Here is a 123,856-nt window from a genome sequence, read left to right as displayed (position 1 = left end):
GAAGGTGTCCTGAGGTCCCAGGCTCAGGACATTGGAGGAGTTGAGAGGTGCCCTGTGGCGTTAACAAAAGTGACCAAGAGGAGGAGAAATTAGGATGAAGTAGCCAGGGCGTAGGTCCCATAAAAGCCAAAGTAAGGACTTTGGGTTTAGAGAGACAGAAAGGGTCACCTCAGACCAGCATGCTCAGAGGCTGTGCCGGTAACAGGGAGCAGGGATGTGACTTAGGGGCTCGTGGCCCTAAACGCCCAGCTGGACCAGAGGACAGTGTGGCATCCTGGATAGATGTTGTACATGGAGGCAAAGGACATGCTGAGGGACTAGATAGAGGGGTGGGGACAAGATGGGAGGCCTCAAAAACAGGTGCCTGCTTTCAAAGTTGGCCTGCACGACCGGGTGACCTTGGCACCCCTTCCTGAGACGAGAAGCACCTGGGGAGGAGCTGATCTGGGGGCAGATTAAGAGCTCTGGCTTGGGCATGCTAAGGTGCCCACTTAGCATCCAAGCCGAGATGCCAGGTGGACACGTGGGACCCTGGGACTGCAGTTCAAGAGGAGGTCTGGAGCCAGGAGAGGTGCACACCTGTAAGCCCAGCTACTAGGGAGGCTGAGGCAAGAGGATCCATCACTTGTTGGAGGCCAGCCTGGACAACTCAGTGAGACCCTGTCTCAAAATAAAAAATAAAAAAGGACTGGGGAGGTGGCTCAGTGGTAGAGCACCTCTGGGTTCAATCCCCAGTACCAATTAAAAAGAAAAAAGGCCAAGACAGTCAATGAGTCTCCCATCTGGATGAGGTCACCCTGCAAAAGTAAGGAGGGGGCAGACTGGGACGGACAGCAGGGATCCCACGATGCCATCTGTCTTGGCTAAGACAGCTCAGGCTTTGTCCCCTGCTCTCAGCAACAGTCTTGGGCTCATTTTGTGGCTATGGCCGTGTCCCCAAGGAGGCTCTTGCTTGTCACCAGCTTTTGTTCAGTCAGGCACCAATTTGGCAAGCTTAGACCCATCCTAATTGCTGACCTGGAATAGGCAAACTTTTTCCATGGGACTCTCAACGCCTCATCTAGAAAATGCTTACCATGAAGCCATAAGTAAAATATCTTTGAGCAAACACCAAGTACATATTTGCCACTTGGATAGATTAGAATAGCCATTCGTGGATCCTTTGCCCCCAGTTCCCATAAGTTGGCTGCATCTCTGTCATGAGCCCTCTCCTCCAGGTATCCTCTCCAAGCCCCTTCACCCTGGCCTGGTACCTGCTGCCTCCCACTACAGCTTGCCAGCCCTCATTGTCTCCCTCAACCCTGCCCGGTCCATTGTAAACATCCCCTTTATTAAACAGGGAGCCTGCAGTCCCAGCCACTAAGGGAGAGACTGAGGCAGGAGGATCACTTGAGCCCAGGAGTTCAGGGCCAGCCTGGGGAACATAGTGAGACCTTGTCTCTAAACTCAACCAATCAATGCCAGGCACAGTAGCACACACCTGTAATCCCAGTGACTTGGGAAGCTAAGGCACGAGGATCACAAGCTCAAGGACAGCCCCGGGAGTTTAGCAGGACCCTAACCACCTTAGCGAGACCTGGTCTCAAAATGAAAAATCAAAAGGGCTAGGGAGGGGCTGGGGTTGTGGTTCAGTGGTAGAGCACTTGCCTAGCAAGTGAGAGGAACTGGGTTCGATCCTCAGCATCACATAAAAATAAATAGATAAAATGAAGGTATTGTGTCCATCCACAACGAAAAAAAAAATTAAAAAGAAACAAAGGGCTAAGGATATGGCTCAGTGGTTAAGCTCCCCCTGGGTTCAATCCCCAGTACCAAAAATTTTTTAAATATATAAATAAAATAAACAAGGTCCCACTAAGTGTGCTCTCTGTTTCCTGCTAGAGCCTGAGATAAACAACACAGGAAAGCAATGAGCAAGCCAAAGGTTGCAGGGCAGCCTCTGAGGTCCTTCATGTCTCCTTGTGACACTTCACTGTGAGTGTCCAGGGACCATCTGACCAAAAGATACGATGAAGGCATCAGCATCCACCTAAATGTTAATTACTAGAAAAACCTATTTTTATTGAAAACAAGAATCTAATCTTCTTCCCTGTCCGTACGATTGTTTACACCCAGAGGGGAGCATCTCCTACTTTCCTGGCCACTGGCCCAAGAGCTGCCTAGATGTGTCTGCATAAACATGACAGAAGCTAGCTCCACCTCTATCTTCACTTGGCCCAGTTTACAGCTTCCTGCGAAGCGGGCTTAAGCAAGTGGGTATGTCTAGGGGAGACAAGGTTGCCCCCATGAAGTCAGCATTCTAGAACTGTCCGACTCTGGGGAGCATACAACACCCTTCCAGTGCTGGACTAGACAGCGGAATTTCTTTGGTCACTTGACTCAACCAAAACCTTATTCAATTGGTCCTCCTCCCGGACCCTGAGCAGAGCCTCTCCAGGTCCCCCCTGAAAGAACCCTGAACACCCCGACTGCTCGAAGTATGAAAGTGGGGGAGCACTGCGTGGTCCACAGATGGGTTTACTCAGTGCAGGCTACAGGAGAGGCGGAGGCGTCTGCAGCAGCAGTGGTGTGTTCTAGGGACTTCCATAGCCCCTAAGGGAACTGTGCATGGTCACAATTGTCAGTCCCCTATTGGGCTCCTGGGCTGGTGACAGTCCTTTGGCGGGCTCTTCCCCCTAATCAGGAAGAAGAACCCCAAAACCTAGAGCCCTAGATGCAACCGCCATTGTTGGGCGGTGGCCCGGCCCTGACCTGACTCCATGCCCAACATTCCTCCCTTTTTGGTTTATTAAAAGGAAATGGGCACCAAGTCCTCTGGCTACTTCCTGCTGAGTCAGGGGCATCCTGGGGTAGGAGGAGGGGTGTTGGGGACAGAGGGCTGGACAGGAAAGTTCATAAGGCAGTGGGTGATAATTAGCAAAACCAGCAGATGCCTGCCTAAGCTGGCAATTTCGGGGGAACTGGGGTCTATAAAGTACCTTGTCACCGTAGTTCTTTGAGGGCCTGCTCCCAGCCTGACGTGATGAGGGGGTCAGGGAGCAGCCATGCATCTTCATGCATCACCTGCCTGATTGGGGGTCCCAGTGTCATTCCTCTCCTCCATAGATGACACAGGCCACAATTACAAAGAGAAGGGTGTAGATAATCACTTTGAAAGATCATGAGGATAGACTGAGAACCATGAGAGACATGGTCATCTATCAACCCCGTTACAAGCAGTAAGATCCAGAGGCCGTGGCTGCTGATGAATCCCGGGTGGCACAGCAGAGGTCACAGACTGGAGGTGCCGTAGGTTGAAGTGAAGAGCCCTTGGGGCGGCGAGAAGTTGGTGGGGTACATGAGAAGTTACAGCGTAGAGAGGTCCCTGGGAGGGGTCAGCCTCTCTTGGGAGTGGTTGGTAATGCCTAAGAAGGAGCTGGTTGAAAGTCTGGCTAGAGATTGTTGAGATCTGAGAGCTAAGACACCTAAGGATGCAAGGAATAACAGGTAAGATGGCAAAAATGGCAGCGAGGGGCCCCAGCAAGGGTAACGGCCAAGGAAGCTGACTCTCCATGGGCTCCGTGCATTCCGGACAAAGGACTGTCCTCGCTTTTCCCTGAGGTCTTTGATGACTTGCTTTAGCTTGTGCATGCTGTGGTCTGTCACCCCAGCCTGGCTGACATAATCACAGCCCTCCTCGCCCTGGAACACACCTGTGCCTCCCTTTCCAGCTGTTATGAGGTCTAAGGCCCGTCTATTTTGGAGGACGACCTCTGCCAGGGAGGAGAGTTGGGCCTGGAGGGAGTGGGTGGCGCTGAGGGAGGCCTCTGCTGTTTGTGTGAGTTTGTCCCCTAGGTCTGCCAGTTCCTGAGAGAAGGATTGAGCAATGACCAATGCCCCCGATGGCTACTCCTGAAGCGCTGTTGAAGCCACAAGGCCAGGACAGCTGCTCTCCTGTGGTGATGACTCACAGGAGATGTAAGGATGTCCTCAGCCTCCACCCAGGTGCATAGGGTGAGGCTGGGGATAAGGATGAGGGGTAACAGGCCCTGGAGTGGTTGGGGAGACGCAGGAGAACAGGTAGTACCTGCAGAGGAAAAGCGCAGGAGGAGGCAGAGGGACGGTGGCGTTGAGGGTGTTGTGGGTCCCCTGGGGGCAGGATGAGGAAGTGGTCGCCCAACAGGCGGTGATGTTAATGAACAGGGGAAGAGGGGTGTAGGGTGGGAGATATGGTGCTGTTGGTGGCTGGGCAGGACCCAGCAGAGGGGGTGGCATTAATAGCAATAGGGGCCAGTAGGGGTCGCCAGAGAGGCACACAGAAAGCAGGAAGAGAAGTTGGAAGTAGAATAGTTGAGCAGGAGCTGGAGGGAGAGTGTTCATACCTATCCCGTGAGAAGGTAGGGAGTGGTTTAAGGATTTGTGCTATGACTTGGTGTGGACTTGGTGGCATTAAGACGTTGTAGGCCCCTCTTGTGAGGAGGAGTCAGTAATAATCTTTTTTATGATGAATTTTCCCTCTGCCACTGAACCCATTAGGGTTGTAGAAGCCTTCGGCTGCTATCCTGAATTTCCAAGAGGAGGGATCGGGAAACTGAAATGTAATATGGAAAGGACCATGTTACTGGTTGACTGTAGGAGCCCGGCCCGATTCCCCAGCGGGATTTCCCCATGGTGGGATGGGACCAATGATACCGACAGTTCCAGGAAGGGCAGCCCACCTGTTAGAGTCTGTAAACAAGTCTGGATGGCGCCTGGCAAAATGCCAGAGGGAGTGGTTTGTGAAGTAACACCAGCGAGCCATTAAGTGTGGAGATTCCTTATTGGTTGACTGATGTATCTAGTTTATGCTAATTAGATAAGCTGTGTGGAATGTATAAATACTGCTCCTGTCCTGCAATAAACGGCTTCCACTCCTGCTGTATCAACATACACAAGTTGTTCGTCACCCCCCGGTTATTTTGCTGCAGCCGGACTGCGGCACCCACCCAGCCCAAGCGATCCGTCATTGCGCTGGTCCTCCTCAAAGCATAAGAACTTAGGATAGCTGGCCAAACCATGGCCACATTGATGGGCATGAGTGGAGACTGCATCGAAGGAGAGGGTGATGGAGGGGCAACTAGCTAATGGGCAGAAGGACTGATTGAGTAGACAGGTTTCCTGACTGTGGTTAAGCTACCAAACTTGAAAAGTGTACATGCCCTGGGGGCTGGGGATGTGGCTCAAGTGATAGTGTGCTTGCCTGGCATGCGCGGGGCGCTGGGTTCGATCCTCAGCACCACATAAAAATAAAATAAAGATGTTGTGTCTACTGAAAACTAAAAAAAAAAAAAAATTAAAAAAGTGTACATGCCTGGCAGGGTACTGCAAGAATTGGGGGCAAGCCCCAGAAGAGGGAGGAGGAAAACGTGTAAGAGGGTTGTGAGCTAAGGCTAGCATGATGTCTGGGAGACGCAGAGCTTAAGAGGCCTATCAGGGTGGAGGTGAGAGGTATAAGTGGGTTTAGGAGGTAGCGCAAGCGAGGTGTTTTGAGTGTTGTTCTTCCTTGGCGGGGCCGGGAGTCAGTTTCGGTCGGGAGATGTGAGTCCAAGGGGACAGCGTAGCTGATCCTTCCAAGAGTCTGACCGCTGTGGGGGTAGATAAGACAACTTATAAGGGTCCTTTCCATTTGGGGGAAAGGTCTGTTCTTGGAAAGGGGGGCATAATAGACCCACGTGCCTGAGGTTAAAGGGAAGATCAGGGAAGGATCGGATGCATCAGGCAACAGGAGGTCTTGGTGTTTCCAACGCTTGGAGCTGATGAAGGAGAGAAGGGGAAACAAAAGGTTTTCAGCCAAGTGCCAGGGGAGGGGGTGAGGCCAGGGGGCAGAACTGGGCGTCCATAGAGGACCTTGAAGGGTGAGAGTTGTGGGGGTTTCTTTGAAAGGACTCTAATGCGGAATAAGGCCATGGGAAGGGGCTTGACCCAATCACAGTGAACTTCGAGGGAAAATTTGGCTAGAATCTCTTAAGAGTCCAATTGGAGCATTCAACCTTACTGGACGATTGTGGATGGTGAGGGAGGTGGAAGATCCAGGGTACACCTAGGGCTGCTGTGATTTGTTGTGTGATCCAAGACATAAATTTGGGTCCATTGTCCGATTGAAAGGATGTAGCTACCCCGAATCTTGGTATAATCTCAGTTAATAGGAGGCGGGCCAGAGTGGAGGCTAGTTTGTGGGGAATGCCTCGACCCAGCCTGAGAAGGTGTCAACAAAGACCAGAAGGTACTTATAACACCTCACCGGAGGCATGTGCGTAAAATCAACCTGCCAGTCAGCTCTGGGGATGTGGCCTCGAGCTTGATGAGTAGGAAAGGTTCCTAGTTTTAGGGGGGTTTGTGGGTTGACTTGCTGGCAGATTTGGCAAGCAGTGGTGATGTCTATGACCTGTTTGTTGAAGACAGGGTAAAAAAGAGAGAAAAGTCTGTGGGGCTTGGGAGTTGGGGTGGAAGATTGAGCGTAGGTAGTGGATTGTTTCTAATGGAGAAGCAGGAACAGTGTGCAGCTGGGATACCAGGAGGCAGGTGGCCGAGGTATCCGAAGAGAGCGCAGCTTGCCTGGCCGCTGCATCTGCTTGATTGTTTCCCATGGTCATGAAGCTGGCATCAGACTGGGGTGACCGACAGTGGACGATGCCGATCTTGATAGGGAGCAAGGATGCCTCTAGTAACTGAGAGATCAATTATGAATTGACTATTGAAGACCCTTTGGTGGTGAGGAGTCCCCTTTCCTTCCATGTGGTTGCATGTGATAGGAGGACATGGAAAACGTACTTGGAATCAGTGTATAGGGTCAGGATGCATCTGCAGCCAGCTGAAAGGCGTGGGTGACCGTGATTGATTCCACCTGCTGGTTGGTGGTATTTGGGGGAAGGGGTTTGGCCTCTATGGTTCGGTCTAAGGATACTATTGCATATCCGGCCAGTTGGCATCCATCCACAAGGAAGGAACCGCCATCTGAGAACCAGGTGTGGGTAGAGTTCTCGAGGGGGCCCTCAGAGAGATGAGTAGGGCATGAAGGATCTGTTCCAAGACCTGTCCACAGTCGTGTAAGGGAGGGGTAGCTGAAATGGGGAGTAAGGAGGCAGGGTTTAAAGGCGCGCACGCCTGGAAGGAGGTAGAGGTGTTTTGTATGAAAGTCACCAAGAGGGGAAGGATGCGGCAAGGCAGGAGAGTCTGGAGTCCCTTGTATGTTAAGGAGTTCTTTGAGATGATGGGGACTGACAATCCTTATAGGTGCTCCAGAGGTTAACTTTGTAGCTTCTAGGAGCAAGATACAGGCCGCTGCCAGGGCGTGGAGACATGGTGCCCACCCCCACACAGAAGGGTCTAACTGTCTAGACAGACAAGCCACAGGGGCAAACCAGGGGCCTACGTTTGACCCAACACCCCCAGGGCTAGACCCCGGTTCTCATGGCAGTGCAGAAGGAATGGTCTTTGAAGCTCAGGCAGTTGCAGTTCTGAGGCTTGCAACAGGGCTTGCTGGAGTTTTTGGAAAGGCTGGACGAGGTCTCCTGTAGGGACCAGGGAGGGGAAAGACTTAACAAGGTCATATAGGGGTTTTGCTAGGAGAGAAAAGTTGGGAATCCATGTTCTAAAGGATCCTGCTAGCCCCAGGAATGAAAGGGCTTCCTCTGTGGTGCTGGGAGTCTGTAGTTGCTTGATATAAGCCTTGTGGTTGGTGGCGGTAGCCTTGGAGCGGGGGACAGGAGCACACCCAAGTAGGTAACCTGGGCCTTTGAAAGTTGGACTTTAGCAGGAGAGACCTGGTAGCCCCTTTCAGCTAGGAAATTGAGAAGTGAGGTGTCATTCTGTGATTATTCCAGGGAGGGACTGCAGAGGAGTAGGTCATCTACATATTGCAGTAATCGGGATTGTGAGAGGGACAGGTCATCTAGATCAGTGGCCAAAATATACAGGGGCTGTCCCAGAAGCTCTGGGTTAAGTCTGTCCAGGTCAGTTTGCGAGCCCGGTGTGTCTCAGGATCTGTCCAGATGAAAGCAAAGAGGTCCTGGGATGTGGGGCCAAGGGAATAGAGAAGTGAGTTGAGATCTATCACTGAGAAGTGAGTTGAGGAAGGTGGTGTAGAGGACAAGATGGTATATGGGTTTGGAACCAAGGAGTGTATGGGTTTGACAGCTTCATTGATCAGCCAGAGATCTTGAACTAAACGAAAGGTGCCATTAGGTTTTTTAACTGCCAGGATGGGAGTGTTGAAAGGCGAGTGGGCGGGTCTGAGGAAACCCTTGGTTAAGAGATCTTGAATGATGGGCTGTAGGCCTATCAGGCTGGCAGAGGGAAGCGGGTATTGGGGTTGACATGGATAGGCATCTGGATGTTTTAAAGTAATAACAACGGGGGAGCAGTGTGCAAGTGATGGGGTTGTGGTGTCCATACCTTGGGGTTGACTTTGTCTGGGGGAAAGGGAAGGAGAGGAGTTCCTCCTCTGTTGGAGGCGACATGAGTAGTGAGAGAATGTAGGAGACTGACTTGTCGAGATTGAAGGTGATGGATGTCTCAAATTTGGAGAGGATGTCTCGCCCTAGCAGGGGAACTGGGCATTGGGCCATAATCAAGAATTGGTGGGAGAATATGACCCTGAGGAATGAGCAGGAGATTAGGGCAGAGATCCTAGGCATGAGGGTTTGGCCCCCTACCAACAACAGAGGTGGGGCCACCCAAACTCCCTCAGAACAGAGAATGAGGCTCCAGTGTCTAAGAGGAATGAAATGGGGCATCCATCTATGGTAAGTTTGACCCTGGGCTCCTGTGTGGTGATGGCCATCGGGGAAGGAAACCTAGAGCCCATCAGTCCTCCACCGCCAGTCCCAGAAGGTCATGCCCAGGGCTGTGGGCATGTCCACGGCCCATTGACCAAGACACTGGAACTTTGGGCAGGGTTTGGTAGGAACCCTTGGGTTAGGGCAAGCCCTGGCCCAGTGGCCATCCCTTCCACATTGGAAGCATGGCCCTGGTGGGCTGCATGGAGGTCCTTTAGAGGATGAAGTGGGGGGGCAGACGCCCGAATGGCCTGAGTCAGCATCTGGGATTTGGGGGGTTTGGCCTTTTCCTCCCTATTATGGCAGACCTTGAAGGCCAGGGGTGAGAGGCCCCCTTTCCAACCTCTTTAGTTTGGACTTTATGTCGGGATAGCTTTGGGGGAAGAAATGGGTCGTTAGGAGCTGTCTCCCATCAGGGGTTTTGGGGGTTAAACTAACCTACCTAAGAAAGTGGAGGGGTTCTCATTTTTGTCTTGAATGATCTCTTGGAGTTTTTCGAAGTTAACTACCTTCTGAGTTGCCCGTCTGAGTCTGGCAACTAGGCAGGTGGAAAATTGGTCCCTCAGGGCTAATCCTGCGGCAGTATTGTAGTCCCAATTAGGGTCCTGGTCAGGGACTGCCTGAGCGCCTAGCGGGTGAGCCGGGGTGGTTTGATGAACCTCATCAGCTTAATTACGGGCTTCCTCCCAGACCCGTCTGTGTTCCTCTGGGAGAAGAGTATTGGCCAGGATGGTGGAAATGTGAAAAGTGAGGTTAAAGCCTGAAGAAGGTATTCAAATTCCTCAATGTATGAGGAGGGGTTGGAAGTGTATGAACCCAGGCACTTCTCAATTTGGGAGAGATCTTCTATAGAGAAGGGAACATGAGCCCTCACAATGCCTTCAGCACCCGCCACTTCTGGGGGGGGGGGGCGACAGTACACGAAGAAAGGTGAATTTTAGAACGGGTTGTAGGGGGACTAAAAGGGGGCTGGGAAGCTCTGGGGGTGATGCCAGGGGAGCTGAGGGCTGTGGGGTAGGAGGATTGGGCATGGTTGGGAAGCAAGGCAGAGGCAGGGGTTGGGGGGCCTGCCGGTAAGGAGGTAGCTCGTCTGCAGGGTCAAAGTTGGAAGGATAGGAGGAGAGATCCTTGCATGGCTTAATGGTGAGAAGAAGGTGGTGTGGTTTGCAGGGGGTACACAGGTTAGGGTTTTGACAGAGAAGAGTGAAAGCTTCCACATAGGGGATCTCTGTCCATTTCCTTATGTGCTCACAGTGATCAAAGAGGTCCCATAAAATATCGGGATCCAGCGACCCTGATGGGGCCATTTATTTTGGTTATCTAGTTGGTACTTTGGGTAATCTTGTTTGCAATATTTGATAAGGCACTTAGGTTTAATGTTGGGGGATAGGCTAAGAGTGGACCTATTATTCAATAGACACCTAACTGGGGGAGTCGACTGGCAGGGAGCTGGAATTCCCCATGACAGGCAGATGATTCAGACAAGGCGTCCCTTAACAAACAATTGCCTGGAGAGAGAAATCAGTTTTTGATATAGTCGTCACCAGATCAGAATACCGATTGGACTCCAAGGAGCCGAGGGACTGCAGGTCACCCAATATCGGGGTTTATGGGAAAGTCAGACCTGGGCCCAGGGGTAAGGGGAGATCCTAACCCGTACTAGTAGAATCCGGAGGATTGCTCCAGGGTCGCTGTGACCATAAAGGCCTAGGCAGAGTGAATTCTCCTCCCACAGGTGGTCAGAGGAGCCAACAGATGATCAACGGTCAGTTTCCCTGACCGTTTTTCTGAGGGTACACCTGCGAAACTGTACACCTGCTGGTGAGCAACCGAGAAGGGGAAAACTTACCAACAGATGACCGATGTTGGCTATGGGTCCGGTGACCAAGGAAATGGACTGGGGATAACCTGGGGTGAGTGGAGGGTGAGTCTGGATTGGGGTCCTCACCTAGTGAAGGTGAGGGGATCCCAATCCTAGTCACGTCATCAATGAAAGACCCTTGAAGACCCCCACCGCTCTAAGTATGAAAGTGAGGGAGCACACTGGGTAGTTCAGAGATGAGCTTACTCAGTGCAGGCTACAGGAGAGGCCGAGGAGTCTGCAGCAGCAGTGGTGTGTTCTAAGGACTTCCATAGCCCCTAAGGGAAATGTGCGAGGTCACAATTGTCAGTCCCCTATTGGGCTCCTGGGCCGGGGACGGTCCTTTGGTGGGCTCTTTCTTCTAATCAGGAAGAAGAACCTCAAAGCTTAGAGCCCTAGGGGCGACCGCCATTGTTGGGCGGTGGCCCGGCCCTGACCTGACCTGACTCTGTGCCCAACACCCCCAGCCCTGGGAAAGGACGACAGTGAGCCTGGCAGAGAGGCGATCTTTTCCCAGATCCTGCGCGTTCGCACCCTGGAACGCCTGGGACAGTCGTGAGCCTTCCCCCGCCCGGCCTGCCCCCACTGCAGGGCTCGGGGGAGAGGGAGAGGACCCAGCTGGCGCCCCTCCCCAAGGTGACCTCGGCGTCCTCAAGGTCCACTAGGCCTCCATCACCTTCGGCCTGGCCTTCAGATGGCTTGAGTCAGAAGGGCTCCCAGCGGCGAAACGGAGGCGTCTACATGTCCCTGGTCACCGCACTGGAGCGCGCTGCACAGCTAGCCGCGCCCAGCAGCGAGGTGTCGCCCTCCTGGGGAAAGATGAATGAAAGGAAGAACGGCGGAGGCGGCCGGGCGGGCGGGGCGCGGAGGCTGCGGCCGCAGGGGGCGGGGCCGGCGCGGGGCGGGGCCAGCTTGGGGGCGGGGCCGCGCAGGGCATATCCCGCCGCCGCGCGCGCCCCGCCCTGCCGCAGCCCGCAGGCCCCGCCCCGCCCCGCCCCTTCTCGCGCTCCCCCGGCCTCCGCTGCGCGGAGCCGGTGCACCACCCGGTGTCCGAGAGGCGGCGGCGGCGGCGCCGCGAGCCCCGAGCTCCAGGCCCGGCCCGCGCTCCCCGCCTCCGCCTCCCCGGGCCGGCGGCGGGCGAGCTCGCGGGCCCGGCCGCCCCGTCCCGGCCCGCCGGCCCCGCCCCCCGCCGAGTGCATGAGGTTGACGCTACTTTGTTGCACCTGGAGGGAAGAACGTATGGGAGAGGAAGGTGCGCGGGGCGCGGGCGCGGGCGGGCGCGGGCCTGGCCGCCGGCGGAGCCGCGGACGCGGGAGGGGGCGGCGGGGCCTGCCGCGGGGGCCGGGTCTGCCGCGAGGCCGCGCCCCTGCCTCCCGGGGATGAGCTCGCCCTTCCCCAGCCCGCAGGCCCCTCCCTGCCGCCTCCCACCCGTTTCCCCGCTCGCCCGGGTGGGCTGCCCTCCCGCCGGCGCCGGCGGAGCGCCCCTCCTCCCTTTCATCCCGGCGGTGCCCCTACCCGGCGGCCCGCCATCCCGGCACTGCCCACCCGGTGCCGGCCTCCGTCCGCGTGCTCCGTTCACCCTGAGCCACCGCTTATCCGGAGTCGAACCCGGCCTAGGGAATAAAGAGCGGCTGAAGGAACCGAAGCCCCGGGTCCCAGTCGCCACCCCGCGCGGCCGGGTTCCGTGACCTTGAGCCAGGCGCCAATACCCTGGGCCTCAGTTTCCCAGTGTGTCCAGTTGGGGACCAGGCGGTCAGTCCCCGGTACTTGTGATTGGGAGCTGGACGGGCAGAGAGGGAATTTGCTTCATGAGAACCGGTGGCTGTATACTGCCACTGCGGGACCCCTCCCCCTCCCCCTGCAGCAAACCAGGTGCCTACCATTATCTTGGCTGGGGGAGTGACTGCCTTCTAGCTTCTCTTTAGCCCCTTCCCCTTTGCTGAACCCAAGGGTTAGGGCTGCACAACAATTAGGGTTCAAAGACCCCCAAGAATCCCAGTCCCACGGAGTTGGGGGTCTCCTTCTCTGGGTTTCCTTTGCTGACTCCTCACATAGATCCATGCGGTTCCAAGCTGGGCCCTAATGGGCCAGCTCCATTCTCCCCTGGGGTTTCCACCAGTCTTTATCCAGGCCAGTGAGCACCTACCTGCCTGGAGCACAGGAACACCTCACCATTGCCCCTTCCTTAGGTCCCTGGGTACTCAGAAGGAGTAGGTCCTTGCTTTGGAGCCTGATTGTAAGATAGGGCAAGCCTTGCCCTCTCCAGAGCTCAGTCTCCCCATCTGTACAATGGGGAGAGGCAAACCTGGGTGTCTTATAGGGTCTGCTAGCTCCAGGGCCCTGGGATGACTAAGCATACCAAGTGGCTGGCTCTGCAGCCCCAGCCCCTTGTCAAGACAGGGCATGGCTAAGCTTCAGTTAGAGCCAGCACCTCTGGGCTTCCTGCTTGTCCCCTTCCAGCGTAGGATGCACCAATCCAGTCCTGTCCAGTTGCTGCCCTTTGAAGGGCCTCTAAGCAATTTTTCCTGGGCTGTCAAGGGAGGAAAGGGACAAGATTGTCACCCTCCACCTTATTTCCAAACCCCACTGCTTTCTCCTGGTTTACCTTGCCAGAACCTGACTTAAAGAATGTTGTTGCTGGACAGTGGACATCCGATCCTCCTCCTCAGTTTACAGATAGGGGTGCTAAGACCCAGAGAGGCTTAGTAACTCAGCAAGACTCAGACCACCGTCCTTTCTCTTCTCGCTTGGCACAAGGACTGCTTAGCCTGGGTGCTGTGCCCTGGGATTTGTGCACGTTCACATGAGGTCAGCAGGGCAGGCTGGGCCTGTGCCAAGCTGCACCTCTGGAGAGTGGTTCCTGACTCCCTTTCCTCCCTGCAGGAAGTGAGTTGCCCGTGTGTGCGAGCTGCGGCCAGAGGATCTATGACGGCCAGTACCTCCAGGCCCTGAACGCTGACTGGCACGCAGACTGCTTCAGGTAGGATGGGGTTCTTGCCCTGGACAAGGCCTGCAGACACCTGGTACTCTTCCTGTGCTGTCCCTAGGTGCCACATAGTGAGTCCTTGGCCTCAGTGTCCTTCTGTAAAATGAAGCGTTTTGACTAGAAGATCCCTAAAGAACTTCCTGTTTTGTCATTTCAGACCCCTGAGGAGAGGGTGGGAAGACCTGCCAGTGCAGTTGTGTCCCCCCCATCTACAGGGTATAGGTTCCAGGACCCCCACAGATACAAATTCTTTTTATAAAATGGCAGAGTATTTGCAATATAACCTATGCATATGTGTGCATTGGTGTGTGTTGTTGATGGGGTCTTGCTGTGCTGCCCATGCTCGCCTCTAGTTCATGGACCTAAATGATCCTTCTACCTCAGCCCCACCAAGTAGCTGGAACTCCAGCCAGGCATGCGCCACCACGCCTGACTTCAACAGTATACTTTAAATCATCTTTAGATGACTTTTAATACCTAATAGAGCATAAATGCTGTGTAATTAATTGTTATACCATGTTGTTTAAGGATTAAAGACAAGAAGGAAATCTCTACATGTGCAGTACAGATGCAATTTTTTTTTTCCTGAAGATTTTCAATCCAACGCTGTTTGAATCCACAGTGTGGAACCCGTGGGGTACAGAGAGATGATCATATCACCAGGCCTGCTGGTCCCTGGGTGGGGGAGGAGGGGAGGGCAGTGTGTCCTGCCACTGCTTCAGGGGAGGGAGAGGACAGGACAGGCCTTAAGGAGAGCTGAGCCACTGTCACTGTGCCCCAGCTGGTTGTCAAGATGCATAGCCCAGTGAGACCAGCCCTGGCCTCCAGACAGATGGGCGGTGGGGGCAGGGCCGTGTCAGAGGACAAAGCAGCACATGGCAGCCCAAAGGTGCCCTAGTGACCCAGTAGGATCATCCTGAGCAGCCAGGTGCAGAGGACTGCTGAGATTTAGCTATGGAGCCACAGCAGAAGTCTCCAAGGATGTGCAAATCCTGGGTGGAAAAGCATCATGCAGAGGGACTCCAGGCGGGGATCTGGCACCAACTGCAAATCAGAGATCAGGAGAAGCACTGTCAAGGGAGGGAGGTGCAGCCACGTCAGAGCATCACGTCCAGGGGCTTATTTTAGGTTTCTTTTAATTTTGAAGAATAGGACATGGTGACGCATACCTGTACGCCTGTAATCCCAGTGACTCAGGAGACTGAGGCAGGAGGATCAAAAGTTAAAGGTCAGACTCAACAACTTAGCAAGGCCCTAAGCAAAAATGGTGATACCCTGTCTCAAAATAAAAAGTCAGAAGAGCTGGGGATGTGTTTCAGTGGTTAAACGCCCCTGGGTTCAATTTCTGGTACCCCACCCACCCCAAAAAAAGAATAAGCCTAGGCTAGTATAGGCGTAGGTGGCCTTTAATCCCAGCTACTCAGGAGGCTGAGGCAGGAGGATCCCAAGTTCAAGGCCAGCCTGGGCAATATAGTGAGACCATATCTCAAAATAAAATAAAAAGGGCTGTGGCTGCAGGTCAGTGGTAGAACACTTTCCTAGCACTCATGAAGCCCCAGGCTCAATCCCCAGTACCACCAAAAAAAGAAGTAGTCATCTTAACATTTTCTTGCATTGAGCAAGGACCACGCACTGTTCTTAGTACTACACATTGTTAGACATTGTGTTGTTTCCATTCTGCCAGAAGAAAATTGGGACACAGAGAAGTTAATTCTCTTGCCTAAAGTCACACAGCTAGTGAAGAGAACATCCAGTGTCCACTTTGGTGGTAAGGCCAAGAGAGAGGCAGGCGGTATCCCCTGGGTTCCCTATCAGGTCTCAGAAGGAGGCCCTACACGGGGAGTGGGGCAGTGCCGAGAGCAGGAACAGCCTTTTTGGTAGCAACACTCTGAGTCCAGGGATGGCTTGAGGAGACTGAGTTGAGTGATTTGGGAAGGGTACTGAGTACTGTGACGGGGACCTTTGAAGGGGACCAGCAGACCACTGGGGAGGGGCATGGGCAGACATGCTGCTGAAGAATGCCGACCCACTGGACAGATGGTGGCAACTTGGCAGGGAAGGAACTGTAACTGAAGTTCAGAGCTCTGTGCTCATACACCTGACCTAGGGTAAGGACAGATAGTAGAGAAGAGTTCAGATACAATATTTGCAAGTACAGATCGAGTGTCCTTAATCAAAAAAAAAGCTCCAAAATCGGAAATGTGAGCACTGACATGGTGTGGAAAGTGGAAAGTTCCACCACGGCTGACCTCGCAGGTCAGGTCGGAGTCAGAGCACATGCCCGCTATACGTTGTGCAGTGACCTTCAGGCTCTGCGCGAGGGGATGTGAAACACAAGTGAAGACTGTGTTTAGACTTGGGTCCTATTCCCAAGAGGCCTCATTAGGTATATGCAAGTATTCCAAAATCCAAACAAATTCAAAACCTGAAACAATTTTGGTCCCCCTCATTTCAGATCGGGGAGACTCTACCTGGACTTGTGGTATTAGCCACCCTTTATCAAGCACGCTTTAATGTTCCTCCCTCACTGTTGACCCCATGAAGTACCAGATCTGCCCCGTTTCCGTGGAGGGTTAGCGGGAGCTAGCACCTTGCTCCCGTTAGCTGCCAGAGCTGGAGCGCACCTGTGCCAGCTCCCTCCGCGTCCCTAGAGCTGGAGTAGGGATGGCTGGTGGGGTGGGGGAGGGCTGATGAGTGGCAGGTCTGTGGTTTTCTAACCTGTGTCCTGGGAGTGGGTGGTCCCAGGATGCTCATGATAGTTCCTGACCATGCTGAGTTGGAGATAGGAAGGCCAGAAGGAATGGGCCCCTCGAAGCCGGTGCCGAGACGTGGATGGCTTTGCAGGGGCCAAGAGGTATCAAAGGAAGACCTTGGGGGCCCCTGAGCCTGGGATGGGGAGGGAAGGTGGAGCCCTGGAGATGTGAGGGAGGCCAGGTGCAGCCCCAGAGCTGCAGGAGGGAAACAGAGATGCCTGGCTTTGGAGCAATCTCCCTGCATCACCAGGAGAGGGGCGAGGCTCGGCCAGGGACCATGGGGAGAGGCATATTCAGGTTGTCCCTGATGTGGAGGGACACAGGGTCCCACAGTGGGGGGAGGGCCCACAGAAAGAGCCACGGTGTAGAAGCGTTCCTGGCCCAGTGGTGGGTTTCTCCCAACCGCCAAAGTGAAGGGGTGAGGCCAAGTGTGTCCTCACCCATGATGGAAAGTAGCTCAGGGGTCACTGCTTGTCCGGGCACATGACTGACAGGCAGCCAGAACAGCTCTGAGCAGGATCCCTAAGGCTCTGGACCCTGCTAGGTTTCCCTCTGGAAGTGTCACAGTGCTGTGATCCTGTAAGTGACATTGAGACCTTTGTTCCAGGGCCACTGTCCCCTAAGCTGCTCAGGCAATAAGCTGTGACAGCCCTGCAGCCCCCAGCCAGCTCCTCTGTGACTGTGATTGCCATACCCCACCTTCCAGGACCCCTCTGCAGTGCCTTCCAGGTGGTACCCCTGGGTCCAAGCCAGTCACTCACCAATGATGACAGAGCCCCTGCTCTACACCGGCCCCCCAGCAGCCTGTGAAGCGGGTGCTGTCTGTTGAAGAGGCTTGACAGATGAGGAGCAGGCCCGGAGCTCAGCTGTGTGCCCAGGGGCTCCCTGGGAGCAGGCCAGAGTCCAGACTCAACCCGGGCGGCCTGGCTGCAGAGCCTGCCCTGTCCCTCCCAGACCACAGGTCCCTGCCTTAGTAGGTGAGCCAGGCCCTAGACAGATGCTGTCAGGTGCTGCGGAGACAGCGCTCTGGGTGGTTTAGGTGGAGCATCAAAGGAAGCAAGGGAGCAGCCGTGGGGATCCCGGGACCACAGAGGACTGCATGCAGAAGTCTGTGGTGGGTGCCATGTGCTTGGCACATCAGGCATTAGCCGAGATACTGGTGTGCTGGAGTGGAGTCAGCCATGCCCAGGGGATGTTTTGGGGGAAGCCTGTCAAAGGGGCCATTGGCCCTGCATCTTATTTGAACTTCATGGCCTGTGCCCTTGAGTGCGCTGAAGTCCCAGGTCCCCTCAGGTGGGACAGCAGGGCTACATGAGAAGAGTGTCACACCCTCTGAGCAGTGGGAGGCTTGCTGCAGACCTGGCACTAGGACTGGGCTGTGTGGCACCTGTGCTTGCCCCTTTGTCTCTTCTGATAGGCCCACCCCAGGAGATGTATGGCCAGGCCTAGTAGTCCAGGCTTCCCTTTGGCCCAGCTATTGCCTCTGTGCACAGCCAGCAGCCAGCGGAAGCCTCCAGTGCAGGAGCCCTCGGGCTGCTGTAGCTCAAGATCTCCCTGGAGGCTAGGTGGCTGGCGAGGAGGGATGAGTGCATCTGGCCATGGGTTGGCTGGGGTGCAGCCCCTCCTTCAGGGAACCTTCTGTGCAGGGACAAACTGTCCATGGGAAGTTGACTTCTGCTCCCTTGGGGGCAGCACCGGAAGAGGCAGCTGCTTTTGAGCTTGTCCCTGTCATCAGAGAGGCGCAAGCCCTCAGTACCTTTGTCTAGGCAGAGGCCAAGGAGGATACAGGCTACCTTTCTCCAGATGTGCAGGACTAAGGGCAGAATGATCAGGTCAGAGCCTAGATCCCTCCCCGTTTTCCCCACTGCCTGAGGTCAGCCTAGATCCCTCCCTCTTCACCCCACTGCCTAGACTCAGAGCCTAGATCCCTCCCTCTTCGCCCTACTGCTTGGGGTCAGAGCCTAGATCCCTCCCCCTTCACCCCCACTTCCTGGGGTCAGAGCCTAGATCCCTCCCTCTTCACTCCACTGCTTGGGGTCAGAGCCTAGATCCCTCCCTCTTTGCCCCACTGCTTGGGGTCAGAACCTAGATCCCTCCCTCTTCACCCCACTGCTTGGGGTCAGAGCCTCGATCCCTCCCCCTTCACCCCCACTTCCTGGGGTCAGAGCCTAGATCCCTCCCCCTTCACCCCCATTGCTTGGGGTCAGAGCCTAGATCCCTCCCTCTTCACCCCACTGCCTGGGGTCAGAGCCTAGATTCATCCCTCTTCACCCCACTGCCTGGGGTCAGAGCCTAGATCCCTCCCCCTTCACTCCTACTTCCTGGGGTCAGAACCTAGAACCCTCCTTCTTCACCTATACCAAAGCTTAAGCAGAAGGCACTTCAGCTGCTTCCTGTTGCAGTCTCAGACCAAGACCTTCGCACCACACTGTGGTATCCTCCCCATGTGGTGTGGCCACGCTGGCCCCTCCCTCTGCAGCCTCCAATCCTGAGCCCCTGGAGCAGGATAGGGAAGCTCTGGGCTGGCTGCCCTGCACTCCTGCAGGCGTCCAGAGCCCCTGCCAAAGGATGCTGTTGGCCTCGGTCCTGAGAAGACGCCGCTTCCTCAGAGGGGCTAAGTAAGTGGAAAGACCCTTCCCACCTAGTGCTGTCCCAGGCCCCTGCCAGAGGTAACCGTGGGCAGACCCACCTGGGCCAGCGTGGGGCAGAACTGAAACTCCCTGGTCATGGCTGGCCGCCATGTGGGGAACAGACAGCTCCCAGAGCTTTTGGCTCTTTGGGTACAGTCTCCCCAGGAGGCTGGCCTCCAGCCATCCTTCTGCCCTGGTGTCCATCTCCTGGAGGGAAACCCTCAATACCTGTCCCTTCAGTTTTCTGCTGTCTCCCAGTCCAGCCTCTTCACTGCAGGGCACCTCCCATGTCCCTGTCTCTCCTCTCGTGCCCTAGCCTGGCACTGCCCCCGCTGTCAGGGAAGGGACTCCACAGTGGGGCCAAGGCACAAGTCTCTGCAGGAGTTCTCTCACTGGCCCTGCCCCAGCTCCATAAGCCATCAGTACCTGCCCTGCTTCACTTGACACTTGAGGTCTCCTGTGGGGACAGGTAGCCTGTGCCCCCTCCGCCTGCCTTTTCTGGCTCCTGGCTGGATGTGGGCCTGAGGGGCAAGGGGCTGGACAGGGGCTGGGCTCTCCAGAGGTCTGCGGAGCACAGAGTGCCGCCGCTGAGCCAGCACATGAGCCGTGGTCTGGCCCAGGAAGTGGGCAGAGGGGGCTCTGGATGCTGGGGAGTAGGGACCCCAGAAGGGCTGGTGTCCTCTTGGACAGCTTTGCGGCTGCCCAGCCTGGAACCCCAGGGAGCCAGCAGGTGCAGGCGGAGGGGTGGGCCCAAGTGGGCTGCTGGTGCCTGGTGCGGCTGCTTGGGGACCACCCGGGAGGGGAGCCCTGGTGCACTCGCAGAGCCCTTGGGAAGGTGATGAGCGAGCGACCAGCGATCAGCGGAGGAGCTTCCAGGCAGGCGGGCGGAGGAGAGCAGCCGCTCTCTGGAGGCGGGCAGCTCAGAGTCCCCACCCACAGAGAGGCCCTGCTTCCTACAGCCAGCCCCGGGGAGCCGGGGGAGGCTCCTGTGACGGTCCTGTGACCAAAGTCTGGAGTGGTCGGTGGAAGGGCAGGAAGCGAGTCACGGATGACCGGCGGGGGCTTTCCCTTGGGGACAGGAACTGCCACCCCTGCACAGACCACTGGTTAGTTTGGACCGTGGGAGGCGCGGCTCCGCCCCCATCTCCAGACTCCGCCCGCCCACCGCGGGAGCCCGCCCCTGCCTCTGGTGCCCTGGTTGTGGTCCGGGAAGGCGGGCAGTGGCCTTCCGTCATGGCTTCTGTCCTGCACCCTTCTGCCGTCGCCCCCAGAGCTAACGCGTCAGGCCCCCCTTCTGGGAGCATCCCCACCCACGTGCTTCTGAACCCTGACATTTTGTGCTTCCCCCACCCCTCCCCGCAGACTGCCAGACAGTGGGGAACTAGCTGGGTCCTCTTAAAGGGACAGTGTTTCACTGGCTATCTCAGGGCTCACCTCCTGGGGTCATGGCCACGTGGGGAAAGGACTGTCCCATCCAGGCACAAGCCCTCCACTCTCCTGGGTTATTACCCTGCAGAGCCTGGGTCCTCCGGTCCGTATGTGACCCAGCAGCAGAGCTGGCCGGATCCCCTGGCCTGTTCCCTGTGGGGTGGGCACTCTGGCCACACATACCCATGCACAGCAGGAGTCTGGACGCACTCTCCAGGAGCCAGTGGGACTGTGCTCTGCAGGTCCCTGGGGGAGCTTGCTGCTGGCTCAGCGGGGCTGCTGGTCCCCACCCAACCCAGGTGCTTGGGCAGGAAGAAGCCAAGTGTGTAGATCTAGCTCCCGCACGGTGGCCAGCACCCAGAGACAGGAGCACCCCTTCTCTCCATCTACCCCTCACCCACCCACCCTCAGGGTTTCCATGCTAGTCCTGGTGACCAGGCAGGGGACTCTGGCCCTGACCACCCAGTGTACCTGGGCATCCCACTCCAGTGTGACCACTTTTCTGCGGAAAGGCAGGGAGACTGGCGCCGAGGTACTGAGCTGGCCCGAGCACCCTTCTGACCAGCAGCACCTGTGGGGCACTGGGCTCTGGGAAGCCAGGAGATCCTTTGGAGTGGCAGGTCCTGGCTGGTCTACGTGAGCCAGGTCCCTGCCTGGATCTTGGTGAGATGGGAGCAGATTTGTGGGACCCCAGGCAGCATGGCCCCCTGCACTCTGCCTCTTCTCTAAGTTGAGGTGACACCCCTGCCTCATGGTGCCCCGAAGGGTAAGAGGAGTTGAACCAAAGGAGCCGAGATGCTAGTGCTCTGCAAGCCTCCGGCTCTGAGGGCCGAGTGGGGCAGGGAGGAGCCCGCTGGTCCATCCCCGCGTCCTCCACCTGGCTGGTGACCAAGAACAAGTCACCTGCCTTGTGGACCCTCCTCTTTGCATGACAAGGCCCAGATGAGAAGCGTCCCTTACCCCTCCAGGCAGCTGCCAGGCCTGGCCCTGTGTGCAGGACTGACTGCGTAGCTGTGCAGGCTGTGCACTGCGTGAGGTGTGGAGGAGGAGCTCAAGGGGGACCGCATCCATCTCTGCCAAGCCCTGTGCCAAGCACGGGCTGCTTCTGTCCAGAGGACACATATTTTGCTATTCTTCCTGAGGCTCCTGCCACTGGCTAGGCCCAGGTGTGTGGGAAGCGGGGCGCGGGCGCTGGTGACTCAGCCCACCCTCTCCCCACAGGTGTTGTGAATGTGGCGCCTCCCTCTCGCACCAGTACTACGAGAAGGATGGACAGCTCTTCTGCAAGAAGGACTACTGGGCCCGCTACGGCGAGTCCTGCCACGGGTGCTCAGAGCACATCACCAAAGGGCTGGTCATGGTGAGCACCCTGCGCACGCCCCCTGCCCCTGTGTGCCGCACGCTGCGCCTGCTCCAGCTCTCCCATCATCTCCTTTTTTTCCTCTTGCTGCTTCTCTGAGCCCCTCGTGCTTGCTGAGCCTGACTGTCATGTCCCTCAGCCCCTATCTGTGTGGCCCACATTGTGCTCGAGTCCCCACGAAGTGCTCAGGGCTGCCCTTCTGAGAAGAGGCCACGTGGAGAGAGCAGAGGGGGCAGGAGGCTGGGTCCAGCGGCTCAGCTGGGTTGTCCCCACCCCTCCGCCAGGTGGCTGGGGAGCTGAAGTACCACCCTGAGTGCTTCATCTGCCTCACGTGTGGGACCTTCATCGGCGACGGGGACACCTACACGTTGGTGGAGCACTCCAAGCTGTACTGGTGAGTGTCCCGGCCCCTCTCTGCACCCGGGGCCCCGCATCACGGGCTGCCAGGACGCTGGCTTTCCACACCTGGGCCTATCTTTCCATGTGGCCAGGTTTGAGGGGGCAAATCCCCCCAGAAATGCCTGAGACAGCAGCCACAGGAGAGAGGTCCCTCCCTCGCGTGGCTTGCACGCACCATCTGAACATCCAGGGGTCCCTGGGCACTTGCACCTCTGTCCATCTGGCTCCAAATGCAGGGCCCCGCAACCCGGTCAAGCTGGATGGTTTGATGAAAGACATGGCACCCTGGAAGGCGTGAGGCGCAGGGCTCCAGCTTTATCACAAGGGCTGTAGTAACTGGGACCTTAGCACGCAAGGCACCTCCCCGAAGCCTGGTGCTCACTGCCAAGGCTTCACAGGGCATCAGCATCCAGGGGTCTTACTGGGCTTCATTCCTCCCTCGTGATTGGTTGGCCACATGATTAAGCTCAGTCTCCAGCCCCTCCTTGAAAGCAGGCTGGCTGGAAGCCCCAGCCCTTCTGTCCCCCATTGGTAGGCCCTTCCAGTGACCAGCCCCAGCTCTGAGTCATCTCATTAGCATAAAGTCTGAGGGGCCATAGATAACAATTCACTCCTGTTCAGGAAGTGAGAGTCTCTCCCAAGAAGCAGGGACAAAGACCAGACAAATTCCTTCTCAGCAACAGCAATAAAGCTGCATTAGAGAATAGCAGGCCTCCCCCCAGACCTCCTGCTGCACAGGATGCACCCCAGCCTTTGTCCTGGACATCTGGCAGCATTGCTGGGACTAGACAGCCCAGATGACTAAGCCGCAGAGAGTGCCAGGGCACTGGGCATGCTCAGTTCTGGTTCCTGGTCCCACCAGTCAGCTGGAAGGGGAAGAGCACAGAGCCCAGGGCGGAGACCACGGTGGGTGGTGATGCTAATGAGGACATTGACATTCTTTTCTTTCTCTTCTTTGGGTCCCACCGCGGGCATATTTTGCAGTGGGCATTGCTACTACCAGACTGTGGTGACCCCCGTCATCGAGCAGATTCTGCCCGACTCCCCTGGTTCCCACCTTCCCCACACAGTCACCCTGGTATCCATCCCAGCCTCTGCTCATGGCAAACGTGGTCTCTCCGTCTCCATCGACCCACCCCACGGCCCTCCAGGCTGTGGTGCAGAGCACTCCCACACTGTCCGCGTCCAGGGGTGAGTGGCTAGCTACTCTGGCTGCAGGGGGTACAGCTTGGCCATTGATGTGGTAGGTGGCAGACTTTGGACTGGAGATTGCATGAGTGTTGGTGGCCTGGCTCTGCCTGCCTGGCACAGCAGGCACCTGGTGTGGTTATGCCCTGGAAACCATTGCAGATGGAACATAACAGAAAACATTTTCACCAGGCGCGGTGGCTCATGCCTAGGACCACAAGTTCAAAGCCAGCCTTAGTAAGGCCGTAAGCAACTTAGTGAGACACTGTATCTAAATAAAATATAAAAAGAGCTGGGGATGTGGCTCAGTGGTTAAGCACCCCTGGGTTTAATCCCTGGAACCAAAAAAAAATCCTAGATTTAATCCCCAGCATCCCTACACCCCCCAAAAAAGGTCAAGGCAAAATTGTAAAAGTTTAGCTTCAAGTGACCCTCATTGGTAGTATACCCAGGAACTGACAATCAGGTCTCCTTCCAGAGGACCCACCTCCAGGCTTCAGTGAAGTCCTCTAGATGGGAAATCTAAGGGCGACAGGCAGAGCTCAGGAGCGGAGCCCTTGCCTGGCATGCACAGCGAGAAGCCACCAAGCACATGAGGAAGCAAGGCTCCCTGTGCAGAAGGCAGCAGGGACACCAGGAGGCTGGCAGATAGAGCCCCAGAGCCCCAGATACTGGGTTAGCAGGGATGGTGCAGAACAAACAGGCTCCATATGTTCTCAGAATCCTGTACGTGGAGCACATATACTTGGAAGAGAACCAAATGGAATCCCTAGAAATGAGATGTGTGATTATCAAATGAAAGTCTCCTGGCCAGGGTTTAATAGCACAGTAGGGCTTAGAGTTGCTGAGAAAAGAATAGATAAAACGGTGAGCACTGTGAGAGAGAGGTACAGATACTCAGAACGAGGTGAGGGCGTCCCGTGACCATCAGCTTGAAGTCCAGAAGGGGTGGAGAGTGGGAGATAGGCAATATTTGAAGATATAGTGGCTAAAAACTTCCCAGAACTGATTAAAAAAGTCAACCCACAGAATTGAGCCCAATAAATCCCAAACAGCAGAAGAAATCCACCCCTGAGCCTCTTGAGTGAAACTGTACTTCAGAGGCAGAAGAAAAGACCTGAGTGGACCCAGAAAGAACAATTACTTTCAAAGAAAGGACAGTGAGATCAACAGCTTATTTCTCAACAGAGTCCTTGGAAGCCCAAAATCAGTGAAATGATGTTAATTTTTGTGCACTAAGCACAAGTAACCATCAACTTAGGGTTTTTCTGTCTACTTTATGAAAGTATCTGGCAAGGGCCGGGTACAGTGGCACATGCCTATGATCACATCAACTTGGGAGCTGAGACCAGCCTCTGCAGTTTAGCAAGACCCTAAGCAACTTAGTGAGACCCTGTCTCAAAATAAAAATAAAAAGCTGGAGGTGTGGCTCAGTGGCAAAGCATCCCTGGGTTCAGACCCCAGTAACAAAAAAAAAAAAAAAAAAGGATAAAATAAAAGGTGTGTGATAGCCAGTTTTCAGTCACTATAATGAAATACTTGAGATGATTATAAAGAGAAAAAGGTTATTTTGGCTCATGTGGTTGGAGGTCTAGATCCAAGATCAGTTGGACACATTGTTTTGGGCCTCTGATGAGCATGCTCCACGGCCGTGGTGGGAACCATGTCTCAGAACCACCTGTTCACCTCATGGCTAGGAAGCCAAAGAGGAAGAGCCTGGGGTCCCACAGTCCCTTCAAGGGCATATTCCTAGTAGACCCCATCTCCTGAAGTTTCTACTGTCTCCCAAGAGTGTCAAGCTAGGGACCAGGCACTTAACACCAGCCTGTGGGGGACATTCAACATCCAAATTACAACAGCAATAAAAGCAAACAGCCATGATGGGATATTCGAAATTGTCCTTAAAGAAAATGTAGGAAAGATCTCTGAGATGCAAGAACAGGGTAGAAATCCAGCCCAGGTGCTGATATACCTTGTGACTTTGAGTAGGTGTCACGACCGTCTGGACTTTGGGGTCGGTCTGATTATTTTGTGTAGCTATAACACAATGCGGGAGATAGGATACTTTATAAAGAAAGGGTGTCAGTTAGCTCTCCATTCTCGTGACTAGAAAATCCAAACAGCATGGCACCACCTCTGGTGAGGGCCTCCCTGACCACATTACAACATGGCGGACAGCAGAAAGGGAAATGGCCACAGGCAGAAGGGGCCATTGCTCTGCTTTGGCTAGAGCTCACCCCATCCTGGAGACTGCCATCAGCCCCTGCTGAGAATGTCCTGCCAGTGACCAGATTATCTTCAACTAGGCCCCACCCCTTAAAGAGCCACCACCTCAGTGCTATCACATGGGGGACCACGCTTCCAGCACCACATCCAAACTGGGCAGGGTCCACCTAAATGGTGAGGGAGCTAGACACCGTGGTGCCCTCAGAGCCTTCACTGGCACCTTGAGCAGGATTTTGAACATCCCCACCCCCAGGCATGGGAGCTAAGAGCAGCATCCACCTGGTTCAGTGCAGGAGTCTCCCATACCCACCAGGCACCGCAGCTGGGCATGGGGAGCAGCGAGAGAGGTGCTGGGAAGGTGGTGCTGGGGAAGGTGATCCTGGGCAGGTGGCGTCTCCTCCCTACACAGCTGGCGCAGACCGGAGGCCGCCTTCCCTGCCTGCCCCCTGGGCAGTGAAACCCCAGTTTCCCAGCCTTCTCTGCAGAGAGCTCCCTCCTGAAGCTTCCTGGTTGCCCGAGGGCCAGGTGCTGGCCACACTGTGGGATTTTTGGTTTCCTTTGTTGTTTTGTATTTTACAGTACTGGGGGTTGAAGTCGGTTGTTGAGCTACAATCTCCAGCCCTAAGGAACATTTTTTTTAAGGAACATTTTTTTTAAGATTATATTCATTCGAAGCAACGCTGGTTCGGTGGCGCACACCTATAATCCCAGTGACTCTGGAGGCTGAGGCAGGAGGATCACAAGTTCCAGGCCAGCCTCAGCAACTTAGCGAGACCTTACCTCAAAAATAAAAAGGTTTGGAAATGTAGCTCAGTAGTAGGGCACCCCTGGATTCAGTTCCCTATACCTTACATACATAAGTACACATCCATAAAGGGCTAGGAGAGAAACAGAACATTTTTTAAAAACCTATGAGATGAAATGAAAACCAAAACCAGTTAAAACCAGAGTTTAAAAAAAGGGAGGAAATGCCGCAAGTTGGCCGTCCCCTGAGTTAGCTGGTGGTCCTCTGCATGCCTCATGCCCATCACTCTGCACCCGAGGCTCAGGGTGGGCTCTTTGCCCCTCTGCCAATTCAGGAGGAAGGGAGCTTCCTCTTGCTGGACGAGTCCCGGGCTTTAGGTAGGAAGCCAGTGGATCCAGACCCTAGGACCTGGCTCGGGACCCTTGTCAGCCCCAGGCATGCGAGGCATCTGGAGGAAAGCTCTGTCCGAGGTGGAGGAGTCATTCACCTGAAACAGGGGGGCAGACACCTGCGGTGGGCCACCCTTCCCCACTGCCACACCCGTGGCAGACACCCATCATCCATTATGGAACTCGTCCCACTCGCCAGTGGCATCCTGGAGAATTGCCGCCTTCCTGTCCACGAGGTAGAACCTTTTGCCCCCTACCTCTGATCTGGTCTCCCTGGCCATGGTTTCCTGCTGGGGTTCCAGGGTTAGGTGGGAACTGATGGGGCCATTGCTGTGTTGCAGAGTGGACCCAGGCTGCATGAGCCCAGATGTGAAGAATTCCATCCACGTGGGAGACAGGATCCTGGAGATCAATGGCACACCCATCCGGAACGTGCCTCTGGACGAGGTAGGTCCTGAGACCAGGGTGGGGTTGGGGCAGAGCCTTGGGCCTGAGCCCCTCCACTGCCACCACAGCGGCCTCAGCTGTCCACATCCCCTCCCCAGATCGACCTGCTGATACAGGAAACCAGTCGCCTGCTGCAGCTGACCCTTGAGCACGACCCCCACGACCCGCTAGGCCATGGGCCAGGGCCCGAGCCCAGCCCCCTGGGCTCCCCAATGCATGTGCCCAGCGGCGAGGTGGGCAGCTCTGCCCGGCAGAAACCTGTCCTGTAAGTCAGCCTGGTTGGCTTGGGCAAGTACTGGCGCTGGTACCAAGCCTTGGGACACTGGGACCTGGTCCCTGCCTCCACTGGCTCCGTCTGACGGAGAAGTCAGCTCACCCTGGGGGTGTGGGGACGAGGAGAAGGGAGCAGGCACCACTTCCCAGCTCGTGGGGTGACTGGGTGGTGGGCTCCGGCGGTGTGAGGCGTGGCGGCGTCTTTGGACCTTGTCCCTCCGTGTAGGGCTCCCACTGAAGGATGTGGCAGCAGTGTGATGTGCTTCATGAAGACGACTTTGGCCCACCACATGGGAGGGACTGGGGTGGGGACACTCGAGACCAGGGACAGCTGGTGGGCCCTTGAGTGGTCCAGGCAGCAGGTGCCAAGGGTCAGTATGTTAACCTGGGCAGGTGGGAGGAGGCAGCCTGGCCTCCCCCCCCCCGCTCACTGCTCAGGATGCTAACGGAGACCTTCAGGAAGGCTGCCTGCGGGCAGCCTTGCCCTTCGAGGTCACGCTCCCCTGTCACCTGCACCCTCCAGAGCCTGGGCCACCTGTGGGGCTGCTTGTTCCAGGGTCACGGGCACCCTAGACAGGTGTCAAGGCCAAGGATAGACATTCATCTAAGGCACCTGTGAGACAGTGGACTTCAGACAGGAGAGCGGGAGTGGGGGCTGGGTACTGCCCTGTGAAGGCCGAGCTGTGCCACCCGCCCGTAGCACAGAGCACCACATGACCCGGCCAGGATGGGGCCTAGCGGGCAGGGGCAGGGCCCCAGCCAGGGCCCTTCCTGTGACACTGGGCACCGTGTGCCTCCACAGGAGAAGCTGCAGCATCGACACATCCCCAGGTGCCGGCTCGCTGGCCTCGCCGGCCTCCCAGCGCAAGGACCTGGGTCGCTCCGAATCCCTCCGGGTGGTCTGCCGGCCACATCGCATCTTCCGGCCATCAGACCTCATCCATGGGGAGGTGCTGGGCAAGGGCTGCTTTGGCCAGGCCATCAAGGTACGGGGGGAGGGGACAGCCCTCTCGTTTCCCACCAGTGCCTCCGGGAGGCCACCATGTCTGGCCTCTAGGCTCTCGGGCCAGGGCTCTCTCCTTGGCCTCAGCCTCTTTGGGCTGAGGAGGGGCAGGAACCTTCTAAGGTAGACCCAGGCGGGGGTAGGAGGGCAAGCCAGCCCAGACTGATCTAAGTCCCCTCCCGAGTCTCCATGCTGAGCTTGGTGCCACCCCATCATGACCTCAGGGACCCCTTTACAGTCTCCCTGAGCAAGGACTGAGCCTGGTTCTGGTGTCACCTGGCTATGACCTGACTGGAAGGATCAGGACTATACAAAAGATGTAGGCTGGGCTTCTCAGGACCTACCCTGACCCCGTCCCCTGGCCAGGCAGGAGTTCCAGACCAAGCTACCACTGACCTCCTCACCCAGGCTCAGAGCCCTCCTTTCCTGCCAGCCAGGAGCCTTGGGCCCTTCTAGGACACCCTTGGGTGTCTGGGAGCATCCCCTGGGCTGTGCAAAGATTGTGACGCCATCTGTACATCTGCCTGGCACTCCTGGGTGGCTGTGGCGCCTCCTTCAAGGCGGGCACTGCAGTCCTGTCTGGTGTCCCCACAGGTGACGCACCGGGAGACGGGTGAGGTGATGGTGATGAAGGAGCTGATTCGGTTCGACGAGGAGACCCAGAGGACGTTTCTCAAGGAGGTCTCTGGAGGGCTGTCTCGTGCCTCAGGGCCAGACTTCGGGTCCCCGCCCCTTCACCATCCAGATGGGGCAGCGGAGGGTTCCCTGTGGACAGGGCTCAGTCCACACGTTGAGAAGGGAGACGCGTCCTCCCGGGGCGGGCAGCCTCCTGGGGGAGCAGCCCCAGCAGACAGTGGGCAGCCAGGGCCAGGGCCTCGGGGTGTTGGGGGCAGGAGGGGAGGGCCCAGCCTGTTTGTACCCTGCCAGGTGAAGGTCATGAGATGCCTAGAGCACCCCAACGTGCTCAAGTTCATCGGGGTGCTGTACAAGGACAAGAGGCTGAACTTCATCACCGAGTATATCAAGGGCGGCACCCTGCGGGGCATCATCAAGAGCATGGTGAGTAACGGTATGGTGGCCTGGAACCGCCACAGCTCTGGAGGCTGAGGCAGGAGGATCTTGAGTTCAAGGCCAGCCTCAGCAACTTAGCAAGGCCCTGTCTCAAAGTCAAAATGGGATAGGGATGTAGCTCAGTGGTGGGGCTCTCCTGGGTTTGGTTCAGTCTTCAGTACCGAAAAAAACTGTGTGTGTGTGGTATGTTTGTGTTTGTGTGTTTGGGGATGTGGTGCCGGGCAGAGCCCCACCTGCCACCCCTCCTGTGGCCAAGGCAGCTCCCTCTGGGCCTCAGCCTCATCTGTTCAGGGGGTGATGGCTGTGGGGCCTCAAGACCCTTTAAGCCCTGATTCCAAACCAAGCAAGGGAGCAACCAGTTCCAACTAAAGCTGGAGCCCTGGGAGGGTGGCACCTTCCCCAGGGGTCACCCAGGCTGTCCTGGAACAGCTGGCCGCAAGCCTCAGGCAGCCACCCGGGGAGTAGCAGCCTCCATTACCAGTCCTGGGGCCTTTGCTCTGCTTCTCATCACTTAACCATTTGGCACAATTCAGAACTTTCTTTAAGGATTCGGATAAAGTTTCCAATTCATCTTCAGAAACGAGGTGTTGGGCCGGGTGCAGTGGCAAAGCCTGTGATCCCTGCAACTTGGGAGGCTAGGGAGGAGGATGAAGGGTTCAGAGCCAGCTTCAGCAACCTAGAGAGGCCCTAAGCAACTCCATGAGACCCTGTCTCTAAATAAAATATAAAGAGGGCCAGGAGGTGGCTCAGTGGTTAAGTGCCCTGGGTTCAATCCCTGGGACCAAAAGATGAAATGAAGCGCTAGAGGGAAGCCATCTGGCACTCTTGGTTTCTTGTTGGCCAGCACCCCGGTGACCCATCCTGCTTTCTAGGCCCTTTCAGCAGTACCCCGAGACCACGAGATCTTGTCCCTTCTCCAGCTTCTGCTGTCTCATTACCTCAGTTTACCTGGCGTTTCCCAAAGTGTGGCCCCAGGAGCCTGCTATGTGGGAGTCCCCCGGGATGTCCTGTAGTCAGGTGGGCTTTAGAGATACCAGGGAGGCTTCCCAGCCTCGCCGCTCACGCTGATGCGCCCAGGTACTCCAACACTTCCTCTGGAGCCCTCCTAGGGGATGGCCGGGGCTGAGTGGTCTGTGTGTGTGATCCAAGACCTGGATTAGCCATCTTTCCATGACTGTAACAAAGTCCCTGAGATCATCAATTTATAAAGGAAAAAAGGGTTATCTGGGCTTTGCAGATTTGGAGCTACCACTTCATGACTGGCTGTCCCCACTGCTTTGGGTGGTGGCAAGGCGGCACATCTTGGTGGGAGCTCTTGGTAGAGCAAAGCCACTTGCCTCGTGGCCAGAAATCAAAAGAGAAAGAGGCAGAGGCCGAGGGCCCACAGACCCCCACAAGGGCATGGCTCAGTGACCTAAGGACCTATCACGAGGCCCAGCCTCTCTGAAGTTCCACCACCGCCCAGTGCCAGGCCTTTCACCTGTGGGTCTATGGGGGACAGTCCAGATCTGGGCCCTGCCCACCCAGAGTGGCTCGGTGCTGATCAAGGGTGACCATCACAGGCCCTTCTAGCTCCATCTATGAAACAGGTTTAGATTCTTTAAAACTTGGAAGGATTGGGTTTACTGTGTAGAACAACTCCTCGTGTGGCATTTAGGGGTGATCAGTGTTAGGAGTCATCTAAGATGGTGCGACCTGGGGGGTCATCTAGGATGGTGGAACTGGGGGGGGGGGGACCCATGCGGCTTCTGCGCAGCCACTGTGCCATCTTAAGGACTTGCCAGAACCAGCAGCCAGGGGCCAAGGTCAGCCCACTGCTGATGCTGGGGGGAGGGGGATCGAGGTCTTCCTCCTCAGAGAAGCAGCCCCCCCGAGGGTTTGAAGTCACTTCTGTAAAGGAAATGTCCCCTTTCGAAGGAGACAGTTGTGGGTGCAGGAGAGATGGGACCATCAGTCCCCAGGACACTGGCCCCCGTGACGCTCACATGGGGTCACGTGGCCACATCCCAGCTGTTCTCCCCAACCCCCAGGACAGCCAGTACCCATGGACTCAGAGGGTGAGCTTTGCCAAGGACATCGCGTCTGGGATGGTAAGTGGCTGGTGACCTCCATGCTGGAAAGTGACCCTGAGGAATCTGGAAACAGGCCCCACGGGGAGGCTTTGGAAGGGGGCAAAGCAGACCAAACAGAGTGGGAAGACCCCTGGATGGCCCGATTGGGGTGGGGTGGGAGCCCGGGGCGGGGGCCGGGTCCCTGCATGCCCCTCCTGACACCTGTGTCCCCCAGGCCTACCTCCACTCCATGAACATCATCCACCGTGACCTCAACTCTCACAACTGCCTGGTCCGGGAGGTGAGCAGCTGCAGCTGTGGCTGGGCTTGTAGGGACACACCCTGCGCTCCAGCCTCAGGGCTTTCCCTCAGCAGAGGTCCTTGGGTCACCTGTGCTACCCTTTGAAATGGGAGGTGGGGAAGCAGCCCAAGGGCAGGAGGTGGGCAGCCTGGCTCAGTAGTCAGCATGATGGCTTCTTGGGAGAGTCTAGTAACAGAGGAGGAGATCTTGGCCTCCTGAGCTGTTAGTGACCAGGACAGGTGATCACCAAGTGCAGCCCACAGCAGGGTGGCCACAGGCTGCAGCAGGCCGCGTGTGTGTGCCGCAGTCCGGCTGCAGCAAAATAACAGGGGGGGGGGGGGGGACGAGCAACTTGTGTACATTGATACAGCAGGAGTGGGAGCCGTTTATTGTAGGACAGGAGGAGTATATATACATTCCACACAGCTTATCTTAATTAACATAAACTAGATACAGCAGTCAACCAATAAGGAATCTCCACACTTAATGGCTCGCTGCGTTACTTTACAAACCACTCCCTCTGCAAAATGCCAGGCGCCATCTTCACTTGTTTACAGACTCTAACATGTGTGGGGGCTGGGAGGTCAGCAGGGTGGCCACAGGCTGCAGCAGGCCGCATGTGTGGGGGCCGGGAGGTCAGCAGGGTGGCCACAGGCTGCAGCAGGCCGTATGTGTGGGGGCCGGGAGGTCAGCACGGTGGCCACAGGCTGCAGCAGGCCACACGGGTGGGGGCTGGGAGGTCAGCAGCATCCCTGAGGAGGCGGCTTGGGGTGCTTGTAAGTGGGGGTAGAGGCAGGGTGCCCAGGGTCCACAGGCAGGTGCTCAGGGGACCCAGGCGCTCCGCAGAAGGCAGAGAGGGAATGAGGGTGTCCAGGAGGAGGCATATTCACTTCCCAGGCTGACACACAGCTCCCCAGAGGGACGGCTTAAGGCAGCAGACGCTCACTCAGAGTTCAGGAAGCCGCACCCAAACCCAGGCTCCCTCTGCAGGCTTCAGAGAGGCGCAGGCTGGGCCAGCAGGGCCAGAAGGTGTCCAGCACTGATGACCCTGCTTGTCTCCCCAGAACAACAATGTGGTGGTGGCCGACTTCGGCCTGGCGCGGCTCATGGTGGACGAGAAGACCCAGCCTGAGGACCTGCGGAGCCTCAAGAAGCCCGACCGCAAGAAGCGCTACACCGTGGTGGGCAACCCCTACTGGATGGCGCCCGAGATGATCAACGGTGAGTGGCCCGCCCGTCATGCCACCTCCTGGGTCCTGGGTGCGTTTCCTGTTGCTGCCACTCTTGGTAGCTCAGGTAACACGTCACCCAGCAGTCCGCAGGTCAGCAAGTCCAGCCAGGGCCTCTCTGGACCAGCAGGCCAGTCCTCCTGCGGGTTCTGCCAGAGGCCCTGTTGCCTACCGTTTCTGTTCTCAGCTCATGGCCCTGCCTCCACCTCGGGCCAGCAGCCTCTTGTGTTCACCTCCCTGTCCCTGACTCCAACCCTCCCCCTCCCTCTGAAGAGGACCCTGGTGACTACTCTGAGCCACCGGCTAATCCAGGATCATCACTCCATCTCGACCCTAATCCCAGGGCTGGGGACAGTCTCAGTGGTAGAGCGCTTGCCTAGGTCACACAGGCCCTGCTCCATCCCTGGCACTGCAAAAAAAAAAAAAACAGGGGGGACCCTGATGCCACCCGCAGAGCCCCAGGGATTGAGACGGGGCCATCTTCTGCAGCTGTGCGTCAGCCCAGGGTGCTGGCCCCCTTACTCCCCAGCTCTGTTGTTCCTGCCGCATGGTCCTGTGTATGCCCAGACGACAAGGTCCCTCCTGGGTATGTCCAGGTCATAAGGCCCCTCCCCAAACAGGTGACACACAGGTTCAGGACAGGCAGACCTGGGGTCAGCCAGCGCCAGCACTGACCAGATGGATGCAATTAGTGTCGCCCCCAGGTGACAGCTAATCTAAACAGCCCTTGTCTTCAGGGGCAGAGTGAGGATTCGACGTGGTTTGTAAACCACTGCCAACTGGTTGGCATTCACTGAGTAGCCGCCCTGAAGGTTTTGACAAGTGGCCGATGATATTCCCATTTGATAAACAAGGAAACTGAGACTCAGCAAGTCTATGTCCATTTCATGAGGTCACCATAATAAAAGTATTACAGACTTGTTGACTTAACACAGTTGGTCAGGCATGGTGGCGCCCACTTGTGGTCCCAGCAAGTCAAGGGGCAGAGACAGGAGGGTTTCACACTTGAGGCCAGTCTGTGTGATTTAGTGAGACCCTGTTTCAGAATTGAATAAAAAGGGCTGGGGGGTGGTCAGTGGTTTCCACGGTACCAGGGAAAATACTAACCACACAGTGGAAGCAAGTCCAGACCTGGCACCACAGGCCCCTCTAGGGGCATCCTGGCCTCACCTCCTCCCTTGCTGTTCTGCTTCCGATGGTCACCACCTCCTCTGCGAGTGTTCTGTGTCCTGTCTCTCTTAAAGGCACTTGTGATGGCACTTAGGACCCCATAGATGATCCAGGCTTACCTGCCCTTCCCCCACCCCACTGACTTTCACCACATCCGCAGAGGAGAACGCAGGGCCTGTGTGCTGACCACATGGCCCATTGGGTTGGGCGGTGGCTCAGAGGTAGAGTGCTTGCTTGGCACATGTGAGGGACTGGGTTCGAGCCTCAGCATTGCATATAAATAAATAAATAAATAATCCAATGACAACTAAAAAAAATATTTTTTAAAATATTCATTTTTTAGTTTTAGGTGGACACAATATCTTTATTTTATTTTTATGGGTGCTGAGGATCGAACCCAGTGCCTCATGCATGCCAAACAAGCATGCTACCTCTGAGCTACATCCCCAGCCCTAAAAAAAAATGTATTAAAAAAAAAAAACACTTTGTCCACCACTGAGTGACAGCCCAGCCCAAGACCCTTTTCCCAACCAAGTAGCCTCTGGGGCCTCAGGAGTCTGCTTTGCCCAGAGTCCTGCAGCAGGTCGGGTGACCCAGCAGAGCCTGGAACGTGGTGTCCCGGGCCCTCATCCTCACCTCTCAATGCTCAGGAGGGTCACTCGGATGTGGGGGGCTGGGATATAGGATCTAAGCCCCGGGCCACGGAGGCTGTCAGCATTGGCCTGTGGCCCACGTGGCTGCTGCCCCTGGCCCTGCTCACACTCAGTGTCTCTGTTCAGGCCGCAGCTATGATGAGAAGGTGGACGTGTTTTCCTTCGGAATCGTCCTGTGTGAGGTAGGTCCAACGGTGGGCAGTGGTGGCACTGAGACCCGGTGGCTCCTCCCCATCCCACCCTCCTGGGCTGCAGGCTGACAAGCCTCCTGAGCACAGGGCTGCCCAGAGCAGGGGGACAGCCTGACCCATGGGCTCAGTGTTCAGTCCGGGCCTTGGCCTGAGTGACCTGCCTGCAGACCCCTGGATGACATCCATCCAGGCTAAGGGGCCCCAAATTAACTGAGGGGCCTTGTGCTGGACAGATCATCGGGCGGGTGAACGCAGACCCCGACTACCTGCCCCGCACCATGGACTTTGGCCTCAATGTGCGTGGCTTCCTGGACCGCTACTGCCCCCCAAACTGCCCCCCAAGCTTCTTCCCTATTACTGTGCGCTGCTGTGATTTGGACCCTGAGAAGAGGTGAGTTGGGGGCCTTGGCCTGGGGCATCCTTGCAGGTGAGGCTGATCCCCAGGAGAGCCAGACCCGCTACCCACCCACCTGTCACCCCAGGCCCTGCTTCGTAAAGCTGGAACATTGGCTGGAGACCCTCCGCATGCACCTGGCCGGCCACCTGCCCTTGGGCCCACAGCTGGAACAGCTGGACAGGGGCTTCTGGGAGACCTACCGGCGCAGTGAGAGCGGACTGCCCGCCCACCCTGAGGTCCCCGACTGAGCCCAGCCCCCCAGCTGCCCTGCCCCACCTCCAGAGAATCCGCCCTCACCAGGTTCCTCTGCAGGAGGTGGCCAAGGCATGGAGCCCTCGGCCAGGGCCGCGGGTGTCCAGACCCCTCCCCAGAGCCAGGCCCCGACTTGCCTTCTCCCCCGCGGACTGCGTCCCTGCCTCCGCCTCCAGCCCCAGTGCTGCCCAGCTGCCCAGCTGCCCACACGCGGTCACACCACCCTGCCTTACCTCTTGTCTTGGTGGGGCCGCCCACACACACTCCTGCATGAGCTGGGGGGCCCAGGAGGGCTGTGCCCACCCCACGCACCGCCCAAGACGTCCACACCCTGCATCTGCCCACAGCTCCTCAGCCAGGCTGGGCTGGGGGCAGCTTCTGAAGATGCCCCGTAATGGCCAGGCAAGGAGGAGGGAATGGGTCAAGGGGGAGACCACGTTCCCAGGAGCCAGACGGGAGTCTGGGGCCCGTTATCCCCCGGGGCTGTCTAGGTAGCGGCAGGCGTTGATAATTATCCAGACCCCCAAACAGAGCGAGGCCTGACCCAGGGCCCCCCATGGCCAGGCAGCAGCAGGCCTCGCTCTTGGTTTGGGTCTCTTTCCTTTCTTTATCGAAGCCACTTTAGTGAGAAGCAGGTACCAGGCCTCAGGGTGAAGAGGAGTCCCTTGAGGGAGAGGGCGCCACGGTGCCTGGGTCAGGGCTGATGGGGGGGAGCTGGCCCTGGGCAGGAGTGGCGATGAGAGGCAGGTGTCCACCAGCAGCCCCGCCCCCAGGATCATCTCAGCGCCCGCTCCCGTGCTCCCTGCCAGTAGCTGGAGGAGTCCCTGCCCCTCCTCATGCCCCTCTGTCCTCTGGGTTCTTTCTGTGTAATCTATTTTTTAAGAAGAGTTTGTATTATTTTTTCATACAGCTGCAGCAGCAGCTGCCGGGGGCTTGGGGTTTATTTTTTTGGCGGGCGGGGTGGGAGGGCCATTTTGTCACTTTGCCTCAGTTGAGCATCTAGGAAGTGTTAAAACTGTGAAGCGCTCTCAGTGCACTTTGAACCTGGAAAATGGTCGCTCGGCCCATGGGCGACTGAGGGAGGCGGATGCTCGCCTCCCTGGGAACCAGGACGTGGAAGCAACGAAACCCAGACTCGAACAATAAAATCTGTGCTCCCCACCGGAGCCTCCTTGTCGTGTTCTGGGGCCAGGGGCAGAGCCGCTCTGAGAGGAGTGAGGGGGCCCCTGGGAGAGGAAAGCTGGGGGGGAGGGCAGGGCGGAGGTGCCCCCCCCAGCAGGGGCAGTGGCCCAGCCAGGGTGGGAGGACTGCAGGGTGGGGGTGGGGATGGGGGTGGGCTCAGGAATCTCTAGAGGATTGTCTGCAGGTGTCAAGGACGGGGAGGCAAAACAGGGACCCGGGATCAGGGTGCAGCCCAGTACCATGAGTGAGGCCCTGGTCCATCCCCAGCCTGCAAAAAAATAAAAAGGATCAAGGGAAGAAGCAGGTGCTGGGTAAGCCCAGGTGATGGGAAGTGGTTACCTGCGTGGGTCAGGGGGTTAAGGAAAGACTGGTCTCTTGAGAGACCTTGTATGGCATAACCCATGGACCCTGGTCTTGGTGGATTAAGATAACAGTGACCACTGTGCTCACAGTATATGTCTGTCCAGAACTTAGGAGTGTGGCTCCCTGGTAGAGCCCTTGTCTGGCCCAGGTGAGGCCCTGGGTTCCATCCCCAGCATCATTCACACACACACACACCCCACCTGTTTTTTTTTTATTGTTTTTTTTTTTTTAATATTTTATTTATTTTTTAGTTTTCGGCGGACACAACATCTTTGTTTGTATGTGGTGCTGAGGATCGAACCCAGGCCGCACGCATGCCAGGCGAGCACACTACCACTTGAGCCACATACCCAGCCCCTAAATTGGTTTGTTTTTAACTTTCAGTTGGGAGAGTTCTTGATTCTAGACACAGTCTGTCATCAAATAGATGATTTACAAATATGTAAATACGTTCTCGAATTCTGTGGGCTGTCCTCACATTTTTTTTTCCCCTTTGGTACCAGGGATTGAACCTAGGGGTGCTTTACCAATGAGCCACATCCCTGGCCCTTTTTATTTTTATTTTCGAGATGGGCTCTCAATGTGTTGCTTAGAGCCTCGCTAAATTGCCCAGACTGGTCTCAAACTTTCGATCCTCCTGCCTCTGCCTCCCAAGCAGCTGGGATCACAGGTGTGCGTGTGCTCTTCACTTCTGATGGTGTATTGGGATGCCCAGAGGTTTTTAGTTTTAAGTTTTCTTTCTGCTCGGGCCTTTCACGTTCTAAGCTTCTGGAAGTGGGAAGCGAATTTCTGCAAGTGGGTTATTAGGTGCCGTGGAGGCCTCACTCCCAGCTCTGCCTCTCAGTCCCCAGCCCCGTGGAGTGTGGCTGAGAGAGAGAAGGCACCGTCTGTTGGCCAGACTGCAGCCTGCGGGACACTCCACCTTTCACTACCTTTCGTGGAATGTCCTACCTCAGGAAAAGTAGCTGTAATTGGAGTCACTACTTAATCAACGTCACGATCCTGTCTTCTCCAAGAGGCATGACCTTGCAAAACAGCAGCTAAATGCAGACAGGACAAGACACTTGCCACTCCTGCATGTTTCAAATCTCTGTTGGTCCTTGTCTCTCACCTTCTCCCAAAGATAAGAACTGCTTTTTTTTTTTTTTTTTAATAGTCCTGGGTATTGAATTCGGGTGTTTAACCAACCCATTATTATTATTATTATTATTATTATTATTATTATTATTATTATTATTATTATTTTGAGACTGGCCTTGAATTTAGAGTCCTTCCAAACTGCTGGGATTATGGGTATGTACCACCGAACCCAGCAGAATTGCTTTTTATTTGCCATTCTGAGAAGAAACTCAAAGGCCTTACACTTGGTCCTTCCTACCCCATGGGTCTGGAACACCAGTAGCTCAAGAGAACTATTCCAGCCTTACATGAAGAGCTGTAAAATTGCAGGGTGTGATGGCACATGCCTGTAATCTCAGCAATTTGGAAGGCTAAGGCAGGAGGATCACAAGTTAGAGGCCAGCCTCAGCAAATAAGCGAGGCTTTAAGCAATTTAGCTTTTAAGCAACTCAGTGAGACCCCATTTCTAAGTAAAATATAAAAAGGTCTGGGGATGTGGCTCAGGGGTTGAGTGCCCCAGGGTTTAGTTCCTGGTACCAAAAAAAAAAAAAAAGAAAAGAAAAAGGGAGGAGGAGGAAGAAAGCAGCAGCAGCCAGTCCCCACCTTCTGCCCCGGGGCAGCCAGCAGGGCCCAGTCTGCTGCCAGCTGTCTTCTCCATCTCACCCCACAGGGAGCCTCTCCAAGCCACAGGTGATCTCTGTGGTGACCCCTGGTAGGGAAAGGAACATGCTTTCAGTGCCGCTGTGATCCTGTTCAATGTCAAAGGACACTTTATTCCCTTACATCAAAGAAAATGTGACTATACCTGCAGACACACACGGCGGGCAGAGAGGTGCCTAGGACGTCCACCTCTCGAGGGCACGGGTTCTTGGAAGATGGAGCTCCAGAAGAAGGGAGGGTGAAGGGGTCCCCTGATCTGCAGGGAGTGGAGAGGGCAGAAGCTCCTCTGGGCGTCTCCATGGTCATGTTCATCCCAAGACGGGACACAGGGAGAGGGAGAGTCCTGGGGAGGTGGCAAACAGCACCGCGTGCCCCACCAACAGCACCCTGTTCTGGACACATGTTCAGGGCAGATGTGCGTGGGGAGTGGGAGGGAGACCCGTGATGCAGGCCCAGTGGACCAGGGGGAAGCTTGCTCCGGCCCCTGGTCCTTCAGCAAAGTACACCTGCCTTGCTCAGCGCCAAGGAGGGTGACCAAACTCTCCACCGAGCTGTCTCTCTCAGTCCAGTTTTATTCTAATGGTAAAGTAACCAGTGCATAGGGACGTATGCAGGTACATGGAGGGGTGTGTTCGTTAATTTTTACCAACACAAGTGAAAAAAAAGTCCTCAGTTCGAAGACAAGATTTGTGGAGGGGAAGGAGGACCAGGGATTGATCCCGGGCGCTTTACCACTGAGCCCCAGCCCCAGCCCTTTTTTTATTTTTTTGAGACAGGGTCTTGCTAAATTTCTGAGACTGACCTTGGATTTGCAATCCTCCTGCCTTAGTTTCCCAAGCTGCTGGGATTACAAGAGTGTCCCACTGTTCTGGCTATAATTGGTTTTTTGTTGTTGTTGTTTTGTTTTTGTTTGTTTTTGGACTGGGGATTGAATTCAGGGGCACTTGATCATTGAGCTCCATCCCCAGCCCTATTTTGTATTTTATTTAGAGGCAGGGTCTTACTGAGTTGCTTAGAGCCTCACCATTGCCAGGGCTGGCTTTGAACTTGAGATTCTCCTGTCTCAGCCTCCCAAACTGCTGGGATTACAGGCATGCGCCATCATGCCAGCTATAATTTTTTTTTATTAACAATCATACATACATTAAAGAACTCAAGAGAAATGCTGGGTGTGGTGACCACACCTGTAATCCTAGTGTGGAGACTAAGGCAGGAGGATCTCCAAGTCCAAAGCCAGCCCCTGCAACTTAGCGATGTCCTGTCTCAAATTTTTTAACAAAGGGCTGGGGATGTAGCTCAATGATAGAGCACCCCTGGGATCGATCCCCAGTACCCCCTACCCCCAAAAAAACTAATTCTGGCAATCTCTCTTAATTACTGTGCACAAATCATTTGATGTAAGTTCTGAATGGGTTAATATAGTCTACCGTTCTATTATTTATTTTTTACTTTTTCCATCTTTTGTTTCTCTGCTTGTACTTTCCCTGTTTCTGGTTATTTAAATATTTGTAGTATTATGTTTTATCTTTTGCCATTTATTTGTTTGTTTTGTTGTTGTTTTGGTACTGGGGATTGCACACACAAACGCTTTACCACTGAGCCACATCCCCAGCCCTATTTAGTTAGTTAGTTAGTTAATTAGTACTGGGGATTGAACTCAGGGGCACTCAACCACTGAGCCAAGACGTCCCCAGCCCCATTTTGTATTTATTAGAGAGAGGGTCTCACTGAGTTGCTTAACACCCCACTTTTGCTGAGGCTGGCTTTGAACTTGTCATCCTCCAGCCTCAGCCTCCTGAGCTGCTGGGATTACAGGTGTGCAACTTGGTGCCCGGCTCCCAGCCCTATTTATTTTTCATTTCAAGACAGGACCTTGCTATATTGCTTAGGAACCTGAAGAATTGCCCTGGCTGGTCTTGAATTTTCCATCCTTCTGTCTCAACCTCCTGAGCTGCTGGGATTTCAGGCTTGCAGCAACACACCTTGCTACTTTTTTTTTTCTTTTTAGTTGTTGATGGACCTTTATTTTATTTTTATGGTGCTGAGATTTGAACCTAGTGTTTCATACATGCCAGGCAAGTTCTCTACTGCTGAGCCACAACACCAGCCCAGCCCTGCTACTTTTTAACAAATTTAAAAGAATTGAAATTATGAAATGTCCTCAGATATTAAGGAATTAAACAAGAAACCAGGGGCTGGGGATGTGGCTCAAGTGGTAGCACGCTCGCCTGGCATGCGTGCGGCCCGGGTTCGATCCTCAGCACCACATACAAACAAAGATGATGTGCCCGCCGAGAACTAAAAAATAAATATTAAAAAAAAAACCAAGAAACCAATAACAGAAAGATATCTGGAAAATCTCCAAATTAATACACTTCTAAATAATCCATGGATCCACAGAAAATTTTTAAATATTTTCAACTAAATGAAAATTAAAATTCAACATCAAAATTTGTGGGATACAGCTAAAGCAATACTTAGAAATTAACTGCTATTTTAAAAGAAATAAAAATAAACGTATTACATAAATACACATTTTGGTAAAAATCTATTTATTTGTTTGTTTGTTTATTTATTTATTGGTGCATGGGATTGAACCCAGGGACACAGCCACTGACCCGCATCCTCAGCCCTTTTTTGTATTTTTTTATTTAGACACATGGTCCCACTGAGTTGCTTAGGGCCTCACTAAGTTGCTGAAGCTGGTTTTGAACTTAGGATCCTCCTGCTTCAGCCTCCGGACCCACTGGGAATGTAGGCAGGGGCCACCATGCTCATTGAGAAAAAATCTGAAATCAAAAATTTCAGTTTTTATCTTAAGAAGATGCAAAAATACCCGGGCATGGTGGCACCCGCCTATAATCCCAACTCTCTGGAGGCTAAGGCAGCAGAATAGCAAGTTCAAAGCCAACCTCAGCACCTTTTTCTTTTCTTTTTTTGTGGTGCTGGGGATTGAACCCAGGGCCTCGTGCATGCAAGGCAGGCACTCTACCAACTGAGCTATAGTCCCAGCCCAGCCTCAACAACTTGTTGAGACCCTCTCTCCAAATAAAAAATTTTAAAAAAGAGCTTGGGATGTGACTTAATGGTGAAGCGCCCCTGGGTTCAATCCCTGGTATCCAAAAACTAAGTAAATAACCAGGTGCAGTGGTGCACCTGGTGCACCACTAATTAATTTATTAATTAATTAATAAATTAGTGGTGCACCAGGTGCAGTGGTGCCTTCCTGCAGCTCAAGAAGCAGAGGCAAGAGGATCACAAGTTCAAGGCCAGCCCAGGCAATTTAGCAAGACCCTGTCTCAAAAAATAAAAAGGGCTGGGTTTGTGGCTCAGTGGTTAAGTGCCCCAGTATCCCCCCCACACACACAAATTTACATCTATGTTTTCTCTCAAGAGTTGTATAGTTTCAAGACACATCTAGATCTGTGAGCCACTTTAATTGGTTTTGTGTCCTTTTTTTTTTTTTTTTTTCCTGACACAGTGTCTCATTCTGCACAGACTAGTCTCAAACTCAAGTTCAAGCTGTCCTCCCACTCAGCCTCCCCATACCTGAACTACAGACAGGCTCCCCCACACCTGGCAGAGCTCATTTTTTTAATTTGGTGTGAGGTACGGGTCCAACTTCATTCTTTTGTATGTGGACCTTGAAGTTGTCCCAGCAACATTTGTTGACAAGATTATTCTTAGTCAGGTGTGGTAGTGCAGGTTTGTAATCCTGGCCACTCTGGAAGCTGAGGTACAAGAATGACAATTGGAGTCGTGAGTCTGGGCAACTTTGCAAGACTCTGTTTCAAAATAAAAGAGATGCCAGAGATGTAGCTCAGTGGTGGAATGCTTGCTAGCGAGAACTAGGCTCTGAGTTAGATTCCTAGCAAAACACACACACACACCTAAGTATTTTATTCTTTTGTAAATGGAACTATTTTCTCAATTTTATTTTTGGATTGTTCAATGCTAGTGAATGCTAGAAATACAATTGATTTTTGCATATTGATTCAATACTGCAAACTACTGAGCTGTTTGTTTTATTATTTGTGATACTAGGGATTGATCCCAGGGCCTTAAACATGTTAAGCAAATGCTCTACCATTGACTTGTACCCTCTTTCTATTTTTATTTATTTGTTGGTACTGGGGATTGAACCCAGGGGTGCTTTATCACTAAGCCACATCCCCAGCCCCTTTTATTATTTTTATTTGGAGACAAGGTCTAGCTGGGTATAGTGGTGCACACCTGTAATCCTAGCAGCTCAGGAGGCTGAGGCAAGAGGATCACAAGTTTGAGGCTGGACTCAGCAATTTAGCAAGGCCTTAAGCAACTTAGCAAGACCCTGCTTAAGATAAAAAATAAAAAGGGCTGGGGGTATGACTCAGTGGTTGAGGTTCCCTGGGTTCAAGCCTTGGTACCAATAAAATAAAATAAAGGCAAGAGATAATTGGTCTTTTGCAAAATACTCTGAATGAGTACTTTCAGTCTCAGAAATACCATTTAATGGCTAACAAGACCTTGCCCTGAAATGTGAAACAAAATTCATCTATTCTTCATATTGTTTTTGCTTTAAACAAAATCCATTTATTATTGTTTTCAGTGGATTTAAATAATCAGAAATGAGGATTTCCCCAAAATAAAAACCACTGCGGTATATTTAGCCGTTAGTAAAAGTCAATTTTTCCCCCAGCTGTGGCACCATATTATTGAAAGTATTAAGTACCTGAGATTTATGCTGCAGCTGACTTATAAGTCAAATAATATACAGATCTCCCTCCCTCCCACCTCCCCCACCCTTTCCCAGGGCTGGGGACCAACCCAGAGTCATGTGCATGCCAGGCAAGCATCTACCACTGAGCCACACCCCAGCGCATGGGTCTTCTTTGGAAAGAATGCTTTGTGGTCACAATGACTTCAAAATGCAATTATATTCATCTAATCTAACATCTCATAGCAATTACAGAAGTGTGCTGTTGACATGGGCAATCTCATGAGGCACACAGATGTCAAACGCTAAAGCACGTGAGTCACTCCTCTGTTTGAGTCTAAAGTGCTGCAAATTTTTTTTCATATTTTCCAGTTAATATAATAAGCCTATAATACAGCATTCTAACTCATGGAGACTTCTGGAACTATTAATCAAAAGAAGGCAATACCTTTTCCAAATCGTGAGCTTCTGTAAACCAGTGCGGTACTTGGTAATACAATGAAACTATGTTTTTGTTGGAGTCAAATATGATTTCAATAATCGTTTCCATGGCGAAAAAAAAAAATACCATGTTAAGTACTAAATCAAATGACGAAGGCTTTTCACGATAAGTGACAGCAGAGCCAGTTGTTTTATACAAGTTTATACAGCTTTTTAAATTATATAATCTTCTTCACTCAGAGAGCATGCCTTCCTGCAAGCCGCTGAATTAACACCAGAACCATCACTGCACATTAAATGTGTTCTGTCTCCTTCTGGGGCTGGTCCAAAAAGGCTCAGGAAAAGCTTTAAAACTTGTGGCACACGCCTGTAATCCCAGGGGCCCTGGAGACTGAGGCAGGGGGATTGCAAGTTCAAGGCCAGCCTCAGCAATTTGGCAAGGCCCAAAGCAACTTAGTCTCACAATATTGTGGTGAGCATAGCTCAGTGGTAGAGCTGCCTTGATTTCAGACCCTAGTCCAGTACTAAAGGGGGAAAATATGCTCCAAACCATGGAGATAGCTCACCTCGCACCAGAATGTCCTAGCAAGATCCAGACAGCAATGAAGCCTGAATTGGCGCAGACAAAAGATCCGCGGTGTGGTATGCACCCTGGTGCGCTATGTCCAGCCTGGGACCCATCAGACGAAAGACTGTGTCCTTCCACCAACAAAGTGTTCACAGTCAGCTGAGGCTGTGGGCAGAAAAGATGGGAGAATCCTCAAGACAAAAAAAAAATTCGATGCAGCTGCCAGGATGGCCCTACAGTCCCCAGTGTGGGCTCAGCCAGCCTGCAGCAGGCGGTCACCCTGTCAGGAGAAATCATTGCTCCTTACTGTGGGAACCCAGAGCTCCCACAGGAGGACACCTCTCTCCTGCCTGGCTTGCCAAAATTGTCACCAGAATCAAACGTGCTGGCCACTAGCCACTCGAGTGTCAAGGTTCAGGAAATGATGTTGGGAGGAAGGAATGGGGTTTATTAAAAGCTGGCCCAGAAGAAGTCAGAGGGGCAGCTCCTCAGAGATCTGCCTTCCAGGCTCAGGGCCACTAAAGGTTCTTATGGGGAGGGGAGAGGAGGAAGTGAGGCTGGGCAGGGTCTGCCTCAGTGAGGCCTGGGTCTTCTCCAGGCCCCAGGGGATACCCACCTCCTGTGGCTAGTCACCAAAGAAGGCTGCTGCAGAGGCCACCTGGGTTCTGGGAGCCTAGAGGAAGGGTTAGCAGTTGACACGCAGGTGAGGCTCTCTTCAGATTAGGGAGGGATGGAGTGGGACGGCAGGGGTGGGATTCTGCAGTGGGGCACTTGCCTAGCATGCACCAGGTTCAAGCCCAAGCCCAGCCCCACAAACAAAAAAAAAGGAGGGGCGAGAAACTGAGGCAGGGAATCACAAGCTCAAGACCCCCCACCCCAGGCAACTTAGGGAGACTCTGTCTCAAAATAAAGACTAGAGGAGTTGGGAGTGTGTGTCTCATGGCGGAGTGTTTGCCTAGCAGGTGCAAGGACCTGGGCTCCATCCCCAGCACCGCCATAATAAAAGAAATTCAAAAAATCAAAAGGACTGTGGATCTAGCTGGATGGTTAAGTACACCTGGCTTCAATCCCGGGTACTAAAAAAAATTAAAAAATGGTGTGGTGCTATTAGCTTAATGGTTCAGCACCCCTTGATTAAATCCCTAGTATAGGGCCTCCAAAATATGTGTGTATAAAACAAAACCAAGTGTAAATGGAAATAGACTTGAATATGTGCGTAATATGTGGGAAAGACGTCAAGGGAAGGTGGCCTTTTTAAGGTCGGGCACCTGTCACCAAAAGGAGGCAGCTGAAGGAGGGCTGGGCTGTGGCTCAGGGTAGCGGGCTTGCCTGGAATGTGTGAGGCACTGGGTTTGATCCTCAGCACCACGTATAAGTAAATAAAAATAAATAAATAAATAAAGGTCCATTGACAACTAAAAACATTTAAAAAAAAAAAAAAAAAAAGCTGAACAAGGCTTTGTTGAGATTTGCTCCAGGGCGAGACCCTCTGGTCCAACAGAGCAGGTCAGGGAGTCACACCCAGGCTCAGCTGGATTGGAGTTTTAATTGGGTTTAGGGCAGGAAGGGAGGGCTTGGGACTGGAAAGGGAGGCTTTTAGAGTCCCTCGTCCTCCTGGGGTTGGCCGGGGGATCTTGCTGAGACCCTTGTCCTTCCAGGTTTGGTAGCAGACCCCGTTGATTGACAGGCGGTCAGGAGGCACCATCACTGCTGGTCTGTGGGCACCTGATTGGTTAGGCTTTCGCAGGCGGGTGGCCTGGTGCTTTGTTCCCTTAGCACCTCAAACCCACCTAACAGCATTTGAGATTAGTTTTTGTTGTTGTTTTGTTTGTTTTGTTATTTTGATGTGTGTTTGTGTGTGTGTGTGTGTGTGTGTAAAACAAGAATTGAACCCAGGGGCGCTCAACCACTAGGCCATATCCCTAGCCCGTTTTTGTTGTTGTTGTTGTTTCTTTTTAGTTGTAGGTAGGCACAATACCTTTATTTTATTTATTTATTTTTATGTGGTGTTGAGGATCGAACCCAGGGCCTCACACATGCTAGGCAAGTGCTCTGTCTTATTATTTTTATTTATTTACAGTTTTGCAGTGCTGGGAATCCACTCTACCACTGAGCTACATCCCCAGCCTCCTTTTTTTTTTTTTTTACACTGGAATGGGACCTCATTAAATTGCCAAAACTGGCTTCGAACTTTGGATCCTCCTGCCTCAGCCTTCAGAGACGCTGGGGATTACAGGCACAAGTCACTGTGTGGTGCCAGGCTGAGATTAGTCTTGAAAGAGAAGGGCAAAGTTGCCCCTAAGCAAAGTGAGCAGGAGGCCACTGCAGGGGACTTGCTAGGAGAGAGGGGCTGCATGGAGGAGAGGTGGTGGTATCTGAGAACCCCGAGGCTGTGAGGTTATGCAAGGGAGTTGACATCCCACGGTTTAGAGGATGGGATCTCCCCGGGGCATTTGCAGATCAGGAAGTGGCTGAGAGCAGAATGAGATGGGAAGGGTAGAAACAAACAAAAAAAGGTCCTCAGGAATCCCCTGTCACTCAGTGTTTATGGGCCTAAAATAGAGTTCTAAATTCCCCTAAGGCGGGTCCCCCAGGCTGGCTGACCCAAGTACCAGTCAAAGGAATCTAGAGCACCCAGTATCCTTCCACCCAGACCTCACCAAGCACCTAGGAGAGCAGGGCAAGGGAGGGGCTGGAATGTAGGTAGTCTCCGCCCTGAGATTAGTGGGTGACTAGCCTGGGTGAGCCTCCCAGGGGGTGAGCTCCTTCTTCATCTTTAGGGCAAAATGGAAGCCACTGGCCACACATGGCTACTGAAGTTGAAGTGGAAATTAAGTTAAAATCAGTTCCACATCACATCACATTAGCTACACATCAAGGGCTCAATACCTTATGAAATAGCTCCTGAGAAGTTTCTGATTTGGGGTACAAAATAACCTGAATGTTTTCCCATCACAAATGTCTTAAAATGGAGCCAGGCTTGGTGGTGCTCCTCTGTAATCCCAGGGCCTAGGGAGGCTAAGGCAAGAGGATCCCAAGTTCAAGGTCAGTCTCAGCAATTTAGAGAGACCCTGGTCTCAAATTTTTAAAAATTAAAAGGGCTGGGGATGTAGCTCAGTGGCAGAGCACTTGTTTAGGATGTGAACCCAGGACTCCATTCCCAGCACTGCAAAAAAAAAAAAAAAGAAAGAAAGAAAAAGAAAACTGCAAAAGTAAAAAGGACTAAGGGATCTTAAGAATTGTAATTCAAAATAAAGAAAATGTGATATGGGCTGGGGCTATAGCTCAGAGACAGAGGGCTTGCCTAGCATGCATGAGCCACTTGGTCTGATCCTCAGCACCACATAAAGATAAACAAAATAAAGGAATTCTGTCCATCTATAATTACAAAAAATAAATTTTTAAAAAATATGGTATATATACACATTGGAATACCACTAAGCCATAAAGAAGAATGAAATTATGACCGTTGCTGGTAAATGGATGGAACTGGGGGTGGGGAAGCGGGGGGCAGAGGATAGAAGTTCACTGGATTAGACAAAGGGGCCCAAGGGAAGGCAGGCTGGGTGGGAATGGGAAAGAGAGTAGAATGAATCCACATCACTTTCCTGTGTTCCTATATGAATATATAACCAGTGTTACTCCACATCATGTACAACCACAAGAATGGAGAGCTATACTCCATGTATGTGTGATATGTCAAAATACACTCTACTGTCATGTATAACTAAAAAGAACAAAAAAAAATCATTCCAAAAAAAAAAAAATATATAAGAATTGCCAGGCATGGTGGCACATGACTGTAATCCCAGGGGCTGGGGAGGCTGAGGCAGGAGGATCACAAGTTCAAAGCCAGCCTCAGCAAGTGAGGTGCTAAGCAATTCAGTGAGACCCTGTCTCTAAGTAAAATACAAAACAGGGCTGGGGATGGGGCTCAGTGGTCGGTGCCCCTGCATTCAATCCCCAGTACAAATCCCCACACACAAAAAAAATTCAATTGATAGTGTGGAGCCAGAATGCAAGAAGGAAGAGTGGTGGCTCCTGTGGGGTGGCGAATGTTAAGAAGGAACAGGGCTAGATGCCTGAGGATAAGGAATGGATAAACAGAAGGCAATGTCCAGGAAACAAGAGTCCTACAACCTCTCCTTTGGGGGGAGCACCAGGGATTGAACCCAAGGTGCTTTCACTGAGTCACGTCCCCAGCCCCCTCCCCCCCTTTTTTTTTTATTTGGGACAGGGTCTTGGTAAGTTGCTTAGGCTGGCCTTGAACTTGTGATCCTCCTGCCTCAGCCTCCCAAGTTGCTGGGATCACAGGCCTGCATCCCCAAACCCAGCAGGGTCCTATAATCTCTGGACATGCATCTTGAGCCTCTGGGTACACTGTCTGGTCATTCTAGATGCCTTGGGTCAAGGATGGTAGTAGCCAAAGCTCCCATTCTTAGGTAGTGGCTAAGGGGCACAGGTCCTGTCAGTGTTTTCATCCTTATTTTCCCACTGCTGTACAGGACACAGATGGGGACAGAGTGGAAGCATCCTTCTTCAAATACTTCTGTCTCTGGGGCTGGGAATGTGGCTCAGTGGTAGAGTGTGTACTTGGCATGTGCCCGGCCCCAGGTCCATTTTCAGGCACACACACAACAGACAAATCCCCCCACCCTTTTTCTTTATATCGGGGATTGAACTCAGGCCTCTCGGCCACTGAGCCACATCCCAGCCCTATTTTGTATATTACTTACAGACAGGGTCTCACTGAGTTGCTTAGCACCTCATCACTGCTGAGGCTGGCTTTGAACTCATGATCCTCCTGCCTCAGCCTCCAAGCCACTAGGATCACAGGCGTGCGCTACCATGTCTGGCTTAGAAATCCCATTTCTTATTTGAAGTACTCGAGATCTTCAGAACAACTGGAGTTATTCTGTAACATGCACACATTTTTATTTTACTTTTTCTGCACAGTTTTTGAGCTAATGAACTGCATATTGTTTTGTCCTCCAAGAAAGTATATTTAAAACTTTTTCTCTTCTTTATGTTCACCGAGTAGAGATGCAGTTTCCGTGGGTCAATTTCCATTTTTCTCATATCCATACTCATTTGTTTCAAAAGCCCTTGGCCTAGAATAACACTCATGCTTTAACAGAAGCTCTGCAGTAGCTCAATATGGATGTTTTGCACAGGGGCGGATCTGAATAGATTTGTGGAGTAACACTGAGTATTTTCACATAAATTGAGTCCAAATTGTTGATCTTAATCTGAACATAAACATAAAACATATTCCAGGTTATTTTTAGGTAATAAATTAGCAATATTATATCAACAAAATACCAACATTTCAGAACTTTTAAAACAGCATAAGTCCCCAAAACCAGTATTGCAATGACTATTACTTATGGAGTATTATTTATAGACAAAGAACCGGGAGATTAAGCAACTTGCTTGAGGTCACCCAGATGGTAGTCATGTATCACTTAATGATGGGGACACATTCTGAGAAACACCTGTGAGCTGATTTTGTCACTGAACAAACAACATAAAGTGCATCTGCACAAACCTAGCCAGTGCTGTCAGTCACTCCATCCCAGGGAAGGGTTAAAGAGTGCATTAAATAAACCAGTGACACAATGGCTCATTGTCATCTGGGAGCTGCTGTATAGTCTACATAACTGTGTGTGCTCTACTTTTGTAACCGCCCAGGTCTGCTTACACCAGCATCACCACAAACATGTGAGCGATGAGTTTTGTCACAACGTGGCAACTGCAACAGGGTCACCAGCTGACAGGAGTCTTTCAGCTCTAATCTGATGGAATTGTCATGACATATGCATGTGGCCCAGTTGACAGGAACATCATTATGTAGCACATGTCTACAGTAGGTGGCTTGGAGAGCATGAGAAACACCAACCCACAGGCTTGGTCACACCAAAGGTTGTTCAGACACAGAGCTCTGAGCTGGTCCTTCCAGACCGAGGCTCAAGGGCACAGGGAAGGGTAGAATATATCCAGGGAGGGGTTAGGGAACAAATCAGAATCCACCCCCCTGAGGATAACCTCAGGAGGGGTTGGACATTCAACTTGGCCAAGGGCGCAGGTGCAATTATTGCTGAAAGCCCAGTCCTTGTCCCCAATGCCAATCCAATAATGAGGACATAGTTTTGAGAAAAAGGAAAAAGGTTTATTGCTTTGCTAGCAAAGAAAAAACACAGGGGACACTTCTGTCCCAAAGGCTGTGATTCTGCCCATCCACAGGAACAGGGGGCTTTTATAGAGGTCATTCAGAGAAAATGAGATTTGGGAGGAGAGATCAGGGAGGAGAAGGTCAGGAAAAAAGAAGATCAGGGAGGAGGTCAGGAAGAAGATAAGGGAAAAAAGATCAGGAAAGAGAAGTTTAGGGAAAAGATTGGGAAAAAGAAAAAAACATGTCAGTTTCAAAGCCACAAGGACACAAAGTATCAAGTGAGCCCCTGTCACACAATGTTTTGGAACTTTCTGGAGTTGCTGTCAATCCTCTGGATCCTGGGTAGGAGATGGGTTGTATGCCGGAGACCAAAGAGGGGAGTTCCACAGACAGGATGATCCAGGATTGTGCCTTGGGTGCCGGCGGGGTGGGAAGGGGGATAAGCCAAGAGGGGAGAGTGACCCATGGAAGGTCCTAACTGAGAAAACCTCAGCCTTCCTAGAAGCCTTCCCTTCTTTTCCATCACTAAGGACAAATGACCCCATTCCCCCCTCGGGAGGACACCATGACTCCATCAACCTGGTTCCTGTCCTCCAAGGATGTCACCCACGGGGCTGGGACTGTTGCTCAGTGGTAGAGCACTCGTACAGCACCTGAGAGGCCCTGGGTTCAATCCTCAGCACCACATAAAAATAAATAAATAAAGGGCTGGGGATATGGCTCAAGTGGTAATGCGCTCGCCTGGCATGCGTGCGGCCCGGGTTCGATCCTCAGCACCACATACAAAGAAAGATGTTATGTCCGCCGAAAACTAAAAAATAAATATTAAAATTCTCTCTCTCTCTCTCTTAAAAAAAAATAACATAAAGGTATTGTGTCCACCTACAACTAAAAAATAAATTTTTTTTTTTTTTAAAAGAATTGTAAGGCCAGGGCTGGGGTTGTAGCTCAGTGGTACAGCACTTACCTAGCTCCTGTGAGGCACTGGGTTCCATCCTCAGCACCACTTAAAAATAAATAACAACTAACAATATTTAAAAAAAAAAAAAAAGAATTGTAAGGCCATTCATGAATGAACATTAGCTGGGCCTGGTGGCTCACACAAGTAATCCCACTACTTGAGAAGCTGAGGCAAGTTCGAGCGCAGCCTCAGCAACTTAGTGAGACCCTGTCACAAAATTAAAAAATAAAAAGGGTTTAGATGTAGCTTGGTGGTTCAATCTCCAGGACCAAAAACAAATAAATAAACATTAGGGGCTGGGGATGTGGCTCAAGTAGTAGTGCGCTCGCCTGGCATGCGTGCGGCCCGGGTCCGATCCTCAGCACCACATACAAACAAAGATGTTGTGTCCGCTGAAAACGAAAAAATAAATATTAAAAAATTCAAAATAAACAAACAAATAAATAAATAAACATTAAAGTTTGGGGGTGTGTCTTAGTGGCACAGCACCTACCCAGCATGTGTGAGACCCTAGGTTGGATCCCCAGCACCGCAAAACAAAAAATTGCAAGGAGAGGAAAAAAAAAAAACACTGGCTCTTGTCTGAGCACTGTGCTAAGAGGTGTATGCTGCATGATCTTGGGCCAGTCACTTTCCTTTCATGGGTGGCTGCACAGCTGTGGAACATATTTGGAAATAACAGACATAAAACACTCATAATGGTGCCAGACACATAGTTTGTACTTAATATATATTACTATGTGCTGAGAATCTTATAAATATATTTATCCATTTAACCTTTACAACTTTGAAGAGGTAGAAGACATGGTCCCTTTATATAGATGAGGAAATTGAGATAAGAGGTTGTTTCAAGTCATCTAGACAGGAAGAGGTGGAGCTCAGGTCAAGGGGTTCCAGGTTTAATCTGGGTATACTACATAGCAAAGTGTTTATTACTTGGAAAGTCAGAGAGACAGACAGACAAGCAAAAAAATGAGTTAACAGCAGTCTGTCCATTCCTGTGGTGGCATAAAGGAGTTTTTAAAAAGATACTTAAATATAAAAGTACTGGATAAGGATATTGGTAAGATTCCTAGGTGATTCCTAGGATACCATATAAGAATTCTATGGATATAGGGTCTGGGCTTGTGGGCTGGTGATATAGCTCAGATGGTAGAGTGCTTGCCTCACATGCATAAGGCCCTGGGTTCAATCCCAGCACCCCCCAGAAAAAAGTAGGGTCTGGGGTTGTGGCTCAGCAGTGGAGCGCATGCTAAGCACATGTGAGGCACTGGGTTTGGTCCTCAACACCACATAAAATAAATAAATAGATAGAAGAAAAATTCTGTGGATACACACACACACACCCCGGGGATTGAACCCAGGGGCGCTTTATCACCCATCTTCATCTCCAGTCTTTACTTTTTGTTTGGGGACAGGTTCTTGCTTGGTCGCTCAGGCTGGCCTCTGGCCTCTGACTTGCAGAAGGGTCTGCGTCTGCCTCCAGAGTTGCTGGGATTGCTCGCGCGTGCCACAGGCACCGTGCGCTTGCAAGGAAGGCTCTGTTAGGCTGTGCTCAGGACACATCAGGGTCGGCCAAAGCTGGCACAGTCCGGGGCAGCAGTACCGCATGTTACCACCATCTCACTCACAGGCAGAAAGGCCGTCGGTTCTCACTACGTACCCCCTCTCTCGCTACAGCTGGAGGATGCACATCTGCATTCCGTTGTGCTCCAGCGCGGTGACTTCTGCAAAAGCGAGATGCACCGACTCCCTCTCTAGTTAACCACAACCTGCGCTCTCATCCAAACCCCCGCCCCACACAGGGACAGCGAGTAGAGCCCGGAGGGCAGAACCTGTGACTGGCGCAGCCCGTGGCCTCGCACCACCTTCCAGGCCCTCGGCCCCTGGGCACCCACAGCGTGTGACCAGCTCCGAGGGTCTCCGCCTAGAAGAGGTGGCCTCTACTTGGGAGTTACCCGGCGACCACTTGGCCGGAAGAGGTGTGCCCGAGTGTGGGGCGCGGAGGAGCAGGGCTCGGGGTCCCCGCCGGGCCCGGGGTACCGAGGCCGAGCCGCAGTAGAAAGCGCCGCTCGTCGGAGGGGGCCCAGCCGGGAGGGGTTGTGTCGGCGTGGCGGGGGCAGGAGGCGGCCGCGCGTGCAGCTGCGGGGCCAGCACACAATGGGCGGCGGCGGCCGTCCGGACGCGCGGCCCCCGTGTCGCCGCACCACGTGGGTCGTAGAGCGCGCCGGGTCAGCAGCGGCCGGGCGGCCCAGGCCGGGCGCGGCGCGGCGTACGTGCGCGCGCGCGCGCGTGCGTGCGTGCGATTTGCGATCAGGCGGTGCAGCGGACAGCCCCGGCGGCGGGGCGGGGGGAGTTATATTGCGGGGTCCTTCCTCCCTCACCCTGGTTCCTCTCGGAGCGGAGACGGCAAATGGCGGACTTCGATACCTACGACGATCGGGCCTACAGCAGCTTCGGCGGCGGCAGAGGGTGAGGCGGGCGTGCGCGGGTGTTGCTGGGCGCGGGGGCCGGGCCGCGTCGGGGGTCCCGGGGCGGTGGTCTCGCTGCGCTCGCCTGGGCCGGCGGGAGGCCGCGGCCGACCGGGCCCGCGGAGGCCTGGAGCAGCGCCCGGAGGGCCGGGGCCTGGAAATGGCGCGCTCGGGGCCGGGGCTTGGCGGTTGGCGCCGGGGTCTTGCTCGAGGGGCAGCGCCCTCCTGCTGCCCCGGCGCTGGTGCGGGCTGTGCTCAGGCCGCACTGCCGGCCGCGGCGACCCTGAGCCCGGGCCCGAGCACCGCTGGCAGCCCCATCCCCCGCTGGAGGGCGGGCGCGGGGCTCGGTTGCAGCGCGGGTGCGGGCCGCGGCCTGCCCGGTTCGGCCGACCTCCCGGGCTCGTTCCGCCCGCCGCCGGGGCCCCGGCCCTTGCAGAGGAGGCCGGCAGGCCGGGGGAGGTCGGAGGCCGCGAGAGGGGCGATGCCCCCGGGGGCAGCACGGGGGTCGCTTCGTGGCGGGCGGCCCAAGGAGGGAGACCAACGAAAACAAGTGCATCACAGCGGTGTCTGTGACGGCGGTTCTCCGACCGGAGCGCCGTATTGACAGCTGCCACGTGCTTGCTGGTGGAAATTTTTATTTCTCCCTAGTTTTCTCGTTCTGACCTGGAGACGGAGTCGCGTGTAGCCTCGTTACGATTCTGGTCCAATGCAGAAGGCTACATTTAATTGAGGCGCCGTCGTTGAAAGGAAAATGTTTGGTGAATCGAAAGCTCATGGTGTTTAATTCAAGGAAATCACCCTGTTTTTTTTTTTGTTTTTTTTTTTAATTTCAAATTGCCGCATACAGAATTTAGAAGATAGGCTGTAAACACCTTGCTGTTGGTCAAGGACACACTTGGTCTTTGTGTCCTTTTACAGAAAGGATTACTTTCCCAGAATAGCACCACAATAGTACCTACTGAGGTGTCCAGTCTCCCAGGTTGCTGTCCAGAAAGTATCTTTGTTTGGTGAAGAATGATCACTTTTAATACCTTGGTTTGGGAATGGTTCAAACAAAGGCTTCTTTGGGTGCCGGAGTGAACCCAGTGTGGTGACAAGCATGGAAGCTGGGATAGGTGTGGAGCCACCTGTATTTCAAAGAATATTTTATTTGCTAATAAAAAGGAAATAAATGTTGGATGACGTAAAATTAGCGCCTTTGGGGTAGTTTTCTAGACATTAAATTTGGACTTTGGTCGTCTTGAAATTTTAATAGCGAGGTCTTTTTTCTAGTTTCAAAAGACATCCAGAAGTTCCAAGAAAAAAGAATAGTTCAATTTAAGGCAGGTCCAAGGAGGTTTTAGTTGAATTGGGACCACATTAGCTGGTCATATTATACTGAGCCTAGAGATTTATTTATTTAAAATATGCCTTTGTTGGATATGCTAGTTCTTTGGTGACAGTGAGGTGTTCAAGATGAATGCATGTCAAACTTTGATAGTTGAAGGAGACTTGAACAACCCAAAGTAGAAAGTGATCAAAATGAATTTTATTAAGATGCGTTTCATTTCCAATACCAGCAGCCATGTGAAAATGGCAGCTATTTGCCCACCTGTGCTCCTAAAGCTAAAATGAGCCACTCTAGAAAGTGCCATGCATCTTGTAAGCTTCCTACTGGAAAGTCCTTTACTACATCTGTATCTGCTGTGTCTGACCTTGGAATTGTTCACTTGGCTTCATAGTGATGTAAAAGTCCATAGGAAGTTTTGCTTAGTTTCTTTTGGGGGTGGGGTGGTACTGAGGTTGAACCCAGAGGTGCTCAACCATTGAGCCATATCCTAGCCATTTTTTATTTTGAAACAGGGTTTTGTTAAGTTGGCTTGAGGCCTCAATGAGTTGCCCAGGCTGGCCTGGAACTTTGGATCTTCCTCCCACAGCCTCATGATTGCTGGGATTACAGGCATACACCACCATGCCTGGCCTTGGCTGAGTTTCTTAAAAGTAGTTTTTAAAACCTGTTGTTGGGTTTGTGTGCCCAATTTATACATGAGCGGACTTCTAGTTATTCTCTGAAATTTAGCAACATAGTTGACCACATATTCTTCAATGGTCATCTGAGTTGCCTTAGATTGAGTAATAATACATCTCTGCTCTAAATCGCTTAGATCACAGGTAAAAGGAATAGCAGGCTTGTAATGAATAGTTATGATCTGAAATCCTGGTTTTGAGTTAGGTGGTCCATATAAGCTTGGTGTTTGTTTGTTTGTTTGTTGTAGATGGACACAATGCCTTTATTTTGTTTTATTTTTATTGATTGCTGGGGATTGACCAGTACCTCATCCATGCCAGGCAAGTGCTCTACCACTGAGCCACAACCCCCCACACACACATAAGCTTGTTTTGCAGTTGTGTTTGATAGCCAGTGCAGTTGTAGGGAGGTGATATTTACCCCAAGCCTCAACAGACATGTCCTCAGCAGCCAAAGAGAGAACCAGAGACAGCATTGTTGTTCAACAAGCAAATCAAAAAAAAAAAACCAAAATGCCAAGTTATCAAGAGTGAATTGTATCAGATCTTGAATAGACATTGTTTTGCACTTTGCTAAATTGTCTTTGTGAGGTTCCAGTTTTCACTTGCCATTGATAAAGTACAGAGAAATCCTGATTTTTACATTCCAAATGTCAACAAAGTCTTATGAGCACTTAACTGAACACCATCAATCCTGAAGCAAAGGTTGGAACCCAGAGGTAGCAAGAAATGAGAATGTACCTGCTAAAATGTGGTAAAGGTACAAATTCAAGTTTTCTTGAAGTTGAATGTGGTGGCACATACCCATAGTCCCAGATACTCATACTGAGGTGGGAGGATTGCTGGAACCTAGGAGTTCAAAACCAATGTGGTGAACATAGTAAAACATAGTAAAAAGTATTTCTTTGAGGTTTCAGTTAGGGAACTAGAATTCTAGCCTTTTGGTACTGGGGATTGAACTCAGGGGCACCACTGAGCCATACCCCAGCCCGATTTTGTATTTTATTTAGAGACAGAGTCTCACTGAGTTGCTTAGCGCCTCCTTTTTGCTGAGGCTGGTTTTGAACTCCCAATCCTCCTGTCTCAGCCTCCTGAGACACTGGGATTTCAGGCATGCCCCACCATGCCCACTGAATTCTAGCCTTTTAAGTTGAGGGACTATCAGGACAACTTACCTAGAGGTCCTGGTGAAGAAGGGTATTTTTAGAAGTCATGTCGGTGGAGAAAATTTCAAAAAAAAAAAAAAAAACAAGTACAGCTAACTTAATGGAAGTATTGGACATTATGGGTCATTAAGCCCTTTCAAAAATCAAGCAAGGGTGCCTAGCACATGTGAGGCAGTGGGTTCAATCTTCAGCACCACATAAAAATAAATAAGGATATTGTTCCCATCTGCAACTAAAAAAAATATTTTAAAAAAATCAAGCAAGCACTCACTCTGAGGCCACAGCATGCAAAGGCAGGGAGCGCTGCCCCCAAACCCTAGGTGAGCTGGGTGCTGGAGCCTGATCTTGGCCATCTGACACCCCTCCCCCACAATGGCACTGAACCCAGGGCCTTGTACATGCTCCTTGTTCTGTAAGCACTTTACCACTGAGCTACACCCCCAGCCCTCTAACCATTAAGTACTTTTTTTTGTGGGGGGTTGCCGGGGAGAGATTGCGCATGCTAGGCAAGCACTCTACCACTGAGCTTCATCCCCAGTTCTAAGTTTTTTTATTGTGGTAAAATATACATAGCATCAAATTAACATTTCAACCATTTTAGGTGTACAGTTCAGTAGTATTAAATTGATTCACAATGCAGTGTGCCTGCCCCGCCCTCCATCTTCCTGACTTCACCTGGTAAAGCTAAAACCCTGTACCCATAAACAGTAATTCCTCACTTCCCCTTCCCCAAGGCTCTCACAGCCACTATTCTACTTTCTGTCTCTAAGTATATTTTAAGACTTAAAATGGGAAGGAAAGCAGCATGTAAAAACTATTGTTATTTCTACTGATGCTGCCTGTTTGAGGGGTGGGGCCCAAACACAGGATCTTTAAGCAGGCATTCTGCCACTGAGCTTTACCTCCAGCTGGGTTTTTTTTTTTTTTTTAATAATTTGTTTACTCTTTGACCTACTAGACACTATTGTATACCATGCATATAGAAACTTGGCTTGTCCCCTATTCTGTCCCCTGCCTGAAGCATAGGAGATGTTTATCGAGTGTTTGTTGAATGAATGATTGGCTTTTTTTTTTTTTTAATCAAAAATGGGGCTGGGGCTCAGTGACAGAGCACTTGCCTTGCATAGGTGAGGCACTGGGTTCGATTCACAGTACCACATACACACACAAATAAATAAAGGCCCATCAACAACTAATTTAAAAAAAATCAAAACTTTCTCTTCCCCTATTCTTATAATAATTTTTTTAATTTGATATATTTTTAAAAATTGTTCTTTTTAGATATACATGACAGTAGAGTGTATCGTGACATTAAACCTATATGGAGCATACCTTATTCTAATTATGATTTCATTCTTGTGGTCTGTTGGGTTTTGTTGGCAGTAGGGACTGAACCTGGGATGCTCTACTCCTCCCCCCCACCGCCACCTTTTTTTTTTTTTTTTTTTAAGGCATGGTCTCACTGAGTGGCTGAGGCTGGACTTGAACTTGAGATCCTCCTGGTTCAGCCTCCTGAGTGGCTGCATCACAGGCATGCACCGCTGTGGCACCTGGCACAGCTGTTTTGTTTGTTCAGTGTATTGTGTGTCTGTGTTGTCATCCCCTCCTCCTGGATGTCCCTTCCATGAACACTTGAATTCCACCCATTTTGTTCACTACCAAGTCCCTGAGCTGTGTGCAGGCCTGTGACGGAGCCAAGCGCAAAGCCATGTTAGAGGAAGGAGAGTGCATTAAACTGACTGAGAGTGGTACAGGAGGCCTCCATGGGACTGGAAGGAAGGGAACTAAAAAGACTAAGAAGGAAGGGTGGAAAGGCTCATTCTTAATTCCTGTTTACTGTCATGGCAAGTTGTTGGGTTTGCTGTCATCCTTCACCCATTGCTCCATGGTGCCTCCAATGGGACATGTCCCATTGCTCCATTGCAAACCCTTATCCTCTCTGAAAAGTGCCACCAGAAATAGGGGTTTCACCAGGAGCACTCTGTAAGTCTACTCTGGCAAAGCCCTGGTGTAGCATGTGCAGGCCGCGTGCGCAGGAGCTCGCTCCTGCCCTGCTCCCAGCCTTGTTTTCCCCCATGAGGTGGAGACTTGGTGCGGGGCTGTGGGAAGCGCAGTGAGAGGTGTCCGAAGCGCGGCCTGGGGTCTGGTGCATCAGAGGTGCTACACAGTTGGTAGCCTTGGTTTTCTCACTTTGTTTTGTGGTACTGGTGACTAAACCTGGAGCCTTGCTGATTTCTCGGTTTTTTAATGGTGTTTCTCTGCTCTTTGGGTAAGTAGGAGTGAGAAAAGTTATCTTGACTGAAAGGAGCTTTTATTTTCTTGGGCATATTTCTAAAGCCAGGTAAGAGAAGCTGTTTTTGAAGGCATAAAACATTTTCTTTATCACCAGAGTAACTCAGTATTATAAATGAGTACTTAGTGGTTATAAATAATTGTCATATAAATGCTTCTGTGGTTTCTAGAAACTTCGTATGTTATGAAATTATTCACCTTACTGTTCTGGGAAGATTTCACAATTTCAAGGAGTGTTCCCAGGAGCTTGGAACATACAAAGCAGAGTGTTTGAATGAGTGTCAGATGGCCAAGATCAGGCTCCAGCACCCAGCTCACTTAGGGTCTGGGGGCAGCGCTCCCTGGGCCTTTGCACTCTGTGGCCTAGAGTGAGTGCTTGCTTGATTTTTTAAAAAATAATATATATATATTTTTAATTGCAGATGGACACATTACCTCTGTTTATTCCATTAAGTTGCCTGTACTTGATTTTTAGAAATTTTCTCCATGTCATAATTTTTTAAAATATCCAAAAATATCCGTCTTCATCAGGACCTCTAGGTGAGTTGTCCTGATAGTCCCTTGACAACATGGTGCCTCTGGTTGAGGAGGACCAGCATAGATGGAGACTAAAAGTCTCCCTTTGCAAACTGTTCTGTGATTCATGTGGAGCTGGTCACATCTAGGGGCCTTTTAATGATCCCACTTAGTCTAGAGGAGGCAGCTGGCTTCTCACATCTGCTTTTGTCTCCATCTTTGTGTTACCTGGGTTGATACAAGAAGGATGAATAGCTTACCTCAAACAGATGGAGTTGGGAAAGGTGGGAGTATTGTAATACCTTTTGATATTCCTATTTGATACTACACCAAAACTCAAGTGCTGGTTTTTGTGAAGGTTGTTGCAGTGTGAAATCTGAAACCTCAATAAACTTTTCATACTGTTACACGAAAATCTATCCTTCTGTCTTGTGCTTTGAATAGAGAGGCAATGTGTGTGTGCTTTTGTAACATCCATTTAGGATTTGGAAACTGTAGTTTGGCTGAGTTCTGCAGATCTTCCAAATGTTGACACATTTCATTATACAGTATCAAAAAACACGCTTATTAATTAGCATTACTCTTGGGTTCCTCAGGAAAGGCTTTGAACAGGGAAGGCTATGGAGCCAATTACAGGAAGTATAAAATTATATTTTTTGCTTGAAAGCTTGAATTTTGTCTTCAGCAACAAATAGTGTTATTTTTCCTGAAAGTTACAGACTATTTTCAAGAAGTCTGCCCAAATTCTAATGGCCATGCATGCCCAGTGTGGGAAGCATCTTATGACATTAGAAAACCAGAGCCTGTAGCATGGCATGGGTCTGGAAAGGTCATCCAGCAAGGAAAGGCTCAGCAGCTCAGTAGAAAACAACCTTTTAAATGAGAAGTCTTCTTAAACTGGCTCCATGGCACAAAGCTGTAATCCCAGCGGCTTGGGAGACTGAGGCAGGAGGATGGTAAGTTAAAAGCCAGCCTCAGCGACTTAGCAAGGTGCTAAGCAACTCAGTGAGACCCTGTCTCTAATACAGAAAAGGGCTGGGGATGTGACTCAGTGGTTAAGCACCCCGGGGTTCAATACCCCCATCCAAAAAAAAAAAAAAAACGAAGTCTTAGCAGCTTTTAACATCTAGCAAATTTAAGAGTCTGGCTTAAGTATAAGAAAACCAGGGCTGTGATTGTGGCTCGGTGGCAGAGCGCTTGCCTTGCATGTATGAGGCACTGGGATCCATTCTCAGCACCACATAAAAATAAACAAAAATATTAATGTGTTCATGTATAACAAAATATTTTTTAAAAGTATTTTAAAAGAAAACCATTGCTATGGAGGCAGATTTTAGAGCAAAAGAATTACATCTCAATGCTTTTTTAGAGATTGCAAATAGAATTGCTAGTTGGCTTGAGGGTGATGCTCAGCAGTAGAATGCATGGTTAGCCTGTGCAAGTCCCTGGGTTCAGTTGCCAGCACTGCCAAAATAGAGCGAGCGAGAGAGAATTATTACTTGCATTAAATAGAGGGACATTAGTGAGATCTGGATTAGGCTGAAAGTTTTTAGTTGATTATTTTCCTAACATGTAAAATAACTGAACATTTTCATATATAAGCAAAGGTAGAAACTACTAGCATATGGAAAACCCCCTCCCCCCCATGGCTGTTACCTAGTGTGTTTTTTCTCCAGTACTGAGGATTGAACCTAGAGTCACTCTACCATGATACATTTCCAGCCCTTATTTTTTGCATTGAGACAGGCTAAGTTGCTGAGACTGGCCTTGAATTTGTGGTCCTCCTGCTTCAGCCTCCTGAACTGCTGGGATTACAAGTATGCACCACTGTACCTAGCTACACTTGCCTTTTGGGGGGTACTTGGGATTGAACCTAGGGGCTCTTAGCCATTAGCCACGTCCCCAGCCCTTTTTTTTTTTTTTTTTTTTTTACTTTTTATTTTGAGACAGGGTCTTGCTAAGTTGCTTAGGACCTCCGCCTCTCAAATCAGAAGTCTCCTGTATTCATTGTCCATCCAAATCAAGGCCTTCAAACTGCTTTGTGTCCTGTACATAAGGTGATTGAGTGGGTCATTTGGTTTTGTTTGTTAATGAAATAGATTAGAAAATATAGTGCTTTATAATAAAAGTTAGAATTATTAGACATTACTTTTTTGGTTTTGTTTAGTTAACATGCATACATTTATATACACATGCATTCGTGAAGTCATGATGTTGGTGTCAAAATTTTTTGAGAAACATGGATTTAAATTACCAATTGGCAATGTAGTGTAAGTGTGCGTAACCTTCTTCTGGGTTTTATTTTTTTCTTCCAAATGAGAATACCCATGAGGGACTGAAGTAATTTTCAATCCTGAAATAGCTTGTAGTTCTCTGACCTTTTATTCCTTCCTTTCCTGGAAAGTACTCATCACGGTAAGGCACTGGAGGCAGCAGTGAGCCCTACAGTTCCTGTCTGTGGGGAGCAGCAATGATCTGCTGGTTAGAATTGCTTGGTTTCCCCCACAGCTTTGTGCATCTTATAGATGTGGTTGGGTTATTGAGATCACATTCACTGAGTTCCGAAGAGCAAAGTTCTGGAGTATAAGGACCATGGAGAAATTCACTGTGGGCACTACCTGGCCCTCTGTGCTTTCTAGAATCCTTCAGAGGCTCCGTGCCCGGCCTGTAATTAATCCCAGTTATCAAGATAACGGGATTTAATTTTGAAGGCTGATGGAAGGCCTTGGAGAATGCTTATTCTTAGCCAGGGGCCATCTACTAGGGGAGAAATTACTGTCTTGATTTTTTTGTTTGTTTGTTTATACCTTTATTTTATTTGTTTTTATGTGGTGCCAGGGAACAAACCCAGTGTCCAGTGCCCCACGCATGCCAGGCAAGCGCTGTACCACTGAGCCACAATCCCGGCTCCTTGTTTTGATTTTTTGTTTGTTTGTTTTGAGACAAGGTCTTGCTAAGCTGCCCAGACCAGCCTGAACTTGGCAATCCTCCTATGTCAGCCTCCCAAGTCTCTGGTATTATAGACATTTGCCACTGTGCCTGGCTGAAAAAATTTACCTTTTTTTTTTTTAACCCAGGGGTGCTTTACCACTGAGCCACATCCCCAGCCCTTTTTGGTTTTTTTATTTAGAGCCAGGGCAGGGTCTCACTAAGTTGCTTCAGGCCTGGCTAACTTGCTGAGGCTGACTTTGAACCTGTAATCCTCCTGTCTCAGCCTCCCAGCCGCTGGGATTACAGGCATGCATTGTGCTACCACACCCAGCCAAAAATCTGCCTTTAAATGGCATTAGGCAGTTTTTAAAGACCATTCTGGATGGAATTGGAAAAGGGGTAAAAATTAAGGATATCTGAATGAATTAAATTTTAGTTAATAATAATTATCAGTATTATTTTGATGATGTGACCAGTGTGCCATACTAAGGTAAATGGTAATAGTATGTAGAATAAGTTGTTTGCTGTATAATGAGGGTTTAACTGGTAGGAGTTTGGCCTTGTTTTTTTTTTAATTGTCCAAAACCCAGTAATCACATGTTTTGACTGTCGTCTGCTTTTCTTCTTCCTGCCTCCTTCCCTCTCTCTCTTACCTTTTTAAAGCCTATGCTGAGGTTTGTTGCTTGCTTGAGTTTTGCTCTTACAAAGGCAGTCTTGCCCCTGGGCTCGGTGGTGCACTGTTATCCCACTGACTTGCGAGGCTGAAGTAGGAGGCCAGCCTGGGAAACTTAGACTGAAATGAAAATTAAAATCAATGCAGCTCAGAGGCCCAGTGCCCCTGGTTCAGTTCCCAGCATCACCAATAATGAGTGAGTGCAGTCTGACCGAGTGCATGTCGGCTCCAGCATCGTGCCCCCTGCCAGACTTCCACTCTGAGCGCTGGCCATGGAAGACCAGAGGGTAAGCCCTAGTGAAGCTCTCACTGACCACTTGTAGGTGTAGCGGGCGAGCTGTCCTTTTCCAGATACACAGAGGTGGTGACTCTTCTCCCATCTGGTCTCTTGGCATTTTCATTTTAGTGTTTGAGAGTGACAGCAGGGTATGGTGGTGCACACCTGTCATCTCAGTGACTCAGGCTGAGGCAGGAGGATACAAGTTCGAGGCCAGCCTCAGCAATTTAGTGAGACTGTCTCAAAATAGAAAGGTCTGGGGATATAACTCAGTGATAGAGTGCCCCAGGGTCCAGTCCCCAGCACAGGGGCGGGGGGGACAGCAGGGCTGAAATTCTGTGCGGTTTACAGGGCACCTAGAAAGCTTTATAAAGTGCTTTCCCAGAAGTAACTTGGCGGGACCCTTCTGTTCTCACTGTGTTGCGGTGTGGAAGTTGGCGCACCTGATTTTCCACTTCGTCTGCTTGCTGGGCCCAGCGCTGGCCCCACAGCCTCCGCTCTTCTCTCACTGGTCTCCTTTTCCCTTTACATCTGGTGCCCTCCACTCTGTTGTGGGTGTGCGTTCAGGTGCCTGCTGCTGTTCGGTGGCTGTGTGTTCCAACTCCATCTCCTCCACCCTGGAGCGCCTGTGCCCACTGCTGTCACCTGCACTCTGCAGTCCTTTGTGGGGGTGTGGTTTCTCCTGTGCAGATGCCTGGCCCATGCAGGCTCCCTCGGCAGGAACTGCACTTGGGTGTGGGCTGGCTTACGGTCTACTCTCCCCTTCATAGCCATTTTGGTCGATTTGAGTTTGGATGGCTGAAGGTTGGATTTCCTGAGTTACTGAGGGTATAACTTGCTACTAACATTGTATCATTGATCAATAAACTGTCCCCAAGAAACAGCAGTGAGCAGGGCACCTTGTCGCATACTATAATCCCAGCAGCCAAGGTGACTGAAGTAGGAGGATGGCAAGTTTGAAGCCAACTTCAGCAAAAAAAAGTGGGGGAAGGGCTAGGAATGTGGCTCATTGGTTAAGTGCCCCAAGGTTCAGTCCCCAGTACCAAAAACAAAGGAAAAGGAAAAAAAGAAAGAAACAGCAATGATCACAGTGCCTGTGGCAGCAGGTAGAGCCTAGGCATGGGTTCTGAACGGGGCAGTGTGGGTTTGGCTGGGACCTGTACCTTACTGATGTTTTCTATTTGCCCTGCCCCTCCACGGGCCTTTGCTCAGACTGTGGAGCCTCAAGCATGTTCAGGCTGCCTGTGAACGCTTTAGAATTGTTATTGGCTTTTATATAGCCACAGTATTTATGATGTAATTTATGGTCAGTTAAACTTTATAAAATTAAGATTTTTTTTTTTTTAAAGAAAGAGTGAGAGAGAGAGAATTTTTTAATATTTATTTTTTAGTTCTCGGCAGACACATCTTTGTTTGTATGTGGTGCTGAGGATCGAACCCGGGCCGTACGCATGCCAGGCGAGCGCGCTACCACTTGAGCCACATCCCCAGCCCTAAAATTAAGATTTCAAGTATTCATAAAATAACAGACAAGAAAACTGAGGCATAGAAGTGATTTGGTGGAGACCCTACCCAGAGCCCACAATGTGCCAAGTGAGGCTGTTCCTCCTTTGGGCTGATGTACCCTAAGGACTCGCTGTGCACTTTTACGTGACACTACTTATTTGTCTAGGTCACATCCCCTCCCTGCCAACTTGAGTCTTGGGTCTGAGGCAGCTCTGAGTTTCCTGGCCTCCCATCGTGCTCACCTTGCTCTGTGGGGTCTGCTGGCCTCGTCTGTCTGGAGTGCCGGCACAGGGCAGGTGCTTCATAGTCAGCAAAGGTAAACCCTGCCCAGGCGGTGCCAACCCTGAAGCCCTGGCCTCTCACAGATGAGAGCTGGGCCTGACTGATGCCCTGGGGAGCTGGCTGTATCAAGCAGGTGACAATTGGGACTACTTTGGGACTTAAAGAAAAACTGCCACTGGCAGTTTGATGAGGCTAGGGTGACTTGATTGTGGTGGTGGTGGCTTGGTCGATGTGCTCCAGAGAGTCACGTCACCAGTTAGGAACTTCGAGATGTCCCCCTGATGTTCAGACAGCTCTTCAACACTGCCTGCCTCCACTCGGCCGCGCTGCCTCCTGCTGTCCGTGTGTGGGTGCCGTCATTGTTCTGGTGGCATTCTTCACCCAGGCGCAGTGGTCAAGTCTGATCTGGCCTTCCCGGCCTGTGTCCACCCTCTGAGGGTCTCACTGCGAACGTTTCATGCGCCCTCCAGCAGGCCTCCCTGCGCCAGGTTTCCATCTCCCCCAGACACTAGGCACTGCTGAGATGCCCCTGGAGTGGCTCCTGTGGGCCCCAGCCCCTCTGCCCCGTAGCGATTTTATCATCTCTACAGTCCTTAAACCTTTGTAGCCTTTCGCCTTTTGCATATCTATATCCAGGAGCACCCCTTCACCTGCAGTTTTGCTTCCCACAATTTGTTATAGTCTAAAAATATTAAATCAGAAATTTCAGAAATACATGGTGCTTTAAATGTGAGCTGTTCTGAGAGGCTGCCCTGGACATGAGTCATCCCCCGCCCAGCACAGCTGCTGCACACGCCGCCCACACCACAGCATCATGGTTACACCATCCTCCTGACATGTCATCACAAGGTCAGCAGTCCACCGCTGTTTCTTGGTGCCTGTGTCACCTCGCCACATAGACAGTGTACCAGCTCACATCCCCAGGAAAAACAAGGGGCAGTGCAGGAAGACAGTGGAGAGAAAGATCACATTGACGTGGCTTTATTGTGGTATGTTGTTACAGTTGGCCTAGTGGTGGGGGATAATCTCGGGGTGCCTTACCTACAAGTTGAGCAGTATCATAGGGGTGTGCGAGAGGAAGGTGTGTGTATTGGGTTTCCTTCTAACCTTTTTCAGGCATCCACAGGCACTCTTGGAACATAACCCCCACAGTTAAGGGGTGACTCCTGCATACACACAAACATGCCTGTATGAGTACCTGTGTGGTTATAAATGTTTTTTGTGTGCTAATCAGTTGTGAGCTGCTTAAGTCCAAGAGAATATTTTCTTTTTGGATATTTAATAAGTGTTGAATAAATAAACTCAAAAGTGTTTTTATTAGTACTCATCCTCCACTGGGACCATATTACAGATGTTTGTGCCTTGTCTTATAGTCATTGTCCAGTTCTGTTTTGTTCTTTGGTAGCATTGGGAATTAAACTTCGGACTTTTGCTTAGGACCTTGCTAAGTTGCTGAGGCTGACCTTGAACTTGCGCTACTCCTGCCTCGGCCTCCTGAGTTGCTTGGCTTACACGTGTGCACCACCAGGATAGGCTGGAGATATCTTGACTTTGTCTTGTTAAAGATGTAGAATTTCCTTCCTAGTATTTCTAGCAGCATGTGGATAAAAGATAAAGTTGCTTTCCAAGACTGGTATTGATCTTCTGTTGGGAAGGAACTCCTTCTTGTTTTAAATGTCTCTTGAAAAAAAAAATTTTTTTTAATTTTAAGATGTGCTGTGAAACATTCCCAAGTCTCACCTGTGCTAGGCAAGCGCTCTACCACTGAGTCCCAACCTCTGCCCAAAAAAACCTTTTAATTCCCCCTCTGGAGTTTCCTGAGTTTTGAATGCTTTTGAGTCTGTAGTAAGGCTGAGAAAGTGATAGAGCGGACATTGGCAGGGGTCATCAGCTGGCATCTCGCCACTCGAGCCTCATTAGTGCACGTGATGCATGCACACTTGTGAAAGTGGACTCTAGCTGTCTTGACGCTTGCTGGCCCCTGAGCCTCTCTCAAGCAGGGACACTGCCCGGAGGCAGCGCCATTATCACTCCTAACAACCTAACATCGTAGCAGACCTCATGCAAGTTTCTCTGCCTGCTTTCATTCATAGCTCTGTGTATCAGGACCCAAAGCCCACACATAGTAGTAGCTGTCATGTGTCATTCAGCCCTCTGCCTTTTTTGTCCTCTGTTACTGACACATTTGAAGATCTGTGCCAAAATACGGAGCAAGTGATGTTTATCCCACCGTGATGATACTCAATTGTGGTGATGGCTGATGTGACTGATGCTTCCATTTGAGAAGGACCCCCCATCCCCGCCTCAAATTAATAGCACTGTATGGACCAGTGGTTGGAGGTCATGTGAGTGTCTTGTTCTCCCCAAGCCATTTTACTGTTTGGTGTCCCCGAGGAGCCCTCCCCGGTTGGTTGCTGTGTTGGTGGTTAGGGCCGGGGTTTCTAATTGTGGTTTCTTACGCGTTTACTACCTGATGTTCTTCAATGTGAAAAGCTTCTGTTTGTTCAAATAGACTTTATCTCTAGAGCACTTCTAGGTTCACAGAAAATGGAGTTCCTGTGTGCCCCTGCCCCTAGAGCACAGCTCCCCACTGCCACCACATCTTGCCATGGTGGGAGCATTTTCTGTGAGTGTGTGTCCTTATCACCAAAGTCCCACAGTTGACACGAGGGCTCACTTTGGCTTTGTACCTTCTGTGGATTTGGACAATGTATAATGACCTCATTTTTTAATTACACATAACAAGCAGGGTCGCAGGTGATTGCTGCTATACACGTGTGCACTGCCAGGGAGCATGTGAAGCATCATGTATTTGTCATTGACCACTCAAGGTCTGTGTTAATCTTAAGAAACAAATTTTGCAAATAAAGCTGAGAAGTTGAAGGACCAACTCCTCAGGTGGTAAGACTAGTGTCAGGAATTGGGGTTTCAACCAGCACACTGAAGAATCGGCAACTTGCTGAGGGCCAACCGGGGTTCACTGGGTTGGCAGGACACCGTTATTTGAGGACCTGGAGAAGTAGGCGTGGAACACAGTATAGCCCTGGCTGTGGAGGAAAATAGCGTGTCCTCAGTGTTGCCCCTCAGCTTCAGTAGTCCCTCCTCCAGATGCACAGTGTTTGCTCTGGACGGTTGGCTTCTGTATTTCCTAGTGCTGTCACGGGAAGAAGGGCATTGGTGCAGATGTTAGGATGTGAACATTTTGTAGATGCAGATTGCAAGGGACTGGGGGAGAGCTCCTTGTTTTATGAAGATGCACTGTTTGGATCTGCTTATCCAGAAGTGCACATTTATTTATATTCCATGTTTCTGTCCTCAAAATCAGGCACCTTTTTGATAAGTCTATTTATAATATTCTCTAAAATGTTCAATTCTGATTGCATATTAGAGTGGAGTGTTGGTCTAGGCTGCTGGCATGTGGCTTAACTGAGTGGAAGGCGGCCTGGCCTGGCCTGCTCCTTTTGGGGACAGGCTCATGGCAGACTCATCCTGTCTGTTTCTCCTCCTAGGTCCCGTGGCAGTTCTGGTGGCCATGGTTCCCGTAGCCAGAAGGAGCTGCCCACAGAGCCCCCCTACACAGCCTATGTAGGAAATCTACCTTTTAATACAGTTCAGGGCGACATAGATGCTATCTTCAAGGATCTCAGCATAAGGAGTGTACGGCTAGTCAGAGACAAAGACACAGACAAATTTAAAGGTGAGTTTGGGAGGTCTTTATTATTTATCAATGGGGGTGGTCAGTGAAGATGTGTTAGTGAACCAGAACACCCCACTCGCCTGGTCCAGGGAGCTGAAGGGAGCATCGCTCTTGACTTCACAGTTCCTCAATTGCACTGTGGAAAACCTGTTTTCCACTTGATCCAGTTTGTAGAAGTATGTGGCTCACTCCCAGATGGGTCTGTCTGACGGGAGAGCAGGCCCATCTCTGCCCAGGAAAGAACTGGGGAGCTGAATCTGAGGATTTTGAACACATTTTTCATGGAGACTAACTCTCAGTTTCTTGGCCCTTTTCCTATAATCCAGTTATAAAACCCTCAAGGTAATGTGTCTGGGGAGGGCTGCTGGTTTCAGATGAAGTTGATGTCTGCAGACTGGCTCCCTAAGGTGTTTGTGTAGAGATGTGTCCTGCCTCTCCAGGTTTCCTGGAGGGAAGTGTGCCCAGCCTAAGTGCATAGTGCCAGGTATGAAGACATTGGGCCCACACTGTGCATCATGGAAAGTGCAGTGTGACTTATGATCAGGAGCAGGATAGGAAGAGCAAAGGGCTCATGGGTCAGAGTGGTCTTGGGAAGCCACGAGTAGCATATGATCAAACTGTCAGTTGAGCTTGGAAAAGTAAGTCCCACCCAGCTTACCCACTGAGACATGATAGTCATTCAGACTGGGGTAAAAACTGTGCGTGGACCCAGTCGCACTCTGTGTGGCGTGGGTCTTGGAGTTTGTCTCGGAATATTGTCATGGCCTCTGTGAGCCGGGTGTGGTTTCCTCCATTGCTTTCTGTATTGGATCCACTCGGGGGAGAGAAATGGGGGGAGCCTTTGAGTGTGGGCAGGATGCTCTTGACACGGGCCACAAAGGGGAGAAAACTGGGCTCGGCCTTCAAAGTTCTGCCTTCCTGTGGAAGTGTCGTCCCTACCTGGGGTGAGGGTTCTCTGGGGAGGTGTGCAGGTGCAGTGTGAGCATGTGGCCCAGGGGTGCTGAGCCCAGATTTACACTCCAGACATCAGGGAGGGGCAGTATTAGAGTCACGTCAGTCACCTGTGCTTGGGCTTAAGCGGCAGGTAGCTTTGTTGCCAGGGATGCATTTTTTGGCATTGTGAAACAAACTTTATACCCAGGTAGAAAGTTAATGGGCACCTCGAACCTCTCCTGCAGAGCACTCTAGGTATTAATTTAAATCTATGAAATCTGATCCCAATTACAGTATATTAAATGAAGTCTTCCAGAAGTTGAATGGCTCTGCGGTAACCCGAGAATGGTTTGCCGTTGTAGTTAGAACATTCCGGGAATCTCTGCTCAGACACACGGCTGCCATTTCAGTGCCTGTTAGGTTGGCATTTTCTAACTAACAGTATATAATGGAGAGGGAGGAATGTCCAGGTTCCATTTCTTGGAAATGAAATACCCTCTTTCAGAGTCTGCTTAGCTGCTCTCACCTTGATGCCACAAAACTGGTCATTGTGATGGAGGGAAATGGGACCGGTGGGGGGATAGCAGATACCTAGTCCAGAATTCCCTGAAGAAGGCGGGGCTTCTTTTCTCTTCCAGGATTCTGCTATGTAGAATTCGATGAAGTGGACTCTCTGAAGGAAGCCCTCACGTACGACGGCGCAGTGAGTGCCCTGGGTCCCCTGGGTCGCGCGAGCAGCGGGGACTTGTCTTCTTGCTGATACTTACACTATTTTCCCCTTATCATTAGCTGTTGGGTGATCGGTCACTTCGTGTGGACATTGCAGAAGGCAGAAAACAAGATAAAGGTGGCTTTGGATTCAGGAAAGGTGGACCAGATGACAGAGGTGATTGGTTCTTCTGAGACTGAACGTGATGCTTGCTGTGTGCCCAGCAGTTGCAGCTCCTGACCGCAGGACGCTGTCTCCTAGGCTGATAGGTCCTCGTGAGCTTTAAGACCGAGCGCCAAGTCTCAGGAGTAGCGGCTCCTGCGAGCCTGGGGTTCTCTGTTGGCAGCAGGACTCTTAAGTGGTTCCATTGCACCTCCCAGCTCAGGGGTTGTACGTCTTCCAGATAAGTTTTCCATGTTTGTGCAGCAAGGTAATGAAACAACCTCAATTTTATCTTTTTTGTGTATCCTCAGGAATGGGTGGCTCTCGAGAATCTAGAGGTGGCTGGGATTCCCGGGATGACTTCAATTCCGGTATCAGTATTTAAAGCCTCACGCTTCCCCTTCCCAGCAGCCTCTGCTGCTGTGCTCCCCACAGTGGCTGGGCCTAGCTCCCTTCACAGACAGGACCTTCCTGAAAGGCACACAGGCAGCAGTGAGCCTCCCTGTCCCTGGGAGCAGAGCTGAGAGTCCAAGTGGAGGGCAGGCCAGGCCCGTGCCCCTGCCGCATGCCCACCTGTGCCTGGTCAGCATGGCCCTGGGTCTCTGCCATTGGCAGTCTTCGTCTGCTCAGGCACTGACCCGGGGAAGCTCCTCGCTGGGTTTGTGCATGGCACGAAGAGGAGTACAGTTGCTTCTAGAAATAACATAGTTAGAGGTTCTGGAAAGTGGAAGAAAGCCTCAGAACTGTGGTTCCTGGTGGCTCTTCAGATGGCGGAAGGGAGTCTGGAGGTCTGTGTTTTCCTCACAGGGCGTGTGGCTGCCGTCCCTTGTGCAGACATCTGCCCTAAACATTCCCACCCACCTAGGGAGCCAGTGGTGGCTGAGCTCAGGAGGGCGTTGCCTGTGGAAGGGTGACCTCCCTCCCTGGGACTTGACTTCATGTGGACCTCTGGTTCTGTAATTGTGGAGGACAGCACAGATATGATGAGAACATTCGTAGTGGAGGAGGGTGGACAGGAGAGCAGGCCTGTTTTCTTTCCCACAAACTTGAGTTGTGCTCTGCACACCCCGCTGTGCAGCGTGGGAACCCCAGCCCCTTCCCCAGCCTCCCCTCACCTACATGGAGCTTAATAGTCCCAAGCAGGGGAGGGACTGTGGGCAGCTGTCGTCTGAGTCTGGGAAGTTTTGAAACTCACTTCCAGCACTGCTTGAGCTAAACAGATAACGACATGTTTGTTGAGTAACTTAGTTCTTGAAAATCCTGTATAGCCAGTCAGAAATGAGCTTATTCATAAAAGTACAGTATCATCCAGTAAGTCTGTAATTTTATGTATAAGCTGGTCTCTGACTGAAGCACGCAACAGAAGTCTCCTCAGAGCCAGCCCAGCGCAGGGTCAGTGGCCCCGAGACCTGCTGAAACAGCACCGTGGGCCCAGCACTCCAGGGGGACTAGCTCTTCCCTGCGAGCTTGGCGTGGCCCTGATGCCCAGGCAGGGATGCAGTCGGAGCCACTGCTTCACCACTGGCACTGTGAGCCTCAAGTGCGGTGACATCTAAAACCCGGCGGGAGCGCTAAAGGGAGTCGTGGCTAATTTGATGCTTTATACTTTACTTGCAAAATAGATCTTTTTTACTCTAATAGAATTATGCTTTTTTAAAAAATGACATGTGCTCTTGTACTTTTCTAAAAGCCACATGAAAATTAGCAATACAAAAAAGAACAGCAAAGATAGGTGTAGGGCTGGGAGCACAGAGCACAGGCGTCCCATGTGCCTGGCCCTGCGTCTCCTCACTGGCACACAACCGCTGGGACCAAGCATGAGCCGGTGTGCTCAGCTAGGGAGACCACTCCAGGTTTTCATGGATGGTGTTTTTCCTAGAAATCCATCAGCATACTTGATTAAAGATGCTTCCTGGGGCCAAGCCTTGCCTTCCTTCCTGTGTAATTTTCCTAAGGGACTTTGAAGTGAGGCCTGGTATTAGTAGATGCTGATTTTGTTACGCTGCTGTGCTTTGTCACACCCCTGGACAGAGTAGCTGTTGATTTGCCTCATTGAGGTAGGTATGAACCCATCACTGGAAGCAACACTTTTTTGGGAGGGCGGGTACTGGGGATTGAACTCGGGCACCCAACCACGGAGCCCCAGCCCCAGCCCTATTTTGTATTTTATGTAGAGATAGGGTCTCACTGAGTTGCTTAGCACCTCGCTTTTTGCTGAGGCTGACTTTGAAATGGCTATCCTCCTGCCTCAGCCTCCCACCCACTGGGATTACAGGTGTGCGCCACCATGCCCGGCAGAGCAACACATTTTCAAATTTCATATTAAAAGGGTATAACTTGCACACACACATGGAAAAGTTGGGTTAATTGAGGGAGGGTGGGGTTAAGCATGTGATATTGATTAGTCTTGGATTGGGGGTTTTGGTTTGGTTTAGTTTTTCTGCAGTGCTGGGGATCCGAACCCAGTGCCTTGTGCATGCTGGACAACTGCTCTGCCATTGTGCCACCTCCAGGCCTCCGAGGAAGCTTAATCAGATAATATGGTCCTACGAACTTCATAAAGACCTGAACGCTTGACTATAAGCATCCAAGTGTGTTTTCTCCACAGCCCTGTTCCTGTTCCTGTTGTTTCAAATCTATTTAGAATTGTCTTCATCACACATTTTGTTAATTTACGTTGTGCAACTCAGTCTCTGAACTGGATTTTAGATAACTCAATCTATTTCCAAAATCCATGCCACCCTTAAAGAACAGAAAGGCTGGACTGTGCAGATGGTTGGGTCTTGTTGGTTAAGATGGCTGTGTTCTATAAGCCACTGGGTCACTGAAACAGCCCGGACCGAACCAGGACTCCTTCCATAAGTGCAGGGTTGGGTCCCCTGAGCCTCGGTCCCTGCGTCCTAGGCAGTGCCCAGCCTTGTCTCTGTGTGCTCTGTTCAGAGCACTCGACCATGTAGCATTGCTGCACTCATCGCACCAGAGCTCTGTCACACCTGTGGTATCCAAACCTGAATGGCCTGTCTGAAGCCCATCGTGGCCTCCCTGCCCCTGGGACACTAGGCAGTGCTGCACTGCTTGGGCTGTTTTAAACCTTGAGATCACCACTTCCACTTTATTCTTTATTTTGAAACAGGGTCTCACCAAATTGCTGAGGCTGGTTTTAAACTTGTGGTTCTCCTGCCTCAACCTCCCCGGTCGATGGGATCACAGGCGTGCATCACCATGCCCTCCAAGTGCTGCCAGTTTGATTTGGGGATAGACATAAATTCTAGCAAATTAATCTGGATAGCGAGAATTGTTCGTATGTAGAATATGTCGGGGGCCTTAAAAATGAGTTCCTTAGAACACTGAGCTGCAGCCCCCACTCACTCAGGTATGAAGGGAGGATACTGACAAGCACCAGGGGAGGGGCTCCAATGCCCCTCGGAGTGAGGAGCCTCCTCGGATGGCCTTTCCTTACTACCACACAGGTGCTTTCCTTCTAGAACAGTCCACGCCATATTGTAGCAGAAATAGGGAAATGGGATGGATCATCCAGAGACTTAGTATTTTTGTCTTCGTGTATGATTTTTGTGTCCTAAAGCATTTAGCTTTTAAATTTTGGGTTTGTCTTTTTAAATAACTACAAACCAGACCAAGACCTGCTGTAGTCTCATGCTATTTTTCTACTTTTCTTTCAGACTGAGAATTTAAAGAGCTCATTTTATTCTCTGTGAGTCTGGGTCTTGTTTTATTTTAAGTCTCTTAACTTGTCATTTGTACTTGTTTTCAATATTCTTTATTTTGGAAAATCTTCAAATACTGGACAAACCAATGAATCAGACATTAGAGTCTGTTCGCGCACACTGTACACCTGCCCTCGAGGCAGCAGTGTGACGTCACTCGTGTCCTGTCTCTCCTCAGGCTTCAGGGATGACTTCTTAGGAAGCAGGGGAGGCAGTCGCCCTGGTGACCGGCGAGCTGGCCCTCCGATGGGAAGCCGCTTCAGAGATGGCCCTCCCCTCCGCGGGTCCAACATGGACTTCAGAGAACCAACAGAAGGTACGACGAGCCGTCTGCATGCACACCGACTGTCTTCACGCAGTTGTTGCCTGGGTCACCCTTTTGTCCTAAATAGTGCGTTTGCCTCCCGTAGACTGTCTGGCGACAGAATTCAGTTCTGTACAGAGGCTGTCAATTTTGGGAGACGGGCTGGGTGGCTGAGCACGCACCCGGAGGTGGGATGGAGCCCATTCTGCATAAACCACCTCTTCTCTCCCCCAGAGGAAAGAGCACAGAGACCGCGACTCCAGCTCAAACCTCGGACAGTGGCAACGCCCCTCAATCAAGTAGCCAATCCCAACTCCGCCATCTTCGGGGGAGCCAGGCCCAGAGAGGAAGTCGTTCACAAGGAGCAAGAATGAGCTCACGGTTGGGAGGGAATGGGGGTGTGGGGGAGTTAGAGCAAGACCACAGCCTGGTGGCCCTGGACCGGCCGCCCTGCAGTCACCATTCCTGCGCCTGACATTGTCCTCCTTTCTTACAACGGAAACACAGAGCTTGTGACTGCATGTCAGCTGTTAACAAGTGGTTTTTAGTACATTCTTGGCTTCGCTCTGTCTCTAGTGCCTGTTAGGTGCTTCTTCTCCCCGTCCTTTCCTCCTCGTTCTCCTCTGTCCTCCCCCCTTGCTCCTTGTTCTCCGTACAGCACGCGGGGTCTGCGGGGTGACGCAGCGCCGTGTGGGAGCCTCGGCCAAGGGGCTGCTCCGCTGTCCCCTCACTTCCTCGTTTTACTTTGGCACTGGCCAGACTCCAGGTGTTCCCTTGGTTTTTCTCAGTGCTTCTCCTGCCCTGCATGCTGAGTTCTGTTGCTGTGGCTTCCAGAAGCAGCCGAGGTGCAGCAGCTCCACCAGCCGCATCTCAGTTTGTATCGATCTGTGATCAGTAGACAAAATTGACCCTTGTTTTAAAACAAGGAAAAACACCTGTCGATCCCTGCAGGTTGCTTCCTGCTGCTATTTAGAGGGGTCCCTGACAGCGCCCCCCCTGGAGGACTGTCTGGGCCAAATGGGCTCATCTCCGGAAGCCTTGGAGGGAGGAATAGCGGGCGTCGGGCAGGCACACAGTGACCAGCAGTACTGTGCTCCGGGTTCTGCTGCCGCTCTTCCAGGAGTGTCCAGAGTCCTCCCTCCACCCCCAGGTGCTTGAGGCTCTGGGCTCTACTGGGTGTAGTGCTGACAGCTCGGCTGCACTGCTCCCTCCAGGCGGGGGCGCCATGGGGCTGAGGGGTGGTGCTGGCCAGTGCGGCCAGGCCAACGCAGCTCCTCCTGTCCCCCTGTCGTCTGTGCTGTGCATCCCCTCGTGTCTCTGTTCCCCAGCACAAGCAACACAGAGGCTGCTTCCCACTCCCCCATGAATTCGCCGTGAAAGTGGGCCTAGAGCCCGGCCAGCACTTGACTGTTTCACTTGATGAATTGAAAGTCTTACATGCAGAGCTGTCAAGAGCCGCCGCGTCTTTGGTTGGCTACACATGTCTGGGTGTGTTCTCATCTGTGGGACAGTCTGTTGCTCCTGGGTACAGTGTTCAGCCCTCCCCTGGGGGTGTGGCATTAGGCAGTGGCATTTATGCTTGAACACCACTGTGTGAGCAGGTGGGATACTAGTTAGCTCCTCGAGCCCTAGGGAAGAGAGGCCAGGACTGCTGGGGGCCAAGGGGCAGCCCGGCCTGCTCACGTGGTGTGCTTTGGTGGCAGTTCCTGGCTAGCTGTCATCCTGGCTCCTTGTACCCATGACCAGGTCTCAGCAATTTACAGAACTCTCTCTCCTACCTTCCGCCTGTCATCCTCTCCGCTTCTGAGATAAGAACCATTTGTGTAACACAGTACTTACCTTAAGAAAGACATGCATTGTGCGGTTGTACCAACCTGATGCTCTCAGATGACCTACTTACATCCTCAGTGTGGAAAAGATAAAAGAAGAAAGCAAACTCATTAATGGGCAGTCCAGTTGACTTTTAAATGTAAGAAAAGAGTGGAATTCCAAACACTTAACACATTCAGTTATATGACAGAAAGTAAATCTATGGATATGGTATTTTGTGAATGATCTTTTAAATAAAAGAAAACCTTACGTAATATTTAATGCTTGTCTTTACTTTTTTGAGTTTTTTTTTAAAGCTGCTTGTGAAATTAGCAGTTTTAGATTTGGGAGGCACCATCCAGGTTTAGGAGAGCGCACTGTCATGTAAGGTACAGGGCTAGTGAATTTATTTTTAAAAGCTAGAAATGATGCCAGTCTCCCCCGCCCCTTTTTTCCCTTTCCTTAAAATGTAATTTCCTCAACTGGCAAACCTTCCAGGCCTGGTGGTAGCTTTTTGTTAGGTAAACAGCTTTTCCCAAGATGGAAAAAAGCAAATGCTTAGGGTGTGTGTGAGTGTGTGTGTTTTAATAGTAGCTGCTTGTAAAAGAAATCCTAGGTCCTCCCGCGACACCGCGGGGCACCAGGACTCTGGGGGTGGAAGCTGTGGGCATGGTGCTCAGCATAGACTGCCCTGGGCTGGTATTTCTGATCTTCCAAAGAGGGGTGGATGAGCCAGGGAGCAGGCAGGCACACACGTTCCAGGTGGATTTGGGGGGGTCCCTGGAGGACCTGACCCGCCCCTGGGTCACTCCTCTGCAGTCCAATCCCTTTGTGGGTTGTGAGTGGGGGAGCACAGCTCAGGCCTCCTCAGGCCCCGGGTCCCTCCCCAGGCCACAAGCTGGCACAGCAGTGCACACCTGGGCAACTCAGTGGGACCCTGTCTGAAACTAGGTCTAAGGGGTGTAGCTTGGCAGTAAAATGCCCCAAGGGTCAGACCCCAGGCCCACAAAGAAGAAAGCCTCCATTGCTGGCCTCTTGGAGGTGGGTACAAACTGGTAACAGCTATGCCAGGGCCAGGGGTTGGCTGGAATTCGGCTTTTGACTTGCAAATGGGACTGTCCCATACTCTCTGACCCAGGCTGCCTCCCCAGCAGCTAAAATGCCTGCAGCCAACTTGCTGTGGATTCGTTTTGCTTGGTTTTGTGCAGTGCTGGGGTTAAGCCCAGTACCGCTGCGCTGCAGCCCTGCCATGAGACCAGTCATCACTGAGTTGCCCAGGCTGGCCTCACCCTGGGGTGCTCCTGCCTCAACCTCCTGAATGGCTTGGGTGACAGGCACACACCCCACACCTAAATTTGATGTCCATTTGAGACAGAAACTATATTCAGATATTGGATAGTTGTGCCGCAGTTAGGGGACTGACCTGTAGCTACGTGACTCTGGGTGGCCGGTGGCAGTGCCGCAGGAGGGGAAATTCCAAATGCCTAAGCACAACATGTTACATGTCTGTGTAACTAAGTTTAAGTACACCCAAAGAATAAGATCAAAAAGAGAAGAGAATGCATCTGGAACATAAGGGAATGTTCTAGATTCAGTTCACAGTGGGCATGAAGTATGTTTTCCTCAAGAAAACTGACAGTTGGGGCTGGGGAGGTGGCTCAAGCGGTAGCGCGCTCGCCTGGCATGCGTGCGGCCCGGGTTCGATCCTCAGCACCACGTACAAATAAAGATGTTGTGTCCGCCGAAAACTAAAATATAAATATTAAAATTCTCTAAAGAAAAAAGAAAACTGACAGTTTCTACCAGCCTTTGTGAAAGTTCTGACCCTGGAAGATTCCTGGCTCTCGCTGAGAGGTTGTACTATGGAGTCATCTTTTCCAGCACATGTGCATAGCACAGCTACCGAGCTGTGAGTTGAGAGCCAAATCATCATCCATTCAGGGTGATGAAAGGGTTTGAGGGCCACACGTAGTACACACGCCAGTAATCCCAGCAACTGGGGAGATGGGTAGGAGAATTGCAAGTTCAAGGCCAGAGTCAGCAACTTAGATCCTTTCTCAATTAAGAGAACAAATAAAGGCTGTGGATGTTGCTTAGTGGTAAAGCACCCCTGGGTTCAAGCACCGGTACAGAGAAACAAAAAAGAGTGGGCAGCATTTGAGGTCATCTGTGCCTCTGATCACACTTTAAATGACTGAGGGGCTGTGGTGGTATTGGCCCGTGTGAGCCCTGAGTTTGATTCCCAGCACCACCAAAACCACAAAAACCCATAAATTTTGTGTTGAATACATTTTAAGTATATCAAGGCTTTCTAGTGGTGCTGGGCCTCTCTGGCCAGAGGCGGGTGCACCCAGACTGTTAAATAACAAAGGACTCCACTAGGAAGATGCTCCTGACGTTCTACAGCTGAAAGCGAGCCTCTGGTTTCTTCTGGAGGTTTTGTTCTCTGACACTGGATGGCAGGTGAGGTGTGGAACTTAGAGAAGGGCCTGGCAGCCCAGAGGCAGAGAGCTGGCATGGGGAGGCCCCGGGTCCCTTCCCCTGCACGAAGCAAAGAACCTACGCACAGCCTCTGGGGAGTGTGGCAGTGCCCAGGTGGGGGCTCCACGCGGGGCCAACCTAGAACCGTCTTGGCAGGCACCACCACCACCACTGGGCTTGGGAACCAGTGGGCCCAGGGAGAACCCCAGCCATGGTGGGCCTCAGCACTTGGGGTCACTCCTCTGCCCCTGCCAGAGGTGACCCAGCCAGGCACACGGTCCAGGGATGGGAGAACCAATGCAGGATGTCCTCAAGTATGTGGATGCCAGATCAATGGTCCCAGTGGGAGGACTGGCCTGGCGCCCCAGCTTGCCCTGGGTGTCACTGTGGAAAGATGTCTGAGCCCAGTGCACATGGTGATGCCCATGGAACAGGGCTGCTGGTCTTACCCTGGAACCAACTGGGAGTCAATGGTGCTGGCTTCAGTCTGTCCCATGGGTGGGACAGGGCAACTCCTGAGCCAGCGCCCAAGGGTCTCCCTGAGCCAGGGCCTGGACTTGTGCTACCCTCCTCCCCCACAGGGTGGCAGCAGAGGCAGGTCTTACTGCCCATCAGCACTGTCCTGGACAGGATGACGGCAAAACCCAGGCTGAGAGACCCTAGTGGTGTCCCAGGGCTGGGGGCCTGGATTCTGAGACGCCAAACTTGCTGTGGGTTGGGACTCCCTGTCTCGTGCCCTGGTGTCTGGCACACGGGGTGCCGCGCACGAGTGAATCCCACCAATAAGAGGCCGTCCCTGGGGAATGCGCCGCTGAACCCACCTGGGGGGGCACGCAGGCATCCACCCTCCTTCAGGCCCTGCGTCCCCACGGGGCCCTGCGGGGAAGCTGAGGTCCTGTTCCCTGGAGGTGGCCAGGTGGGCAGGCTGGGCCAAGTTGCCCACAGTGTTGGCTGCAAGCCACCGCCAGCTCTGGCTCAGTCCCCTCCAGGCCACAGGGGCTTGGGTGGTTGGATGGCCGGGCCACTGGCAACTCCAGAGGATGTGCTCTTGTGGCCCCCACCAGGGCCGCTGGGCACAGAGGTCGGTCACCTCATCCAGGGCAGCTGCAGGTCCTTGCCAACCGCCTGCGCCAGGCCTGGCCTTCCTTTGCCACCCGTGGCTCTCCGTCCTCTGCACACATGTCCTCATCTGCTCCACCCTGGTATGCATGTGCCACACATCTCTCCACCCGGTCCCCAGCGTCCCGTGTCCCTGCGTGTGTGTGGTGGTGTCTGAGCCTGCTCCCTGTCTCCACCATCATCTAGCTTTCCTTCTTTGTCCCCGTCCCGTGGTGCGTCTCCTCTCTGGGTGTGACGGTGGGTCTTTACGTGTTTGCCCATGTGTGTCCGCGTCTTTCTGTTCCCTGTGCTGTGCCCTCTGTCCCTCCCTTTCTGTCAATAGCTGAGCCTGTCCGGCGAGCAGCGGATGTGAGCATGACTCAGTGGCTGACAGGAAGCCCGTCACCTCGCCTGCTGCCCGCCAGTCTGTGGCGTTGGCGGCAGTTCGGGCAGGTGTGCGGGTGCATGTGTGGGCACAGGATGGGGTGGCCGCAGTGAGGCGTCCTGACTCTCAGGTAAGTGTTTCCCAGGGTGCCTGGAGCCTGGCTGAGGCAGAGGCCCCGAGGCTGTCCCCAACCCCAGAGGAGCAGTTGGTGGCCACTGGGTGGGTGGGAACAGGCAGGGACTCCTGGCGCCTCCTACGCTGGCACTTGTGGCCAGGGCCCTCAGCAGCTGTCCCTGTGGCTCTGGCCCCTTTCCTGCCCCCGCCAGCCCAGCCCAGCATGGCCCTGAGAGCCCCCAGGGTGGCTCCGTCACTGTCCAGAAGTGGGACTATCTCTGCTGTGGGACTCCAGGCAAGTGTGCCAGGCCCACCCTCCTGCAGCTCAGCCAGGGGCTGGAGGGGACAGCTGTGGTGGGCTGGAGGGGACAGCCGTGGTGGGCTGGAGGGGACAGCCGTGGTGGGCTGGAGGGGACAGCCATGGTGGGGCTGGAGGCCTCTTTGTTCCAACATTGTTGACAGGAGGCTGTGGCTGGCCAGCCTCTCAGCCACCCTGCCGTCACCACCATCGCAGCCTCTGGGACAAGGGCTGCCGGGCCTGTCCACCCCTCCTCCCCCTGCCCCTACCTGGGCGGACGGCCTCCCCTGCAGAGGACTCTCCCCAGCCTCATTGGAGACCCAGGCTTATTTGGACCAAGAGACAGACCCCAGGGCAGCGCCCGTGATCACGCCGGCCCAGAGCCTGGAGTTCGGGTGCCACCTCTCATACTGCCCTGGCCCTTGGGCCCGAGTCCCTGTCCCCAGCACGTGGAGCAGGCTGGGCGACTGGACGGATGGTGTGTGAGGCCCTTCCGGGTTGGGGGCCTTGGTGCCGCCACCCAGCGCTTTCCCACAGCCGCTGTCAGCAAACCCTGCTCATATGAAAACTGCCCACTTCCCCCTCTGCGCTATTTTGGCCTCCAGAGCCAAGGCCAACCCCGCCCAGCCCCACCTGGCCCCTTGGGGCTTTTAGGGCTGCCAGGGGGGCCCCAGGGGCCCAGCCTGCTGCCTGCCACCACCTGCTCTGGAAACCTGGACGGCAGTGGGAGGCCGAGGGACAGGGTGGAGTGTCAGCCTGGGGCACAGGGGGACCGGGAGGGAGGGGCATGCAAAGCCCCCGGCCCTGGGCTTGCACCCGGCCTCTGCCTCCTTGGACACAGCACCCTCTGGCCCTGCTGCTCCCCTAAGGAGGAGCCTCCCTGGGGAACAGTCTCGGATCAGGCGGGTGCCCCAGGCGTTGGCCCTGTCCCTCCCCAGGCCCCTGGCCCTTCACCCTCATGGCTGTGGGGGAAAGCTCCGACCTCCGTGTCTGCGGGCAGCCAGGCAGGCAGGCTCCAGCACAGCTGCCCACAGCGTTTGCTGCAGGCCACCCTCAGCTTTGTGGCATCTCACACCACAGTCCTTGGGAACCACAGTGGTGACAAAAGTCCCAGTGGTCACAGCCGCCAAGGTCCAGCCCTGCACCACATGCATTGTCACAAGTCCAAGCCGGGCCTCAGGACAGACCTGAGGGGCAAGTGTCGTTATCTCCCCTGTCCAATAGGTGAGAGGACATGGACCAGGCCTGACCTGTCCCTCGCCCAGGGCTGAGGGCACTCCACAGTTGTGCCCACCCAGGACAGTCAGCTCTGGTGGCGGAAGGCCATCTTCCCTGGGAAGGCCTGAGGTACCTGGAGGGCAGCAGCAGAGATCAGGTCAACTCCTGGGGTCTTAAGCAGACTGTTCCCTGTGGTGTGCCCTCTGTCCCTCTGGTGCGGGGCCCCCAGCCCACCAACGTGCCTGTGTCCGAGTCTTAGGATGTAGAAAGAGTCACTGTCCTAACCAAAGGACAAAGATGACTGGGGTCAGCAGGGGAGGGCAAGCCAGGCAACCAGAAGTAAGAGGGACCCGAGCTGGCCCGGCCAGCAGCAACATGGGTAGGCCTGGGGCTGATCCCCATTTTGTAGATAGGAAACAGAGGCCTGGAGGCTCTGGGCACAGGCGGGATTTGGTCCCAGGAGTCCTCCCCAAGGCTAGGTGCTCCCGCTTCACACAGCTGGAGAAGAGGTGGCCCCGGCTGCCCAGGTGGAGGGGTGTCAAGGCACAGCAGGCCAGGGCAGGGGAGCCGAGCTCCCCTGGGCACCGTCCCGGGTGACGCGGCTTCTGCTGGTCACAGGTCTGCGGGTCCACTTGTGCTCACTGACTCACATGGCCTTGGGGCGGGTGAGGAGGCCATCGTGACGGCCCCCCTATGGCTCAGGGCTGCATGGAGATTCCTCATCTTTGCCACCATCACCCCGGAAGCACAGAGAATGAACAAGGGGACAGCTCTAGTCCCCAGCCCCAGCCTGGGGCAGCAGGCGGGTGGCACAGAGCCCTCTTCCATCCTGTGCCCACTCCAAGCCCTCCCCTGGGGATGAGGTGGGGAGAACTGGTGGGCACAGAGTGGCTCAGCCCCCCTGTGTCCCTGCCAGTGCCAAGTGCCATTATAGTTCATTCCCCATGTGGCATGCACACCAAGGCCCAGAGGCAGGGAGGGTCACGGATTGTGTGGCAGCCCTCTGCCAGCTCCTCACCCCGACTGTCCTCCCTCCACCCCTGCCACCCCAGTGCAGCCCACTGCCAGATGCTGTGGGCAGCTGTTCCCTCCCCTGGGGGCCCCTTCCTGACCTCCCTCCTGGCTGGGGGGGCGGGACTCAGGATCACAGGTGCTCGCGGGAGGAAGTGCCATTCTCAGGTCCTGGGAGGCAGAGGTGGCCCCGGGCGCCAGTGTGGGGGTGTCGGGTGGGCACCTGGGCTCTCAGAGGTGGGAGGAGGGACCTCAGACCCCGGGTCCCATGGAGCCCAGGACACGTGGCAGGTCGTGGCCAGCTGAGCCCGGGTTGGGGCCAGGGTAGCCACGAGTGGTCACCCCAGCCTGGGTTTCTCCATCTGTGAATCGGGGTGACCTGTCCCTCGGGGCTGGCTGGGCAGGGACAGTGGCTTTGGGCTGCACGCAGGTGTGCTTGCATCCATTAATGGGCTCGGTCCCCAGCTCACACCATGGTGACAGTGGCAGGGCCTGGGGGCTGGTCCCATGGAGAACAGCGGCCCATCAGTCCCGGGAGCAGGGAGGGAAGACGCTGTGGCCTCCAATGAGGGCTGTCCAGGCCCAGTGGGGCCAGGAGCCTGAGCGGGGGCCGGCCTGACTCAGGGCCTGTTGCAGGCGCCGGTGGGTCACCAGGGCGGACATGAGCACCGGGACCGAGCTGCTGTGGCTGGGGGCTGCGCTGCTGCTGCTGCTGGGGACCGCGGCCGGGCTGTGTGTGCGCTGCTCGCGCCCAGGTAAGGGGATGGGGACAGTGAGAATGTCCCAGAGACCTCCCAGGCCAAGAGCTGGCTTGGCCGCAAAGCTGCCCTCTGAGGACCACAGGTCTGCTTCACGGGGGCTTTGGATTTGAGGGGTCAAGGGTGGTCTCTGGGGGGGCAAGTCACTCTGTACCGGGAGGGTGGCTGGGGTGCCTGGGGTGCCCGGCACTGCGCCCTCCTCTCCTGACATCCGGCGGCCCACAGCATGGCTGGCTGGGCCCCGAGTCCTGCCTGAGTCCTGCAGAGGGCACGGGAGACGTGAGAGGAGGGGCCGCAGACCTGTCCCTGGGGCTCAGTACCCCACCTCTCCCGCAGGGCTGAAGAAGGCCGAGAAGATCTACCAGCAGAGGAGCCTGTGAGTGGCCTCCCTGTGGGCACCCACCCGCCCCGCTCCTCCCTGCCCCACCCCACCCCGGGGCGGGCTCCAGAGGGTCCCCAGAGTCAGGGCAGGGGAAGAGAGGGCCCAGGGGCTGTCCAGGCCCCACCCCAGCCTGGATCAGGGAAGGCTTGGGGCAGGACCAGCCACCTCCAGCTTCAGAGGCCCAGGCCACCTGTCCTCGCCTCACTCTGACCTCAGCCCAGCAGCTCTCACTGGGCTGGGCAGAGGGGAGCCCAGCCTCACAGGCCATGGCCCCCGGGAGAGCTGGGCACAGGAAGTGAGCAAAGTCCCAGGCCCCCTGGAAATGCTCAAGGGGCTCAGGAAGGGGTATGGCTATGACCCTTGGGGGATCAAGGAAGGCCCAGGAGGGGGCAGGATTGGGAGAGAAGGCCCCATGGGGCTGCCTGCTGGATGTGACAGAACCAGAGTGGGACTGAGACCCAAGAACAACCCTGGGCAGTAGCCTTCAGTGTCCCTGTGATTGAGTAAGAGTGACCACAGACCACACTCAGGGACACGCACAGCCCGACACAGCATCACGACACTCATGGGCACACCCGGGGGGGCACGCACACACACTTCCTCATTTCCCTTTGCAACTGAAAAACCACAGTGAGGTGTGGAAATAGAATCCCCCCTCCTGCCCACCCAGGGCAGGGCCAGGCCTGTCTGGGCTCTTGTGGACACTTGATTTCTGAGCCATGTGTTTGCAGATTCCCCTGTGGCCCCCAAGCCCCTTCCTTCTTCCACCCTGCCCCCTCAGCCCCTGATGGTCTCCGTCCCCAGTGGATCCCAGAGCTGTAGATGGCCAGGGCCAGAGGCTAAATGTCCTCGTGGTGGGGGTGGGACTCCTGGACTGTCCCCTCCCTGGAGCACCTTCCCCTGCCCTCCTCTCTCACCTCCCTTGGGTCAGTCCTGCAGGACTGCCCAAAGCAACTGTCACCAGGCCCAGCTCCCCAGTCCCTCTCTAGGAAACTATGCCAGATTGTCATGTGGCTTTAGGACATCCCTCCTAAATCAGGCCTCCCTGATTTGGCTCCGGGTAGTCTGGACCAGGTAGCCATTCTGGTTCAGGGAAGGAGTCCTGAAACCTGCTTGAATAGATAACTGGCTCATCTGTAAGGGCAGCAACCATTTTCAAGGGTGCTTTATGGTCCAAGGTGGCAGCTGGAGCTCCGTCCCTCATGTCTGCATTCTAAGCAGTAGGAATAAAGAAGGGATAAAGATAAAAAGGGTGGACCCCAGCTGGAAGTGCTCTGTGTAAGGGTACCTTGTTGCCCGGAGATTAATCATGGCTACACCTAGGTGTGAGAAAGGCTGGCAAACAGTCTTCTAGATGGGCTCATGGCCCCCTAAACAAAATCAGCGTTCTGCAAAGGAAATGGGGAGCCCTGTGGTGGTGGGGTGCCTGGTTGTCAGCTGAGCTTTGATGTGGCTCACCAGTTATTGAGGAGTAAATGGCAGCTTTGAACATGCCCAGGGGGGACATCGTCTTGGGGAGGACAAACATTCCTAGGGCATCAGGCAGGGGTCAGGCTCTTGGTCACTGTGGCTGAAATCACTTCCCCTGGTCACTGACGAGTCCCTGAGCAGCCCAACCCTGAGGCCCTAGAAGCCTAGGGCGGCCTCCACAGCCCTGCCAGACACCCCTCCCCATCTCTGGGCCCTGGGGCCCAGCAGGATGTGGCTAGGTGGAGGCCCTGTTGGGGGACTGGTCTGGCTGGTGGCTGGTTTCCATCCAAGGCCGTGGGAAGGGGGCCCAGTGGGAGGGGCGTGGCCTGCTGGTGGAGGCAGGAGGACCCTGGTCTGAGGCCTGGGGGGCAGCAGCCCCCGCCCATTGTGGAGCTCCCAACCCTGCGCTCTGTGTCCCCTCCCGATCTGTCCCTGTGTCCCTGGGCTGTGGGAGGCCAAGCCCGCTCAGCCAGCTCCCCACCTTTCCAGGCAGGAGAACCGGCAGAGCTTTGCAGTGGCGCGCACGTATTCCTGTGAGTCCCTGGGCGCAGGAGTCCCGGGGTGGAGGCTGGGCGTGGCCTGGACACACACCAGGGGGCCTGGCCGACACCTCTTTGCCTTTTGCAGTGGTCAGGCAGCCCTGGCCAGGGCCACCGACGGGCATGAACCCTGACATGGCACCTGCAAGGTAGGGCAGGCTTCCTGTCACAAGCCCTGGGCTCCTGCAGCCCTGGGGGTCCCCACTTGGCTGCTGCTAGGCCCAGACCTCACTCCCTTCCCAGGCCCCAGAGCCCCAGGGCTGGACTCTGAGGGCTTCACCCAGGGCTGTGGGGCTGTGGCCTCCAGACCCCCGGAAGGCCCGGCCTCCCCCAGTGCCTCCCCCAGCCCCCGCCTGTCCCATCCCTGCAGGAATGATAAGCTGCTGCACTTCTCCAGCCCCTTGGACGGTGAGTGACAGCAGAGTGGGGAGAGGGGAGCCCAGCGAGGGCCTTGGGCCAGGCGGTCCCTCCTGGGACCCTCCTGTGCAGGAGTCCTGCTGACCAGGGCCGCCTTCCCAGGAGGCACTGGAGCTGGGGTTGGGGCTGATGGCACAGGGGACAGAGCAGTGCCAGGTGTGAGCACGGGGATGACCAGTTGGGCAGGGGCAAGGTCAGCAGGGGAGGACAGCCTGGCCTTTCTTCCAGATCCCGTGTCCCCCAGGTACCAGAACTTCAGCAAAGGTGGGTGGCTGGCTGGGGGCGGGGGGTGCCCAGCCTGGGGCTCAGGCCTGACTCTCTGCTCCTCTCCAGGGGACGGTGGGGACTCGGATGCAGCCTACATGTGAGTGGCCTCCCCTGCCCTGGCCACGCCTCCCCTGTCCCCCTGCCACTGCCCCCCACCTTCCTTGCCTGTGAACCGTGAACTTCTTCTACAGTGGAGGAAGCTCTGGGCAGGGCTGGAGGGCACTGTCTCCGTTCAGGTGACTGTGGGAGAGGAGGGCCCTCAGGTGCCTCTTCATGTCACCAATGTGCAAACTGTAGCCCGGGCAGGTGGGGACTTGCCAAGGGCCTAGCAAGGTGCCTGTAGCCTGGCTGCCACCCCTCAGGCCCCAGGGTGACGCAGGTGCTCAGGAAAAGGGGAGGGAGGGATCCGGGGTTCCTAGGGGAGTGATGGCCAGAGCTGCCCCAGCCCCACTGTCCCCCGTGGGGTCACCCTACAACCTGTGCTGCGTCTGTTTTCTTGGCCAGAGACCCCATTGCCGCAGACTACTACAACTGGGGGTGCTCTACGAAGTCCCCAGAAGGTTAGGTGAAGGGCGGTGGGTGCAGTGGGGTGGGCACTTGACCTCAGAGGCCACGGTCCAGGGCAGGGCAGGGGAAGGGAAGGACAGGGAGGAGGCTGGAGTGGATCTGGAGATGTGCAGAGGCTGCTGGGGAGATGGGGCAGCCACAGAGGGTGGGGATGTGGGCAGAGCGGGGGCAGGGGAGAGCCATGGTGGGGAGCAGCAGGGAGCCAGGGAGGGGGCGAGCAGCCTGGCTTCCCAACTCCCAGGGCCGGGGGCACCTGGTGAGCACCGAGGGCCCCCAACAGGACGCTCGCCCATGCCAATGTGGGGTCCCCTACACACTTCTGAGGTTGGGGGGGCTTGTTTCTCGGTGTCCATTCACCACAAATGGACGCTGGGAGAGGCAGAGGCCAGAAGCCTCCCAGTGCAGGCTGGGTCGCCACACCAGCCTTGGTCCCCAAGCCCAATGACCTCGGCCTGTCCCACCCTATCAGAAGGGTCCAGCCCCTCCAGCAGCCAGGCCCTGCTGCCCCCCTCCCGCCCCCCTGGCCCCCCTCCAGCTGCAGCCCCTACTCTCAGCCCTCCCCGTGCATCTGGCTGTGACCTCGGGAGACAGGGAGGACGCCTGATGTCCTGGGGCCCCAGCAGACACTGGCACAGGGGGGAGGAGACCCGCCTGACAGGCCACATGCCTGCCCTCTCTGGCAGATGACGACGATGCCACCTCCTACGAGAACGTCCTCATCTGCAAGCCCAGAGCCCTGGAGTCAGGTGAGGCTGCCCCACCCCAAGGGCTGGGCCAGGGCAGGGTGAGTCCTCGGCCAGGCCCTGCCTGGCCGGGGCTGAGGTCCCTGCTGCTGGGGGGCTGCCATCTATCCATCTCTGGTGCCTTGGGTGCCCCCGTTTCCTTCAAGGAGGCCCATGAGCTCCTGTGCCTCGGGGGAGGGAGCAGGGGGATCCCTCCCTGGGTGGGCTCCCAGCACAGGAGGCCTCTGTGAAGGGAGGCCTGCCCCTCACGGGCCCTCCTGCAGGTTATCCCTGTGTCCCTGTGAGCAGCGAGGAGACTGAGGATTATCAGAACTCAGCATCCATTCATCAGTGGCGGGAATCCAGGAGGGCCGTGGGTATGTGGCCCGGGACAGAGGCCCAGGGTGCATCTTGAGCAGGCTGGGGACTGGCCTGCGAGGGTGGACGGGGTGGGCCTCCCTGCGGCCACACCCCCCGTTCCACAGCAGAGCCTCCAGCACACAGCAGCCCCAGAGGCCTTGGTCCTGCCTGGACTCCCCTCCTGGGCCGGCTGCCCATCCAGCAGCATGCCTGGTCTCCGAGGGACTCTGGAGAGCCTTGGTGACAGACAGATGCATGCTGCGAGTCCCCTCCAGTGTGACGTCTCCTGCAGGCCACTTTGTGGGGTCTGGGGTCTGAGACTGGGCACCCAGCTGGGGACAGTGGTAGTGTGTGGTGTGAACCCTCCCACAGCCACCTGTCCCCATCCACAGAGCAAGGCCTTATAGCAGGACATCCCTGTCCAGCAGGAAGCCCAGAGGAGGATGCCGGGGAGCCCGACTATGTGAATGGGGACGTGACCATGACTGGGGAGGCCTAGGGGAGACGGGAAGGAAGGTACGGCACCCCCTAGCTTTCTGGGGCCCGCCTGGCTCTGAGGGAAGGGCCCACAGCTTGGAGGAGCCCTGCGGGGGCCATGGTCCGTGTCTGTGGGTGCTCAGGAGAATGGGGGACCCTGTCCCCAGCTGTCTTCTGTCCAGCCCACCCGGTGCCCTGCCCTCTCCTGTGGGCCCAGGGAACCTCTCAGCTGCAAGCCCAGGTGACAGGTTGGTGGCACAGGGTCTGCAGCCAGGGGCACTGCAGCCCGAGGGGCCTTGCCCGCTCTCCAGAGGATAGCAGGGACAGCAGGGCCAACCCCAGATGCCCCAAGTCTGGGGGCAGGTGCAAGAAGGTGGAGGAGCCGGGCAGGGAGGTGCCTGGGAGGCGGAGGGCCGGGCAGAGCCAGCGGGTTGTGCTGCGAGTCCAGCTGAGGCCTGGTAGACGCAGGGACAGCAGCAGGTGGAGCCTGGAAGAACCCAACAGGGCTGCCTTGGGCCCGAGGGTCAGGGCTGCAGGGTCGGCCTGAGCGGGAGGGAGGCCACTGCCGGCCCCCTGGGTGCCAGGGAGCGGGTCTGTGGGGAAGGCCAGGAGCCTCTGCACCCAAGTCCAAGGTGCCCGTTGAGGCAACATGGAGTGGGCAGGCCAGGAGCTGGGCCTGGACAGCCTTGGGGACTGTCACTGCATAGGTGGCTCTGAAAGCCAGATGACTGGCAGAGAGTCACCAAGGGAAGGAAGGCAGATGGGGACCCAGGCAGAAGGTGATGGTTAAAGCAGCTGCAGAGGCAGCTTCCGGGGCCCTGAGGGTGACAGTGCTCAGGGAGGGGGCAGCCAGGCACAGGGGAGGTGAGAAGATGACAGAGCTGAGTGCCGCATGTTGGTGACAAGGGCTGTTTTGGTGACATGGGGGGATACCTGTTTTAAGAGACCACGAATGGCAATCATTCCAGAAGTTTCACTTGAGAGGCAGAGAAAGGGAACAGGGCTGGAGGTTCTCAGGGGGCGTCTGGGTGTCCCCTCCAGGGGTATCCCTAACAGGGACCCAAAAAAGAAGATGACATGACAGCATGTCCTTTGCTGACAGATACCACCTCTGGGAGGTGTGGCTTGGGGTCAGGCAGAGGCTGGTGGAGGCTCTGCATCCTGATACAGCTGGCAGAGGAGAGCAGGGACAGCAGAGCCAACCTGGGGTGCCCCAGTCCAGGCAGGAGAGTTCCACTGGCCCAGGGTAGATGGGGGAGGTCCTTCCTGTGCAGAGGAAAGCACAGGACAGTCCTGTGCACGTGAAGGCCACGTGCCCCATCCACCACCAGCACAGGTGGGACTCGAACTTAAAGCCCAGGTGCCAGCCAGCTGCAGGGGCACACGCCTGTAATCCCAGCGGCTTGGGAGGCTGAGGCAGGAGGTTCGCGAGTTCAAAGCCAGCCTCAGCAACTTAGGCCCTAAGCAACTCAGTGAGGCCCTGTCTCCAAATTAAATATAAAAAAGGGCTGAGGATGGGGATCAGTGGCTAAGCACCCCTGGGTTCAGTCCCCAGTACTCCCCCCTCCAAAAAAAAATCCTGGCAGGACCCAGGGAAGGCCAGACTGCAGGGGCACCTGAAAGCTGAGCCTGGACCTGCCGTGGTTCCAGAGGAACAGGCACCAGCTGAGCCACGCCCTTCCTGTGTGACACTCTCTCCCTATGCACTGCAGGAGCCCAGGGAGCCCCAGACCACGGACGTGTCTGCTGTCCTTCAAGGGCCACTTTCCAGTGCTGCTCCACTTTTGGGTCCCTGCCAGGGCTACCCCTGGAGAGGACCCACAGATGCCCCTGAGGACCTGCTGTCCGTGGGGAACAATTGTATGTAAATAGCCAGAGCTGCAGCCCCAGCCCGGTGCCCTCTCCCAACTGGGACCTCCTCGGGGCAGGCCTGCTGCCACCTGGCTCCTGAGTGACAGCGCCAGGGACGCAGGGTGACGGCACCGTATCTAACACCATGCAACACTGGCCTCCGCGTCCTTTCTGCTCTGGATTTGGATCCCAAGTTGCTTACTCATGTGGCTTCTGTGACTTGCTGTGACCACAGGCCTGCAGTTAACTCACCCAGAGGGGACATACTGACATTCTGACCACAGGTGGCTTCTCTCCAGTGAGGGCGCCCCCTCCCCTCTGCCCTTTAGTGGGGCTTCTCTTCGCTCTGGGCTTCTGTTCACTCAGGGGAGAGATGAAGCCAGTGTGGAGTTCCGTTGACGAGTTGCTCTCTGCTGGGACACAGTGCCTGTGGTGGGGCACAGGGCTGGCACACCCGGGATCAGAGCTGTGGGGGGGGGGTGAGGCAGGAAGCTCTCAAGTTCAAGGCCAGCCTCTGCAACTGTCTCATTTAAACAAAAAAGGGAGGGCTTGCATGGGAGCTGGGAGCCTGGTGGTCAGAATGGACGCCCTGGAACCCTCCGGAGCCCTCTGCTCCTTGGCTGAGCTGAAGAGCTAAAAAGGGATCTTCTCACAGGCCACAAATGCCACCTGTGGAACAAAGTGTGTCCCCTCCACTGAATCCCCCCAATAAACCTCTGCGGCTCAGGAGCAGCAGTTCTCCGACGCCTGCTTCTCTCTCTGGGAAAAACCTGAATGAAAGTTGCATCTGACTCAGAAGAAATGAGAGGGAGGCTGAGGCAGGAGGATCCCAAGCTGGAGGCCAGCCTGGGCATCTTAGTGAAACCCTTTCTCAAATACAAAGGGCTTGGCTGTAGCTCAGAGGTCGAGCACCTCCAGGTTCAATCCCAGGACCATCCAAACCAACGCACAAACAATGCCTGGGATTTGCTCCAAAATCACCGGGGAGAGGGCAGGGGACACAAGGAGCCTGGCATGTGTCAACAGCAGTGCTCGGGCAGGACAATGAGCATGAACATGGCAAGAGTCACAAGGCAGTCTCTTTTATTCTTTTTTGATACCAGGGAGCCACATCCCCAGCCCTTTTTATTTCTGCAGACAGGGTCTTGCTGAGTTGTTTTGCACCTTGCTGAGCTGCTGGGACTGGCTTTGAACTCACGAGCCTCTTGCCTCAGCCTCCTAAGTTGCTGGGATCACACCGCGGTGTGCAGCCCTGTGCCCAGCTCTCTTTACTTCTATATACAACTGAAAATTTCCATAATTAAGCACATGGAAGGCCCTGGGTTCAACCATAGCACTGCATGCGACCATACACACACAAAGGAAAACAGTGCCTGTTCAGACACAGTGGCAGCCTACAGTATCCTGAAGCCCACAGGAGAGCACACATCACCACACAGGAAAGGCCACAGGGCGAGCTCTCTGGTCTAGGCCTTCCGCTGGATGACCCAGCCCTCCAAGCCCTCTCCCCTCCCCTCCCCTCTCCTCCTCTCCCCTCCCCTCTCCATCTCATCATCCCTCACCCACTTAGCGGAGCTTTGGTGGAATCAGGCTTTGCAGTGGGGGCAAGAGGCCCCCCAGCCCACCCCTTGTCTGGAGAGTGCACCCCCGCTGTTCCGAGAAGTCTTAATTTTGCAGGAAACCACAGCAAACCCGCCCTCACCCACTGACCTGGGCCCTTCCAGCTTCTAGAAAACGGAGATTAGCTGGTCCAGCCCGTGACCTAAGTGGCCTTTCCACCTGGGGGGTGCCGGGGCACACAGAGGGGGCTGGTTTTCCGGGAGGCCCCGGGAGTCAAACGCAGCAGATACAGGAAGGCTTTATTAGCACCGGCCAGCGGGACAGGGGTCAGGGCCCTCCCGCTGCCCACACATCCGGGGCCTGGCGCTCCTGCAGAAGTGGTCAGGGAACATGGGAGCAGGTGAGCTCAGTCGGAGGCCCAGCGCCATCGTGGGGCATCTCCCCGTCGGAAGGTGGAGACCCCAGCGTTGCAAGGGCAAGGCCTCTTCAAACTGCAGCCTGGATGCACTAACTGGCCACAGGGGCTATTGTCTTCTGACACAGCCTGGCCAGGAGCCCCGCCATCTGCAGGAGGGAGTTCACGCCTTCGGTGACTTTCATGTGCGTGTATCCAATTTCCTGAAAAACAAGCCCAATTCCAGTCAGGTTAACAGACAGGGAGGGTTTGCTGTTAGCCTGAGCTCACAGCCTGCTCCAGCCGGGAGGGAGGCAAGGGTGTCGTGGGTCATGTGCAACTCAAGCTCAATTTACTTCCAAAAGGATGAAAAATATTTCTTTGAAAAATACTGTTAAGAAAAACATTTTTTTTTACATGATACTTTATTTATTTTTAGGGGGTACTGAGGATCAAATCCAGCACCTTGCACATGCTAGGCGAGCGCTCTACCGCTGAGCCACATCAGCCCCAGTTAAGAAAATTTTAAAAAAGGAGAAAAGAAAAAGAAAAGCCAAGCTAGGAGATTCATAAGTTCTCTATGTGACTCTCTGAGGGAGGACTCTCACCCAGGACGTGCAAAGAACCCTCCAACCCAGCAACGTGCTGAGCCGGCTCAGTGGCAGAGCGCTTGCCTGGCACGTGGGGGCACAGGTTCCAACCTCAGCACCACATAAGAATAAAGTTATTTACAAAAAAACTCAAAAATGGGTAGATGTGCACGATGCTTTGTCAGAGACCACAGATGGCCACTAAGCACCTGCGAGTGTGCTGGACAACGTGTACCTGAGCCTGGTGAGGTTCCACAGCCCACCCACAGGCGGCCCCACTGGCAGGAGGATGACACCTCCCCGTGCCCATGAGCTGCAGCCCCAGCCTGGTGGTCTCTGACCTGTGTCCCACTGGACACGTAGCTGCACCCGGGGTCTATCCAAGAGACACGACAACATGGCATCCACTCTGCAAACCCTCCAGGTGGCTTTGTCCACAGCAACCCAAGTGTCCCTCGCCTGGTGACGGACAGCGGGGGCACACTCAAGGGGCAGAACACACTCAGAACAGAGAGGGTTGGGCTGCCCTTGGGCCTCAGCTCAGTGAACCCACAGGCGACGCTGAGTGCAGAAGCCAGACTTGTGAGAAGGCTCTGCAAGATCCCATTTGCATGACATTCTGGAAGTTTCTGTCTCCAAAACAGAAGACATGGGGGTTTCTAGGCTGTGTAGAAGGAAGTGACTTCAGAGGGGCATATGGATTTTTCTGACGGGAATGGCAGTCGTGTTTACGTGCCTGTCCGTCACCATAATATCTAAAGGACTGAACCGTCCTCTACATGAAAGACATCTCCATCCACCCAACCTTAAGACACAAAGGGCCAGGGACAGCTCAGCGGCAGGGCCTTGCCTAGCACGCGCAAGGCCTGGGGAGTGTCCCAAGCACTGCACTCAACGGGTCAACCCTCCCACTGCCACTCACTCAGTGAGACCTGGGATGCAGAGAGCCACCTGAGGGTGCCCAGGTCGCTGACTGCAAAACCAACGAGATGACTGCCCCACCCCTAGATAGCCAGCCACCCTCTCTCCCACCGTGTCAGGGGACACAACAGACATCTCTGCGACATCAGTCCTGAAACAACAAAGAAACTTGAACGCTGCGCGTATCTTTGAGGCATTTCTGCCCTCTGACCAACCTTGATAAACTCCAGCTTCAAGTACTCGGCCATTTGGAAAGTTTTACACACTCGAAAGATGTTGCCGATGACATCCTCTGGCGAATAGCCCAGATGCCACAGGTGGGCCAGGATCTAGACGGAACACAGCAAGGTCAGAGCCCTGTCCACGGCCAGGTACCTGGGAGCCGGGCAAACCCACGCCAGTCAGGCCAGCACAGGGCTGGGGCAGGCCACGGGCCAGACAGCCCACAAGGTTCCGAGAACCACCTGTCCCCACGGGGATGCTGGGGGCCTCACGGGCCTCAGGCTGACCACACCCTGATCCCAGGAGCCACTTTAACTCAGTTCCCTGCCGCCAAGAAGGTACTGCAAGACAGTCCACCACCAGGTCCACCACCTGGCCACGTCATGGCTGCCGGGAGCCTGCGACACTGTACCAGCTCCTGCTGATGGGTGAACCTAGGGCAGAACCAAGCCTGCCGGGCAGCAACCTGGGAGTCCCAGCCTCCTGCCTCCTGCACGCAAACCAGGGCCTGGAGACAGCCGCTGCCTTTATGTCTTGGGGCAAACCCGAGGTGGGCTGCTCTGCGTCCACAGATCCGGAGGCTCCTCAGGCCCAGCCAGGGCGCGCACCTCAGCCCCCGATTGGTGCTCCACCTTCCCACCAAGCTGCCCAAGCCGAGGCACGCTCCACTGCGTGTGCTGGGCCTAGAAAGGGAATCCTGTGGCCAGACCAGTGCCTGAGTCCCACCATGGCCCGGCGGGCAGCTACAGGTCACCCGGACCCCAAGTGTGCCCACAGACTCTGCCCACGGGACCAGGCCCTGATAGATAAGGCCCCTCCTGGCTGACGGGGATGGCTCAGCCCCACAGTGCCCATCTTCATGCTCCCCAGGAGGATGAGGGACACAGGTCCCCCTGTCCCTGGGGAAGATGGTATCCCTGGGGAAGGTGCTGGGCTGGTGACTCTGGGTGACAGATTTCCCCACGGGAGGATGTCATTAAAGCCGAAAGACACACTTTCAACCCCAGGCTGACCAGCCAGTGCAGTGTGGGCGAAGGACTGGCCCCGAGGGACCATGGGGCCCTGGTCTACAGAGCACTCCAGCCTGGGGCCCAGGAGAAGCCAAGCCTTGGGGTGGGCGCACCTTGTAGGCCTCGTCGATGTCGCCGTGCACGCAGTGCTGGATCATCTCCTTCACCAGCAGCGGATGCGGCTCGTCGCAGACCTGCCAAACCAGAGAGGCGTCAGGAGGCCCTCGCTGTTTACACCAAAGTCTCCAGCAACAGAAGGAGCTCTGGGAACATCCCTGTCGCCACCAAAGAAGTCCCCAAACAGAGCAGCTTCCCTGACCCAGGGCTCATAGATTCCCATCCATGGGACACGTCCAGCTCCTCCTGCCTCCCAGGACGGGGAGGACTTAGTGACAAGGAGGTCACAGGAGAGCAAGGCGTGCATGTGCCCCGGGGTCCTCCTCAGCAGAGGCCGAGGCCAGCCCCGCGTCCCAGGCCAGGCATCTGTCCCTTCCTGAGCGCGGGTGAGGACTGCCGGGGTCCCGTACCTTAAACACGTTCTCACTATTGATGAAGCCAAACCCCGAGAAGGTGGACTGCAGGTTGTTCAGAGCCTGTGGGGGACAGAAGTGTGGCACGGTGACCTCCCGCCTCCCCTCCTGCAGTCTGAGGCGGCGCCCGCCCTCCAGCCCGGCGCCCACACACCTGCCGCATGTCCCCCTGGGCAGTGAAGATGATGGCCTCCAGGCCGTCGTCCGTGTACCGCACCTCCTCCTTCTCCAGGACACTCATGAGCCTGGCCAGCACCTGGGCATCCGTGAGCTTGGTGTAGCGGAGCACCGCACAGCGCGACTGGATGGGCTCTGGGCGGAGACAGGGAGGGGAGGGTGAGGCCCGGCAAAGGCCAGCACCACCTGAGGACTGCGGTCACAAGGACAGCTGCGCCTTCCCTGCTGCCGGCTGGTGGGTGTGCAGGAGCAACAGGGAGGCCAGGCAGAGCCGCCAGTGTCCACTGAGCAGCACAACCGTGTCCAGCTCAGCCTCCCACAGGGGCAGCCGGCCTCCGAGACAGTCCACATGCCACAAGCCCCACAGGCCAGTGCCAGCCACCCAGCAGCCTCCAGAGTCAGGCCCCCAGGTGGCCTGCAGCTCGGCCAGGCGGGGGTGGCAGCGGACACCACGCAGCCTCTGCGTGGCAGGGCCGAGGGCGGGAGATGAGCGCTGCCCCCTGCAGCTCTGCCTGTCCTGCGTGTTAGGCTGACACGGGGCCACCCACCTGTCCACACCAGCAAGGTCCCCCGACCCCTGCGCTTCTGCCAAGGACAAGCTTCACCAGTCCCCAAGGCCAACTCTCTGCCTCTCACCCTGCACCTGACCTCCCGCTGGCCCCTCGCTCTTCGCCCCACCTCCCTCCCTGAGGGCTCTTCCCACTGACGATGTCCCCTTTCCCAGTCTGTCCCATCAAGTCACAACCACCTCACACAGCACTCCCACACCGGCTCCCACACGTGGCGTAACACTGGCCAACCCGATCTCCAGTCTGAAGCGCCCCTCAAGGTCCTCACACCCCAGGTCACGCACCCTGCTGCTCTGTGGGTGCAGGATGCGCCCATGGCCTCCCTCAGCGCGGGCTCTGGAGCCGCGGAGGCTGGAACAGCCTGGAGACGGTGCTTCAGCAGAGCTGTGCCCCAGGCTAAGGGCCCCAGGCTGGACGAGGGACCCGCACAGCCCAGGGCAGGGGACAGGAGCTGGGGAGGGGCCAAGGCTGGGGCAGACACACCTCGTGCCAGGCCACCGCTGAGCAGCAATGGGAAGGTGAGCGGGGCAGAGGGTCCCAGCAGCTCCAGGGCCACCCTGGCAGCCACCGGGGTAGAAGCCTGGGCCACAACACCAGGTCGAAAGGAAGGAGGGAGCCCCGGCCTGGGCTGGGGGCAACAGGGGTTGGGGAGGCCACTGCACCGGGAGACCCTCAGATTTGACTTGCACCAGGACAGAGGGGACGTGAGCACTGGAAGGAGAACATGGGGGGACTTGGCTCGTCCGGCTGGGGAGTGGCCTGTGGGGGCAGAAGTGCTGGGGCAGCTCCGCTCTACCACGTCCATCCACAGCAGGCAGGTGGCCTCCACCATGGGGTCTGTACATAAAATGCGACCAGCTGCAGATGGGGTGAGACCTTCGAGAAAGCCTAAGGCCAGGTGTGGTGATGTGCGCCTGTGACCCCTGAGACAAGGAGGCTGAAGCAGGAGGCTCGCTTGAGGCCAGCCTTGGCAACTTAGCAAACCCATCTTAAAATAAAATGAGAAGGGCTGGGGCGTGGCTCAGGGGTAGAATGCCCTTGGGTTTGATCCCCACCACCACCACCAAACATGTAAAAAAAAAAAAAAGCAATTAATATTCAAGCTACTCTAGAAGTTTCCTTTGATAGAGCTCTTTCTCTCTCTTAAGATGAGCCTCTTTGGGGCTGGGGCTGGGGCTGAGCTGTAGAGCGCTCGCCTAGCACTTGTGAGACGCTGGGTTCAATCCTCAGCACCACATAAAAATAAGTAAATAAAATAAAGAAAAAGAAATAAGCCTCTTTTAACTGGGTCTTCCCTCTGTGGGATTTTTCTTTTAAGATGTACCATAACCTTAATTCGCAGAAATTTAAAAAAGACGAGGAATCAAGCAGGCATGGCCTTCCTTAAAGAAAGCACCACGGGTTGGGAGGCTGAGACAGGAGGATCGTGAGTGCAAAGCCAGCCTCAGCAACAGCAAGGTGCTAAGCAACTCAGTGAGACCCTGACTCTAAATAAAATACAAAATAGGGCTGGGGATGTGGCTCAGTGGTTGAGACCCCCTGAATCCAATCCCTGGTGCCGCCCCCAGCCCCCCAAGCTCTGCAGCAGCCGGACCATGGACCATTTCCTCTGAGGCAAAAACCCAAATGTCTGTATACCCCTCTTGAAAATGAAAAGTCACGGGGGCAGGGGCTGCAGCCCAGTCGCACAAGGAGTGCCTAGAGGCTCAGGCCCTGGGCTCCATCCCCAGCACCGCCAAAAAAAAAAAAAGAAAGAAACAATGATCAAACAGTCTGAATGCGAATGTATCGGAGATCAGTCTCCGGGAAGGGGAGGCCAGAGCCTTTCCCAACCACCAATGCAGCTGCCCAGCGCCCAGCGAGCTCGGCAGCACAGGCCGCTGCAGCTGCACGGAGGGGTGGTCCTGCCCCCAGAGGCCGGTCCCCACAACGTCAGGGAGACACCTCCACACTCAGACCTGCTCCCGCATCTCTGAGCCCCATGGGAGGTGGGAGAACAGAGCATCCCAGCAGCACTGGGCGCCGGGGCTGGGAGCCCTGATCCTGGGCTGAGCCCCAATCCCAGGCACTGCCGGCAGGCTTGGACGCAGCTGCACGCACGGCCTGGGTGGAGAAGGGAGTGCCAGGTGAGTTCCCATGGCTGGGGATCAGCAGGGCAGAAGTGAGACAGGTACGGGACAAGAGAGCCCTGAGGACACCGGCTGAGCGTGAAGCCTGCAGCATAAAGGGGAGGAAGTGAACACCCCCCCCCCGCCCCCCCCCCAACTGCAAAAGGCCCAGGAGCGAGGGGGCAGGGCAGACGCTGAGGTCACCCACTGGAGCTGCGGCAACTGAAAGGCCCTGAGCAAGGGGGCAGGCGGACGCTGAGGTCAGAGACAGGATCGAGTGTTAAGAATCCAGGGCAAAGTTGGGCGCAGTGCCACACGCCTGCGATCCAGCAGCTGAGAGGCTGAGGCGGGAGGATCTCAAGTTCAAGGCCAGCCTCAGCAATGTAGGGAGGCCCTAAGCAACTTAGTGAGACCCTGTCTCAAAATAAAAAGGGCAGGGGATGTGGCCCAGTGCTTGTCCAGCACACGCGGGACCCTGGGTTTGATCCCATACCTCGCACACACGCAGAAGCGGGAGAGGACAGCAGACGGAGCAGGGGCTCAACCCCAGCTCTCCTCTGTGCTGTGTGACTGGGCAAACTACTCAGCCCCTCTGAGCCTGCTTTCTCCTCTACAAAGAGAAGCTAAGGAGCTAGAGGCGCAGCTCCGCGACAGAGTGCTCGCCTCCAATGCTGGAGTCCTCAGGTTTAATCTCCAGCTCCACAAAAAATACATAAATCAAGTGAAGCTGAAGGCCGGGTGTGGCTCGGCCAGAGAGCGCTGCTTGGCCTGTGAGGACCCGCGTTCAGTCCCCAGCTCGGCCACAGAACAGGAAGTGAAGCTGACAGCGTCGCCACAAAGAGTCACGTAAGCTCCACCTAAGGCCTGACTGCATTTCAAAATGTCACGCGTACGTGATGGACGCGTCACTTCTCAGTTCTGAGGACATCCAGGGGAGCTGGCTGTGAAGATCCCACGGCGGCTGGGCCTGGCGGGCAAGAAGGCCTCTCTGCTGCTTGAAGCCCGGCCAGAGCAGGGGTGCAGCCTGCGGGGCAGAGCTCGCCCCACACCAGGGCCTGAGTCTGCCCAGGGAACCAGCCGCAGGCCCGGCCACGCAGGCTCAGCTCACCGATGATCTTGTCGGAGGCGTTACAGGCCAGAGCGAAGCGCGTGGTCTTGGAGTAGATCTCCATGGTCCTCCTCAAGGCCTGCTGGGCTCCATCCGTCATGCTGGGAGGGGACACACGAGGAGGAAGTCACACCTGGGCTCGGGCCCAGGCCACAGGCTCCCCACAACAGTTCAGCACGCACCACACACCCCGGCCCTGGGCAGGGGTCTCCAGCACCAGGCCACCCCCCCAGTGGGAAAGCCCACGAGCCACTCTCCGGGTCAGATGGCACCCGGCGCCTGCAGCACCAGAAATAGTGCCCTGGTGAACGCATGAGGCCACTGTCTCCAGGGCTGCTGCCGCCATGCCTGCCCAGGATCTGTCTGGGCCTCAGGAGGGCAGGCTACACACAGGCCTCAGTGCAGAGGCCCTGCGTCCATCACTTGCTGGACCTGGGACTCAGGCAGATCTTCCCAGCCTCAGTGTTACCACTTACAGGTCGGAGATAATGAGGCTGCCTACTTCAGAGGTTGTCAATTAAATGAGATACTGCTGTGTGCAGTGATTAGCAAGGCCCAGCGTAATGTAAATTAACACCCAAGTGTTAATAGGTGTTATCTGTCATTAGTACTCTAGACAGTGAAATGGTTAGCATCTATCCACACCATAGAATATGACATGACGATTCAAAACCATGGCTGGACGTGGTGGCTCATGCCTGAAATCCTAGCTATTCAGGAAGCTGAGGCAGGAGGATCATAAGTTCAAGGCTAGCGTGGGCAGCTTAGTGAGACTCTGTCTCAAAATAAAATGCAAAGGGCTGGCGGTGTAGCTCAGCAGTAGCATGTATGAGGCCCTGGGTTCAGCCCCAGTACCGCAAAAAATAAAAAATAGGGCTGAGATTGTGGCTCTGTGGTAGAGCGCTTGCCTTAGCATATGTGAGGCACTGGGTTCAACTCTCAGCATGACAGTAAATAAATAAATATTGTGTCCAGCTACAACTAAAAATATTAAAAACAAATTTAAAAGTTAAATAAAAAAAATAAAAAATCTGTTTGCAACTGGCAGCTGGCACAGTGGTGCACATACACAGTACCAGCTACTCAGGAGGCTGAGGCAGGAGGATCACCGAGCCCAGGAAATGAGGCCAGCCTGGACAACACAGAAAGACCTTGTCTCAAAAACAAGAACAAACAAGGGCTGGGGTTGTGGCTCAGTAGTAGAGCACTCACCTAGCCCATGTGAGGCTCTGGGTTCAATCCTCAGCACCACGTAAAAGTAAATAAATAAAATAAAGGTATTGTGTCCAACTACAACTAAAAAAAAAATTAAAAAAAAAAAGAACAAAACAGAACGACAACAAAACACATCCATAATGAGATTATAATGATGGGCAAGACCCGGTGGCACACGCCTGTCATCCCAGTGGCTTGGGAGGCTGAGGCAGAAGGATCACAAATTCAAAGCCAGTCTCTGCAATGGCGAGGCCCTAAACCCACTCAGTGAGACCTTGTCTTAAATAAAACACAAGCAGAGCTGAGGATGTGGCTCAGTGGTCAAGAGCCACTGAGTTCAATCCCTGGTACTAAAAACAAACAAACAAAAAAGATTCTAAGGGTGTGGATCATGGCTTATAACGTTAAAAGGAAGATGTAGGACCCACAAATGAGAGATATTCGACTAGTGAAAATAAAAGTGCAGAAAAAGAAATAATGCATGGTGATGATGACATTTTTTGGGGGGTGGAGGTACCAGGGATTGAACTCAGGGGTACTCCACCACTAAGCCACATCCCCAGCCCTGTTTTGTATTTTATTTAGAGACAGGGTCTCACTGAGTTGCTTAGCACCTGGCTTTTTGCTGAGTCTGGCTTTGAACTCAAGATCGTCCTGCCTCAGCCTCCTGAGCTGTTGGGATCACAGGTGTTTGTCACCATGCCCGGCTTTTAGACCAATGGCTTTAAGTTAGCTACAAAGCCAAGGTCTGAGGCCCCTGGCCAACTGCTGTCTGAGATGTGGTAAGCAAACCCACCTCAAAGGTGGTTCTTTCTTGTGTGTGTGCTGCTGGGGGTTGAACCCAGAGCCTCGTGCATGTGAGGCAGGCGCTCTACCAACTGCAGTATGTCCCCAGTCCCCACAAAGGTGATTCTTCTCCTGTTCTAACAAAGCCCAGCAGGAGCCTCGGCCAGGTGCACACCTGTCTGCCTCGTCCAGGATGATGATCTTGTGCCGGCCTTTGGGAAGGGTGACCTTCTGTTGAGCAAACATCTTGATTTTATTCCTCACAACGTCGATGCCCCTGGAACAATAAACCAGAATTGTAAGTCACCTTTTGAGGCAAATTCAGTCCCCTTCACAGGGACTCTGAAACCTTCTCAACCACCAGGGACTACAGGACTCAATTTTAGTTTTTTAATTTCTTTTTGGGTTAATTCTCACGATTCAGGAGGACTGATATTTCAGGGCTTCTCTTCTCCCCTGCAGGGCTTCCAAGGACCAAAACCACCATGTCCTGACTTTTGGACAGAATAAAACTCATTTTATCCTGAACCACCACCGGGACCCCGGGGCCCTTCACAGCCGAGGGTCCCTTTGGGTCTCAGTGCTCACTCCTCCTGTGCCCTGGCGCAGCAGCTGGCCACCCGTCATGCCAGGGACTGCTCCATCGCTTATTCCCAACTGTGCTGAAGGAGGCCAGGGTGGCCGAGGACACTGCGGGGAAGGACGCCGGCGGTGCTCGCCCCGCAGGGCCTGCTCCCGGTGCGGGAGGGGCTGGGCCAGCCTGTACTGTGGTGCTAGAACGGAATCAGGGTTCAAACACACCAGGCCACCTAGGCCACCGAGCCACACCCAGCCCTAGACTGCCATCTTCGCGGTCCGGGAGGTTTCGTGGACCATGGCTGAGAATTTCCATGGCCACTGCCCGGGCCCGGGCTCATGGGTGGGGTGTGCCGGGTGAGCAAGGCCCTGGCCACCAGAACAGCACACTGAGGCCTTGTTCACCTCAGCAAAGGGAAAAATGAGCAGTTTTCATAACGGTCAGATAATCACCAAAGGCTGCCCAGACCCTGGCTGCAGCACCAGGGATGCCACTGGTGTGACACTGACGGGTGGCCCCACCTCAGGCCGTGACTCCAGTAACTCAATCAAGGCTGGACAGCATGTTTCTTTTTTCCTTTTTGTGTGGTGCTGGGGACTGAACCCAGGGCCCTGTGCACACAAGGCAGGCGCTCGACCAACAGTGCTCTGTCCCCAGCCATGAACAACGTCCCCAGCCCCAAACAATGTATTTCTAAAGAGAAAAAACAAATCTCTTTCCATCTCTGTGGACACAGGACAGGAAGGACCTGGTCACACCACCCCCTGGACACCGCATCTTGCTCACCCATACGATAGTCCTCCTCTGTCCTCAGGACGCCCATGAATCAGCACTCACAGTCTGCTGACCAGTGTGCTGGCTGTGGGCTAGACCCAAGGTGTCCCCCAGGAGCTAACAGTGACACAGCACTAGAGGGATCAGAGGTGGAGGGAGGGGATGAGAGAGCTGTGACCTGATCTGCTGGGTGGTGACTGTGGGCAGCTGGGGAATGGCTGGAGGAGGTGGCTCACTGGGGGCCGGATGTGCCTTTGGGACTCATTTTGTACCTGGTGGGTGGAGCTCTCTCTGCTTCCTGGCAGCCATGTCCAGAGCTGCTCTCTTCCCCTGGGCCCGCCCACCATGATGCTCCGCCCCACCTGGGCCCAGAGTGATGGAGTCAGCCGTCTATGGCTCGAGAGCCCCAGGTGGACTTTCCCTCTCCTACGATTCTTGTGGCATCTTTGGTCACAGTAGCACGAAAGCTGACTACGCCAGTGTTCCCTGTCTTTATGATGCTCCCGCCCAGCACTTGTGTGGTATGGTGTGTGATGACTGAGAGCTGGCAGCGGGTGTGTCCCTACAGGTGACAGGAAGGGAACAGATGCCCACCATTGAGAGGACGGAGCAAACCCTAAACAGATATACCCAGTGTTGGTGAGGACGTGGGGACATGGGGACCCTGTGCACAGCTGGCGGGGGTGTGAACAGCCACCTGGTAGAGCAAGGCGGCCGCTCAACCACCAAAACCGAACAAGCCACAGGACGAGGCAGGTCCACTCTGGGTGTCAACCCTTTCCCCATAGAATCAAAGGTAGGGACTTGAAGAGATGCTTGTCCCCCAGGGTCACAGAGCCGCCACTTGCCATTGCCAAAGGACAGAGGCAGCTCTTGTCCTTTTCAGAGACAATAAACACAACTTGGAAGGACACACGCGGGGCAGGCATTCCCCAGCCAAGAGGAGGGCGGCAAGCTCACTGGTGCTCCGGCCACATGGCCTGACCAAGCAGGGACCAGGGACGGTGGCGCGGCTCCTCCACTCCTCAGACCTGTGGGCTCTAGCAGGCAGCCAGGCAGCGGGGCTTGGCGGGGAGCAGGCTGGTTCTGGCACAGGGCTCCAGCTCTGCCAGCCGCCACCTGCAGGGAGTGCAATCCTGGGGACATGCTTGGCCCTGCCTGGTGCACGCCGAGCATGGGGTGATGGTGGCCATTTTCGCGTTATGTCTACTTCACCACAATTTAAAATGATTTTTCAAAACTTCCCACCAAAACACAAAGGAAAACAGCAAGACTCTCAGTCGGCACTTGGACAGGTGGGCACCAGAAGCACAGGGCTGGGCAGCGAGCTGAGGCGCAGCCGGAACTGCGAAGGCGGACCCCACCGCCATCCCCACCCCACACCCAGCCCAGGCCCACCTGTCATTGGAGGCGTTGAGTTCCAGGACAGCGTCCTTCAGCGCAGGGCCCAGCAGAGCGCGGGCCAGACACAGGATGCTGGTAGTTTTGCCAGTTCCCGGGGGACCCTGGGAATGAGGGCTCGTGTCAGAGCTTCAGGCCACCAGAACGCCCCCAGGGTGCTCCTGGGCCACTGCCACCCCCAACTCCCACCCTGCCCCACCCTCGGCACACAACCGCACAGTACAGCAAGCGACCCACAGGCCTCCCCATAACAGGACCGAAATGGCCCAGGGCCTTTCTGGGGAGGAAGGACAGAGTGCAGAGGCACTCCGTGGGCAGCACCAGAGCAGGGCACTCACCGCAATGATGATATTGGGCAGATTCCCTTCTCTCGCAAAGACCTGCGGGAAAGAGGCTGATTAGAATTGGCTAATCCAAGCTGGGCACAGTGGCACAAGCCTGTAATCCCATCAGCTTGGGAGACTAAGGCAGGAGGACTGCAAGTTGGAGGTCAGCCTCAGCAACTTAGCAAGACCATGTCTCAAAATGAAAACTAAAAAGGGCTGGGACTGGGGCTCAGTGGTAGAGCGCCTGCCTTGCACCTGTGAGGTACTGGGCTCAACCCTTAGCACCACAGAAAAATAAAGATATTTAAAAAGAAAAAAGAAAAAAAAAAACACTTAACCCGTAGGCCCAGGGGCCGAGTCTCCCAGCACACAGACCCATGTGGTGAAACACGCGTGACTCACCTCTCCAGGAGGATGGCTCGTGGGACTTGCACCTCAGCCCATTCAAAACGGAACTCATCAGCCCTACAAACTTGAAGCCCAGCCTGTGCTTCTTCTCCCACGGACTCTCCAGCCCTCCAGGCCAATCCAGGATGGGACCTGGATGGGCTTGGAGGCCACACTCGCCCTTGGCCTCACGGCACCGTCACCACAGCTCTGCGGCCTGCCTTCCCTCCTGTACCCCAGCTCCTCTCCCGCTGTGGCCCCCGCTGTCCCCTCCTGGAGGAGGGTCACTGTCTCCTGCTTCTCCTTCTGCCCCAGGCCAACTCATTTTTCGTGCTGTAAGTACAATTATTTTTCTAAACTACACAACCACTGAAAGCTTTGCCAAGCGCATTGGCTCACACCTGGAATCCCAGCTTCTCCAAAGCTGAGGCAGAAGGATGGCCAATTCGAGACCACCAGGGCAATTTAAGGAGGTCTCGTCTCAAACTAAGACCAAAGGAAAATAAAGGCTGGGGAACACAGCTCAGTGGCAGAACCCTTGCCTGCCACGCACAAGCTCTGGGTTCAATCTGCAGTATAGCAAAGCCCAGCCACCAACCCATTCAAACCCCAATTTTACCTAACTGAAACCTTGGGGTGACTCCTTCCTGTCCTCACCTTCTTTTTCAGTGTTGGGGAACAGAATCCAGGGCCTCTACATGCCAAGCAGGTGCTCCCCACTAAGCTCCCTCGGCCTGAAGCCCAAACGTTTTTTATTGTAGCTGCAGTACTGCGGCTTGAACCCAGGGCCTCACGCATGCTGAGCAAGCAGTCCACCACTGAGCCACATCCCCAGCCTTTTTTAATTTTCCGAGATAGGGTCTTGCTAGGTTGCTTAGGGCCTTTCTAAGTTGCTAAGGCTGGCCTTGAACTTCAGCCTCCAGATCTGCTGGATTATAGGCACTCACCACTGTGCCTGGCTTCAAGTATTTGTAAAATTAATAAATCAAAATAAACCTGATAGTTAAGCCCCCGCTTACTGTAGAGACGATCTCTGTCATTTCTCAAGCAGCTGGGCTTCTAGATTGCACAGAAAGACCTCCAAGGCTGAGAATTCAAAGCCTGCTCTACGGCCAAATGGTTCTGCATGTTCTTCCTTGTGTCGTCCTGAAGGAGGCTGCCTTGTCACTTAGCCATCTAGCTCCTCCAGGCAGAGGGCTGGCAAAGGATAGCCAGTTGGGGGTGAAGGTGGACAAATCCACGAAGTCTGTTTTTGTAAGTCTCCTGGCTAAGAATGGTTTTCACTTTTTTTTAAAAATATTTTTTTTAGTTGTCAAGGGACTTTAATTTATTGGTATGTGGTGCTGAGAATCAAACCCAGTGCCTCACGCCTGCTAGGCAAGCGCTCTACCACTGAGCCCCAGTCCCAGCCCTGGTTTTCACATTTTTAAAGCATTGTTATTTCGTTTTGTTTTGTTACGAGGGTGCTGGGGACTCAATGCTGAAGATATTATCTGGCATTACAGAAAAAGTTTGGCTCTTCTGCTAGAGATGGATAAGATCAAGTCTGAAACTTCTGAAAAGCCAGTCCTTTAAAACCACTGATGGTTGCCACCAGAGCTTCCAGTGTCCCTCAGATTGAATGTCTTCTATCCCTTGATTCTTCTGGATTCCTGGTCTACTTTTCCCTCACTGAGTTGACCGTCTTCCTCTAAATGTTTTGAGCTTGTCAAAGAAGGACATCAAAAGACAGCATTTTTTAAAAGCCACTCACCTCTAGCCGGCTCACAGTGTCTTCATTCCCAACAATTTCATTCAGCTTTATTGGCCTGTATTTTTCAACCCTGTTTTTAAGAAAATGTATAAAAATACCGACAAGGTTATCTTCATGCAACCCAAAAGAAATCATTAAAAGGAACAGGCAACATGGTACATACCTATAATCCCAGCAACTCTGGAGGCTAAGGCAGGAGGATCACAAATTCAATCCCTGCCTCAACAATTTAGCAAGAACCTTAACAACTGAGCAAGAACCTGTCTCAAAAATGAAAACGGGCTGATGATGTAGCTCAGTGGTAGAGCACCCTGGGCCAATCACCACTACCAAAGAAATAACCACAGCCAATGGACACAAGTTTCATTTAGTGAGGTGTCCAAGTTTCGTTTGAAAAGTGAAGTGCATGAAGATGGTCCGTCCACCACAGCCCACGCCCATCAAGGCAGAGAAACACGCTACAGCTGGACAGGGGCCAGCACCAACTACATGGAGCAACGTGACAGTGCAAGGTGACACGGTCTGCACATGCAGCCCGACATCGTCAGGTCTGACAGATGTAGCGCACCTGGAACTCTCTCATCCCTTACCTGCCAGTTTCCACAGGTAGGTGCCATACACACAGCCATGACGGCTAGATGGAAACCAAGGCCACCCTGTCATCCCATGAGCCTGTGAAGTGGACAGGAAAGTGGCCTATTCACACCACTGGCCTTTTAAATAAGAAGCTATGCCAGGGCTGAATGGCCCACATCTGTAATCCCAGCGACTCAGGAGGCTGATGCAGGAGGATGGCAAGTTCAAGGCCAGCCTGAGCAACTGTGTGAGACCCTATCTCAAAATAAAAATAAGAAAGGGCTGGGGCTAGAGCTCTGTGGTAGAGGACCCCTGGGAACCACAAGAAATAAACAAGCAAACCATGTGAGGAAAGAAAATGCCTTGCCCCAGCTCTGAGCATAGGTGTGGCAGTGTATTTGTAACAATTTAACCATCAGGACCCCTCCTTTGCCATTGTATATTTTTTGTTTGTTGTTTTTTAATGAGGTGTTGGTGATCAAGTGCAGGCCCTTATGCGGGCTCCCCAAGCACCCTACCACCAAGCTACACCCCAGCCTGCCCATTACTAAACTTTGTCGTTGCACCCTGTACAGGTAAGGAGGGTCTACTCCAGCTCCAGAGACAGCTATTCTCAGAGGCCAGCTGGAGAGCACCTGCTCCCACCCACTCATTCTCTAGACTCCGCCTCTTCCAGGGGCCAAGCACTGTGAAGGAGTTAGGTAGGGGCTCAACAAGAGGAAAGCAGAAGACACAGGGATGAGCAGGACATGTTCCTGCCCCCAAGACTTCACCACCAACAGGGAGACAGAGCTTAGCAGAGCCCACTACAGTGCCAGTCTGGTTACATAAACCAAGGGCTGTGGAGTCCCAGAGGAGGGAGAGAATTAGTCCTGGGTGCATCAGGAGCAGACCTGGACCTGTTCCCTGAAGGGCAAGTCCACTTTTCTGCAGGCTGCCCCTGCTGGAAGCTCCTCCAGCACACAACCTGTTCACCTGTCAGAGCCTCCTCAGAGGCCTTCCTGACCACCAGAGCTACTGATTTCTCCCTTGGAGCATCTGTCTTATCAAACACACAGTGCATTTACTGGTCTGTTTATTGGTTTATTTATTTATCGGTGCTTGGGACTGAACCCAGGGCCTGACCCAGCCAGTGAAGGTGAGCTGCACCCCCAGCCTGCCCTTGTCTGTCTATTCGCTTTGCCTCTCTGTCAACTGTGAGCTCCTTGACAGCAGTGGATGTGCCCTTCCCGAGTCTCTCAGGCATCTTGGACAGCGCTGTGCAAGAGGAACAGAACGTGGGCCATGTGTGTAAAGTTTTCTGGTGGCCGTATTAACAGGTAGAAAGAAGATGGGTAAAGCTAACTTTCACAGTACCATTAACCGACCCTAATACGCAATCAGAGTACCCTCGTTGTCAACATGCAACCAATATTAAAACAAAAACAAAAAAACTGCGACTAAGAAAACAAAAAAGTGGGTGATCACCCGGGTAGTCCTGACTGTCCTTAGCACTGCTGTGCAGGACCGGCCACTGCAGACCCCGAGTGGGCTCGGAGACCCGTGTCCCTCGCCTTCTGCAAACCACAATCCCTTCGCCGGCCCCCGGCCCTCCGGCTCCCCAAGGGTCCCCAGGACCAGCCCGGGTCCCCCATCGTGTTCCCCCGGGGCACGGCCCGCTCTTCGCCCATCCTCACGTCCATATGAGCCCATTATCTACGCCCTGGGCCCTCACCACGGCAGCTCGTAGTGGCCGGAGCCGCCAGAGGCCTTGCTGGGGCCAGGCGCAGAGTCCTCGGCCCCGCGGTCTGCTGCACCACTGCCGCCAGGCTGCGCCTCCATTCTCGCGCCTCCACTTCGCGCCGCCCGAGACCCCGTCTCCTGACGTCACCACGCACGCCCACCCCCTTCCCCAGGGGATGCGGGCGCCACTGTCTCCGCGCCTGCGCAGACGGCTCAGGCCCGCCGGCGCGCCGACCGCTAGAGGCCGTAGTTGCGATGGGAGACCCGGCGCCTGCCCGGGAGCCCCGGATGCTGAGCCCCGGATGCCAAGCTCCGCCCGCGCCGCCTTCAGGGAAGGCAGGTCGCTCCGCGAACTGACAACCGCGTGACTAGGCGCGAGACGCCGCGCCGCGGGCCCAGAGCGTCTTCCCAGCGCCTGCGAGGCCCTGTGGGCGGCGCTGCCCGACCGCCGCCCGGCACGCGGACGGGAGGGCGCGGGCGTCCGGCGCCGGGAGGCTGGAGCGCGGCCGCGGGCAGCTCCCGGAGGTGGCGTCTGCGCCGCGGCTGCGTTTGCGCCGGACGCTGGTTCTCCGCGGTTCCCGCCCGGCCGCGAGGTGGGAGCCCGCACCGCCTGTCCGCAGCGAGAGACTGCTCCGCAGAGGGCTCGGCGGTCACTCCCGAGAAGCGGACGCTTCGCATGCACAGTTCTTCGGGGTTGATTTCTACCGTAGCTCAAATGTCACAGGAACGATAATGAACGATGATGAAAGTGACTGTCACTGCGCCCTTGCTGTGCCGTAGATGCTGGGTGGGTGCTCGTGTTATGCCCAGCTGGCAGACCAGCATCCAGATTGGCAGTAGTTAATTTGTCCATTGTCATTTGGGCTGTAAGTGTTGGAGCCAGCATTCATTCCCCACCACGGCGCCAAAGCTCTTGGTGTAAAATTCTGTTTTATTGCACTTAGCATGTTGTATGTGATTTTTGTCTTTTTTTTTTTTTTTTTTTTGCAGAGAGGGAGGCCCTGGAGATTGAACCCTGGGACACCCTACCACTGAGCTACATCTTCAGTCCTTTTATTTTGAAAAAGTGTCTCCAAATTTCTGAGGCTCTTGCTAATTTGCTGAGACTAGCCTCGAACTTGGCTAGAACTTGGGATCTTCCTGCCACAACCTCCCGAGTCACCTGGCTGCATCGTAATTTCCTGATAAAAATTAGTACTAGTTGTCCTAGGAGTGACTCCGTAGGAGAGCACTTGCCCAGCATACCTGCGACCCTGGGTTCACACCTGTGAAAATGAGGGAATGTTAGTTTCTGAATTGAAGCAAGGATGGGACCTGTTGACGCGCAGTGCTTAGCACAGGCCTGGAGAGCCCTGAATGTTCAGTGTCCTTAGTGATCAATGAGAACTATGTTTCCATAAACTAGATCTACAGGGAGGAACTGGGTCAGGGAGGAACTGGGTCGCTTTGACCAGAGAGGACAGATCACATCCCCATCCTCAGAATTCTCATGTATAGAGGTAGCTGACCTTCTCTCACAGACAGCTGATTAGTCATTCAAATAATGATGGGTTCCAGAATCTGTACTGCAGATCTTTTTCTATTTTTACCCCTTTTTTTGAGTTTTCTCCCTCTACCCCTGCCAAGAAATGTCCGTTTATTCTAGAGTGTATTGGAGAGAACATGGCTGCTGTTATACGTTTTCACGCCTAAATCGGTGCTTCATCTTTCCAAGCTGTGTGGCTCCTGGAAGACGGGCCACAGACCCTGGACCCTGTCTGCTCCTCTATATGCAGCAGGCACAGCCTGGCAAGAGGTTGGCACAGCTTCCCTTTGTGTCCTCCCAGGTGTGGGGGAACAATGTGCTTCTTCATTCTGTTCACATTTTTTGCCAGTTGGACAGACACCTCAAATGACTCACATTCTGGAGCATTTTTTTAATGACAGTAATTATTCAGGTCTCTAGATCCAGGACTCTCAGCTTGTTTCTGGGGACTGAACCCAAGGCCTTGTGCCTGTGAGGCAAGCGCTCTACCAACTGTGCTATGTCCCCAGCCCCAACTGTTTTCTCTTTTTTATGATTAGAGAATAAAGCTTGAGGCTGGGGTTGTGGCTCAGCGGTGGAGTGCTCACCTGGCACAAGCGAGGCACTGGGTTTGATCCTCAGCACCACATATAAGTAAATAAATAAAGGTCACTCAACAACTAAAAAAATTAAAAAAAAAAAAAAGAAGAAGGCTTGACGAAGACTCTCTCCCGAATATTCCCCTTTCAACTGACAGAGCTGTCTTGGATGGCTTTAAAGTCTCCATTCGCCATTCTGGGGGGGGGGGGGGAATACACATTTTTCTTAAATGTAAACATTGCTTAAAATTCCTCTTTGTGGTTTGTCCTTGGGGTGGTTCCCATGTAGCAATATTCATATTTCCCTTATAAATCAGCTGTCACACGTTCTCTTCCCACCACATAACACACTTTCAGTCTGCAGAAAATGGTGTTTAGGGAGGTCGAGGCAGGAGAATGAAAGTCCAGAGCCAGTGTCAGCAGCTTATCAAGGGCACTATCTCTAAATAAAAGGGAGGAGGGCAGGGATGTGGCTCAGTGGTTAAGCACCCCGGGGGTTCAATCCCCAGTACCCCCCCAAAAAAAATGGTGTGTACTTCCTTCTCCTTTCATGGCTCTTCTCCAAAGCCCCTGCTCCACAAGAGGCCCCCTAGAGCTGCGGGGACTCAGAGCCTATCCCTGATGTGTTGGAATGCTAGGAGAGCCTGGGGAGGAGGTGACCTCTGGGGCAGAACTGCACTCTCAGGACATTCCTCTCTTCCCTAGACTGAGCCTCCCCACTTCCTGGACTTGGGCCCAGACAGAGATGGGAGCTGAAGACTTCAGCCACTCCCCCAGGGCCACAGGGCAGCAATATTGGGGACCCAGGAGTGTTGGGAGACCACAACTCTTGTGAAATCACCCCGAAGCTGGGCTCCCAGGCTCTCATCACCAGAGGGCAAAGCAGACAAAAAGGGGAAGAGGGTGATAGGAGTTGGGGTTGAAAAACAGAGCCCTCAGCCTAAACCAGAACTTCCAATAATTTTTTTTGTACTGGGGATTGAACCCAGGGATGCTCAGCCACTGAGCCACATTCCCAGTCCCTTTTATATTTTATTGAGATACAGAGTCTCACTAAGTTGCTGAGGCTGGCTTTGAACTCGCTTACAATCCTCCTGCCTTAGCCTCCCAAGCCACTGGGATTACAGGTGTGCCCCACAGTGCCTGGCCCAGTAATATTTTCAAATAGGACAGGCAGCAGATCTTGGTTAAAATGACACTTTAACTTTCACCATTAGAGTATCGCCCCCTTCCTGGGTGATGTTGCAGAATTCAGGGCTAAAAATCTGTTGACGTCCCAAACCCAGGGCTACCAGACTCCCCTGCTTCCTGCCCACTGCAGCCTCCTCTGGCCCAGACACCAAGCCGGTTGGCTGCTGGCCTTGTGTACATTGGAGTTTTAAATTTTTTTTTTTTTAATATTTATTTTCTTTTAGTTATCGGCGGGCACAACATCTTTGTATGTGGTGCTGAGGATCGAACCTGGGCCGCACGCATGCCAGGCGAGCGCGCTACCGCTTGAGCCACATCCCTAGCCCCTGGAGTTTTAAATTTGTTATCTAGTTTTTTATGATTTTGAGCTAATTTTCTTTTCAAATGGTGATACTAATTGTGTGCAGTGGTGCACGCCTGAAATCTCAGGGGCTCAGGAGGCCAAGGCAGGAGGATAATGAGTTCAAAACCAGCCTCAACAACTTAGCAAGGCCCTAAGTAATTTAGCAAGACCCTGTTTCTAAATAACACAGAAAAAAGGCTGGGGTGTGGCTCAGTGGTTAAGCACCCCTGGGTTAGATCCCTAGTATCAAAAATAAAATAAAATAAAACGTTTCCCCTAAACAGTGTCCCATGTCCTTAAGTTTTCTAGTATTCTCATTCGCATTTTCAATATTAAAGGTTCGTCATGAAGTGAAAAATCGTATTTCCTAAATATAACTGCAGTACAAGGACTTCTTATCTGGGTAAACTGCGCCTGAGTTTTGCTTTGATCAGGGTTATGGCACTTAGAAGCTGGTTAAAAATCGCTTAGCCTGGGTCTTGCTCTCTGCCTTTTAACACATTCTGGCCAAGTGGCCACTGCCATTGTAGGGAGGGACAGCCAGTCCAAGCAGCAACCAGATTTTTGTTTAATTCTAATTATCTAAGAGTTAGAAAAGGGACTGGCTGTTTGTTAGTGTCAGCAATAGTCAACAGCCCTGCTGAGGAGGGTGGGAAAGGCTTTGTGGGGAGGGCCGCCCACCTGAGATCTGAACTGCACATCTGGAATTTGGTGGCTTGCCTGGAAGGCCTGCTAGCCTCGGCCTGCCCTGCTCCTGCCCGTGACCCTGGCTTCTCCTTCACTGTACCTGCCCCAGTCGATAATGATCTAGACCTTGTTTACGGTGGCCTTCTCCCTGGTTGGCGGAACTTTCTTGGTCCTGTGCACCTTTGTGCCCTGGGTCCTTGTCACACCTGGCCCAGTGTCAGGGAGCTGCCTGTCTCCTGAAGGCACCAACAAATCAATGAATGAAGTGATCGTTCAGCGAGAGGGTCCTGGAGCACATCATGGCTAGATCACTGGGGAGGGCAGATGGGGATCAAGAGAGGGGGCCATTGGGGGCCAGCAAGGTCGCCATGGCCTGTTAAGAGCATCCAGATGCCCCTGAGGGTGTCAGGCCAGAGGCACTGACCCAGTTTGTATTTTAGATCACTCTCCTTCCGGTGGCAAGTGGCCTGGGGGAAGCAAGGAGGAACTATGTGTGGACAAGTTTGTGTTTGCTGTGGGATGTTGTCTGATTGAAAGGGGGTCTCATTGTGCTGCGGGCTAGCATGGCACTCCTGGGCCCCTGCCATTCTGCCTCAGCCTCCCAGGTGGCTGGGACTACAGGCAAGCACCACCACGCCCTGCTAGATCACCTAGTCTCTGAGTTTACAGTTATGAGACTTTTCAGGCCTCCTGAGAGTCACACCAACACTCTTGCGCCTTACCAACAAGATCCTGCAAAATTTTGCTTCCTTTTTTTAAAAAAAGAGGTGGCTGGGTATGGTTGTGCACGCCTGTCATCTCTGTGTCTCAGGAGGCTGAGGCAGGAGGATTGCATGTTTGAGGCCAGCCTCTGCAACTTAGTGAGGCCCTGTCTCAAAATAAAATAATAAAAGGGCTGGAATGTGGCTCAGTGGTTAAGCACCCTGGGCTCAATCCAAGGTACCAAACAAAAAAACAAAACCAACAACCAAGAGGTAATGCCTCCTGGATACCACTGAAGCTCTCCAGCCAGTTGGCTCCTCTTCCGTTTTCCACCTGCACTTTACAGAAAAGGAACTGAGCCAGGTGCGGTGGGCATGCCTGTAATCCCAGCAGCTCCGGAGGCTGAGGCAGGAGGATGACGAATGCAAAGCCAGCCTCAGCAACAGCAAGGTGCTAAGCAACTCAGTGAGACCCTGTCTCTAAACAAACTACAAAATAGGGCTGGGGAGGGAATCAATGGTCAAGTGCCCCTGAGCTCAATCCTCGGTGCCAAAAGAAAGAGGAAACTGAGCACAAGGAGGTCAAACTCTGGTCCCTGAGGTCTCCTGGGGAGTGTGAGGTGGGGTCTGGATGTCACCAGGAGGTCAAGCCCAGGGTTGCATGTTTCTTTTTGTTTCTTTATTGGTATCAGGGATTGAACCCAGGGCACTTAACCACTGAGCCACATCCCTAGCCCTCTTTATATTTTATTTAGAGACAGGGTCTTGCTGAGTTGCTTAGGTCCTCTCTAAGTTGCTGAGACTGGCCTCGAACTTGTGATCCTCCTGTTTCAGCCTCCTGAGTCTCTGTGGAGGGCTAGGGCTAGATGTTTTGTATGTTTTGTACTTTGAGGCAGATGATCCATCCCTATGATGTACTCAGATTTTCTACAAATTGCATCATTTCACTATCACTGTCTCTGACACACGTGTGTAGGTGTATTTCTTCTTCTAGAGTGTAAGTTCTATGAATTGTCACCTCCTGCTCACTTGCTGAATGAATGGATGAGCCTGTGTCCTGTGCTGGGGTCCACTGTGCTTCTTAGATAGTAAATGTAGGGCAGATGCCTGGAAATGGAGTTGCTGGACCCCAGGGACAGACACCTTCAACTTAATAAGTGTTGTTAGGATGACGTTTTGCAGAACTGATTTTGATAAATCCTAAAAGAAAAATTCAGGGTCAAGGTAGAGCAAAAGCCCAGGCCCCACGAGGCCCCTAAGGTCTGGCCTCCACACAGCATCTCCCTGGCCTCCAGTTCCAGCTCCCCTACCCTCACATTCTCCATTCCAGCCACACAGGCCTGCTCGCTCTAAGCTACCTCAGGGCCTTTGCATGCATTGTCCCCTCACTCTAGAATGTCCTTTCCTGTGATGTCCATGTGGCTTGTGCCCTGGTCCCACTCAGGACTTGGCTCATTGAGATTCCCCTATTCCCTGCCAGCCATTGTGTTCCTGTCTACCTTTTCTTTTCTCTATAAGATGCACCCATAGCAGGTAAATATGTTTGTATGTGTGGTGTGCGTCCCCACTAACACAGAAGTTCCGAGACAATAAGGGTTTTATTCGTCTTGGCCGCTGCTCTTGCTGAAGGTCTTGAACAGTGCTTGGGCCTCAGCAAACATCAGCAGAGGTCTGCTGAGTGGGTGACTAATCAGGGCACTGCAGGAGCACACATGTGATAAAGTAAAGCAAACCTTCTTGCTCTGTGGTTTGGGTTTTTTGTTTTTTTTTTAATGTGGTGCTGGGGATGGAACCCAGGGGGATGCCTGATAGGGCAAGTGCCCCACCACTGAGCCGCACCCTACATGATGCTGAGGATGGAACCCAGGGGCACTTAACCACTGAACCATGTCCCCAGCCCTTTTAAAAAATATTTTATTTAGAGTAAGGGTCTCCCTGAATTGCTTAGGGCCTCACTAAATTTCTGAGGCTGGCTTTGAACTTTGGATCCTCCTGCCTCAGCCACCTGAGTGGCTGGGATAACAGGCATGTGCCACCTCCCCTGGCTTGTTTTTCCATAAAAAAACCAAAATATGTATATATTAGTTGTAGATGGACACAATTCCCTTATTCTATTTATTTATTTTTATGTGGTGCTGAGGATGGAACCCAGGGCCCCATACAGCAAGGCAAGCACTCTGCTGCTGAGCCCTAGCCCCAGCCCCTTGTTGTTCCATTTCAATGGCCTCAGCACCTCTTATCTGCAGGAGCCCTGCATTTTGCAGGACAGGGAAGGGCCAGCCCCATCTTCAGATGCATCTTTTAAAAGACACTTTGCTTCCAAGGTGGCATTTTAAAGCAGTGAAGGCTGGCGATTTCAGAGGGCACCTGTCCTGCTTTCCATGTAAGCCACAGGAGCGCTTCTTAGATCACCTCCTGGAGCAGGGAGCCTGTGGCGAGAAGACATGCCAAGGTCTTCCTCTTCGCCGCTTTGTTCGACTGTAACAATCTGGAAACTCTGAGAAAGGCCTCACTCACACTTCCTGGCCCTCTTTAATAATCCTTTTTAAAAGAACAAATTTTCCAAATGCCTTAGTGTCACCCAGAGGCCACGTGGCAGTGGATGACCCAGAGCCTGTGGGTGGGTGGGCTGACTGCCCCTGCCGCTGTTCGGGCTGGGGGCGGGGTGCAAAGCTGGCGGAAACTTGACTTCTCTTTTTGGTCTGTTGACTCATTCCCTTCTTCCTGTCCTCAGCCAGCCTGCCTGCCCTGGCCCCATGTCCCATTTATTCCCCCACCAGTGCTGGACAAGGGACAGGGGTGCATATTTATTTGTTTGCCAACCTGCTATGCAAACATATGTACCTTGTGTGTGTGATGTAATGTACACAGTACATGTAATATTATCACATGTGTGTACATATAATTGCTATTTACACTTTTAAAAAAATATTTTTTTGTAGTTGGATACAATATCTTTATTTTATTTATTTTTATGTGGTGCTGAGGATCGAACCCACGGCTTTGGGCATGCTAGGGGAGTGCTCTACCACTGAGCCACAACCCCAGCCCTACACTTTGTTTTTGGTACTGGGAATTGAACCCAGGGGCACTTAACCAGGGAGCCTCACGCCCTCAGCCTCTTTTTATATTTTATTTAGAGAGAGGGTCTCGCTGAGTTGCTAAGGACCTTGCTAAGTTGCCGAAGCTATCCTTAAGCTTGGGATCCTCCTGCCCCTGCCTCCTGAGTCACTGGGATGACAGGCAGGCACCACCACGCCCAGCTAATTTTTATTTTCTTGATAAGCACAATTAATTATGTGCGTGGGCCTTTTGTATTTCTTTTTTGTGACCCATCCGTCTATCCATGTTTCCTTTCTATACAAACTATAAACAAAGCCCTGTTGGGGAGCCACCTGTCACACTGGAGCCAGTGGGTAGCCAGTGGTAAGGTGCCTGTGCAGCACGGGCAAGATCCTGGGCTCATCCCCAGCACTGCAAAAATGAATAAATAAAAAGTCACAGAAAAAAAAGCATCTAGCCCAGAGCACTGGCCTTGACTTTTCAAAACAAGCCACCACAAACTCTGCGGTATGTGGACTAGGGCTGACTTGACGCAAGACAGATGCTCCAAAGCAAGGTGGTCTTTCCCAGCTGGCAGAGCCTCCCCAAGCATGAGCCCGGCCTACGCAGGCCTTGTCCAGTCACCTGCCATCTGCCTCTGGGGACCTCTGGACTGATGCTGAATGCCCTTAGCTGTCCACATCCCTCCTGGTGGAAAACAAGGACTTGGGTCACCTCCCCCAACCTCCCCCTCTTTCAGCAGGAAGCAGCTTGGAGATGTCATCGCCCATTTTTCAACATAAATAGAATATAGAGATTGACAGTGGGGAACATGACAGTGTCCTCTTTATGCTCTGAACACAGCCATTGCTTCTCTGCCACTGCAACTGATTTTTAAAAGGACGCACTTCTGGGGCTGGGGATGTGGCTCAAGTGGTAGCGCGCTCGGCTGGCATGCGTGCGGCCCGGGTTCGATCCTCAGCACCACATACAAACAAAGATGTTGTGTCCGACAATAACTAAAAGAAATAAATATTAAAAAAAATTCTCTCTCTCTCCCTCTTTCTCACTCTCTCTCACTCTTTCTTTAAAAAAAAAAAAATTCTCTCTCTCTCTCCCCATCTCTCTCTCCCCATCTCTCTCTCCTCTCTCTTTAAAAAAAAAAGGACGCACTTCTTTCTCCTCCTCTCCCTGATCCTCCCTAACCTCCCTGTCCCCAGTCTCAGGGGAGACAGGTCACCTTCCTCCCCATCCAAGGCAGAGCTCTCTGTCCTGAGCACCACCCACCATGGGAACAAAGCCATCCAGACTTGGGGATGGCACCAGAAGGTCTCAGAAATGACCATCTCCCAAACTAACATGTGACATACGACTCCAGACAGAGAACACGTTGGAGTGTGGCCTTTGAGTCACCTCTTAAAAGCCCCCTGTTCCTGCTGAAGGGCAGAATCCCAGCCTCTGGGACAGGAGGCTCCTGTGCTGCTTCTTTGCCAGCAAAGCTATAAACCTCCCCTCTCCCCGCCAAAAAAAGCATATAACCCTAATTACATACATTAGAAATTATAAGTCCTCCCTGAGCAGGCCCTCAGGAGGAGGGGGGCGTGGAGGGGCAGGGGCGGGGGAGACAGGAAATCCAATCCATGGTGGCCCCCTCTGTGCACTTCCTTGGGCAGGAATTACTTGTGAACATTACAGGTAAAAAAATATTCTAATCTTTGGCACATCACATGCAGGCTGGGGATCAGCAGATGGGCAGATGGGCGTCACTGGAAGCTCCTTGGAGTACAGAATCCCAGGGAGTGTGTGTCCAGCCATGGGCTCCCAGCTGAGTGTCACATAGACTAAGGCCAATGTTCCACCCCGCAGGTTCTGATTTTTTAAACTTTTATTTATTTGGTGTGGGGGCTTAAACCCAGGGCCTCACACGTGCTAAGTATGAGCTCTAACACTGAGCCACACCTCAGGTTGGTTGGTTAGTTTGAGGATGGGGTCTGTGCTGCTCAGGCTGGCCTTGAAGCCCTGGGTCCTCTAAGGGATCATCCCACCCCAGCCTCTCCTGTAGCTGGAACCAGGTACACAGGGCTGCACCAAGGTTCTGATGTAACAGCTCTGGGGGCCCTGGCCTGGGGAACCCTGCTGTGTTTCAGGGCCATGGGAAGGGGATTGGGGACTCCCAGCAAGACCCCAAGTGCCAGGGCATGCCCTAAGGCAGCTCTAAGGTAGCTCCCTGGTCAATTTTTGCTTCCTTTTGGGTTCTCTGGGGCATGGAGTGGTTCAGTGGCTAGAGGAGAGAGTGCTTTTTTTTTTCTTTTAAAAAATTTTATTGTTTAAAAAAAAATTTAGGGGCTGGGGTTGTGACTCAGCGGTAGAGTGCTCACCTAGCATGTGCGAGGCCCTGGGTTCGATCCTCAGCATCACATAAAAATAAATAAAACAAAGGTATCGTGTCCAACTACAACTAAAAAATAAATACTTTTAAAAAAATTTAAATTTGTTCTTTTTAGTTATACATGACATAGAATGTAATTGAGCTATTATACATGTATGGAATATGACTTCCCATTCTTGTGGTGTCTATAATGTGACATTACAGTGGTCGTGCATTCATATATGAGCACAGAAGAGAGAACCCATTTTAAGCAAGGAAGCTTGATATTGAAAAAAAAATATATATATTTATTTATACATAAATATTTTATATATAAAACATATTTTTATTTATATATAAATTATATATATATACATACATATATATATATATATATTTTTTTTTTTGTACTAGGGATTGAATCCAGGGTGCTTAACCACTGAGCCACATCCCCAGCCCCTTTTAATTTTTGAGAACAGGGTCTCACTAAGTTGCTTAGGGCCTCGCTAAGTTGCTGAGTCTGGCCTCAAACTTGCCATTCTCCTGCCCCAGCTTCCCAAATCACCGAGATTATAGGTGTACTGCACCTGGCTGAGGGACTACACTCTAAAAAGAGGACACCTCACCTGAGTTGTGTGACATTCCTTTTCAACAGAGATCTCCTGATTTCTCAAGGTGAGGTCACACCACCCTTCCAGCACCACATCCACCCTATATGGGGTGATGCACCTGGGTCCAATCTGGCCAGCTGTTACTCCAATTTGGGAGGGAATAGTTGGTGTTTTCCCTAATCCCAAAAACCCCTTAGTGAGATTACCTAGAAAAGGCATTGTAAGCATTTGATTCCATTTAAATTTATTTATCTGTTTGTATTGGTGTGTTAGAATTAAACATAAGAGTGGGATTCATCATGCCATATTGGGAGCGTTTCAAAAGCCTAGTCCTGTGAGTCCACACGTGTGCACAAACAGCTCACCTCATTCTTCATTCTTCGGAAGCCCTGAGGGTGTCAATTCCAAGGCGCGTCACAGACAGGAATGCTCTCCTCATACCTGAGGCTGCTGGGTGCAGGGTGTAATTGTGAAAATCCTAGCTGCCTTCCGGGTCCCAAGCAGACTGCCACTCCCACTCTCCAGGAACTGTCTTGGGCCTGGGAAGAGCACACAGGCCGAGATCTGAGCTCCTGGGCCCAGGTGGAATCCATACACAATGTGCCTCTAGAGGTGGTGGCCAATCAGAGTGGGCCAGGGACGCCCAACCAGCCACCCATCCACTTGTTCAACAAGTACTTATTGAGAGAACAGGACAGAAAAGTCTGGATCCTGTGGGGCTGTCTGTACCGCGAAGTGCATGCTAAAACATGTGGGGATCTCAGGCTCTGGGGGGCTGTGGGGATGCAGGGGATTCTGAACCCAGGTTTACAGGGGACAGCTTCTTGGAGGAAGGAAGTGACGCCTGGGCCAGGCTGATGGCTGAGCAGCCAAGGTGCCCAGAGAGAGTGGAGTCCATGCAAAGACCTGGAGGAGTCTTGGAGCCCAGCCCAGGCCCTGCAGGGTTAGGGTCACAACCTCCTAGCAACCGGGACCCCGGCAACTGGGGGCAGCTGAGATAAAGGGTGCCTGGTGCACAGAGGCAGATGGGGGCTGCAGAAGCGTAGGGACACTTTTCCAAGTGACAGGAAGCCAATCCCAAATCCGAGGCTGGGGGAGGGGGCAGGGGAGACCCCTGGATCAGGGGAAGGAATGCAAGGGGTCCCACAGTACCTCCCTGCTCCCCTCAAGGGCACCGGCATCCCAAACCCCTCTCCAATCAGGGGTGCAGCCTGCACGGGCCCCCACCCTCACCCTACAGCACGGATGCAGGTGGGCGGGTCCCCAAGTGAGCATTGTCCTGGACGTCCCCACGTTGGAAGACCTCTGCTCAAATATCATCGCCCCCCCCACACACCACCCGCAAATATTTACATCCTGTTTATCCCCAGGCCTCCCAGGGCCTCGATTTTCATGAATAAAATATGAGTCTCTAGGCCCAGCCTAGAAGGGAAGAAACCCCCGCCGGCCGGCAGGGACTGCAGGCAGTTTAATGTTTGGGTTGCCGTGGCCTCCCGCGTGGTGTTTGGAGAAAATTGTAATTGGCCAGTCAAGGTGACCAGAGGCGGGAATTTTTTTTCTTATCTTTTTTTATTTTTCCTGATACTGCAGGGGTTTCCTGGAACAAAACCACTAAGCTTTATTTATACATCTGTTTCCTGAGAAATGCAGGCTTTCTTTCATTTATCCTTCTAAAGTGTTATAATCCAGGTGGAGCATTTCCCAGCCCTGAAGAGGGACATGCTCAGTGCCCTCATTTAAAGGTTAGGAAACTGAGGCTCAGAGGGCAAAGGGCTTGCCTAAGGTTGAAGCCAGATTTAAAATTAGGCAGTCAGTGTAGTTAGGTAAATCGGGTCTAATATCCAGTGAAATCTAAAATGGAGGCCGTGTTGAGAACGAATTTCCGAATTCCGGAAAGTTGAGCAACTCTTTAAATGTTAATGAAGTCCCAAGAGAAGCCCTAGGCCCAAAGTCCATCCCAAAGAAAGGTTAATGAACAGCCCCAGCAGATTGGAAGATAGCCCATCCCAAAGAAGTGTTAATGAAGTCCTTCCTGCCCAGATTACTTCTTTGGCCCACCTGTGTCCCACCCCTCGGGCCTTCCAACCTACCTTCCATCACTGAAAGAACTATAAAAAGGGGAAACAACCGCACTTCCACGGATTCCACCTCTTGGGTCCCCTTCTTCCTCCAGGAGAAGTCTTTTCTGCTGTCCTTTAATAAACTTCTAATTTCCACTCTGACCTTGCCTCGGCGTGCTTCTCTGGTGTTATTCTTCAACATTGGGGAA

The 123,856-nt window shown here is 53.5% G+C and overlaps 4 protein-coding genes across 11 annotated transcripts; 3 read left to right on the top strand and 1 right to left on the bottom strand.

Moving 5' to 3' along the window:
* The first annotated feature begins 11,793 nt into the window (after window positions 1–11,793).
* Limk1 (LIM domain kinase 1) lies at window positions 11,794–36,756 on the top strand. Of its 2 annotated transcripts, XM_046422845.2 has the most exons (16): window positions 11,794–11,908; window positions 13,540–13,636; window positions 21,675–21,813; window positions 22,098–22,207; window positions 23,197–23,403; window positions 27,102–27,207; window positions 27,306–27,472; window positions 28,283–28,466; window positions 29,078–29,164; window positions 29,411–29,542; window positions 31,585–31,644; window positions 31,841–31,906; window positions 32,971–33,127; window positions 35,085–35,140; window positions 35,383–35,540; window positions 35,632–36,756. In XM_046422845.2, the coding sequence occupies exons 1-16, from the start codon at window positions 11,854–11,856 to the stop codon at window positions 35,792–35,794; spliced, it is 1,944 nt and encodes a 647-aa protein (XP_046278801.1). In that variant the 5' UTR covers window positions 11,794–11,853; the 3' UTR covers window positions 35,795–36,756. The 2 variants fall into 2 exon arrangements, with proteins under 2 accessions (XP_046278801.1, XP_046278802.1); XM_046422846.2 differs by lacking the exons at window positions 11,794–11,908; window positions 13,540–13,636 and adding an exon at window positions 18,841–19,013.
* Window positions 36,757–54,274: 17,518 nt separating this feature from the next.
* Eif4h (eukaryotic translation initiation factor 4H) lies at window positions 54,275–77,702 on the top strand. 2 transcript variants are annotated; one of them, XM_046422774.2, is made up of 7 exons: window positions 54,275–54,432; window positions 69,591–69,778; window positions 71,350–71,414; window positions 71,501–71,597; window positions 71,894–71,953; window positions 75,486–75,623; window positions 75,846–77,702. In XM_046422774.2, the coding sequence occupies exons 1-7, from the start codon at window positions 54,374–54,376 to the stop codon at window positions 75,983–75,985; spliced, it is 747 nt and encodes a 248-aa protein (XP_046278730.1). In that variant the 5' UTR covers window positions 54,275–54,373; the 3' UTR covers window positions 75,986–77,702. The 2 variants fall into 2 exon arrangements, with proteins under 2 accessions (XP_046278730.1, XP_046278731.1); XM_046422775.2 differs by lacking the exon at window positions 71,894–71,953.
* A 3,637-nt stretch (window positions 77,703–81,339) lies between these two features.
* On the top strand, window positions 81,340–92,224 carry Lat2 (linker for activation of T cells family member 2). Of its 4 annotated transcripts, none has more exons than XM_058572221.1 (13): window positions 81,344–81,514; window positions 84,650–84,780; window positions 85,120–85,159; window positions 87,125–87,168; window positions 87,263–87,323; window positions 87,545–87,582; window positions 87,820–87,855; window positions 87,925–87,955; window positions 88,363–88,418; window positions 89,109–89,171; window positions 89,432–89,524; window positions 89,900–90,023; window positions 91,697–92,224. In XM_058572221.1, the coding sequence occupies exons 2-12, from the start codon at window positions 84,687–84,689 to the stop codon at window positions 90,004–90,006; spliced, it is 663 nt and encodes a 220-aa protein (XP_058428204.1). In that variant the 5' UTR covers window positions 81,344–81,514; window positions 84,650–84,686; the 3' UTR covers window positions 90,007–90,023; window positions 91,697–92,224. The 4 variants fall into 4 exon arrangements, with proteins under 4 accessions (XP_058428205.1, XP_058428204.1, XP_046278719.1 ...); XM_046422761.2 differs by having other exon boundaries at window positions 81,347–81,514; window positions 84,662–84,780; XM_058572222.1 differs by lacking the exon at window positions 89,432–89,524 and having other exon boundaries at window positions 81,340–81,514; window positions 84,662–84,780.
* Window positions 92,225–93,682: 1,458 nt separating this feature from the next.
* On the bottom strand, window positions 93,683–110,738 carry Rfc2 (replication factor C subunit 2). Of its 3 annotated transcripts, none has more exons than XM_046422756.2 (12): window positions 110,534–110,738; window positions 108,244–108,313; window positions 106,116–106,157; window positions 105,775–105,881; window positions 103,201–103,302; window positions 101,025–101,125; window positions 97,217–97,374; window positions 97,060–97,125; window positions 96,646–96,726; window positions 95,895–96,219; window positions 95,516–95,629; window positions 93,683–94,013 (listed from the first exon to the last, which is right to left on the bottom strand). In XM_046422756.2, the coding sequence occupies exons 1-11, from the start codon at window positions 110,638–110,640 to the stop codon at window positions 95,559–95,561; spliced, it is 1,230 nt and encodes a 409-aa protein (XP_046278712.1). In that variant the 5' UTR covers window positions 110,641–110,738; the 3' UTR covers window positions 93,683–94,013; window positions 95,516–95,558. The 3 variants fall into 3 exon arrangements, with proteins under 3 accessions (XP_046278712.1, XP_046278711.1, XP_046278713.1); XM_046422755.2 differs by having other exon boundaries at window positions 95,989–96,219; window positions 110,534–110,736; XM_046422757.2 differs by lacking the exon at window positions 95,895–96,219 and having other exon boundaries at window positions 110,534–110,726.
* Between the last annotated feature and the right edge of the window lie 13,118 nt (window positions 110,739–123,856).

This window comes from Marmota monax, unplaced genomic scaffold (assembly GCF_021218885.2).
Source record: "Marmota monax isolate L192 unplaced genomic scaffold, Marmota_monax_Labrador192_F-V1.1 WCK01_AAM20220418_F8-fsc00237, whole genome shotgun sequence".
In the NCBI taxonomy this organism is placed as follows: Eukaryota; Metazoa; Chordata; class Mammalia; order Rodentia; family Sciuridae; genus Marmota; species Marmota monax.
The sequence above is the reverse complement of the archived record's forward strand: the minus strand, read 5'-3'. Positions and strand labels throughout refer to the sequence as shown.

Coding starts and splice junctions, on each gene's coding strand:
- Limk1 (XM_046422845.2), top strand. CDS start 11,854: ATGAGGTTGACGCTACTTTGTTGCACCTGGAGGGAAGAACGTATGGGA. Junction 11,909..13,539: donor AGAACGTATGGGAGAGGAAG/GTGCGCGGGGCG, acceptor TCCTCCCTGCAG/GAAGTGAGTTGCCCGTGTGT. Junction 21,814..22,097: donor TCACCAAAGGGCTGGTCATG/GTGAGCACCCTG, acceptor CCCCTCCGCCAG/GTGGCTGGGGAGCTGAAGTA.
- Lat2 (XM_058572221.1), top strand. CDS start 84,687: ATGAGCACCGGGACCGAGCTGCTGTGGCTGGGGGCTGCGCTGCTGCTG. Junction 87,583..87,819: donor CTTCTCCAGCCCCTTGGACG/GTGAGTGACAGC, acceptor CCTTTCTTCCAG/ATCCCGTGTCCCCCAGGTAC. Junction 89,525..89,899: donor GGAATCCAGGAGGGCCGTGG/GTATGTGGCCCG, acceptor CCCCATCCACAG/AGCAAGGCCTTATAGCAGGA.
- Rfc2 (XM_046422755.2), bottom strand. CDS start 110,640: ATGGAGGCGCAGCCTGGCGGCAGTGGTGCAGCAGACCGCGGGGCCGAG. Junction 96,220..96,645: donor ACATCGACGAGGCCTACAAG/GTGCGCCCACCC, acceptor GTCTGGCCACAG/GATTCCCTTTCTAGGCCCAG. Junction 95,630..95,988: donor CAGGAGGCTGGGACTCCCAG/GTTGCTGCCCGG, acceptor TGTTCCGTCTAG/ATCCTGGCCCACCTGTGGCA.
- Eif4h (XM_046422774.2), top strand. CDS start 54,374: ATGGCGGACTTCGATACCTACGACGATCGGGCCTACAGCAGCTTCGGC. Junction 71,598..71,893: donor AGGTGGACCAGATGACAGAG/GTGATTGGTTCT, acceptor GTGTATCCTCAG/GAATGGGTGGCTCTCGAGAA. Junction 75,624..75,845: donor CTTCAGAGAACCAACAGAAG/GTACGACGAGCC, acceptor TCTCTCCCCCAG/AGGAAAGAGCACAGAGACCG.